This window comes from Pollachius pollachius (assembly GCF_949987615.1).
Source record: "Pollachius pollachius genome assembly, chromosome: 16".
Lineage (NCBI taxonomy): Eukaryota > Metazoa > Chordata > Actinopteri > Gadiformes > Gadidae > Pollachius > Pollachius pollachius.
The window spans coordinates 19079400-19207524 of NC_136949.1; the positions used below are offsets into that span (position 1 = coordinate 19079400).

The 128125-nt window shown below is 43.3% G+C and overlaps 5 protein-coding genes and 1 long non-coding RNA gene across 6 annotated transcripts; 5 read left to right on the forward strand and 1 right to left on the reverse strand.

Moving 5' to 3' along the window:
- Window positions 1-286: 286 nt before the first annotated feature.
- fig4a (FIG4 phosphoinositide 5-phosphatase a) lies at window positions 287-55541 on the reverse strand. Its single transcript, XM_079753190.1, has 24 exons — window positions 55450-55541; window positions 55264-55344; window positions 54411-54509; window positions 53900-54020; window positions 52510-52666; window positions 52151-52201; window positions 51115-51278; window positions 50478-50606; window positions 49373-49473; window positions 48914-49076; window positions 45843-45940; window positions 44349-44482; window positions 43376-43492; window positions 42323-42368; window positions 41543-41691; window positions 40994-41160; window positions 29021-29159; window positions 28598-28656; window positions 28223-28370; window positions 26479-26562; window positions 17455-17653; window positions 11930-12018; window positions 4527-4601; window positions 287-884 (listed from the first exon to the last, which is right to left on the reverse strand). Exons 2-24 carry the CDS (start codon window positions 55324-55326, stop codon window positions 707-709), a joined length of 2730 nt encoding a protein of 909 aa, XP_079609316.1. The 5' UTR covers window positions 55327-55344; window positions 55450-55541; the 3' UTR covers window positions 287-706.
- Window positions 55542-55702: 161 nt separating this feature from the next.
- LOC307088205 lies at window positions 55703-57073 on the forward strand. The gene is made up of 3 exons (XR_013812548.1): window positions 55703-55771; window positions 56160-56271; window positions 56572-57073. It is a non-coding gene; the product is annotated as an uncharacterized lncRNA (long non-coding RNA).
- Window positions 57074-58446: 1373 nt separating this feature from the next.
- Window positions 58447-73377, forward strand: ak9 (adenylate kinase 9; the record flags this gene model as incomplete). The annotated part of the gene is made up of 34 exons (XM_079753119.1): window positions 58447-58539; window positions 58727-58790; window positions 58865-58917; window positions 59006-59102; window positions 59225-59337; window positions 59796-59948; window positions 60051-60167; window positions 60954-61028; window positions 61136-61228; window positions 61556-61707; window positions 61791-62098; window positions 62311-62450; window positions 63061-63211; window positions 63315-63396; window positions 63482-63552; window positions 64001-64195; window positions 65411-65544; window positions 66349-66552; window positions 66747-66986; window positions 67107-67228; window positions 67402-67621; window positions 68132-68203; window positions 69070-69294; window positions 69558-69776; window positions 70225-70426; window positions 70548-70749; window positions 71020-71166; window positions 71339-71556; window positions 71633-71829; window positions 71977-72146; window positions 72258-72356; window positions 72447-72549; window positions 72952-73066; window positions 73169-73377. 34 exons carry the CDS (start codon window positions 58447-58449, stop codon window positions 73375-73377), a joined length of 5055 nt encoding a protein of 1684 aa, XP_079609245.1.
- Window positions 73378-80581: 7204 nt separating this feature from the next.
- Window positions 80582-105248, forward strand: LOC307087839 (structural maintenance of chromosomes protein 6). Its single transcript, XM_079753500.1, has 27 exons — window positions 80582-80700; window positions 81159-81294; window positions 83891-84017; window positions 84109-84214; window positions 84829-84965; window positions 85199-85260; window positions 85354-85434; window positions 85583-85684; window positions 85848-85967; window positions 86096-86194; window positions 86511-86657; window positions 87161-87249; window positions 87365-87529; window positions 87740-87918; window positions 88996-89197; window positions 98268-98382; window positions 98484-98638; window positions 98892-99027; window positions 99563-99643; window positions 99784-99954; window positions 100220-100357; window positions 100479-100624; window positions 101027-101152; window positions 101929-102034; window positions 102174-102326; window positions 104239-104336; window positions 104907-105248. The coding sequence occupies exons 2-27, from the start codon at window positions 81178-81180 to the stop codon at window positions 105001-105003; spliced, it is 3255 nt and encodes a 1084-aa protein (XP_079609626.1). The 5' UTR covers window positions 80582-80700; window positions 81159-81177; the 3' UTR covers window positions 105004-105248.
- Window positions 105249-105442: 194 nt separating this feature from the next.
- On the forward strand, window positions 105443-107231 carry LOC307087632 (uncharacterized protein; the record flags this gene model as incomplete). The annotated part of the gene is made up of 2 exons (XM_079753254.1): window positions 105443-105733; window positions 106855-107231. 2 exons carry the CDS (start codon window positions 105443-105445, stop codon window positions 106987-106989), a joined length of 426 nt encoding a protein of 141 aa, XP_079609380.1. The 3' UTR covers window positions 106990-107231.
- Window positions 107232-108056: 825 nt separating this feature from the next.
- Window positions 108057-109814, forward strand: tmem18 (transmembrane protein 18). Its single transcript, XM_079753959.1, has 5 exons — window positions 108057-108215; window positions 108376-108493; window positions 108924-108978; window positions 109187-109280; window positions 109360-109814. The coding sequence occupies exons 1-5, from the start codon at window positions 108123-108125 to the stop codon at window positions 109456-109458; spliced, it is 459 nt and encodes a 152-aa protein (XP_079610085.1). The 5' UTR covers window positions 108057-108122; the 3' UTR covers window positions 109459-109814.
- Window positions 109815-128125: the final 18311 nt, after the last annotated feature.

The following is a 128125-nucleotide window of genomic DNA, read 5'->3' on the forward strand; positions in this document are numbered from 1 at the left end:
CTACGAAGGAGTCCCAGGGGGCTCATCAAAACTAGTTTAAGGATTTAATGATACACCTTTCAGAAGGGTTGCCTCCCCATCGCTGGCGGGCATCACCACACATGCTCATATACAACGGAGGGCATGCCCATTGTGACCTTTGAACCGCTCTACAAACGCTGCTGTATTCAACCAGTGGAGCAGGGCAGCAAGACATGGATTTTTGTTCATGTGTGCATTTGTGCGTGTTTGTAAAGAGGAAGTATGAAGGACTAGATTTTAATTTAACATTTAAAAATAGTACATATTCATTTCAAATACTTTATTTTAAAAATAAATTCCATTTAAAACATAAAAAATTAAATGGATTGGGGAAATACAATTATATTTCACTGATTTAAAATAAAATTAAAAAATGATTGTAATACACACATTTAAAAACAGTCACTTTATATGCTCAAGTACCACATTTAAAAAAACATTTCATAATAATTGACTGCTTTGGAGAATGTACAAAGAACGAAAAAACATTTACTTATCTGGATCAATTATCCAGATGCCAGCAAAGTGTTTTTGCTATCCACTTAAAATAAATAAATACAAAATAAATCGATGATTCAGCAATTTACACTTTCCGAGCAGGGATGCCTATCCTTATCCCCCGCAGACCAGGCTGTTGCCGTCCGTTCAGACCTCCTGGCTGGAGGCCTCATGGTCACTGGCAGCCTCACATGTATCTGTTCTTGATGTACTCCCGGTACATCAGCACGTCCTCCCTGCACAGGGACCTCACCTGGCCCTGGCCCGTCATCACGTGGCCCTCGAACACCTCGCGGCTGTCAGGGTCCACCTTGGGGGGGGCCGTGGCGTAGACGCTGTCCTCCTGGAAGAGAGAAACTGGATCCCTTGGAGGAAAACAAACCAATCAGAGTGATGGAGAGGAACGGAAAGGCTCAGTTAAAGAGACAGTAGAAGCAAATCAAAATACAGGATGACAATTGGAAAGTGGGAATGCTGAGTAATCATATTCTAGAGAATCAGCGTGCAGGGAAGCTGAGTGGAGACCATGATTATCATTGTGAGATGCTGTCTAGCTGATGAACAAAACCAAACACTTACAGCACCAGTTTGCGTTCAAGTCAGTCAACAGTCAGTCAGCTATCAGAATGAGATCAAATGAGCACCACGGCTCTCCTAGCCATGATGCTAAACTGAACAATGTTCCATCACTATGATAATAGTCTGCCATTGCCAGCCACATCGCAGCGCTACTAGCCTAAAATGTATGTTAGAATTCACAGTTAGGAACGAGTTCAGCCAGCATAATTTAAGTAAAAGCACAACCTTGTTTTTAAATAAATATTGCCTAGTTAAACCCTACTATTGTACAGGGTTAGTCATGAGTCAGGCCTAGAGCCTACTATTACCCCACTATAAATCCTACTACTGTACAGGGTTAGTCATGAGTCAGGCCTAGAGCCTACTATTACCCCGCTATAAACCCTACTATTGTACAGGGTTATTCATGATCCAGGCCTAGACCCTACTATTACCCCACTATAAACCCTACTACTGTACAGGGTTATTAATGAGTCAGGCCTAGACCCTACTATTACCCAACTATAAACCCTACTACTGTACAGGGTTAGTCTGGGTCAGGCCTTGGCCCCATACACAAAACGCTGGAGGTCGGTCCCAAGTTTTTCGTTGGTGTAATGGTGTGTTCGAGATGCATCGTACACCTCCCACACGTTTGTCTTTGTTGGCATCACTGCATGACAAGTTGGGGAAGAACAGTCATTAGCTAGTCATTGTTAGCTACATTAGCCTCTTTAGCATACCAGCTCAAAAACAAACAACACAACTTTACATTGTAATGCTTGCATAGAAAGATGGCAATGCATACATTTGTGACCCGAATAAAGCAGCAATGTAGTGTCTAAGAGCATTAAAACAACCAACGTGGTACAAATACTAAGAAAATACATCTCATTATGGGCGCAGCAACCTTTGTTTGTCGTGTAGTACGGTTAACCTCACTGAACTCGGTTGACTCTCAGAATCCTGAGTGGATACGACCGAAAGGGGGTGACTTTGCAACTCATGCGGCTGGTGTACGATGCATCTCGAACACACCATAAGTATCCAAGGCCAGTAGTGGAACGTTTCTGCTGAAATATGCAAAGAAACTGAAGAAAACCACAAGCCTGTGGAAATGTCTTTCTACTCCAGTGATGGTTTCATAAAGCTAAGGTGACGCCTGTCAGTGTCCACACAGCGCCGTACAGGGCTATGTTTAAATAATAAAACAAAACCTCAGCAAGGCAACACCGCAGCAAAACCTCTTCGTTTTTAAAACCTCTGTCGCGAGTGGACGGTGCCTTAGCCGGGCACACCCCCCCAAGACGCTTCCTTGAGTCCTTGATGTCTGAGAGCGGGTTAGGGACAATTTAATAATAATAATAACAATTAGTCTTCGATAGGAAAGGCAGTGCTTTCCAGGAACAGTGGTGAGGCTCCCTCTGATCGGCAATCCTTCCCCTGGAGAAACTGGATACAGAAGGAAAGAAGGAAACAGCAGAGGCTACAGGAAGCCTGTTGCTGGAGGTCACTCCCTGGGCCATGGTGAGCATGCCAATATTAAAGGCACACGCACACACACACACACACACACACACACACACACACACACACACACACACACACACACACACACACACACACACAAAAGACGACTGAAGCTCTCTTGCTCGGTGCACATTTCAGCATGAGGAGGAGCATAGCTATTATCTGTTCTGCGCACAAAGGGAATAGGAGACAATCTGCTGATGACTTTTGAAACGTTATTGTATATTTGGCAAGACCTTTCAGTGCAATCACTAATAACATGTGCACCACTTACGACATATCATCAGTTCTAAGGATTGTCCCTGACACTTTTCTTCACAACTTGGCATCAGATTGATTTCAGTGAGGAATAAGTCCTAGACTCTATTAAACATGTCCTCTCGACCTTCCACTCGGCATGAAATCCGTTCATAGGTGACTGTTTTACACATCATTTCCTTCCATTCTTTGGAAGAAGAGGAGGCAGATTACTTTTCTAAACTTGCATTCCGAAGGCAGTCAAAAAGATCAGGGTCCGAGATATGAGGGCCTCGGACTGCAGACCTGAAACTTCAGGGGCGTACCATTCCAACCAGGAGCGTACCACTCCCATCAGCTCCAGGAGCGTACCACTCCCATCAGGAGCGTACCACTCCCTTCAACACCAGGAGCGTACCATTCCCATCAACTTCAGGAGCGTACCACTCCCATCAAAAGCGTACCACTCCCATCAGGAGCGTACCATTCCCTTCAACACCAGGAGCGTACCATTCCCATCAACTTCAGGAGCGTACCATTCCCATCAACTTCAGGAGCGTACCATTCCCATGAACTTCAGGAGCGTACCACTCCCATCACGAGCGTACCACTCCCATCAGCTTCAGGAGTGTACCACTCCCATCAGGAGCGTACCACTCCCATCAGCTTCAGGAGTGTACCACTCCCATCAGGAGTGTACCACTCCCATCAGCTCCAGGAGCGTATCATTCCCACCAACACCAGAAGTGTACCACTCCCATCAGGTTCAGGAGCATACCACTCCCTTCAGGGGCGTACCACTCCCATCAGGAGCGTACCACTACCATCAGGAGAATACCACTCCCATCAGGAGCGTACCATTCCCATCAGGAGCGAATCACTCCCATCAACACCAGAAGTGTACCACTCCCATCAGCTTCAGGAGCGTACCACTCCCATCAGGAGCGTACCACCTCCCATCAGCCTCAGGGGCCGTTCCTCAGTGCCAGTCGCCATCTTGGCAGACGTTTTCTTTGTTTGCATTTTTTTCAGATGGCTTATGAGTAAAATGGTGACTTTTCTGGAAATGAAATCATGGTATCACGTTTTGCTGAGAGATGCTAGGAGTTGGCCGAGCCCCACTGCTCTTGTGCGGCCCTCTGGGGGGACCACGTGACTCAGAAACTGACTGTAGAGATGGCGGGTCTGTGTGGCCGAGTGTGTAAGCAGTGACACATGCAGTAGTGCATGTGTGCTTGTGCTCAGCATGTGTGTTAAAATAAGCGATGTAAGGTGTGATGGTGCCAGCGGGGTGGGCGGGGGCCGTGGGGGCATATTGGCCAATCGCCAGTAAGCCGGTGGGATTTCACGTTGCTGCGTCACATGTGTAAGCATCGCTTCTGAGAACAAGAAAAGAGAACAGAAAGCATGGGCCGAGCTATCGACCAGAGCCCCGCACAGCCAGACACCTGGCGCTCCCACAGAGACACCACTTAGTGCACCCTGCCATCTCAACCCCCACCGGCTCTGAAGGTCCAGACCAGCAGAACAACACGGCAGACCACAGGCCGGGGTTGTGTGTGTGAGGGACAGGGTTGTGTGTGTGTGAGTGTGAGGGTTGTGTGTGTGAGGGACGGGTGTGTGAGTGCGAGGGATGTATGTGTGAGTGTGCACGTGCCTTGCCAACACAAGGCTCTACTTACAGGCAGATGAAGTCTGCTAGGTGTACAGCTTCATTCCTCCCCACTTTGTGTTGGCTCTTGCCCAGATGTGCAAACCTGTAAATCGATGTGCACACACACACACACACACACACACACACACAGGTTTTTATAACAGCAATTTATCCATTTACTGTGATGCATTTAGGTCTGATTCCAAGGATTAAGAAGATACTATTCTATAAATTTTGCAGTACTCGCAAAACACACAGATACGCCTTTAACATCAAAATTTGTAACCTTCCAGCTTTCTTTTTTTTACAAAAGTCACACCAAGCACTGGAGCTGAAGGTTTATTTGGTGAACTGCGAAAGGCGTGAAGGACTCACATTCTCATTGGTAGGTTGGTGCAAAGGACTTGTTACATTCTCGACTTTCTCCATAGTATATATTCTGCTCCAATCTCTAATGGCAGCTCAACTGCACTACTAAACAAAAGTTCTCAGTTCAATAGGGTCCCGATTAACTGAGGGCACTTAGTGATAGTTGTTTATTGTTGTGGCAAAAGGAACTCATCTATGTAGAGGAGCATGAATGATTAATCATTATTGTAATTGTAACTGCCCATTTTTATTATGCAATAATCAAGAGACTTATTGACCTAGATCCCGACTATATCTGATGATAATGTGTGTCACTTTTCTTTGAACCACAGCCAGACAAAACTTTGATCAAGAGCACTTTTGCACAGATTCCATCATGGCGTTTTTCTCCCTGGAATTCAGTGTTATCCAGATGCTTGGTGCTTCATGTTCCACCTGGGTCAGAGTCCCTGGCGCCAGCTAACCCACGACACAAATCATCCCCCTCGGTCCAGAAATGACACCATGACAACACTTCAGAACCAGAGAGACCAGGAAAGGCTCTATTGGAGACACCATGACAACACTTCAGAACAAGAGAGAGACCAGTAAAGGCTGTATTGGGGACACCATGACAACACTTCAGAACCAGAGACAGACCAGTAAAGGCTCTATGGGACACCATGACAACACTTCAGAACCAGAGAGAGACCAGTAAAGGCTCTATTGGGGACACCGCAACAACACTTCAGAACCAGAGAGAGACCAGTAAAGGCTCTATTGGGGACACCATGACAACACTTCAGAATCAGAGAGACCAGTAAAGGCTCTATTGGGCACACCAGGACAACACTTCAGAAACAGAGAGAGACCAGTAAAAGCTCTATTGGGGACACCATGACAACACTTCAGAACCAGAGAGAGATCAGTCAAGGCTCAATTGGGGTCACCGTGACAACACTTCAGAACCAGAGAGACCAGTAAAGGCTCTATTTGGGACACCACGCAAGAACCAGAGAGAGACCAGTAAAAGCTCTATTTGGGACACCATGACAAGAACCAGAGAAAGACCAGTAAAGGCTCTGTAGGAGCCATTTATAGCCACAATTTAGCAATACTTATTTTCACCACTTGGGGGAGTATTGCACCGGGTGTGGAGCGTCACAGGGAATTGGGTATATTTACAGGTGTGCTAATTAGTTGGGCAAAGGTGTGGATGGTAGGGAACACACAGTTCTTACCGTAGCCCTGAGCAGCCACTCCACCGACAGCATGCCACAGCAATATATTTATTAGCACATTAGCACATTAGTACCAACCCTGGTGAAGTACCATTTTATATCAGCCTTTCTACTTTTATATTAAACGGGAACACCACCCAAATAGAGCTGATACCTGGACCTTGGATTATTTCTGCTACGCCATCCATCCTTTTCATTTGTATACGCTTCTGAATTGGACAGGAGTGTCCACATCGTTTGGATACTGAATTGGATAGGATTGTAAAAACATTTTCCTATTGCCGACGGCGTTTGGTTATCAAAAGGATTGCCAGTCTCATTGGATTGCTCGCCTATGGTGGAGCTTGGAAGTCTTAATTGAAACATCATCTGTATTTTGACTTTTTGACTTGTTTGGATAAGCTTCTGAATTGGACAGAAGCGTCCTCATCGTTTGGATATCCAAAGGATTGCCCGTCTCATTGAATTGCTTGCCTGTCGCGGAAGATTTAATTGAAACACCTGTAAGTCCTCACGCCGTTATCCAGTGCAGACTGCAAGACTGGTGGGTACACTTATATATTTCTTTGCCGTTGGAATTGGAAAAACTTTGAATCTTGAATTTAAATGAATGACTTTCAGTGCTGCAGCTTCCAAAAATAAAGGCTACTTGTTGTTCTGTTAATTGAAAGAAATTCCGATACTCTGAATATCTTAAATGCTGTGTTGTTCGGGCTGTTGGCTACCTACGCATAATTAAAGGTAATTGTGCCGTTTCGTTGAGCACTTTGTATGTGACGCGCTTAATGCACAAAGATGAGTGTAGAGGAAGAAAAAATGCTAGAGAAGGCCAAGACCGCTTCTGAGGCTACTGACGCGAAATAATAATGATACTACTCCTGATAAGCCTCGTCATTGATGATTCGGGGAAACGCACAATAAAATTAGCAGCTAAGCGATTTACAAAAAAATAAAAAATCCCAACTTATGCGAGCTAATAAAATTAAGCAAAGGATTAATGAGCTTCTTCCTGGAAAAATTACATCTCAAACTGTGTCTGATGTGAAGGAATACTCCATATTCCATGTTGTGCAAAGAGTCTTTAGAAACTCAAACTACTTTGCTGGAAATGCCTATGATCCTGAACATGACAAGCAACAAAATTGGCTTGCACAGAAAACAAAGGAAATTAATACATTTGAGAATGATATGGAGAAGAAGTTGCCTGATGCTGCTGTGGACTATGAGAATCTTGATATGCTGTCTATAACAAATTCTGACATAAGGCCTGAAGATAGTTTATCCAATGTTTCAAGAAATGGGTCAAAACATAATGGTCACTGTTCTGTCCATTCAAATGCTTCCAGTGTTATTTCTGTACGTTTAATGGCAAAGGATGAAAGGGCCGCACTTTTAGAGTCTGCAGCTGTTTTGAGAAAAATGCATGACCTTGACACTGAAGAAGATGCCCCTCAAGTTGAAAGAGCTAGTTAAAAGGAGCTAAAAGGAACAGCTAGTGGTTGAGGCCAAGTTGGCTCCTGCTACAGCTTAATTGTCAGTATTTGTAAATGAAGGTGGTGAAGCTGTTGATGAGTATGAAGAGGAAAATGGAGAGGATGACATGAATGCCTATCTTCATGCTCATTTGGAATCACAAACATCAAGTTATTTGACCACAGCTCCAGTCTTGCAACTTCCTAAAATTGTCTCGGTCCAACGGGACCATTCTCTGCCATTGGCTGTACTAAAAGAAGGCCGCACATTCCAGAAGCCCAGTCTTCAGTAAGGTCTAGTAACCCTTTGTCTTCAGTTTCATATGGCTCTGAAGTGCCGGGTAACGCCCTCAGACCCACCAACGCTGCACCAGCAGGACTTCAGCAGTCGATCTCACAAGGGAGGCGGCATACCCAGATGCACGAGTCTGAGGTGCAGGGAAACGTCCCAGCTTTCAGATTCGGCATTCCTACATCAGCAGGATTTCAGTCATTGACCTCCCAACTGAGTGAGCCTGCACATGAGTAACAATGAAGCACGTAGAAATGGCCCTGGATCCAGATTCGGCATCCCTACATCAGAAGGATTTCAGCCAGTCACCTCACAAGGGAGTACACATATGCAATCACAGTCGCATCATTCCCCTCTTGACAATATTCAGCATTTTACTCTGCATGACCTTATGCAACAGCAAAACAACATCACTGCTAAGCTAGTTCAGATCCAGGCCTTAGCATCTCTTCCTCCACAAGCTATCCCAGAGTTTGATGGTAATCCACTGGAATACGCTGCCTTTATTAGACCCTTCGAGCAAGCTATTGAAAAGAAAACTACAGATAAACAAGAATGTCTTTATTACCTCGAGCAAGACACCTGAGGGCAGCCAAGAGAACTGGTTCAGAGTTGCTATAACATGGCTCCTGGGCAGGGCTATGAGAGAGCAAAGAATCAATTGAAAGAACACTTGCTGGCCAACAATGAAGGCTGATGACACTGATGCTCTACATTCTTTTCCATCTTTTTAAGGGAATGTTGCAATGTCATGGAAGTTTACAGCATATGGAGGACATGAATGTTCCATCCAATCTTCGCCAGATAATGATGAAGTTGCCATATAAACTGAGGGAAAAATGAAGGTCTGCCACCAGACGCTTCCTCTAATCCCAAGAGCCGATTTACTGGAAGGGGCCAAGCTACTGTTAATGCCATCAATACTGCCTCCGGACCAACCACATCAGCAGATCTGCACCAACAGTGCAGATGGACCGCTTCACAGAGGAACAACGAAAAGTCATGCGGTGTGTGTAAGAGTCAAAATTCAGTGGAGAAATGTTCACAGCTTGATGAGATGACACACAGGGACAAATTGTATGCTCTGAAAGTAGGCAGAGTGTGTTTCAGCTGTCTGAGGCCAGGTCATATAAGCAGGGAATGTGACGAGCCTTTGACATGATATATAAACACAAACATCCAACTGTCCTACACATCGAATCTAAAGCTAAAACAGAGGAAGTGTCAGTCAATAATGCACACAATAATGTGTCATTGGAGACATGTGGCCATACTGGGGCCGGAAGTAGTAAGTATATTCTCTCTATTGTGCCTGTACAGATGAGGGCTAAGTCCTGGAGCACGATTGTGAACACCTATGCCTTTCTAGATCCTGGGAGTTCCGCTTCTTTCTATACCCAACATCTCATGAGAAAACTGAATCTTTCAGGAGTCAAGACTCACATTTTTCTTTGTACTCTTTGCCATGAGAGGTCTGTAGACACATTCTTGCTTAGTGGTCTCGAGGTTTCTGGCTTGAACAAAGAAAACCTCCTGGACTTACCTGAAGTCTACACTCAGAGGACCATGCCTGTGAGCAGAAATAAGATTCTCACTCAACAGGACCTAGAGGGATAGAAATACCTCAAAGGCATTAAAGTTCCCAGTCTTGAGGCAGAGATGGACTTGCTGATAGGCATCAAAACGCCGAAGCTCATTGAACCATGGGAAATAATAAATATCCAAGGCGAAGAACTATATGCTGTCAGGACTCTGGGGTGGGTCGTGAATGGTCCGCTGAGAGATGGTGAGCCGCGCAAAGGCAAGTTTTTCCGTCCTGCTGTCACTGCCAATAGGATCTCAGTGGCCAAGCTACAGGACTTATTGGTGGCCCAATACAATCAGCATTTCAATGACAAACTGGAGGAATGGCCTAAGACCATCATTGAACAACCTTTGATCCCTGTGGATGACCATGAGGTGAAGAAAGATCCGCTGGTGTTTTCAGAATACTTTTCAGATTTTAACAAGCTGAAAACATCTGTGGCATGGGTGCTAAAACTCAGAGACGTGCTTCTAACCTTGTCCCGAAGGAGAAAGGCTCTTGAAGCCTCTGAAAGCATTTTCCTGATGAGATTGCTGTTTTGAGAGATGGAGGATCTGTCAAGCAAAACAGCGACCTCTACTAGCTTGACCCAGTGTTGCAGGATGAATTGCTGCGGGTGGGAGGAAGGCTCAGTAGGGCTGCCATGCCTGAAGTGGAAAAACATCCTGCCATTCTTTCCAAAGAGAAACTTGTTCAAATTCCTCTTGAAGCATATCCATCAACAGCTGGGTCACGCAGGTATAAATAACCTGCTCTCTTCCCCCAGGAAGCAATACTGGATTACTCATGCCAATTCTGCCTGCAGAAAGGTCATCACTGAGTGCGTAGTCTGTCGCCGCCTCCAAGGAATGACAGTGGAACAGAAAATGGCCGACCTGCAAGTGGTAAGAATTATACAGACATACCCTGATAAGAAAGGCTTTGTCCGCTCAGTTCAGCTAAAGACAAAAACAGGTCAGCTGGACCGGCCTGTAACAAAGATCTGCCTTTTGATGGAAGCTGAAGTGTCTTAGATGTCCTGACTAGATGACCTGATCATAGATGTCCTAGGCTGAAGAAAAGAAGAAGATTTCACTTAGATTAGCTCTGCACTCTGGACCTTGGATTATTTCTGCTGCACTTTGCCTTCCATACCGAGGCTTATAGGATGGCCTCCGCAGGCTCTATTGGGGACACCGCGACAAGAACCAGAGAGAGACCAGTAAAGGCTCTATTGGGGACTCCGCGACAAGAACCAGAGAGAGACCAGTAAAGGCTTTATTGGGTACACCGTGACAAGATCCAGAGAGAGACCAGTAAAGGCTCTATTGGGGACACGGCTACAACACTTCAGAACCAGAGAGAGACCAGTAAAGGCTAAATTGGGGACACGCAACAAGAACCAGAGAGAGACCAGTAAAGCCTCTATTATGGACACCATAACAACACTTCAGAGCCAGTCAAGAGCGGTCAGGGAACCTCAGTCAACATTATAGACAAAGAACAAAATAAATGCTGTTAAATTGAATCAGCGAAGTCCACAGCAGGGGCAGAAGAGGCTCAGCAGGGGTCAGGATAGAGTCAGTGCACGGGGTAATGGGTTTGCATTATCAATGAAAAAATCACTGTGACTACCCCAGTGGTACCGGTGATATTAAGGCCTACTCCTGACCTAAGGAAGCCAGAGTAAATCACAGAAAAGTCAAAAGATGTTTGAGGGACCGACGTGTTCACCCCAAGTATTGGGATACGGACTCACTGGACTGGAGAGTGTGGACAAAAACTAGGGGCAATTCCGTTTTTTAAAAAAGAGTGTTTTATTATCTTCAAAAAATGCAAAACCTAAATAAACAAACATAAATCCAGGATTCCAAACATAAATGAATGTTTTAAAAAAAGAGCTTTTAGCAACTTGGCATAAAATGACATTATTAATACTGGCCTCCCAACAAGTCAGCACCTACCCTCACTCACCCCAACACAGAATGATGCCGCCTTCAAATCAGCGCGGAGGTTCGGAAGCTCTTAACTGTCTTTACGTAAACCTTCCCTTCTGTGTTTAGGAAACGCGCCTCAGAAGTTCGTAGGCTATGACATAAAACCGGAAAAACATAGTTTGTGAGACTTTACTTCATAACATCAACAAGTATGGATGCCTGAAGGAACCTCTTTGTGCTTCTTTGCTGAATCAGATGGATCAGTTATTAGACCTATGTGTCGTAATGCAAATGTTAGAATGGGTGTTAAGTTCGCCTCTTAGTGCTTGCTGCAAGTTCACTTTAGTCTATCAATGAAATAGGCAGCCATTGTTATGACGTGAACTCGGAGGACTTGGGTTGCTTTACCACTAACATGGGGAACATTTCCTGGCCAAGGCTAGACGGAATGACCTACTGCTTCCTACTGCGGCGGAAGTAAAATTCCAACAATCGGTTCGCTGATTAGTGAGGCAGTGAGAATAGGTATCACTTTCTCACAAGCTTGTATTGGATAATGGTGATGGGTCTACTTTACCGCTGGTAGATCAGCAGGTCCTCGTCAGCAGGGAGCTCGTCCAGGTTAATCCCGTACGGCCCCCTCACAGGCAGCTGCTGCTGGCAGTCCTAGGGCACAGGTCAAAGGTCATCCTTTAGGCGGCTAAACATCAATACGGTCAAATGCGGATGGTTTTTACTGTAACACTAACTCTGCGGACAGGAAGGGATGTCAAAACACAAAAAACTTTTATTTGACCCATTTAGTCTTCCAATCATACCAAGTCATCTTAAAGAATCTAGAATTCACTTTAAGCTTAAGGGATTTGCGCAGTATTCATAACATTTCATTTCATTTCAGGTACAAGAACGGGTAAGGCATGTTTCTCCAGGATGCCTCCATGTAGATTGAGGAGGACTTGGTGAGGGGACCTCTAGTCATCTATACTCTATGCCAGAGGTCTTCAACATTGTCGATCTTGGCAAGTATCAGTTTATTATGTTTTGTTATGTTTATGAATGGCAGTGGCATGGCCACCCTACTCACTGCACCTTGCACATGTTTAAAATGAAAACATGAATATATGAACCTGTGTATTATTTGAATATCTTAGTATTGAATGCAAAATAACAAAGTACATTTATACATGGCACTATAGGACCAGTTTAATATAAAACACAATTTTATACAATATATAAGTAGGGGGTCCACGCTCCATCTCTCCATCGGTTTAGGGGTCCTTGGCCTGGAAAACGTTGAAGACCCCTGCTCTATACTATACTCCCTACCACTACAAAACATATCTTGATATTACAAAAGATCTTTGAACCTTGTGTCTTCATCATTATGTTTGTGTTTAGTCCCCTCCAATATGTTGTATTCTATTCTGTGAAAGAAAAAGACGCTCTGTCCCACGCTATCTCTTTAACTGATCACAAGAAGATTGTCGAAATATCACAGAATGAAATCTAGACAATGCCAAGGACCTTCATTCTCAATCTTACTATATGCAACATTTTATAGGAATAATTCATTGATAGTTCCAAATATTATCAATAGGATGACATTATAGTTATATTAGGGTGCACACAATACACTTGCTACAGTAAGCTGATAATTCACAATTCGTATAATTAGACTTTGTGTGAACATGCAAAGCATTACAGCCAACAGAATGAAATAGACCATTTCCCTCGTATTATTAAGCGACGGAATGGTCCTTGCATCCAACATTACCATAGAGCTACAGTTATCACGAGTACCCAAATTCTCCCATGAAACAAGACACTTTAAGAAGGAAAAAGGTTGATTTTCCAGTCTTTCCATCTTTGTTTTATTAGCTGTTTTTGTATACAGGGAGGGCCAGAGACTCACAACAGCATGGGGAGCAGTATTCCTAAAGCAGTTTATAGCTAGGATTTGATTCGGCTGGAACTACATCGCACATGTCATTCTTGGTCTATTTGTATTGATCCAGGCTGGATGGCTGCCTCCCCTTCCCCCCCACATACTACACACACAAACCAAATAACACACACACACACACACACCGTGAGGAACCAATAGTGCAGCAGAAGCATACACAACTGTGTTTACAGACAAATCCACCCATACCACCCTACCCCCACGCAATTGGCATACACTATCATCCACAGACAATGCAGTAATGATAAGCCGCATTAATGTGTGTGTGTGTGTGTGTGTGTGTGTGTGTGTGCGTGTGTGTGTGTGTGTGTGTCTCAGAGGCACGGGGCCAACCCATGGGTGTAACGTGACAGCCTGAGCCGGACGCCCGGCCCTCAACCCTCATGAGCAGCCCCCGGCCGGGGGGGGCGGCGAGAAACCCAACCCCCACCTGCAACGAAGGGATTTAAAGGAGCAAGGCTCGCACAGTGAGCGCCTTGTTCTCAGAGCGCCTTGTTCTCATTGCCTATATCGGAGATTTAAGACACGATATAGGCGATATGAGGAAATGGATTTATATTTGTATCCATAAGAAATCTGTAGTACTATACATAACAGCCTCTCCTTGCATCTCAGATATGTCATGGTAAAATTGTAATTACCACTAAATGCTGCAAACATAATCATGCCGCAAGAGACTATATATGTAGACTGCAATATGTGCAGAACTCAGCTGCCAGGGTCTTAACTGGCATTAAGCCCTGGCAGCACATCACCCCCACCCTGATGCAGCTCCACTGGTTACCAGTCAAGTTCCGCATTAAATTCAAAATTCTATTACTCACATACAAGTCCCTTCACGCTCTGGCCCCCCGTTACCTCTCTGACCTCCTCCACCCCTACACCCCCCTGCGGTCCCTCAGGTCCTCTGACAAGGACCAGCTGGCAATTCCCCGCACGAGACTCGAGACCTTTGGGGATAGGGCCTTTTGCGTGTCCGCCCCCACTCTGTGGAACCAGCTCCCCCCCCCCCACATCCGCTGTGCCCCTTCCGTGGAGACTTTCAAAAAGTAAACGAAAGCACACCTTTTCTCTGAGGCCTATGGCCTCTAACTCACGACCCCACCCAGCACCTTGCACATTTTGCACTCTCACTCATTTGCCTACACACACACCCTCACCTCCCACTCTTGTGAAGAAACCTTGAGTATCCTGAAAGGCACTATATAAAATCATTTTTTATTATTATTATTATACATATTTATATTTTTAACAATAACGGTATTTATTATCGTTTTAGGACTTTTTACATTTGCTTACATTATAAAATGTAGAACAAATTTCTCATATATAAGTTAAGGGAATAAAATCAATTTAGGTTTGCTTCATTGACACTTGGGGACTCACTTGGGCAAGTGATTCTTCTTTGACAAATTTGAAAAAGTAAAACTATTTTCCTACTGACGCTTTTCCTGTCTTCCTTGAAGATCGATTTTCTACTCAAACAAAACGCTTGATTGGAACAGAAAAGTTGAGAACCACATCAGGGTTTATATAGACATGCTGTCCTGAAGCGACCCCTTACTAGGGTTGGGCATCGTTTGAATTTGAATGATTCCGGTTCCGATTCCGATTCCTCGTTTTGATTCCGGTTCCTAACGATTCTCGATTCCTCTAGCTAACCAGAGGTCTTTCTGGATTAAAATAGTCTGAACTTCTCCATGAATTTTAATTCTATGAAATTTTTACTTTTTATGAACTTCATTTTGAATTTCTCACAGGGCTGTTTTCAACTAGTATATAAATATCAAATCTATGAAATGAATATAAATGTTATGAATTTTCTTTTCACAGAGGTATACTTTTCACAAGATAGTTTAATTCATTTTTGAAAACTTCACATTTAGACATCCTGCAGGTACTTAAACTTAAAGCTGTTATCTCTACACCATGACCCCGGAGATGTACAATCATGTTGGTTGTACACCCTCCTTTGCACGATATAATCTTTTTGCAAGTGTTACACCGAGCCGACTTGTCATTTATTTTATTAAAGTTAAGCCACACTTTCGAGCTTCGCCGCACAGTTTCCATGTTTACGCGAGCATAAACAGTTTCGCGGCTTCTCCGGAAGCTTCTTCTTCGTTAGTTTTCGGCGGCTTCTTCTTCCGGTCGGCGGACTGGGCATCGAAACTAGGAATCGAAATTTTAAAATTTGAACGATTCCGGGAGAACCGGAATGTTAGTCCCGGTTCCAATCGATGCTCGATGCTCGATGCCCAACCCTACCCCTTACCAACTAAACCCGATCCATCTCCCCCTCACCCACTGAACCCCGATCTATCTCCCCCCTCACCCACTGAACCACCGATCCATCTCCCCCCTCACCCACTGAACCACCGATACATCTCCCCCCTCACCCACTGAACCCCTGATACATCTGCCCCCTCACCCAATAAACCCCCGATACATCCCCCCTCACCCAGTAAACCCTCGATACATCTCCCCCCTCACCCACTAAACTCGATACATCTCCCCCCTCACCCACTAAACCCCTGATACATCTCCCCATGCCTAGACACCCTCCCACTGGCCAGGAGGGGATGAGTCAAACATATCTGTTGTCATGGCAACATGGTGCTAACCTGGGTCAGTGGCGTGGGGGTAGGGTATATCATAATCTACTGCGCCCACACACACCAGGGATGGCTGGGTACCATTATCTCAGGGCTCATGGTCTGCTATCCAAGTAAACAACAGAGTATTATTAACTGTATTAATCCAGGAAACTAATATTATAAATATACATTTATCCCTGAGGCAGTGAAATGATGAACATCAGGGTACAAGATTAAATATTTTTAAAGTTCCACCTCATATAACAGTCAAGTAACTATTATGTGAAACAAATGTAATGAACATAAAGCATTATTATATCAATTATTTTCTTTATGTAATCCAATGATCCAGGTAAAATATTTATAAACATATTCCAGACGATAATTAAACAGTTCACAATGTAAGCAATACAGGTCTACTGTAGAGTAAAGGAAATGGAAACAATTCACTTTGCTTAAAGCTTCTTCTACTCTGCTCCGGACACAGTTGTCATCCTTTTCGTGATGTCAAATTGCCTTCTAGTACACGCTTTGACGTTGAATTGTGCACATCACACAGAGGACATGCCAATGCTGCTTGAGCCCCCCCTCACACACAGTTCCCGGTAGACTACTGGTAGAACCTTTCAGGCACTGTAACAATTTTCACTATTCACACATGCAGCTATGTTCTGGAAGAGTTCTGTCCTGCAACTGTTCACACATGGAACAGCAACGGCTATAGATGTAGATGGTGTAGATGGTGTAGATGTCGAAGATTTAGAAGATGTAGCAGTGGATGGGCCGAGGGACAGTCCAGCAGAAGGCTGCCATGCAAAACTTATGTACGCCATTTGCCATAAAACCTGTAGACTGAGCAGAGCTCCCGTATGTCCGGTTTCCAGGCATTCTTTGAAACGGGAGCTTTTTTGCAAACCAAAGAAGCTGAATTGATATAGTGAGCGGATCACCTGGAATGCATTGGGGCGTTCAGATAAAGCACCACAGATCCAAACTCTTCCTCAGCGGAGTCTTGCTATTGGTTCGGTCTCTCAATAGTTTCGAGCCTTTACGACAAATAATACTATTACTATAACAACTACTCTATAAACTAAAACACTCAACATACATCTTGTTTTCTCATATCGTTCTCATATTTTGAAAAATGAAGCCATGATCGACGCATTTAAAATAGCCGTTGCTAGAATGCATTTTATTCAAACCCTTCTTTTCTTACCAAGAAAGGAAGACAGGAACACTCAGATACGCATAGCGCCCCCTGGGGTTGTATTCCATGTGCAAATCCACATTCAACAGATCAGCCACAGCACAGACATTCTCCCAGAGGGTCTTGGAGGCAGCGGCCGGTCGCCCAACCAGAAGAAGATAAACTCTAGGCTAGACAGCCTTCTCCTTTGGTGTGCCATGTCAGACTAAAGGTCAGGAGAGAACTTCAGCGGTCAAAGGCTGCTGTCCTGAACCCAGAATCTGCCCCAACTGAATGGAACCAGACCAAGCTTTCATTGGTGAGACTATTTTGAGCGCGAGGGTGTGTCTCTCTACCTCATGTGTCCGTGTGCTGTCCCCCGACTCGGTGAGCAGCTTGATGGGGGTGGAGCGCTGGGAGACGGAGCCGTCATCCTCACGGTCGTCCTCCGAGTCGTCCTCCGACGTGCTGGAGATGGCCTCCTCGCTGGGGGGCGGGGGGGCACTGGCCGCCGTCTTCCTCTGCACCAGCGCCTCCTCCTTGCTGCTCTTGTTCCTGGACGTGTGCGCACAGAGGTTCACCAACAGGCAGACACAAGAAGGTACACAAACATGCACACACAAACTCAAATCAATCCAACAGCACAACCAGAACATAAAAGGTATTAAAGTAGGGCGCCATTAACCCATATCCAAAGCGACTTACAACCATTAATACACACATTCACACACTGACAGCAACAGCAGCCAGCTCATTAGGAGCAGTCAGGGTGAGGGGTCTTGCTCAGGGACACCTTGACACTCAGCTAGAAGGAGCCGGGGAACGAAATAGCAACCTTCCCCCGCTCATTCAACCCACTCTACCTCCTGAGCTACTGTCTCCCAGACCTGACCTTTCTACAAGTGAAGACATTCCGGAGAGGACAGAGGGATTGTGGCGGCTCCTCAAGGCAAAGTTTAATGAACATGGAAAGTGCACCGTACATTGTACACAGGTCTACACAACGGAGAGCAGAGCGATGAAAGGACTGGGAAGGCTTAATGTATGCTGACAGACTTTTCCAACAAACACTGAAGCAAAGCCACAACATAATGGGAGTGAGTGTCAACAGATGTTGACAATGAAACTATTATTGTGGGCAGTCTTTTATTATATACTCATACACTATCACTTCCCTTGTGTTGCAGCTTTTGCATTAGTGTTGTGGCTTCTGCAGTCATGTTGCGGCTTTTGTAGTCATGTTTTGACTTTTGCAGTTGTGTTGCAGCCTTTGCATTAGTGTTGTGACTTTTGCAGTTTTGTTGTAACTTTGTGTTTTCTAATATTGCACCTGAGAATTTCAAACAGACATTTTGGACATGCAGTTGGTTGGATAAGTCTGGATTAACTTTGAGAACAATGCCTGAGCCTCATGGCCCGCCTCCTACAATAACGCCAGCCTCCAAAAAACTGTCAGCTGGATGTTCTTAATACCTCCACCAGTATGAAGGTATTATTGTAGCAAGTCTTTAGCATGGGTACACTAAAGTCAGAAATGTGTAACAGTAAATTTGAAGTAAACACAGAATAGGGGCTATGATTTCACAAGTCCTTTGTTACAGGTGCACAAATCCTATCCTGTGCATCACAACTTCAAAGAGCCATGCACTTGACACTTTTGCTACAATCATGCAGCACAGTTGGTGCAAAACACATTCGCACAGCCGTGTTTTATTATCTGAGAACATGCACAAAATATTTGCATTTGTAAACCAAAATGTGAACCAATGCATCCGAAGTCCCCCCAGAAGGATTGCAACCTTGTTGTGGTCTGGGGGCTTGCGTGCCTCAATGACCCCAATAGCTATACCGACAGGCCTGGTAGGGTCACCCAAGTCGGTCAGGTCGAGGGATAGAGGTCTGACAAAGTGCAATGCACTGGTCCTCCAGGTTGGGGGTTGGGCACAGGGCTAACAACTCAGTCCCGTAGAAAAAGTATTGTTACGGAAACAGCAACAAAGGAAAAAAACACTACTGTGTACAATGGGCCTCCAGAGTTATCGAAAGATAATAGAATGAATGTCAGTAGTGAAAGCCGTAAGGAAGCTACTGACAAGTAGGTGGGTGCCCTCAACACAAAATGCAAGACCAGGATTGGATTCTGGAATGTGCAAACCTTGTACCAAACAAGTAAACTCGCTCAAGTAACAGCAGAAATGAGAAATTACAACCTGCATATTCTCAGAATGGTGGACAGGAACAAGCAGACACAAAACCCACACAGGAAAGACTGTCCTGTACTCCGGAAGGGATGACAACAAACATCATGAAGGGGTAGCCATCATCCTTAAAAAACGAATGGAGAAATGTCTGATGGAATGGAAACCTGTAGACAGCAGACTCATGAAAGTCAGATTGTGGGGGAAACACATTAACATCACAATCATCCAATGTTATGCACAAACAAATGACAGTGATGAAATAACCAACGACATATTCTATGATCAGCTCCAAGCAGAATTAGAAGAAACTCCACAACATGATATGAAGATAATAATGGCGGATTTAAATGCAAAAGTAGGCATCAATAACAAAAACTATGACAAGGCCATGGGGAGGGAGGGCTGCGGCATCATGAATGAAAATGGAGAGAGGCTGTTAGAGTTATGTACCACTTACAACCCTGTCATCAGAGGTACCCTATTCCCACATTGCGACATCCACAAACTCACCTGGTGTTCCCCCAATGGAAGAGACAGGAACCAGATAGACCATCTTGTGGTGACCCACAACAACAATAATAAAGACATTCACCAAGGGACTGATCCTTTAAGGAAAAGGGTTTTGGGATAACAGTTCCGGTTTACGACAGTTCCGGTTTACGGGTGTTCTGGTTTACGGCACTTACGTTTGAACTCATGCTGGAGTAACTTGTTTAGTTTTGAAGTGGAGAAAAAAGCTGACTCGACCCATCTCCGTCTCTTGTCTCGTCATTTACCACACTCCACAATCTAATGATTAACGGCACCTGGAGACAATCAGTCTTGGACATTAGAGTCAGGAGAGGAGCTGATGTCGGCAGCGACCATCATCTAGTCACAGCAGTGCTTAAGTTAAAATTAAGGAGAGCTGGGAAGAAGATAACAGGACAGCAACATTTTGACATGGAGAAATTACATGACCCCAAAGTGAAGGCCACTTTCATACTACAGCTGAAAAACAGATTCCAAGCTCTGGCAGACACGAGTGACAACACGCAAAAAGGACCTGATGATGGCAACATTAAATAGGAACAGATTAAAACCGCTTACTCCAATAGCAGTGAAGTCTGCCTGGGAATAAAGCAAAGGAACAGAAAAGAGTGGATTACAGCAGACACCTGGAAAGTCATAGCAGATAGGAGAGCCCTTAAAAATAAATTAATGGAAGCCAAGTCAGAAAGGATTTAAGATAAATACAAGCAACAATATATAGGGAAACTGACAGAACAGTTAAGAGGATGGCAAGAGAAAACAAGAGATATTATATAAACAGTCTTGCAGACCAGGCAGAAGAAGCAGCAAACAAGGGAGAGCAAGGTAAGGTCTACAAAATCACCAGAATAGTCTGCGGTAGGTACCATAGAGCTGACAAACAAGGGCGAACTCTTACGTCAGAGGCAGAAGTAGAGGCAAGGTGGACTGAACACTTCAGCGAGGTCCTAAACAGTCCCCCACCAACAGCAAGAGCAGAGATACAGGAACCTGAGACTGTCCTTGATGTTAACACTGCACCACCAGAAGAAAAATAAATAGTTTCAGCCATCAAATCACTCAAAAATGGAAAAGCCCCCGGGCAAGACAACCTGAATGCAGAACTGTTCAAAGTACACCTAGAACTTTCAGCAAAACTGCTCAAACCACTCTTCACATCCATATGGGAGGGGAAGACGATACCAAACGACTGGTCAAAGGGTGTAATCGTAAAGATCCCCAAGAAAGGTTCCCTAAAAAACAACTTGCGTGGAATTACCCTTTTGTCAATTCCAAGTAAAATACTATCAAAAGTCATCATACAAAGAATTTTAGATGCAATAGACGAGCAGCTCAGAAGAGAACAAACAGGGTTTCGGAAAGGAAGAGGGTGTGACGACCAAATTTTCACTCTGAGCAACATCATAGAGCAGTGCACAGAATGGCAAGGACAGTTATATATCAATTTTGTAGACTTTGAGAAAGAATTTGACAGCATACACAGGGACAGTTTAATGGCGCATTCTACGTTTGTATGGGATTCCACAAGAAATCATCCTCATCATAAAAGGGTTTTTACACCAACTTCACTTGCCAAGTAGGAAACAGCAACCACACTTTTGAAGTCAAGACTGGAGTGAGGCAAGGATGCGTGATGTCTGCATTACTCTTCAATAGTTACTCTTCATAGGCTGGGTGATGCGAAGAACAACTGAAGAGCAATCTAGAGGCATCAGTTGGACATTATTTACAACACTTGGAGACCTAGACTATGCAGACGACTTGGCACTGGTTACCCACACACATCTACATATACAAGAAAAAACATCCTGTGTCAACAGATTTTGTAATCAACATTAATGTTGATTACATTACAAGAACCGCCCTACACTGGACACCTGAAGGCAAGCGAAAGAGAGGACGACCCAAAGAAACCTGGTGTCAAACAGTGGAGAAAGAACTAAAAACCATGAAGCAGACCTGGAGTTCTATCCAAAAGCTTGCCCAAAACAGACAGGAGTGGAGATCCTTTGTTGCTGCGCTACATGCCAGTAGGCATAAAGGGCAGTAAGATAAGCATCCGAAGTCGCAAATCTGTGAAGTATTTCCTCACAAAAAAAATTATATAGATCACTAAATTCATTGAGCATTTTAATGAGAGAGCACAAGTTCATCGATACAACTGCTAGAACCTGCTGCTACGAGTCTCAGCTGATGTTTTTCTTGCAGATACTTTTGCAACACGTCTAGGTGGTACAAGTGTAGCAAAAGTGGGAGTGAAAAAAGCAGCATAAACCAATCAAAGTTGCCGGCAGGGGACAGCATTTTCCAAACTACACTGGGACCCATCCAAGCATACAACTCTTCCTTTCTGGAGTCTTGACAGAAGAGAAGAGGGTATCCTACAGGCAGTGTTGTGCCTGAACGCATCCATTGAACGATAGTTCATGAACTCGTTCATATTTTGGGCGAACGTGAACTGAACGTACTGTATTACTGCCTGATGAACGTTACTGTAAACTCGTTCATTCTGGTGTCTGTGAATGGCACGCTCACTTGGTTTAACTTCGTTCAATAGGGGGGTTATTTGTTTATCAACACGGCGGATGCGCGCGCAGAACGCCGTGTTGTTTGACCGGTTGCCATGGTAATCTCTGTGTGGTTAATTTGCAGTTGCGGTGTTGTCAGCTTACTGTTACATTAAACTATAATCAGAAAACGCTGTTATATGCTATAGACCCTATAGTATCTGTCGTATAAAGGCTGGGACGAATTTCAAATTATAAATATGTACACTTTATGTTGAAAGTATAGACCGTTGCGATTCCCATTCAAACGAATGGCGGAAAAGGGGGGCTGTTTACGTTTGGTTGTAGTCTTTCGCTCGGTTCTCCGTCCCAACAGTAGGGCTAAAACCGAACGAAAAGACTACAACCAAACGTGAACACCCCCCCTTTCCGTTTCTGGCCAACAAGCAATGAGTCTTCCAACAGAAATCAATGGGATTTACAAAATGTGCAATAAAACACGATATAAACTGTATTTCGCTACAATACTTGATTCAACGACTCTATTTCATCCTAAACAAACCACAAAGGGGGATCAACGTTCAAAATACCGGAAAAAAATAATAGCTTACAGCAACATATTGAAAAAAAGAACTATGAACTAGTTCATTTTTTGGAACTGTGAACTTAGTTCAAAATTTTGAATCATGAATGTTTAACTGAACTAGTTCATTTTAAAATTTGTGAACTGAACATTGAACTAGTTCATGTAGAAAGTGAACTTTCCCAACACTGCCTACAGGTCGCAGGTGGGTATCATACATTATGTTAACTGAAAAATGAATTACGTAGTTAGTGCATGAACATGCCGCAAGTGTCCTTCAATGCATTTTAATGGTCGCCATAATATATAATAATTAGGGCTGTCAAAATTAACGCGTTACCGCAGGGTGATTAATTTGTGGAATTAACGTTAATTTTTTTAACGCATTAACGCATGTGCAACATGACCCGTCCAATATTTCACGCAGCGAATTCTAGCAGCCGCTCTGCATTAGTCGCCGCTAGTCGCCGCTCTAGAGTTTTGGCTGAGACACAAGATGGATACAGAACCGAAGAAGCTGTTGGCCCTCTGGATGGAAAGTTTGAGTATAAAAAAAACAAAGATGGAACACTTAATAAACAAGCAGTGATTTGCACACTCTGCAAGGAGTTTTCATTTCGCCAAAGCACTTCCAGCCTAAAGTACCATATCAGCGCTAAGCATGCGTTTGTCGGCGCTTCAAGTTCTGGGGCAAGTCCAGGGGGCTTGCTTCAGACAACGCTCACCGAAGGCTGTGCATTAAGTAAGTCTATTCCGGAGAACTTGACCAAAAAAATTGCCAAATGGATTGCAAAAGACTGTCGGCAAATTAATATTGCTGAGGACAAGGGCCTCGTGGAAATGTTACAAGTTGCTTCACGCGACGCATTCCACAAGCCACCGTTAAGAGGCACAGTAATGACTAAAATCCACAACCTCTACAAAACGGAAAAGAAAAAGAAAGAAGAGGATTTGGCTGTCGCCCTGACAGGAGACCACTGGACCTCTGTGAGTAACAACAATTACCTGGGTGTAACTGCACATCATATCACTAAAACATGGGAACTGAAGTCTTTGCGCTAACTACAATGAAAACAGAAGAGCGTCACTTTGCAGAAGCATGTGCAGAGCAGTTCCTAACAGTAGCACGCAAGTGGGAAATAGAAGGAAAAGTCACAACTCTAGGGACCGACAGCGCACGCAATATGATAGCTGCGGCTAGACTTTTGCCATTTGAGCACATGCCTTGTATAGCTCACATCCTACAGAGAAGCATCACGGTGAGCCTCTCTGACAGCGGATTTGTGTATGCATTGTCCAAGTCTCGCAAAATTGTGGGCCACTTCAAAGACAGTCCGGCAAACACCGCGGAGCTTCAAGCACAACAAGCTGCCCTTGGACAGCAGCAGGAGCCGCTGGTCCAGGACGTTCCAACACGTTGGAATTCGACGGTGGATATGGTCAAGCGTCTGAACCGCAATCAAGCAGCAATAAAAGCAACCCTGGACCAACAGCAGCACAAAGTCTTTATGCTGACACCACCCGAATGGGACAAGCTGCAAAGACTTGAGACTCTTCTAGAGCCCTGTCGGTAAGTAATCCACATATTAATTATTAATAGGCCTATAGGTTGAAATAAAATGTAATTGATTAAATTGAAATGATATGTTACCTTTTTGTAAACTACCAACTTCTGTTCTTATAACTTAATGATGTCTCTCTCTTGTGTGTGTGTGTGTGTGTGTGTGTGTGTGTGTGTGTGTGTGTGTGTGTGTGTGTGTGTGTGTGTGTGTGTGTTTTATTCAACTGCAGGTGTGTGACTGAGATCCTGGGTGGGGAGGCCTATGTATCCTGCTCTGTTGTACTGCCTGCCCTCTGCCACTTGCGTCATGTAATGGAGGTCTCTGATGAGGACCCTGCATATGTGGTGAGATTTAAGACAGCATTCAAAGAAGACCTAGTCTCCCGCCAAGAAAAGACCAACAACGCATGGCTCAAGCTTGCAACGGCCCTGGATCCACGTTTTAAAGACTTGAAGACCCTGCCCAAGAGTGAGAGAGAAGAGGTGTGGACCACACTGGGAGGCATGCTGCATGAACAATCACCAAGAAGGTCTCCACAGACTTCTGAAGATGGGCCACCCAAGAAGAAAATGAGCCTGCTCCTACAAATGTGCTCAGATTCAGATTCTGAAGAGGAGGTGCAGCCTGGCAGAGACATACACAGGTACAGGGCAGAGCCCAGCATTAGTATGGAGGACTGTCCCTTGCAGTGGCTGTCTGTTCATTCAGGAGCCCATGACAAGCTGGCCCTGCTGGCTCGCAAATATCTAGCGACTCCTGCATCCACAGTTCCATGTGAAAGACTCTTCTCAGTGGCAGGCTACATCGTGCAAAAGAAACGGTCAGCCTTACTTTTAGAAAATGTCAACCAGTTAGTTTGTCTCAGCAACTGGCTAAAAGAAAAATAGCCAAGAGAGCCACATTTTATTGTATGAAGGTGTGGTAGTTTGTTAATTTAAAAAAAGGGTAAATGTTCAACCAATGTTTAACCATTCTAAACTCCTTAAAAAAAAAAAAAAAAGAGCAATGGCTAAGATGCCCATAACATTTGGGATGACGGTTACCTTTAAGTTTGATTAAAAAAAAAATAAATGTTATATGCTCATAGGCATTGCAAAGAGAAAGAGACACAAATTGAAATATGGTGTGGTATGTTTAAGTTTGTTTTTATTTTTCATTATTAATAACACCATCATCTGGATTTTTCCTGAATAAAAGTACATGCTAAATGCCTATATATCCGCCTTCTGTCATTTATCTTTCCGTTCCTACAACAATATACAGAGAAATTGAGAAATGCCGGGCATATTTACGAGTGGTAATTAATCGTGATTAATCCACAGCTACCCTGTGATTAATCTGATTAAAAATTGTAATCTTTTGACAGCCCTAATAATAATATATAAGTTTAGATATGTCTCGGCAACTGCGCTGCCTGTGTGAAGTTGCCCCCCCCATACCCCCCAAATTATCAAAAAATAGATATTTACGACTTCAACATACTGTTACACATTTGTGACTTTAGTGTAAGCATGCCTAACACTTTTGCTACAATAATACCTTCATACACCAGCTGGTACGAACCCCAGACAAAGAAATCCCCATTTCCTGGCTCTTGCCAGGTTACCTCAGTTAGGATTGAGCATGAATAGAAAACAAACAAAAAAATTATATTTTTGGTTTGACGCTAAATGTCCAAGGGTAATTCCTTGTATTCAATTATTTAGCAAAGATGTGTGAAAGTACAATACTTTTGCCCCTAGTTCAGGTTAGTGAGAATCTGAGTCGGTCTATATTCAGATGTAAATAAGCAGTGTGGTCGTGCCCGGTGATGGTAATGATGCAAGACAAGAGCTGGCCAGGTTTGTTGTTTTTCACATATCAGGGCACAGTGACACAAGAACACCAGGTGTTATTACACAATCCCCTCCTCCAATAAAACAACAATACAAAAAAAAGAGGCAGGCTGACACACACACACACACACACACACACACACACACACACACAAACCTACCCCAGCACGGACTTCCCGGTCTCCTCAGGTTTGCGCACAGTGAATGGGCTGGGGTCCACTCCTACCGTCTTGGGCATGAACTCCCTGGAGGGACAACACCAGGTTAGGTCGTCACGTCTTCATCCCCTTCGCTTGTTCTACTTAGGCGGGGGTTAATCAACCCCAACTTCACCTGCTCCGAATCCCTAACCGTCAAATATGGTTTGCCAATAAAGGAGACAATAATCCTGCTTATGATACAGTGACCAAAAATTAAAACGAGTTATGACTATAACGTTATTGTTGTTTTATCCACTTTAAATCAGCTGAAAACAAACAGTTTTCCACGGTGCTGCAGTTCGCCACTAGGGCTGCAACTAACGATTATTTTAATAATCGATTAATCGGTCGATTATTTCTTCGATGAATCGATGAATCGGATAAAAAAATAAACATTTGTAATTGCCGCATCTTTATTCAAAGACTGAACATTACTTCAAATTCACAGTGCAGACTGAAGTGTAAATACTCCAGGTTATTGCTCCAACGTCCCGGAACTATTACAATTAATATTAAATGATAAAAAAATACAAAAACATAACTGGGATAACACAAAAAAAACATACAATGTATGATATACATTTATATATATATACAGTATATAAGGGATGGCCATGGTTTACCGGTTAACCGATAAGATCTTTAACCATTAAATACTAACATCATCTTAATTTCTCTCAGATGACAGGAGATCATTAATTTTCTTGATATTGATACCATTTTCTATACTCCTTAACGATCCAAGTCTTTATTGATACCACTATTGATACTTTTCTATTATTTTGTTGAAATAGAACTTGTATTATTGCTTTAATTCATGATAAGATGATCATAGCTCAAGATAGGACGTTAACCTGGTCATAATTCCATCTTTACTATCTATTTTATATTGCTGGGAAAAAGTTTTCACCAAAATCTTTTCTTTTTGTATTGCATTTGAGCACATCAATCATATTACTGAGCCGACCTGAACACATCACATTTGACACTGTTTGCAGCTTTTTTTTAAGCTAACTAGCTCTATATCCTGCCGATTTTAACATGGATTTAAAAACTGGATTACTATTTTTAACTGACGGGACTTTCTACACCGTCCGGTTGTGTGATTACTACCGCTGCTTTGAATGACTGTTGATGCACGTGGTGCCGACTCCGATCCCGTCTGCACACCGTCTGCAGCAGCAGCTGACAGAGTTTTTGGTTGGACTAGACAGATACTGAGTTGAAGGAGTTTTTTTAACCCAAATACAGTGAAGGTACAACACTTTTATATAGGCCTACAGTCCAGTGTTAAGATATGACCAAAATACAAGCTGTGGTCGCTCACACTAAACCTCGCTGTGGGTGTAAATGAACCATAAACCAAACTGTCGGCGGCTGGCTGTAAACAGTGCCGCGCCTACGAGTGACGTATTAATCGCGCGATTCAACGAATCGATGAACAAATTCGTTGCCAACGCTTTTAGTAATCGATTTTATCGATTCGTTGTTGCAGCCCTAATCACCACCCACACTCAGGGAGATCTCCTGTGTGGCAACATGGATCATCAGGCCATGTATTATGGGGAAGAGGACCCAGTCCCTGTGTAAATATGAAGGACTCATTCTAAGGTGCGCGGTCGGTTCTACCCTCTGCATGTTGAAGGAGAGCCAGAGCCAGTGGTGTGTGTGTGTGAGGCGTGTGTAGGAGTGTTAGTGTGGAAACCTTGCGGAGTTGGTCATGGCGATGCAGAAGGTGTCGTCGAAGGACGTGAGCTCGTACGGCTTGAAGAACTCTGTGTAGATGTCGATGGCCTCGTCGTAGCGGTTCACACGCTTCACCTTCACCTTCCTCATGTTGTCCTTGCAAGCCACTACACACACACATTTTACATTTAGCGGATTTTGCTGAATCTTTTATCCAAAGCGACTTACAACCTGTGACTAATTACCAGCCAACCTGCACTACCTCCTGAGCTACTGTCTCTCACACACACACACACACACACACACACACACACACACACACACACAATAGGAATAATAATATCATCATAGCTCCTCTCCATGGTCACGTGCTATAGAAGTGTCTGCTGGTTACCTTCGTCATAGGCCACAGGCAGGAAGGCCAACACTCCTTCAGACCACCAGTATGTGTAGCTTGAGACAGAGAGAACGAGAGAAAACAGGAATTTTACGCCTGTGGAGGAAAGCTTGAATCCGCTCAGCAGTTCAGAATGGTGAGGCCGGACTTAACCTTGTTATGAAAGCAGCTGCGGAACGTCGGGATACATTGACTTATTCCGACTTATTCTCAATACAACCCATTTGTGTGAATGGATGTTGCCATGGCAATGGTCTCCTTTGGCTGATTTGAAGGACGAGCACAGAGAGCCTGATCTATGAAGTGAGCACAGACATTCATGTGTAGTGCATGAATGGCTGACCCTTCCTCTTGTGTACACACTTCCACATTTGTAATGGCAATGTGTATGCACGCTCTGCGAGCCATGTGCCAGCTGACCTGCGTCTCTCCTGGGCCAGGGCCATGCTGCTCTTATGGTGCAGGTAGAAGTCTGTGGGCAGCTCCCACAGGTGGGGCCGCTGCTCAGAGGGCTGGTACACCTGAAGGAACAGGTTGATGGCATCCTGCCGGTCTGCGTCTGGGGGAAAGACCCAGAGCCACCGACCAAGTGAGTTGGTTGAAGAAGAAAACGGTTTTGACAGCTCCGCCTAGCCGCTCGGTTTGAACAGCCAGGGCCTGGTGACGGAGGAAGCCTCAGTAACACTAACCTGACGCCATTGAAACCCAGTTTGTAAGATTCACAATACTGCAAATGCAAGGGCCTTCATCAGTGGGCCATAGATTAAATCACAATTGGGTTACCATAGTCGCAAATAGTACAAATACTGATTACACAAACATTTATTGACATGATTGACGTGACATCTTTGAGATTATAACTTTAAGAGCAGGCAGGGCACTGAAAAGGGATGCATCAATGGGTAAACAGTTACAGTTTGACTTGTTTTGTTCTTCCTGCCAGAGCCCTGTCTCTGACCCCCACTGTGAGTTGAACAGACCAAACATCCGTGTTGATCCCCCCCCACTACTATGAGAAGGTCATCGAACCACTCATGTGAATTCCCCTTCATCCTGTTCCAATCCCCCTTCCTCCCAGACCTCAGTCTCTCACTGTACTGGAGGAGTTGACTGGAGCAGTGCGGGGAGGGTTACCCCCCCCCCCCCCCCCCCCAATGCAAGTAGGCCAATAGGTATCAGGAAGTTGCATCTTTTTGTATGTGAACTGGTAATGATGGGAAGTTATCGGACAGCATTGTCATGCAATGTTCAGTTGTGTGATGAAATAAGAACATAGTAAAGGGCAACACAGAGAGATAGTAATAGGACGGTGAGACAGAATGAGAGAGCTACAGATAATAAGGGGAGAGGAAACACTATCATGGGACACATAATGGGAGAGTAGGGCTGAACGATTAATCAAATTCAAACCAACATTGTGATGTAATCAGTGGCGGTGGGTCAATAGAGGGCGCTAGGGTGCCGCCCCTCCGTGAAATATTCACTTGAATATATCTGCCAACTATTAATCAACTATTTTCAATACGAAATAAATCAACAAAAATACATATCGTTTATCGTTTAATTGTGTGATATACTTATCACTGCCAGCAACTATTTAAATGCGTCTAAACGTCAATCATTTGGGCTAGGCTAGTTATTGGTCATTCGAAATAAAGCCCTCCTCCAAGTCAGGGGCGCCGGCCACGTTGAAGTCAATGTAAGATCGCTAACCTTTTGCTATCTATCAAGCAGAGACAGCTTTTCATTGGCGCAAGAAAATTCGCCCTCGGGTCGCACCAGTGTGCGCCCCAGGCCAATGGTATCGCTTTTCTTTTTTGTTATCACAACATGATTGGACAATTCAGTGAATCAATCAAATAGGCTACCTCCCTTAGCAGCATTCGCGCAACACAACTACATGTAGAGAAGAGATAGATCGCTCACCAGCAGAGAGTTGTAAGCACTTTCCACCCTTTTTTAGTGGTGGAATTGGACTCCCCAAGCAATGTTATACTTAAAAGGAGCAAGTAAGTTACACATTAATTTACAGGTCTTTCGGCCTGTAGCATATAAACAAAATTAAGCAACTGTCCCATATTTCTAACTGCATTTGAAGTAGACATTGAGACTCACAAAAAATGGACGCTATAGGACAGTGATCATGATTTGTCTCAATATCAGAATAACAACAATGGGTCAAATAGCAATGGCTGGTGGAATGGCCATAAAGTAGGTCTGTATATGCAGTGTAAGCTTGTCCAGGCCCTGCAAGTCAGGATGTAGGCTATGAATCTGAATGAATAGTAGGTAAATAGGTAGTGGCCATCCCCAAAATGCACTAGAATACAGGAAATCAAATCTATTAAATTCAATTTTTTAATGGGGGGGGGGGGGGGGGGGGGAGAACCCCAGACCCCCTGTCTATTAATGTGCCCCACCAACATTTCTGATCACCAGCCTCCACTGGATGTAATAGAACGCGACTTGGAAAAAACGCAAAGGTTGCGCTAATATTTTTGGGGGATTTGTTCCTGCCTGGAGATCAGTAAGAATCATATTTATTCTTCTTTTACAATTCAAGAGTTATATAAAGTTATAATATCAATTCATGCATAAATTAATCTTAAAACATAGACCTGGCATAAAGTAAATAACAGTTTATATGTCGACTGCTTCCAATGTTGTTTTGGTCATACTATAGAATGATTTATTGCTTGTTTAGTGAATAATAAAGACCATAAGGAACTTTAAAAAGAAAAAAACGCCTACTAAATTGCGACAGCAATGTTGGCCGAAATAATCACAATTACATTATTTCCCAAAATCGTTCAGCCCTAAGGGAGAGCAACAGATAATAATGGGACAGAGCCACACAGAGTAACAGAGTGTAACATAGAAAAGAGTCCACCATGTAGCAGGATGGTAGGTTGGTTGTTGGGGTTTCCTGCAGGAGCCTGCCAATAAATGATTGAACATTGCATCTTGGCTCTATGGTCTATTGGTCTACGACTTGGAAACTGCACCCTGCTTCGAGCCATCTCTATATTTCATCATTTGGCGAGCTAGCCAGGAGTTAAACAGGAGGACTTTAAACAGGAGGACTACATCAAGAGCTGACTTCTACATGTGATGAGCTAGCCAGAAGTTAAACCAGAGTACTTTAAACAGGAGCACTACATTCAGAGCCAACTTCTACATGTGATGAGCTAGCCAGAAGTTAAACCAGAGTACTTTAAACAGGAGCACTACATTCAGAGCCAACTTATACATGTGATGAGCTAGCCAGAAGTTAAACCAGAGTACTTTAAACAGGAGCACTACATTCAGAGCCAACTTCTACATGTGATGAGCTAGCCAGGAGTTCAACAGGAGGACCACATCAAGAGCTGACTTCTATAGCACCTTGCTCACAGAGGCGTCCAGGTGAGACTCAGACATTGGGGATCAGTGTCGGCCTGAGAGTTTCTCGGCATCCAATAAGATGACAGGTAAGTTGGAAACAAGTGTGGTCAATAACCACCATTTGTTTAAGTATATACACAAACATGGTTAAACTGTGTGACTCATGATGATGATTCATTGAGAAGATGTGAGGAGAACATGAGTCCTCCATTAGAGCATTGGATAGAGAGAAAATCAGGGTAGCATCAGCATCAGGCTGCAAAATATAACTTTACTAGATCAAATAGGTATTTTTAAGGAAAATACACTTTCTGGGCTTCTCAATTCTGACCACAACAATCTCAACACCCAGTATTTTCACATTTACATTTACAGACTCAAACCATCAACCTTCTCCTCATCTTCCCACAGCTCTACCACTTCGCCACATGGACAAATCAATCCCCAAGAGCGATCAGACTACATTTTGAGGAAGAGCTGTCTTCCATAAGTTGGTGAGCAAATGGTGCTGCTATTTAATATGGTCAAATGGCCTTGGTAGGCTATGAAAACAGGTTTACCAGAAGTAAACAGAAGTACCAGGAGTATCAAAATCATCACTGTCCATGATTCTAAAGTACACAGTGGCAAAATCCACCGTCAAAACAGACTTTAGAGAAATGATGTGTGTGCACCCCTTTAAGGCCCAGCTAGCATTGGCCAAAGAGTTTACATTGGCAAACTTCAAACAAATCGATTCACTTTAGCTTTTTTAGAAAGACTTTCAATTTGGCATGCATATAGCATCTAACCCTTTTAGCCATCTTAGACTGCCAAACTTACATCATGTGACAGTTATAGCTGCTTAAAGGTAACAAATATGTATATATTTGACATAAAAATTGTATATCTCCGCCCACTTATGCTCTCGTATAGTCCCACCTGGTACATGTGGGTCCAGTTTGTTGCTTCAACAATCTGGGGATCAGAATCAGGGAATGTGCGGGCATTTGGTCAAGTTGTGGTCACTGGAATAATTCAAAATGATCTGACCACTCAGCACGAAAGCTGTTCATCATGACGAATGGTGCGTCTATAAGAAGTTTCATGGATATTGCAAGTCCTAGTGGAAATGGCAGCCTGTTGACATTTGTACATTCAAGTACTGATTATAGCTCCACCTATGTGAGAATCTGGACTATCCTTTGCATCCCTTATCCATGAAGTTAAAAAATATATACAATAATAACGAATACAATAGGGTTTCTACAGACTTCGTAGGTCCCCAAATGAACATTTGATGGAAACACAGATGGTTTGATTAAAAAGCCATGGTCATTTTGACACTAATCTTTTGGTTAATTTTAACCTTGCCATTACTTATGTCTACGACTTAACACACAAGAAAAGTTGTTACTGAGCTCTTCCTTATGCCAGGGAAAGATTGCCCTCACATAGACTTACTGGTCACTGTAGTGTCGAGGACACCTCGATGTGATACTGCACAATCAGTTATGCTGCACCACGAACATCAGCTCAGTGGCCCAATCCTGCAGATTTGCCCTCTTCAACATCCGCATGATCCGGCCCTTCCCCCCGAGGGAAGCAGCTCCGCTCCTAGTCCAAGCACTGGTCATCTCCCGCCTCGACTACTGCAACTCGCTCCTGACTGGACTCCCTGCCTCCGTGTTCAAACCTTTACAGCGTATCCAGAAAGCTGCAGCGCGCAGTGTTCAAAATACCTAAATTCTCCCATGTGACCCGCCTCTTACGGGACCTCCACTGGCTCCCTGTAGTAGCTCGCATCAGAAGCGTTGGTCAAATCACACACCCTAGCTCAACTACTTCAGCTCGACGACTGGCATCGCTAAGAGCAACTAAAAGTCGATAAAAGTCACAACTCTTTTCTCTCTTTTGGCACGCAGTGTTGGAACGAGCTCCCTGCCGATGTCAAGACCGCAGAGTTGCTCAGCAACTTCCGCAAAAGACTCAAGACTCACCTGTTCAGAGTTCACCGAGACCAGTGGTTCTCAACCTTTTTTGAGCAAACGCCCCCCTGACCTTACCCATATCCTCTGGCGCCCCCCCCCCCCCCCAATAAAAAAAATTAAATAAACTAACAACCCCACTCACACTCGTGTTATATTGCTTAAAAATGTCAGTGCATCGTTTTTCATTGATTTTGCGGTGGTCACTAATAGCAATGAATGCTCTCTGAGTCGGTTTTGGTGAAAAAAATTTAAAAATATATATGAATATTCATGACATGCAAATGTCTCACCTCTGATTGGCTAACAGCACTGTCCATCACTGTAATAAACCCAATTAAACTTTCAGAGCAACACGGGGGAAAGAAAGAAAGAAAGAAAGAAAGAAAGAAAGAAAGAAAGAAAGAAAGAAAGAAAGAAAGAAAGAAAGAGAGAGAGAGAGAGAGATTTGCCAAGAAAGAAGAGTTCAGGAAGAAATGGTTAGATTGAACATTCACCGTGACCTCGGCGCGGGCACTCCCGCGACATCCGACCACTGCTAATAAATATTTATTTTTGTACTCCAAAGTCACAAATGTGTAACAGCTCATTTGAAGTCGTAAATATTTTTTCTATCATTGTAAACACAAAATAGGGTCTACGATTTCACAAATCTTTGTTACAGGTGCACAAATCCTTTTGCTACAATCATTGCAGCACAGTTGGTGCAAAACACATTCGCACACCCGTGTTTCATAATCTGAGAACATGCCCAAAATGTGTGCATTCGTAAACCCAAATGTGAACTAATGCATCAGAAGGTGCACATCTTTGAAATATTTCCTCATAAATGAAATTATATAGATCGCTATGTTCAATGAGCATTTTAATGAGCGAGCACAAGTCCATCGATACAACTGCTCGAATCTGCTGCCATGAGTCTCAGCTGTCTTTTTTCTTGCCGATACTTTTGCAAGCAAGAAGAACTACTAATTTTGCTACACTTGTACCAACTATGTGGTACAAGTGTAGCAAAAGTGATTCGTATCCATCTGAAGCAGAGCGTCCGTGGGGACAGAAGTGCAGCATTAACCAATGAAAGTCGCCGGCAGGGGGTGCATTTTTCAAATTACACTGGGACAAATCCAAGCATTTCATTGGTTACTGCTGCAATTTTGTCCCGCCCATGGACGCTCTGCCTCATACGGATACAAATCACTTTGGCTACACAATGTACCACCCATGGACATATTATAGAAAGGACAGCGGATTCCAAAATGGCGCCCATTCATTCCTATGAAAACTGCTCAATGTCGCCATGGACATATTATAGAATGGACACCGGATTCCAAAATGGCACCCATTCATTCCTATGTAAACTGCTCAATGGCGCAGGGCAACATCAAGGAGAGATATGCTTCCGCATCATGGGAGCCTAGCCACGCCCTAGTTCATGACGCACCGGATGCAGAAATATTCTTGTTTTTTAGCATTGTAGTGTAACCAGGGTGAAACAACATGTTTTAGTTATGTTGAAATGTCACCAAATTCTGATTAGTAAGAAGTAAATATGTGTTTAAGCTATGTTCAAGCTCCCTTTTGTAACCTGTTCCAACCCCTATGTCAATGTGTTTTCAATACCTGTACTGTCGCTTTAAGAAAAGTTCGTGTTTTAGTGACGTATATGCAGCGCCAAGCTCAGAATGCGGTTGGCTATCTGAGTGGAGGTATGTTGATGTATTTGTCGTCACATTTTAAGCATATACATCGTTTTGTAGATAATGTGAATGTTATATATGAACATGCTACAGCTCCGTTATAACAGCTAACGCTTTGCAAATGTAACTTTTGAGAGTTTATTGTATATATGTGCGTCAGAGTATCCGTTTGATTGTTTGCTAGGCGGGAATGTGGTCCTGGCTATGACGGTTTACATGCGGTGACATGATTTTCTTTGGCTCATCCAGGTATGAATGTTTTATCTGTGTTGTGTATATTATCTATGCTGGTTATGTTTATGTTTGTTGGAGTGCAGTCAAATCACATTCATTATGCTATCTTGTTTATTTTTACGATATTATATATTGTGGGAATGCGGTTGGCTATCTGAGTGGAGGCCGGAATGTGGTCCTGGCTATGACGGTTAACATGCGGTGACATGATTTTCTTTGGCTCATCCAGATTCCAATAAATGAGAAACCCTCCATTGTTGTCCAGCCGTCCTTCCACCCTTCCAACGCATTCGCCAGAACACAACGCAGTTCAACACCCGTTACAGTAGCATTATAAGCGAGAGGTCTGAGCGATCGCAGTCGCATTTTTTTACCGACCATGGAAGCATAAGTTAACTTCATAAATACGAAAGATTGCTCCATATAACATATAATACCAACAACATAGTAAATGTATGTTGGCCTAGAAAACAATACAGTTCAATGTTATTGCTTAAGAAACAGATTCCATCCAACTATTTACGAAAAATGCTATCATTAATTTATATACAAATAAATGGTTACATATCGATCAGCAACGAGGTTGGAGTAGCCTACCCACATAAATATTTATAATAGGCCTACACCAACATTGTTAACTGTAGTACATAGCTAAACAAGCAAATGAAAAATTAAATACTAACACAACTGAAATGTTTATTAGGCTATTAACAATATTATAAAAATGATACCGTAATGCACCCGTTCTTTGTCTTTGGGTCTTTTGAATAAATGGTGAATCGCAATGATCGCAAGCAGAGGAACGTGAGAGTCATTGAGCAGCAGCTGAACCAGTCTAAAAATCCCTTCAAAAGTCACCAGAATGCCTAAATACCATCAACGTCATTCATGTTAAGTAAAAGGAAAAACCTCGGACACGAGAAGTTAACGGAGCCGTGCACTAGGCCCTCTCGAATGCCGGGCCGAAACATTTGTTTCACTACGACTCCTTTCAGCTGCCCACCCCTCCTTCACCAGCAAAAAGTAATAACATAAAACGGCTAATAAAACGCTTGAGGTGGCGTTTTGAAAAGAGAAAACTTATTTTTAGTACATGGCATAAAGATAATTATGAGCCTTTGATTGATATCCAGTCATTTTTTGCGGAGACACATTCCTGTTCCCCACTTGTATTGGAGTGAACGGAGATATCTACTTCTGGGCCCCTTGAGTCGAGGGACCCGTCCACAGCCCGCTTAAACAGCTGCAATACTAGGCTTGGCCGCTGAGCACTGGTGGATTGCGGAAGTATGCACTGTTTCTGGGGGCTTGGTACCACCTAGACGTGTTGCAAAACTACCTGCAAAAAAACCCACAGCTGTGACTTGCAGGAGCAGATTCGAGCAGTTGTAATGATGGACTTGTGCTCGCTCATTAAAATGCTGAATAAACATAGCGTTCTATATCATTTTATTTGAGGAAATTTTTCACAGATGTGAAACTTCTGATGCATTAGTTCACATTTGGGTTTAAGAATGCACACATTTTGGGCATGTTTCTCAGATTATGAAACACGGGTGTGCGAATGTGCTTTGCACCAACTGCGCTGCAATGATTGTAGCAAAAGGATTTGCTACAAGTCTGTAACACAGACTTGTGAACTAGTAGACCCTATTTTGTGTATATTTACGACTTCAAATGTACTGTTACACATTTGTGACTTTAGAGTACACATGCAAAATAAATATTTACGATTTCAAATTTACTGTGTCTTTAGTGTACTCATTCAAAATCTGCAGTTACAGGTGCTTAAGACTTTTGCTACAATAATACCTTCATAGTTAGAAACCAATAAATGAAAATAGGCTATTTATTTCAGGTAGCCTATTTTTTCACCTAAAAAATTTGAAAACCGTGAAAGTTTAAAATCCCCTCAAAAAAAGAAATAAAAAGTTCCTAGCGCCCCCCTAGGTTGTGCGAAGTGTTCTTGCCATTTTTGGGCGAGGGGGAACATTTCCAGAGTGTCACCCCTTTCCAAATGCTGTCGCCAGAGGGAGATCCTTGAACGGAATCTGTTTATTTTGTCCGTGCTTGAAAGAAGGTTTTCATCTCGACCTTGCATTCGCACATTGGGTTCATTCAGATATGCAAACGTATCTGCCATGTATGCAAGCCGCGCACACCATTCATCACTTGCAAGCAGCTTTGCGTCATTGAACCTCTTCTCTTCAGTCAAAAATATTTTTAATTCCTCCCTCAATTCACATACGCGGGCCAGAACTTTTCCCCGGGAGAACCACCGGACCTCGGTATGGAGCAATAAGGCCTTATGCTCCGCTCCCATCTCCTCACACAAAATTGAAAACAGTCGGCTTTTCAGGGGTCTAGTTTTAATGTAGTTCAACATGCTCACAATGTTATCCAACACACTGGCCAGCTCCGTTGGCAAAGTTTTGGCAACAAGCGCCTCGCGATGTAAAAAGCAATGTGTGACTACAACATTAGGGTTCTTCTCTCAAACTCTGTTTACGAAGCCTTTGATGCGCCCGACCCTGGCTGCAGCTCCGTCAGTGCACACAATTACACAACTCAACCACTGAAGTCCTCCTTGTTCAAGGTACTCTGATGTGACCCGAAAGATTTCCTCTCCTGTGGTTTTATCGGGCATTGCTTTGCAAAAAAGGAAATTCTCGCGGATAGTCTCTCCATCCACAAAGCGCACGTTGGCCATTAGTTGCGCATGGCCACTGATATCTATGGATTCATCCAGTTGCAAAGCAAATTTCTCAGTACAACGTATCTTCTCCAAAACCACACTCGCTATGTCCGCAGACATATCAATTCGTCTCGCTATGGTGTTATCTGAGAGGGGGGACTTTAGCCACTTTTTTCTCTGCATCTGGGCCTAGAATGGCATTGACAATGGCTTTGCAGGCTGGTAATATTAATGTTTCCCCCACAGTGTGTGGCTTTTTTGATTTAGCCACAAGTTCAGCTACTAAATAGCTAGCATGGAGGGCTTTCTCGGACACCTTTGTGGCTCTCCTCATCAAAGTTGCCTGTTTCCCAGTGCTGTCACGCAAACAAACAAAATAGTCCGAAGGTTTATTTTGGAGGGATGGGTGTTTGGTTTGCAGGTGTCGCTTAAGCTTGCTCGGGACCATGGCACTGTTTGATAGCTTCTCCCCACATACTACGCACAATGGACACGGTGCAACAGGATCCCCAGTAAAGGAAAAACCAAATGACAGATAAGTGTCACTACAGCCTTGAGCTCACCGTTTTTGCTTTCTTTTGAACCCCACTTGTTGCGGGCTCATCGACTGGATTGGTTATGGGGGCACTTTGATCAGGAGTGGGTTCTTTTCTTTTCAAATATTTATCCATGTTTGCGTTGCGTTACTCGCGTGTACATCAATCACTTAATCTGTAATTTATTGTTTGCATATCTGTCAATTAATTGCGCTGCCTACCGCCACCAACAGGCATATGGGAGTATTTACGTTGCATACCACCAACAGCGCGACCACGCACACTCGGCTCAGACTGGCTTACACGGAGTAGACCAATATATATATATATTTTTAACCAATTAAGTGAATTCGCATCATTTTTCACGGCACAGCTGTCAGTCTCTCACAGCACAGCAGTGTGCCGCAGCACAGTGGTTGAAAAACACTGACGCATAGCCACCCCCTCCCACCCAATTGTATGTTGTACGTCCTGGCACCTAATAATAGTACTTAGTTGTGTAGCATCTTATCCTAGCTAAAAACTATCTTTGTTGAATACAGGGAATGGGTTAACCTAGCAATTACTCTTGCTTGGCATTTGGTGCTATGAGCATCATTACTGTACCGACAGAGATATATTGTTTCTCATTCTTCTGACAAAGTCTCTTTGGATAAAAGTATCTGCTAAATGCCCTAAATATACAACTTTTACAATCCTAAAAAGACACGCATCACACGTTCCACATTTCAGCCGTCGACAGCACACTCGTTCCAACCACTGTTCACCTTCCCAAACGTCTTTTGCGTCTCTCAAACGCATTTGCGTCTCTCAAATGATACGCACAGCAAGAACTCGGATAGAATCAGCTTACAATGATTACATAAGAAACTTCACTAATACAGAAACAAAACAATCCTAAAAACACTCTTTTTATGTTTAAACCTTAACTTTGCTCCAATATTGTATTTTTGTGTGTAGGTATATATATATTTTTTTATTTTATAATAAAATAATATGTTACTTAAATTGCATACAATCGTGTTGTATGTTTCCGTTAGCTTTATTCATATTTGACAAAGTTTGGAAGTGGGTAAGACCAATATTCAGCTTTTAAATGAAAGCAAAACACAAGGGACTGGTCTGGGAGGACAGGTGGTATTCAGAGATGTGTTGCTCCCGATCGGTATCAGGACTAAAAGAGTTGGATCAGTGTTACTGTATTGCAACCATAAGAGACTGAGAATTTACTTGGACTTGTGACCAAAGATAAATGTGCAAAAAATTACTTGTGAGCATCTCTGACACACCCACCCACCCCCACCCCAAGTTCCGACAACTCGTCTAATTTACAATTTTCAACTTTTAAGACAAGTCGTAAAGAAATGGCGAGGCAATTTTTTGTCGCCTATCCCATGGCAACGGAATTATTATGCTCAGCGAGCTGGGAGCAATCCAAAGCTAATGAACCAGTGGCCGGGCCCTCCAAGGCTGAACGGGCCCTGGAAAATAAGAAGCCTTCAGGGACCACTGCTAATATCTCAACTCTGTGACAATGACTAAGAGAAGACTTGATGAAGCACAACTGTCCATGTTAATATTTTCAAAGCGATGATGTGAAACCACCCTCTGAAAATACTGTTCACGCACCAACAAGTCCATGCACACACATAAGACGACTGGCGGGTCAGGTGTGTCTCCTGGTTGGGGAGGGGCATGGAAGAGGAGAGGACATTTGGAAGCAAAGCATGGGTTTACGCTGGTTATTTTAGGATCCCACTTGAGGGTGTAATGAAAGGAAGCAGCTACTGAAAACGATTGCAGGAGTTGGGTGAGTGCTATTAAGAGGATGAGTCAGTAAGTGATTGTTTGTGTACAGAGGAGGGAAGGCCGTGTGCTACCTGAGAAGGCGTTGCTGTAGTAGCGTGACAGCGTCTGCATGATGTCCTTGGAGTGTTGGGTCCAGGGGGCGATTTTGCGGTAGGTCTTGACCCTGTGGACCAGTTGGGAGCCACCGTACTGCAAGGAGAGAGTGTCTCCGTGGTCCTCGTACAGCTCCTCAAACAACCTGGGACACACAGTGGAAAGTAAACCATCTGTCCTGAAACCCTTCGGGGCTCTCGGCGACCTCCATCTTCCAAATGCAGTCCCAAGATGGACCTGTATTTGAGTTTGGGTCTATTCATGGACTCTTTTGGGTTGGGTAGAATCAAGTGCAATCTCAGAGGAACACGTTAGTTTGTTTGCTTCCATTGCTTTTTTCGTATCGGGCAACCCGGGTACTCGGAAAATAGTGAAACATAACAGTCATACAGATAATTGTTTGATTAAGTACAGTCAATTTCCTACATATTGTACCCTTAAATATATATTAGAATTGTCTACATTATTACAAAATAAAACCCATGCCCAGATGCCCACTGTGGGGTCTTGGTAGAGTCTGGGTTTACCTTACGCAGTCCGTATCGAACTGAAGCTTGGGCTTGTCAATCATTCCGAGCGCGTACAGCTGATAGGCCAGAGCACACTTCCCCACCATGAACTGGGCCGTGTTGGTCCGGTCCAGACAGTCCACACAGTTGGTCCGCAGCACCCCAGTCTATGGCGACAGTGGGAGGAACAACCAAAGGTTTGTCAAGCAGCTTAGCAGAATACCTATTCAGCTGAGAAATGTGAGGTTGATAAAAAGTGTCTGAAATGTGAAGAAGAGCTCTCATCATCTGGAAGATATTGTTGTACTGGCTCCGGTATTTTGTCAAAGTAATTTATATGTCATGGCTTAATTTAGGAACTGGTCGATAAATAATAATGTTTGTGTTAAAAAACATTTACATTTGGTAACCGTTTTTTCATTATAGATTTGTAAGTTCATATTAGTCTTAAAAGGCATAATGTATGTCGTTCCACAATGAGAAGGACAATGATATGAACTCCTCTCAATGCAATTTAAGATTAAGTACCATGTATATTTCCTTACATTGTATTCCTTATATTAGAGCTTTAGATCAATTCACCCACACCAGTATACACAACATTGATGTGTGGGAGTGCCTAATGTAGCATCATGTGTTAGCTGCACAAAAGGGAGTTACTAAGGTCAGATAAACAGCCTAGTCTCACAGATCAGATTTTAGAGTCTAAACTCTGATGACAGACTAGCGCCGATCATAGTGAATGAGCTGTTTCACTTTATTTCACTTCATATGGAGGCGTTGGGCTCCACTCCATACCTGAAGACGTCCTGTAGATGTGATGTGACCGCCAACGTCTCCCCACCTGTTACCACACACACAGACAGAGAGAACCCTGGTCTTAATTCAATCATTCACCACATAAGCAGGTTTCCAAAAGAGTTGGTGAGGACGGTAAAGAAGAGTCTAAAGGTGCTCTCTAACAGTTCAACACAGTGATGCTCCTAGTGGGGTACTGGGATAGAGCTTTGAAAGAATATTTAGCAACTTTAAAACAGGAGCCAATAGTGACTTTGTTTCACTTCCCCATGTTGTCGGCTGGCGGAATAAAGTATGTGGATTATAAAGTCTGAGCTTTACTTTATTTTTACACAAGCACGCAGACAAGCAGCTGTGCTGTAAACAGCCTTATAGACAGACGTGCTTGTGTACTCTGCATGTTGCTGGAGGATTCAGAGGGAAAACCACAAAACACTGACGTGAATAACTTCTGGATTTGAACGATGTCAACAATAACCTGGCGACACTCGACGAGGTGACATCTTGTTCAGATCATGGTAGAAACAGGGACAGCAGCGGCTTTTTTCCCACGTTGTTGTCACAGATTAAGTGCCAACTCAACATCCCCGACATGCCCTTCATGGGCAGAATGCATTCTGAGGACTCGTAGCTTTAGCTTCTGAGGACGGGCCACCCAAAGCTCCAACTAGAAGCAGGATGCGCCAGGCATGTGCATGCAAACTAACACCAATAGAAATTTGCAGATAATCTGCCCCAAAGCATTGTGCAAAGAATCGGCACGAGAAAGACAGTGTCGATGACAAAACCCAAAGACAAAACCCTCTCCCTGGGCAGTGAGAGGCACGATGAGAGACACAGAGATGAAGAAAGAATAATGGGGAATCTGATAATGTAAAGCTCTCTGGAAATAAATGGATACAGCTTTTCTTTACTGTTTACATTCCCTTATTTTATTCACATTTATGTCAAAACAGTGATAGACATTATGTGTGTCATGGTCTGTATATAATCGGATCTGATTTATTCTCTTCAGAACGTCACAACAACAGGGAGAGAGAGGCGGGGCCGTACCTCTCGTCGGGTCTCAGGGTGTGACAGTAGAAGTCGGAGCGGTTGATGTAGAATCCCGTTCTTTTGACCACGTTCTCTGCGATCATGCTGAGGCGGTCCAACACATTGCAGAGTTTACTGCAAGGAGAGGAACAGGAGGCCAGACGGTGCCAGGGAAGAGAAAACAACTTGAGTTTAACTTCAATAATCGTCTTATTCTTTACCTTTAAATCATGATCACAACCCTCTCTGCAAATCAGTTACTGGAATTCATTATGTTATAATTAATGTGTATGGAAAACTGATCCCGACTGAATCATTCACCAGCATCAGGGGAAAGCTGTCCAAATTAACTAGACATACAGCTGCAGATTTTCCATCAATAAAGTGCAAGTGTGTACCTTGAAATAATTGTGTTTCATTTGGTTGTCACAGTTATGCAGTGGTTGACATTTTCAAAATGAGGCCACCTAGCGATGTGTGGGCTGCACAAGAGCAGCTGACCCCGTCTGGCTAGCATAACGGTGAGGAGAGCACAGCATAGAGCCTGGGGTGAGAGGGGACCAGCCGCAATGGGGACTCAGTAAAAGGCTGCCCACCCACTCAGCCAATCCCCAAGGAGACCAGAGCTCCAAAACAGTCACCCACACTTATTAGCACCATGACTCAACTGTTGCACAACATCCCCATTCTACCTGTGGTTCCATAATCCAGATTCATGTTTATAAAGGAGCAGGGAGGCAGGCTAGGCATCTCGTGGTCAACAGATAATCTGCACACCTTCAATGCAGACTAACCCCATTAATGACATCAACAACAACAAAAGTTCATTTTGATCAAAAAGATGTCTGCTTAAGGGCTGAATAGTGTTCCTGGGGGCGCCTGCATGTCCTTCCCTCTCTCTCCCATACCTTCCTGTCGATCTCACTCTATCATAAAGCATAAAAATGCCAAAACATAAAAAAAAAAAGAAAAAAGGCTGCTGTGGGTGTACCTCTTGGTGTAGCGGGCCATGTCCCAGGCAATGTAGTCGATGCAGTGCTCGGGTGGTAGGAACTGGTTTAGGTTGATCACTGCCGGGTACAGCTCCTCACTCAGGATCTTCTCATGTTTCCTCTTCTCGCGTTTCTAAAAAAATGTCATAAAAACATAACAAAACGCAGAGAGGGGAGACAGCGTTATCTCCTGTAATATGCCGGGCCACAGTTGTTGCATTTATACGCAAAGACGATAGCTGGTAATTCCAGGGACGCGTGAATCAGTGACACACATGTTTCCTATGCAATGTATCAGCTCCCAGGGGTCGAGGCAGGACTCCAACAGGAGACGGGATAGTGAGAGACGCCGAGTGTTCTTTCTGAGGACGAGACTACCCAGTAGAAAACATGGAGGCAGGTGCACAACTCCCTCCGCTGTCCTCCACTCGAAGCCCCTCCAAGTCCACTTTAGCCTCCTCTTCAGTGAGGAGTGCAGGGAGAACTTGTACCAACCTCGATGGACATGCTCAATGGGTCAAACGCTCACTAACACCACACACACAAACAGACACACAAACAGACACACACCACAGAGGGTGTCTACATGCATGTTCAACAACATTGAGCGGCTCCTCCATTCACACTTGTCCACGGTCTCTGTAACTGCCCTATTCCACAGCAAAGGAGATGGTTTTAAATCACCAACAGTTTACGGACATCTAATTAAGTCTGTCCTCGCCCGCAGGACAGCAGTGTGTCTCCCTGGCAGCAGCGAGACACCCAACTGCACCATCTGTTCAGGAGACAGTCTGTTGCCAGTAAACACATTTAAAACACAGCTCAGCGGCCCTCAGTCAGCAGAATGTGAGCTGTGTTTGTTTCGTGTGGTCACATTCAATTTGTGAGGGCTCTCCACAGCGTGGACTGTAAAACTGACCAAAGCTAAAGGCTTGCTTTGTGATTTCTTCAATGCATTGTGAGTGCCTTAAGTATCGCTATTTGAGATAGAAAAGAAAAATAATGGTTTCAATATATGGTTGAGCGTTATAAAGGGATGACAAATCTTTTTTTTTTACTAATTACCTTTATTGCCCTGTCTTGATTGCACTTGTTTTCATTTCAATGTCAAGTTCCACTTATTACTTCCAATTTGTCATCCCCTTTTTATAGTGGTACCAGGAGTTGCTCTACAAAGAGTATCAAATAAACAAAATGAATTACACATTACTAAAGCAATCTCACTCAGCTTTATTTCCCTGTCCTACTTAAAAAAGACAACGAATCATCATCAGTAAAAAGATTAATCTCCTTCCTCAAACTGAGACTGGGGTTCTTCTTCATAATGATACCTGAAAACGGGTGATGCAACCAAACTTGTTAGGGTGCCATCCAATGAAAGAGTTTTTAAAAAATGTGAGCCTCAAGTCCTGCCGGGACATCGACTACACCTCCTCCGGGACTGAGGACTTTCAATTACGGCGGAAAACTATTTGTGTGTGTGTGTGTGTTACCTTGACCAGGTTGAGGATGATGATGGGCGATCCAAAGCGCTGCAGCATCTGGTCAAAGTGGAGGGCGGCGACGTAGGCGTACGGGTCTGCCTGATCCACTGGGTAAAGGGTTAATGAACTGCATTTATACAGCGCTTTTGTACATACGCACGCACACACGCACGCACGCACGCACGCACGCACAAGGTCTGTGTGATATTTTGCAACATTGAATGCATTATTCATGTCCGGTTACTTCAGTCGGTAGAGCATGAGAGTCTTAATCTGAGGGTCGTGGATTCGAGCCCAACATTGGAATTTCAAGTCTTTAGACATCAGCGCAAGTAGTCTCTCAAGATGAGTGCAACCATACTTATATACATAGTCTGTGTCAAAGGAAAGCTGAACTCTTAAGGGGTTGATGGGATTAATGCATATTGATAATTTCTTTTGATTGAAAAATGGCAGGGCCTAGTAGCTGAACATGCCCGGTTACATACGGCTGGTCTCACAGATCAGCTCATATCCCTACTCCTGTAGGTTATACGGCTGGTCTCACAGATCAGCTCATATCCCTACTCCTGTAGGTCATACGGCTGGTCTCACAGATCAGCTCATATCCCTATTCCTGTATGACATACGGTCTCATAGTTCAGCTCATATCCCTGCCCCTGTTTGACATACGGCCTCACAGATCAGGGAAGCTCATATCCCGACAAACGGGGCGTTTTTGCTTTCTTTCCACATTGATTAGTTTAGACCAATCTGTAGGCCCATATTTTCCTTGAATGGAAACAACCAGATTATTGGTCTCGGATAATGTCCTCGTAACCAAACAGGAAGCCCTGCGAGTGGCTTCATGTGGCGGCTTGCAGCCAACTTGACTTTGAAAAGAGCAAATAATTGCCTTGGTCGCATTTAATATATTCATGGGGGCTTTAATTTTGCCCAGACAAAAATACCTAGATCTCAATAAGTGTGCATATTCATTGAGAGTGTTTTCGAAGCCACTGTTCCAGCTGGAGTGTGCTTTGGGCTGAGAGTTCTGGGAAGGAGGTGGACGTGTTATCATCAGGGTTACCACCCATGCAAACTTTGTGATACTTTTATAGTATCGTTGTTGTGTATGAAAATTATAATGAGCAACAAATTATATAATAAATAAGTAACAGTATAACATCTAACTGTGTGATATGCAATTTCAAAGGGAATTATAGCATCCAAACTTGGGCCCTTCAAAGTGTCTGTAGTAAAAGTAAAGACAAAACCCATTCAACATTGAGAATATATTTGGAGAAAGGGATTGTGCAACACATACAGTCCATCTAGTCGTTACATGTCTGACTAGTTCTGGCTGATGGGTGTTATTTAAAAGAGAAGCAGTGATGATGCTTCTCCAGGATCATTCTTCTGCTTCCAGCCGGGCACAACATAACATCGATGTGTCCGGAGAAACTGAAGAGAGCGCTGATTTGATCCTCAATACACAGTATTAAGGGCCAGTTAGTACACTTACACTATCGTTCAAATGTTTGGGGTCACCCAGAGAATTTCATGTTTTCCATGAAAACTCACACTTTTTTTTCGACAGTTTTCAGCTTTGCTAACCTAATTGCACAAGGGTTTTCTGATGATCAATTAGCCTTTTAACACGATTAGCTAAACAATGTACCATTAGAACACAGCAGTGATGGTTAGTGGAATGGGCCTCTGTAAACCTATTTAGAAATTCCATAAGAAATCTGCAGTTTCAGGCTAGAATAGTAATTTACCACATTAACAATGTCTAGACTGTATTTCTGATTAATTTAATGTTATCTTCATTAAAATAAACAGTGCTTTTCTTTAAAAAAAAATCAAGACATTTCTAAGTGACCCCAAACTTTTACACGGTAGTGTAGGTAAAATACTAGGGAGTCCTGATTTCAACTCTATTCATCTTGACCTCAAAAGGCTGTGGTAAATATGAAAGGATAAGGTGCGGAAAAGTCGTCCCCGCTCTACTGCCTGGACAATCTGGCCTGAATTCACAATAGCTTCAACCTCAGAATAACAACAGGTGTGCGTATTTTAAGGTTTAGTAATAAATAGTGCGAGCTGCCTGCAGCAGTCGACTTCACAGGTCAACCCCGTTTCATGAGGGCATGGGGCATCTAAAGACCACTGGCTGACCAAGAAACGCATCTCGACCGAGCCAAGCTTTTACAAACGTGTCAATGAATATGTTAATATTATGTTTATGTGTATTTGCAAGCTCATTAGGCTAGTTAACCTGCATCATAGATAGTATCCTATTGCAACCAGATAACCAGAAGTGGTTTATGGAAAATGGGCTGTTGACAAGGCATGGAAATCAACTTTAATAGCTGCATCTTTGTTTTGTTAAACACAGGGTATCAGACGAACTGCCCCCTTGAAGAGATGAGCTTATGTTCATGCATTATTAATCATTTCCATCACAGTGTTGAATCCCTGGTCACATGAGTGAGAGGTATGGTAGTTGTTTATATCGATTTATATAACTTAAGAGTAATGAACCCACTGTGTTCGGGGTAAATGATATGTATATACTTCCGTGGGCATACACAACGTCAAGCTGGTTGAAGACGATATAAGTCCCTACCTAGGGGAGATAACATGTTCTGGGGGGGTGGATACAGATTTGCATGTGAACGTGCGTTGCCATCCATGTGAACACCTTTGCTTAATTGTGTTTAATGTTTAATTGTATGTTTTTTACCAGCAGCTCAATTATTGTATAATAATGCTAGATAGATAAGAATTAGACATTGTTATTACCAGTAATAGGAACAGGGAAAGTTAATTAGGGATGTCTGTGCACAATATAGGTTATCTATGTACGTGTCAGATGTATAAGTGTAATTTACTTATCAAGTGGAATACTTATTCATTCTGTCTGTGTTTCCAGAACCAGTCGTTCCATCAGGTCATAACTCCACCCTTGGTCGTAATAAAGCTCAGCATCCTGATTCAGTTCTCGCCGGACATCCTCCAACAGACTGCCTATCCATTACACCCTAGATCAGCTTTCACAAACTGAGTGACATGCGTGGCTTGCGAACTGGACTCACATCGTATGGGGGGCTTGGGCATCATGGTGGAGATGTCCTGGGACCAGTAGAGGGGTACGGAGCCTCGCACCTGGACGTAGGAGGAGTAGCTACCCGCTGTGAAGGACATGACGGAGGCGTCGTGGATAATCTGCTCCGTCTCAACCTCGTTGGCCACGTCACCCTGGGTGCCGACATGAGAAAAAACAAGCAAATCAACAAGCCTTAACGTAAAGGGCGTGGGCAACCCTTTAGAGTGCTTTTGTTATTCTAGTGAACAATAGGAGGAGAATAAATGAATCTGCTCCAATTAGATGATCAGCGAGGGCTAATTATAAGCAAACTATCAAGAAGTCTGACATCCATGTTTTTCCTAGAACCACAATACACTCACATCTACTGTACAATGGCAGGTCAGATTAACACACACACACACACACACACACACACACACACACGTTGTCTTGGAAACCCTTTTACCTCACAGTTGGCTCCTCTTTTGAGGAAGCGAGTGCCGGCAAACCTGCTGGAGCGCCTGGCGATGAGGGTGACGTGGACGGGCCGGCCGTAGATGACCAGCTCTGCATGGCCGGGGTTAGGGAACATGACTTAAACCATCAACCACCAGAGAGGAGCAAAGTAAAACACCCCCTAATCGATTAGTATCATAATGCTGATGATGGTGAGCACTGGACACTTGAAATCTGTTTCTTCTGGCTGATTTCATTGACCTCTTTCTCCTCCACTTTCCTCTTGAGCAGTGAGCGAGGGCACCAGTTCTCCCTGGGTAGATGCGCCTGCCCATTTTCCAAGAAATGACTCAATTGATGTTGCAGACAACAGAGACATTGATTATGATATAAACATTACAAATTAGCCTTCAACCACAAAACAATGCCATGATGGAAGGGAGGCGGCCCAGCAAATTGAGCCCAACACTGGATCACAGAGCTAGCAGACGGCAACATTATCCTCCACTTGAAATATGACTTCAAGTGGAGGATATTAGAAAATATAATATATGAATATTAGAAAAGTAAGAAAAAGAAATGCATTATGTAAGAAGAAAACCCACATGCACCCTCACCCTGTGCTACCAGTCCAACCTTCTAACCGACTATTCACTTACCAGATTGGAGGCATCCTTCCTGGCCCCTGTTTAGCCAGCAGATCACCATTTTTTAATTGCCATTTTGTTTGTTTTGTTTTATTTCTACCTCATAATTGGTTATGCACAAGTTCTGGCAAAGATATGTACAGAAACTTACCTAAAAATTGGATTATGCATTTGATGCACTCAACAATTAAAAGCTAACAATTGAATAATTAAGAAACACAGCTCACTTAAATGTAACAAAATAAATATTTGGCCTGTTAAGCTCTTTGAGACTGTAATGGTGATTAAGGGCTAGACAATAATATTGAATTGAATTATTGTAAATATTTGAACTCATGTAGAATATGAATCAATATATTGTTTTACCTCCATATTTAATGTCCATAGCATTACCAACCCAATGCACTATTGTTGAATACACCAAACACACACCCAGAGAAAGCAGCAGCGCGCTTTGAAGAAGGATACTGGATTGGCCGCAGAAGCCGTGGATGATGTACATCAGCCAATCATGATGAACAATGTCCTTGACCCGCTCCAGGAGCTTCCCGTTCCACACATACTTAAGGTAGGGTTCATTCTTCAGCCCGTTCACCACTGGACACAGCACAGAACCATGGTCACAAACACATTTTCCCCGGTGGGGTCAAACTATGAAAAGGCCAGCTTGGTCGGAGTACATGTGCCAACACTGAACACAGCTAGAGACAATGGGGAATTGGTTAAGTCAAGATTTCAGGAAACTTCTTGAGAGCAAAGTATTTGATTGAACTGTGTCTTCCTCATCATCATGGGAAGACACAGATAGTGATTGACCAACATGATTCTTATGGGGACACTTCGAGGGCAGTAAAAACCAAGGAGTGTCCATAGTGAACAGGTGTGGCTTGGCCACGGCTAAAGTCTGCCAGGACAGGGGAGGCCAAGTTAGTTTGCAATACATTATGGGGGAAAGTGGAAATGTCTGAAAGGATGCAATACAGCTCAAATATTCTAGACATCAAAGAAGTCAGAAGATTGGCATTGTCTCAGTTACAGACAAAAACATTAAATTGTCTACTCAATCACTTCAAATTATTCATTTAACGGGGGGATGGAAAGTGACCTTGCATGGGAAGTCCCTCGTCCTCGAAGATGTCGAAGCTGTCCTGGCGGCTCTGTGAGGGGTGCTCCTCGTCGACCGAGGGCTCCACCGTGGAGCTCAGCTCCCAGGGCCTCAGCAGCATGGTCAGGTTGTACTGCAGCGAGTGGCTCAGGTCGTAGCTATAGCTGGAGGACAGCAAAACACACCAACAATAATAAATCATGTAGAAATATGGTTATAGACATATTTGAGCTTTTAAAACCTTCAACTTATATTCTATATTTAGCCAAAAAAACAACACTGAAAATGTTTATGTTTTGCCATGCAAACAAGCAGTACCAGTGTCTAGTAAGGACATTGCCAATACTATGTAATACTATGTTATACTATGTAATATAATGCATGATTGAATGAATGAGGCAAAATGTATTGAATTGGCCTGCCAAAAATAAATCTTAATATGGCCGATCAAATGAAGATGAACATTTTGCTAAACTGTAGAAACAGATGAGCGAGTCCTTCATGGAGAACAGGGGCAGTATATGGCGGAGTGCTGTCAGAGAGGAGTTACATAGTGATCCCTTTGGAGTTTCTGACAATGTATTGTGTACATCTTTAACTGGATTTCCTTTTGTATTGAATGCCATGCGATGTTGGCCAGGCACATGTCACAGATTTTCTTTTATATCTACATGCAGAAGAGACATCCTCTTCCTCGGATTACAATTATACTGATAGGGACAATTAAGCAAGTGACCGGCAGTAAATCTCTTCATGAGATCCTGTACAGATCCCACTCTCAAATCCATTCATTGCCCTGGTTCACAAGCTAGAACATACTGATCTGAGCAGCAAACGTTGATGCATTATAATGGAACCCCATGTATCATAATGGGGACCCATATAATATAATGTTACCATGCATTATAATGGGGACCCATGTATTATAATGGACCAATGTATTATAAAGGACCCATGTATAATGGACCCTTATATAATGACCCATACATTATCATGGACCATGTATAATAATGGGGGACTCTGAACCCAATCTTACCTGAAGTAGAAGTTGCTGGACAGGTCGACATTCTGAAAGATCCTCACATACCTAGGACGAGCACAGAGCATATGGAATCAAACAAATCATAGGATAAAGAAAGAAGGAAAGAAAAATAATAATAATTAAAAGAGAATTAACAGAAAAAGAGAAAAATAACGAAAAAGTATAAATAAAGAATTACAGAGAGAAAGGCAAACAATGGTTTCAACGGGACCCTGAGAGATTAATAGAAGAATAAAGCAATGCAACAGAAAAAGTAGTGCAGTACCTGGCGTCGTGGTGTGACCCTGAGTCATTAAGAAGTACATTAACTGGCCTCGTCAGTTGTGACCCTGAGTCATTAAGTAGTGCAGTACCTGGCCTCGTCGGGGTGTGTGACCCTGACAGAGTCGTTTGGGATGTAGATCATGCTGGTGTCTTCTACTTTGTAAATGGAGTGACCGCCAATGTCGGCCATCTTTCTGCGCTTGGTGATCAACACAATGTAGTAGCCCTCCAGGAAACGCACAAAGCCTGATGGAAAAACATATAAACCGTCATTCAACCGTAATTAGCAATTAGTTAATCAGGGTGAGTCCCTTGCATAGATACACCTTGTAGGCATGTCGCTTTCAATGTATTCCTACTCACTATTAATCTGTTTTCAACACAATGGCCTCGAACACAGTTTTAACCAGACGAAAACAAGGCCTGCATTATACTAGTCACCCTTGGATTTGCCTAGTGGAAAGTCATAGACCTGGTATTAACACAGTACTAATTGCAAGACATAATAGAAGACATAATAATAAACAAGTAAATTAAAATAAGATCAATATTGGCACTGTTGCTCAAAATAGAGCAATGGCTAAATGCATGATTAGCCTCTGTAAGACGTTAAATGTGTTGTAATGCTTTTATAACAGATTTAATCTAATAATAATAATTCAGATCCAGCAAACTCTTTAGACTCTATAGTTTGAATATATGAGAGAACGAAGATAAGTAAATCAAGGAAGATGAGCAAACAATTATAGTAGGATTCACATTAGCCTATCCCCCTTTTCTCCTCTAAACACCCAGAATTCAACTTGCTTGTGAAACTCGCTAACAATGAGATATACAAGTCATAAATTGAAGTATAAGAAAGTGATTCAAACAGTAAGGAATGTAATAGATATGACATAATTCTACCATTTGACATTTCATTTATTATGTCAAATCAGGTTATCTGGTTATGTTACTGTGAACAATAGTACTGTGAACAATATTCCTCAGCTTGATTATTGAATCCAACACTGAAAAATGAACCCCTCATTGATTTGGCCCTTGAATACAGCCCAACGCTTCCTTTCACAGTTTGGCAAATGTCATTCTAACATCAATCCAAGCCATTGAGTTCAAAGGCTACATGCAGCTATTGGCCATCTTAAATCTGCAAAGACTATCACTTTGTTTATTCATTGATAAAAACAGGTCACAACTACAAAAGGTAAATTCCTTTTCAAATTAAATTTAACTTGGTAAATATTCACTAAACAGCTGAATCAACAAAAACAAAATCACATCCGTTGTTCCAATTCTGGTTGGTTTTAATTTCAGGTTTTCTATTGGATTATATTTGTATTGATTTCATCAATGTTTTTTATTGCTAAAATCCCTTTTAAATATTGTTATACGTATCGTACCTCAATCCTTTATTTCCTATACACATTTCCTGTACACCTGACTGCATCATTTTCCATAATTGGATATTGGCCATCTTACCCACAATGCCGTAGGCAGAGACCGCCCGGGACAGCCCAGAGGATCCCTTTTGCCCAATCTTCCGGTTTCCCAGGTCCAAGCGTCCAAGCAGGTCCCTAACCTCCTTCTGGCTGTACACATGCTGCAACCAAAGAGAGAACATTGGATCATGATCGATGAGTAGGAGCTCAAACATAATACACATTTATTATTCAACTCTGCTAGAGAGGATACTGATGTATGCGTGCATTAAAATAAGTTAATTTTCTACAACTATTGTGTGCTAGTGATTTTGAGTAAATGCAAGTCGTAATGTGTAACATTTCTACTTGAAAAAACCCTCCCACTCACAACCCCTCCCGCTCATTCACAACCCCTCCCACTCCCACCAACAGACCAGCCAAGGTACGCTAGTTCTGAAAAGTCCCCGCCTACTAATTGGTAGGGGCAGAATCGTACACATTTCAATTATGAGTATAATTTCAAACAACATTTCCAAAGATCCCAGTTGGGGCGTGTTGGCGCCCGGTACCTTGCCGTCGCTGATGAGCAGATCCTTTGGTTCGGTGCGGTCGATCTTCAGCACGCGATGTTTCGTTTGAGCCTGATTACTTCCCACTACGTAATACCACTGAAAACATAGAAAATGGTCATCAATTTATAACAATAGTTCTAATAAAAATAGAGGTCAAAAAGGGTTTCAACAATCCTGGACAACAAACACATCATGTAATGATAATGTCCGTCATTGAGCTCAGTTGGGGTCCGGGCTCCTAACCTGGGGCCAGAGATATCAACACATATCCACATGTCTTTTGAACCTCAACATTATGTATATATATATATATATATATATATATATATATATATATATATATATATATACACATATATACATGAATATGAATCAATAAATATAGCTATTCTTAAATATTATAATAGTTGTCTTCCTAGTTGATTCTGTGATGATTGTCAATAAGCAATGTCACTCTTTACAAAGCCAAATATTATCTAATCATAAGGGGCAGTACTAAAGCTAAAGTATTAAAGCATAGCTAAACTGAATTGAAAAAAAATGTGCTCTCTGCTCAAACGAGTGTAAGCACATGACCAGGGTTGTGTTAGTTATTGCCATCATGCATATTATGGAATTAAACCCAATGTTAAAAAATATCAGGATCCCACAGCACCAGATAATGTCATTGTGCTGCCATCTGCTGATATAATCCATACAATTGGTACCTGCACTAATTTCAAGAAAAAGTAAAACGATGGAATATCATTGAAAATAGAAAATCGGTCTAATTGTGTCATTGTTCATTCAATGATACAACACATTCAGTCGGTTCGCGGTAGTTTCAGCATCATCAGACTGTAAAACTCACGGCTCTTGTCTCGTACACCACCAGGCTCTGGACCCCACTGATGAGGGCCGACGACTGAGGCATGTTGACTCTTTTAGAGAACTAGGGAAATCAATCAAATGGATCTGAGTCAGTAAGAGCAAGGCATGTTTCCACTGGTGTGCAGAAAATTAGCACTATGCGTTATCGATACAAATGTACACATGCCTCTCCTCTGAAACAAAGTACGACGTTGAACTTCACGATGTTATAATGGGTAATGCGACTGGCAAGTCAGCATGATCAACGTTCCTAGCTGTAGACGCCTGCGTTGTGTTGTTTGTGTCAGGTGACTCGGTCAGGTGACTCCCTCCTTATGACGCTGCTAAGGGCAGCAGTGTTGCCAGATTGAGTAGGGTCTATCTGCAGCCGGAGCCACTTGCCAAACACGCCCATTGCTCTGCCAAACACGCCCATAGCACATGCGCGTGCGTAACGCTACAGAACTAATATGGCTGCCGCTGATATTCAGTGGAAATTAACAATGGAGGTAAGAACAATTTCACTTGACTGTAAATTAGACCTTTCTTTTTAGGCTTTTTCAAGATCGTGAGGAGACATTCACTGGTGTTATGTTAAGGAACATTGTAAACAAACAACTAACATTGGTTCAGTTAGCTTAAGTGCTAACAATCAACTCAATTTAAATCAACCCGTAAATATACTATAAGGAAATACATGCATTTTAACTAGCATCTTTCTTTAGCATGACATTTCTTTCCTGAGACGGTGGTGGTGTGTTGTCCTGGTGGAAAACCTTGGGCTGGAAGAGTATGCTGCGGTGCTACAAACATAATATGTATTTATTTATGTATTATCAAGAGGAATTTGGGGTAAGACCTGGTAATAAATGTAATGCTCTGGTGTTTTAATTGCAGGTATGGGAGGAAGTTCGCCCACTTTACTGAGGAAGGAAAATCAACCCTTGAAGACAATGTCCCACCTGTCTTCACGATTGCATGAAAAAGGAGACTTTCAAGCTGCACAGTGGTCAGTGCTAAGATACTCCATGTATCTTTATGGCTCATGCAGTATGTTTAGTTTGGTACTGTGTCATTCTGAATCCAACCTGGATCGCTTTTTGAAGTAATAAACCTTTGCATATTAAACATGATGGCGCAATAATGATGTTTGGTCTATAGATGCCATTGGACTCTGACGAGGACCATGTTTACAATAAGAGGCCTTACAGCTTTCCTTCTATGGAGACGCTTAGTATAAAGTTAATTGCATACAAAGACAATGTCCACCATCAGAGCTGTACTTATGTAAATTTGTGTATTCCTTTAGGGCAGTGGAGTTACCATGGACAAAGATCATCTCTCATTTAACCACAGTAATTTATTGGTACAGGCTTAAGCAGTTAAATGAGTTAAATGTTTGGAAATGGCTCTTGTTCTTTTTGACAAAGTAGTGCCCTCTGATATCAGAAAGGACCATTGCACAGAGTGATATTACTGATAATGGTAGAAAAGGCTCAAAGATAGTTAAATACTTTTGGTATGGAGCTTTTTATATTCTAAGGTTTATGCCAATATTTGGAGGTGAGAACATGATGCTACTGAGTGTAAAGTCTCTAGTGCAATCTGCAACCTTTAGCCAATATGTATCATCACAATGTTCGAGTTGTGGTTTACGACACACATTTTTGGATTTATTGGGAGCTTTTCAATACAATAATAAGGGTCCAAGTACTGATTCTCGGTTGCCACTGGTTTACTTTTACAAAAAACATAACATGCTTTGCAGAATATAGTTCAGTTCACTGCATGCTATATTTGACTTTATTGCTTATGGCTTCCATTTTTGTTTAATAAAATATGTCTTATATCAACTGCTGGCTTCATATCATTTTGTTGATTCTAGATAGAAATAATCTGAAATGTCTTAACCGCTGCCAAGCGTTAAGCATGAGATTTTTACAAAGCTTACAAAATTAAGAAAAACATGCTTTTAACAAATAGGCTATGAGGCTTTCCTTAAGGAGAAGGACAGGAGATGCTCTTTGCGTCTGAGTTCATGATCCAGGTTGATCCACAACAAGTCACAACATGCCTAAAAGATGTTGTGTGTTAAGCTGCACATTCAAAAGTTATTCAAATGTTAAAACGGTTTGTAAACCTAAGAAAAAGCTGTGATCCCTTACGAAGGAAACGATGGATAAGAAGAGAGGCGCCAGGATCATTAGCCTACATGTCAAAAGTGGAGGAAAGCTTTGAGACCCCTTATAGGTGTAGTAGCGGTGCTTGGGTATGGGGCCGGGACTCAGGTCCATTCATGGGAAGGGACTTCGGGGTCGGTACCGTTCGCAGCAGGTCTAAACCATAGGTCCATTGTCTCAACGAGTCGCATTTTTAATCCATCACTGAGACAGAAGTGTCATCACTAAAATGTCAATGGGTGGATTATTTTCAACACAAACAGCTCGTATAGACAGACAAGAGTCGTATGTTTTTATTAAATTTGTTTGCATTCTATAAAAAGTGAATGGAGCGCTGTGGCGCTGTTTATTGTTTTCCCACATGATGGTCACCGTGGCAACCATGGACCAATTATAAGATAGCAACGAACAATGGGCGTGTTTGGCCGGTGGGCGTATTTTGCAGAGCAATGGGCGTGTTTGGCAGAGCATTGGGCGTGTTTGGCAAGTGGCTCCGGCTGCAGATAGACCTACTTGGCCAGATTGGGTAGGAAATCTGGCAACACTGACGGCCAGCCGCGCAGTCCAAACATCCTGAGTGGCTAAAAGCGAAATCATACGCTTTTGTATTAGTAAAGACGTAAGCGTTACATTTACGTTTTCTTTTAATTATTGTGCCCAGAATAGTTTCCCGTTTTTTGAAGTTCATTTTGTTATTATTCTGTACAAATTCGGGTAATTCCAAAAGGGAAAATGCGACTTCCGCCTACATATTACTATGGTTACATACTGGTTACTATGGTTACCTTATGCATTGCGTCGGCAACAGGTCGAAACTGTACTGTTAAATGGTCCCTGAGTCTCTCTTAACTTAAATTACGGTAAATAACGGTGAATAGTTGTATAAAGACACAAAGCTATTTATATGTTCACGCATTATTCATAATTATTTAATCGATTACTTTATAATGACCACTGTTCTCCGTGTCTAATTTAAACGCAGTATCTTTCTTAAGCCGGCTGATATGGACCGACTGGTGGACAATTTATGTGAAGATGAAGCTGAGACAGAGTTTCTACTGGCTAAACCTACTTGCTTTATTATTGTTGGAAAGCCGGTAATCACACACACACACAGACGCGTGCACGCACACACACAGACGCGTGCACGCACACACACACACACACACACTTTATTTTATTCTCTAACGGCATCTTGCTTGAGTCTCTTTGACAATAATTGTATACCTCTTTGATACAGAGTACTGTAGAAAGCTATAACTGTGCTATTTTGTTTTGTATTAGGGAGTAGGTAAATCCAGCCTGGCCAAAAGGTTATCTCAGTCGTGGAAGTGTATCTGGATTGATGGCAAGTATTTTGTATATGTTTACACATAAAATAGAACAAAATTGTATGAATTTTAACATGCTGTTTCGTTACAGATACAGAATTGATTTACAAACAATTAGAACATCAAACAAAAGTGGGTGTGGAGGTAAGCGTCCTTCTCCCTCTGCTATTAAGCCTTTTAATGTTACTACTCTTGTGCTAATTTGTTGGTTCCATGGTCGGCCCGAATCCAGCTCACGCAGATCTTAGGTGAAGGACGATGTATTCCAGAAGCTCTGGTGCTCCAGCTCATTATGGAAAGGCTCCAGTCACCAGATGTCCAACATTATGGTACATCCACGGAAGCATATCCAAATAAACAATAGTACAACACTAAAGCTGTGATAGTGCTGTTTAAATACCCTTGGATTGCCTTGCCTTGATAATGAATGATTTATCCTTTGATGGTGTAGGGTATGTGTTGAGCTGCCTTCCCTCCATGTCAGAGGAGTGTCTGAAGATGCACGACCAGTTAGAGCTGATCAGACACCTCAAGCTCAAACCGGATGTCATCATCAACATAAAGGTCTCCCTCTCCTACCCATTTTAGTTGATCACAGTGTACTTGTACCCACTTCATGTTAGACTTGGCAATTACAACCTACAGATGGTATAAACAAATATATTATCTGATGGTACAGAGCCCCAGGGTCTGTGTCAGCCTGACACAATCATACATCTAAGATCTACATAGACAAGACACACACTTTCCTTATATTCATGTATGGTAAATACTTCATTTAAATTGAGAAATAAATTCAATGCGAAAATTGAATTTATTAAATTTGGAAAATGAGAAATTAATCTGTTTCCTAGTTTAACGGCTCTTGCGAGGAAATTCTTTTTCTTAGGAATACATTTTCCAAAGCAAGCTTAATTTCACTTTCATAATTCATACAATGCAATTTAGTTGCAAAGCTTGATGTTCCTGCAAGTTGAATGTTCCCACGTGGTACTGCTGATGCATTTACTGTCTATACTTAGTGTCCAGACGAGGACTTGATCCAGAGGCTGTCTGGTGTGAGACAGCACCCAGCAACCGGCCAGATGTATCCCAGACCAGAACAGTCAAACAAAGAGCCAGAGCGCAGAGCGCAGAGTCCGCTTGAGGAGGGTGAAGAGGGTGAAGAAGAGCAGGTCTGAATTATGAGAGAAACCCTTTTAAACAAAGTGTGAGAACCTATACCTGTTAAAGAGAATTGAGTCAACACATTATATATCTATATTGTGTGAGAGCAGAAGGAGGAGCTTCAGAAGGATGATGTCGACCAGATGGTGCGGACACAAGACAACTTTGCAGAACAATGTTCTATAAGGATCAAATTGTACAAAGACACCATTCTGAGACCCCTGGAGGTATGTCCTGTGTTACGGCTTGATATCTCTAAATCTGTTTAAATCTATTGTGGCGACCCGGCCCCAGGAATGTCTCTCACTCAGGAAATCACCATACGCCAAGGTTCGTTCAAAGCCCAATAAGGCTTTTATTCATTGAACGACGGAAAACCGCTTGGGTCTGTGCCCAACGCGGGAAAACCAAAAATCATACTAATGACTACGTGAGCCACGGTAGAGCCAAGGGGATTGTCTCTCCGGCCGGGCCGGTCTCGTCCCTGGAGAGGGAGGTCGCTCCCGTCGGTAGCGCTCTTCTAGCGGTGCGTTCCGTGTCGGTGTATGTCGTCCGGGCGTGCGGGTTCCCTCGGGACCGCTGAGGGAAGGTCCGCTAGATCTACCCGTCCGTATCGGGTCCTTGAGGTTCTCTGCTCCGCTCGGACTCCCAGTTCTCCCCCTAAGAGAACATCTCACCGCCTTTTGAAGGGGTACCTGGTCTTCCGCGTCCTCCGCCGCAGGTGTTCTCCATTGCGCCGATTAGGGTGACGCTCTGGACGCTCTCTGGCTCCGACTGGTGGATATCAGCGGTATATGCCATCCACCACCTCTCCCTTGGGCCGCCTGACCCGAGGCGTTGGGACCGGGTTGCGACACTATTCACTGATTAGATTAGACCGAACCATACGTAAACATCTAACAGTCTGGTATTAATCTAAAATTGAGGACCCTGCAATAAAACTCAAGACCACGTTTGTATTGATTCGTTTTTGTTTTCAGTATTGGTAAACATCTTAACCGGTGATCTCTTAGGACTACATGGCGGAACACAATCCTCTCTACCTTTTTGAACTGGATGGAAACAACAGACACGATGAGCTTTACATGGCAAGGCCCTTTTCCCATTCAGGCTATTCAAATAATTTTGTTTAAATCATTATACACTCTGTTCTTCTTGCATCAATGCCATTTTGTGGATGGCTTTGTGTCTCCAGTCTATTATGTATCGTCTGGAAGCGTTGGCATTGAAACGCGCTTCAGTTCCCGTCCTACTGAGTCAATCCGACGAGCTTCTTCCTACTGAAATGGTAAGCTCTTGCATTTGAGAATACACTGGTAACCGATGCCGTGGGTCTATGAAGAAGTAGACCCACGGCAGTTCACCGAGGCTCTACTTGTTTTAACTTAGTCATCAGAAAATTCGATACACATAGACAAATGTAATGGATTGTTATTTAAACGAAAGATTATCAGCTGGAGATTTCTCTAACTCCTGTGTACCCTAATGTTAAACGGCTTTCACCCTTGCTTTTCTGTTGGATTTCAAGTAAAACAGCTCAACAAGCAAATAATGCAATCTAGGATTCTCTCATGACTCCGTACGATATATGCTGAAAAGTGTGTTCTCTTAACAGGACACTTTACAGGAGGACCTGCACAGAGTCATGTCCTCCTCTGATAACGTGGCTCCTGGTTTCCGGTGGAGGAGGAGTCGCTGGGGCCGGACCTGTCCTGTAGCTCTACAAGAGGGCAGCATCATTCAGGGCACGTCTAAGTTCTGTGTTGGGTGAGTGTGGGGCCAAACCAAAACTCAGAAAAACTATTAAAAGACATTCACCTGTTTACATCCCACATGCATCCGCTTAACAGATTCCAGGCCAAGGCCTACTTCCTGTCATCCAAGGAGGCCTACCAGAAGTTTCTAGAGAGCCCTCGACGGTACCTGCGTCCTCCGATGCCCTCCCCACCCTGTATGGTGTCCGTGGTGGGGCCTCCGCTGTCAGGGAAGAGCACTCTGTGTGGCCTTCTGGCCCGGCACTATGGAGCCACAGTGGTGGACGTCGAGGCACTAATGCTCCTGGCCGCACTGGAGCAGGACAAAACCACAGAGGATGCCATCCAAACAGGTGTGGAGAAAATAGAGATGGAAATGGATCAAGATGACCAACAGGATGAGGGTAAGCTATACTAAACTGGTGTTAGCCTTTATTCCACTTGAAATTGATTGAATCTATCTTTAATCCTATTAATATTCCTCCTCCATCCTGCTTATATTATGTCCAGCACTTTAAGCGGGTTTTCCTGTCTGCTTTAATTTAAGGATATCTTCTGGCATCTTATCTGAGCTATCTTTTCTGACCTCGTAATGCCTGTCATCTGCTTTTTACAGTGAAAGATGATCACCCAGTGGTGAAGGAGTTTGTGTTAACAGAACCATCCTTTAGCGAACCATCCACAGACCAACCAATGGGCTCAGATTCTCCTCCTCCAACAGTGATTTATGAAATGTTGGAGAAGCGCATTAAAGAGGTACGGTTCCCATTTGGTAGCTGCAGGTGCCCATTACATTAAGAAAACTCATATTGGAAGCTGGAGGTGCCTGTATCATTAATATCAATCGGGATCTTAATCAACTTAAACACAAGTCTTTAAAAATCCCTTTTTACCTCCGGGTGTGATGTTGATAAGCCATTACAAGCCGTTTCACAGTCTACCTTTTAGTGACAGTACACATGAGTGTGTCCAACCAGATGGACAAAGGGTAGATCAAGCTACCAGCCTACTCATAGGATTGAACCAACTGATATGCTGGTCTATCCATCATATATTTTGGTGGATAGACCAGCATACCAGTTGCTCCTTCTTTTGATGTCACTGGATTAGTTTGTGAAATGGCTTGCAATGTTGAGATTGTGAGTGCTTTGCACAAAGCACTTGGTTCTATGAGCATCCTTACTGTACTGACAGCGCTATATTGTTTCACCTTCTTCTGACAAATGTAAGTAATTCGCATTGGATAAGAGCGTCTGCTAAATTCCCTCAATGTAAATGCAATGGCCGAACAACATCCCACATTGTGGTAAAATAAGGGACCTCTAAGCTCCGTGAAGCTCTTGCTCATGTGGTTGCCGTATTGCAGATTGAAGAGGCAGATGTAGACGCAACAATAAAGGCTGGCTGGGTCTTGGACAACTTTCCTAATAACTTCTCCCAGCTCGCCAGCCTACAGAAGGCCCATGCTGGGGTGTTGCCAGACTTATTCGTTTGCCTCATAGACGCCACTGACAGAGGTAGGAGAGAAACTCTAGACAAAAGTCAAACACACAAACATGCACACACTCTGGGCAGGGTTAGGTACACACACCATCAGTTGGTCCCTTGCTCTGCTTCTAGGGAGCACTCTGTTGAAGAGGATGTATGAGATGGACCGGGGGTCTGTGGACAAAGCCCTTAGGAGGAGGCTGGAGGAAGAACGGTAAAACTTGCTGTCAGATCCTATTACAGCGGGGTTATTGATACAGTTTCATTAGGTGCCTTCTCTCTGACTCTAAAACTCAAAGGGAGCCAGGACCGGAGGCTGAAGTGGATGAATCGCAGCCTCAAATGAAGACCGTAGAGGAAGAAGCTTATGGTGAATCCTCTTATTTTTTATCTTTATCATTTATCTGTTTTTTGTCTGAGCCAATCCCCCCCTTCTTCATCTGACTGACAAGTCATTTATAAACACCATGAGACCCAATTGCCTGTTTTGCATCTAATCTTCCCCTGTAAAAAAACTAATACAATCTTTCTCCAAACAGTTTTCCCCAGATTTACCTGTTCACCTGTCCCCTACTAAAGACATGATCCTCCACCTTGACTCCCTTGTTCACCTGTCCCCTACTAAAGACATGATCCTCCACCTTGACTCCCTTGTTCACCTGTCCCCTACTAAAGATATGGTGCTCCACCTTTACTCCCTTGTTCACCTGTCCCCTACTAAAGACAAGATCCTCCACCTTGACTCCCTTGTTCACCTGTCCCCTACTAAAGACATGATGCTCCACCTTGCTCCCTTGTTCACCTCTCCATCCTTAAAGATATGGTCCCCCCTGAGCAGTGGGGGATGGGCTACCCAGACGTTCCAGAGATGGATGGCCATAGACTGCGGATCAAGGAGTTTTTGGGGGAGTGGGACAGCATGGCGCCCGCTATAACCAGCAGCTTGGTCTTGCTGGATATCAGCAGTAAGAGCCCCGGGGACCTCCTGAATGAGGTGGTCCACCAGATGGAGAGTAAGTGTTGTTAGTGTGTCTGTGTCTTTGTCTGTCTGTCTGTGCGTGCTGTGTCAGAGTTTGACACAGTATCCTTGTTTAAATCCACCGCAAATAGAAAACTTAAATGATCAAAATCTGTTCATCTGTTTAATAGTAGCAACGGTGTACCGTCCCCTTTGGTGGAACCAGGGGAAAAAATAAGGACAAAACACAACAACCAATTAATATTAACAGAGTCAAGGTAAAGGTGGCAAAAGTAAAGGGATTTAGTTTCACAACTCAGGACAAAAGTATAACAGCCTTCAAAACAAACCTGTGGGGGAAGAAGGGACTAAACGGTAGTTGCCAAACAAATTAAACGTGATAAAAGTACAACAAAACTAGGTCTTACTATTCACTAACTGCAACCAAAACCAAACAACAAAAGGCCTACTCTGCCTATCCAAAAAAGGGTGATTCACGAAAATACAAGGGTGGCAACAATCAACTGACCTAGTGTGTTAAACAAAGAAGTACCTACGTGAATGCATGTGTAGGGTACCCAACTTACCTAGACTCCTACTTCCCACCACATACCTTTTACAAGTTGAACTAAGGCTCAAACAAAACACAATGGAACGGCTGAGACAGCAACCAGCATGCCAGCGGAGATCAGAGAGAGAGCCTGAGAGTTCCACAGGTGTCTTCCATGTATGGATGAGCCTCAATTCTGATTGGCCACAACAGTGGTTGAGGGAAAACCACTGCAGCTCACCTGTTGAGAAAAAGAAGGGGGATGGGAAAATAGACAGGAGGAGAAAAACAGGCACCCATAACAAACAGACAACTGTTCCACATTTAGCTAGAAAACAAATTTAATCTGCAGTCCAAAGGAAGGTCATACAAAGATAGACAGGTTTTACGAAATAGTTGACAGAAAATGTATAAATTATATTAGCTATATATTAAATTATATTTTTTAACATTATAAAATACAACACAAAACAAGAGAGCTAATGGCCACATGATAGATTTGATGGTAAATGCCGTGATTTTAGTTGTAATTTAGAACTGGTAAAATTTGAACTTCATGTGATATGTGCCCTGTGTTAACAGCATTAAACGTTTTAGAAATAAAAAAAACAACTTGCGACAATCTACAATAAATGTTGGACATTTTCTATTTAAATATCCCCTGGTATCTATACATGGTATCTATACATGGTATCTATGGTTATGAAACACCCTCCACAGAGCCGTTCCAGTACGTTGGGTGGGAGGTGACAGAGGTGGACCTCCAGGAAGAGGAGGACGACTCTCAGGCCCTAGAGGAGGTGGTGAAAGAAGAGGAAGAGGACGAGGAGAACCCAGCAACAGGAGAGAACCAGGTCATACAAGGAGATCGATTAAGATGCAGTTAATAAAAAATATCCCTGATAACATATATTAAGGATATTCGGGGGGAACATCCAGAACAGTAGTAGAAATTTAAAAAAGAACACATTTGTAACTGAATTCAGTTCAAACAAAAGGAAGGAGTTCTTCCGCTTGCCCCGCCCTGGTTCTGCCTGCGTTACTGGTGTGCAACCTCTCTCCTCTGTGGCTGATGAGAGGCTGATGTTAATGTAGAGGGAAGGTTAATGAGGTAATGCAGGTAAGCCTGCAGCAGCTGTGCATAGTACAAATGCATCATTGAATGAACTCACCCAGTCTCTGTCGGTGTCCTCGGTTCAGAAGTCTCTCCCCAGACACTGTGGAGGGCTTTTAACCCTAAAGGTGCTTGCACACCGCCGCACGCCAACCGCCCTTATAACCGCCCTTATAACCGCCTCGCTGCCGGAGGGTTCAGCGCGGCGGTGTGAAGGGCCCGGCGTTTTCAAAAGCGGCTGCTACTGCTGCTGCCGCCGGGCGGCTGCCGCTGAAAGTTTCAGCACGGGGAAAGCTGAGCCGTAGGGCAAAATCTGTGCGCGTTCACGTGGGCGGCAACTGCTTCCTGGTTTTCAGCCCCTTTTGTAACCGCCTCCCCTCTGCCGCCCTTCCCTCATTGAAATGAATGGAGGCGGCGTGAAAGCAGCTTAACCCTAGTCCCTCCACAATGAAAAAAGGAAACAGACATTATTGACTTGAATACATATAGGTGACTCTGACCTTTCATCCTTCATTCCCCCTTTGTGATCCCCTCACCACTTCAGGAGGATACAGCATCCAAGAGATTGTTTGGGGACACCCTTCATTTCTGCCCCGTGGCTCTGAAAGACCGCCACGTCCTGGTACCCGGGATGGACGACATCGCTGCCAAGTACCGTGAGAAGACCTACACCTTCTCTAGCACCAAGGCCCGGGACCGCTTTCTCCTCCAGCCCAAGGAGTTTTTGGCAAAGACTGGGCCGCTGAAGGTACTGTAACATGTAAGGAAAAGAAAGAAATAAAGAAAGAGAATAGGAAAAGATAGAACGAAAGATGAACGAAAGAAAGGAAAAAGGAAAGAAAAATAGGACAAATGAAATGAAGAAAGAAATAAAGAAAGGAAAAGAAGAAAGCCAGAGACCCAGACGAAGGGGCCTAACTCTTGTTCTTGGTTTCCCCTCAGCCCCCTGCACTGAGGGTCTTGATGCTCGGTGCCCGGGGGTCGGGGAAGTCCTTCCACGGCAGCTGGCTGGCCCGTCAGCTGGGCATCTTCCACATCCAGTTCAGAGAGCGCCTCCAGGAGCTGATTCTCGCCAAGACCCAGAGCCGTGTGGTCCGCGCCGACGAGGCCGAGCGCCCCGAGAAGGAGGACCTGATGGAAGAGTCCGGAGGAACAGAGGCACCGCACGAGGAGGAGCCTGAGGTCAGCCTTCACAGATCATGGAGTACTGTAAAGTGTAGAACTAATCCTCCTTTAGGTGTCCTGTGGAGGTCTCCCTATGGCTGTCCAGTCACTGCAGTGGTTGTGAATGGGCTCCAACAGGAACAGGTGACGCTGAGCGAGGACGAGGCGGCCATCAAAGCCTACCTCTCGGATGGGGACCCACTGCCTTCAGAGGTACTGGACACCGTGCTGGCCCTGTACTGGGAGCAAGAGCCCTACAGGTAATGTCACCTCAACCCCCCCCCCCCCCCCCCCCCCCTCCTCTCTTGGACTCCTCATTCTCATCACCATATGTGTTTCACCATTTTACTTTCAGTCATACTGAGGTTGTTATGTATGTATGTATGTATGATTTACACAGAACTCTGTGATGTGTTTTCTGTTCCACTCTCAGGTCCACAGGCTTCATCCTGGAGGGCTTCCCCCAGAGCCCAGAGGAGGTGACCTACATGGTGGAGCAGCAGCTCTTCCCTGACCTGGCTTTGGTCATGGCGGCCGACCTCAGTCACGTGGTGAAGCATCTGCTGCCGCCGCGTCTCCAGGCCTGGAGGGAGCGGCGCGAGCGGCGCAGAGCCCAGCTGCAGCTCGCCAGGGACATGAAACACAAGCTTCAGGTGAGCCAGTTGGAGTTCAGTGTGTACCTGGCGAGGGTGGGATGGTCATCGAATGAGGAGTGAAGGACATATTTCTGTGGCCGTGTCCACACTAATGCGGATGCATTTGAAAATGCACATAGTTGATGGTCCATCCACACTGAAACTGTTTTGGTCCACCAACACCTGACGTTTTCAAAGAGACATTTGACAACGTTTGACTCTCCTAAGCTGATCCATTTGGTCACCTGTGCGTCTCCTAGTGTAGGCAGGGAATGAATGCTTATGTAAATGGAGCGTTATAAGAAAACACTGTTGTATGGATGTGAGGTAATCCAGACTTGTGTTCTGGGTGTGCCCATCAGAGACGAACTGGAAAGGGGAAAAAGGCTTTTTGTACGGACATACACAGTTTGACTGTGTGGATTGACGGTGCTTTTTGAAAATGCTGCTGAAAGGAGCTCATACATAACAGCAGCATTCTTAGATCTAGCTGGAGTAGCGTGGATATAGCATCTGTCTCTGCTACAGGAGGAGGCCATCATCAAGAGAAGAGCTGAACTACTAGAGAAGATAGCCTTGGAGCTGGCAAGAGGACAATCGGTGAGCATAAAACGCACCCAACCATGCACACACAAACACACACACAGATATAAAACATGTGCACTCACAAACAGAAACACACACACATAAACACAAACACACACCACAGACACAAACGCATGCAGGAACGCACGCACACACATATAAAACATGTGCACACACACACGCACACACACACACACACACAAGCGCACACACACATACACAAAAACACTATTAAATTCAATACAGCACAACCAACATCTAAACCAGCGGTTCTCAACCTTTTTTGAGCAAACGCCCCCCTGACCTTACCCTTATCCTCTGGCGATTCTGGCCCCCTGTTGTTCTGGCTCCCTGGGCTATGTGTTGGGACTTTAATACTGGGCAGGTGTGGACTCAGTTATGTGCTCTGATTGGCTAAGCATGGTGCTGAACTCCCGCCCCCTGGATACCCGTGTGTGTCTCTATGCTGCTCTCTTGTGGCTATGTGTTGGCATTGCAACTTGGTTTGTGGCTATGTGCGGGAATTACACTTGTTTTTGTGGCCTTGAGCTTCAGGGTCTCTCGAACACCTGGGCCGCTCGTATCTCTAGAATTGGTACATGAATGAATGGCTTGTTGTATGGGCCGGACGCTTCCCTAGGATGGGAAAGAAGCCTCTCTAGTCGCCAAGAACATATGTGGCCTGTTGGTATGAATGTGTGAATTATGTTACAAAATAAAATTTGTTTGTTTTTTGCTATCGCCCATGTTTGATTGTGTTGTGTTGGTTATTGAACTGTGTGCAGGACTGAACCGCGCTGTATGACCACTGTTACACTGAGCATAGGCTATTTATTTTCCACCATTTCCACCGCCTTCTAACCCTCATGACCTTCACTCAGCAGAAAAGAGGGAGTGATGAGGAGGAGGATGACGATGAAGACGAAAAGTCTGGTGACAACGTAGAGGTGGAAGTGGAGGCCATACTGCGGGATGAGTTCCCTCCAGAGGAGGATGAGGAAGATGACAGTGGGAGTGAAGAGAGCGAGGAGGCAGCCGCTGAGAGGCTGGAGATGAAGATAGGACTGTGCTTAGACATGGACGACAACGGCCTCTCCGTCGTAACGGTACAGACCTCATAAACATCTGTTTATGTCATCTTTAAAGAGGGAGGAAACAATACCAATTTGTTTCTGCTGTCAGTAAATGGTTCATGATGATTTCCTGTATAGTGAAAGATCTAGTCTTAATGGAATTGTGACTTCTGATTTTGATTCTTAATGGAAATGTGTTCACTACACACCAGTGTTGTTTGAATGCAATCAAAGCAGTGCTTCTAAATGACCAAGAAACACCAAAGGGCTTCAATGTTTTTCAAATGTCATACTAGGAAATCCTGGTTGAACAAAGCATCCCCAACGTGTCTGTGAAAGCAGCCCGAACATTGCAGAGTGTTCGCTCCCAGATGCTCCAGGTGATCCAGCCCCTGTTGGCTAACAGGGAGTCCCTCTTCCAGAGATGCCAGCCCCTGAGCTACAGCCTGGCCCGCAAGCTGCTGCGAGCCTCCTACAAGTGCCACAGTGCCTACCGCTGCTGGGACCCTGTCAAGGTGCGTCCAACACTGCCTAATTCATTCAGGCATCACCAGACGTTTGACCTGATATGTAAAGTATACAAAGACACTGAAAATGTACTATAAGATACACTTATAAGCGCAGTAGCCGACAGAATTCTCTTTTACAATCTTGGCGTTCACAACTACTGGAGCATTGTGATGTGAGATACAGGCAAAGTTGTTTCCTTTTTAGTTTTGTAAGAGTTATTTCTTTACCAACAGACATATAACTTGTAGGAGCACTTTGTGAAGTCAAAAGAATCACTCAATACAATCACAATCCAATACAACAATATATACATTATTACCATAAGCTCTCTGTTTGTGTCTGTATCTCTCTCTCTCTCTCTCTCTCTCTCTCTCTCTCTCTCTCTCTCTCTCTCTCTCTCTCTCTCTCTCTCTCTCTCTCTCTCTCTCTCTCTCTCTCTCTCTCTCTCTCCAGTATATAGAAGGAGATCTGATCCAGCCAGTCCACACCCCATACGCGCTGCTCTTCCACCACTACATATATTTATTTGCTTCCAAGGCGACCCGCAACACCTTCAGGCTCAACCCCATCAAGTACCTTAGGCAGAACAAGCCCAACCCCTCACTACCCATTAGAGTGGCTGTGATCGGCCCACCCAAATCTGGGAAAACCACAGGTTAGAGTCAAGTGTGTCAGAAGTCACCGGGCAATTTAGCCCTTATTTTTTCATTTCTTTCTTTCTCTTGCCTTCTTTCTTTCTTCTCATACCAACACCGTACCTCCTCTCTTCCTATCAGTGAGCCAGATGTTTGTCAAGGAGCACGGCCTTGCACGGCTCTCCATCGGCGGGGCCATGCGCATGGTGCTGAGTGCTCAGGGCCACACGGAGCTGGCTGCACAGATGAAAAGGCAACTCTCCTCGGGCCTCACAGTGCCAGACGAACTGGCTGTCCAGTGCCTGGAGGTGGCGCTGATGAGCCAGGTGTGCAGCACACGAGGGTGAGATGTAGGAGATGTAGGGAGCGGGGTTGTTGAGATATGGTGGCTTTAAGTCTGCCATAATATTACATAGTTATTCTTCACAAAAATGGGAATTTTTGAATTTGAAAGAAATGGAAAAACAACAATGTTACTTTGTGTGTGTGCGTGCATGTGTGTGTGTGTGTGTGTGTGTGTGTGTGTGTGTGTGTGTGTGTGTGTGTGGTCACTAACATGAGTAACATGGGTTAAAAAATAAGAAAAGCTAAGCTGTGTTTCTTACCTTGCCAGCTATATCCTGGATGGCTTCCCTGTGACCCTGAGGCAGGCAGAGCTGATGGAGGCTCGCAGCATAATCCCCATGGCGGTGCTAGAGCTGGCGCTGGACACTGCAGATGTGCTCAAGAGGGGCCTTCTGGACAAGAGCCGAGCCAACAAGTAAAGCGCGAACCTCAACAACAGCATCAGCCACCACAGCCACGCATCTGGCGTCTGAAGTCTTGGGCTGCTAATAATATTTTGTCATGAATGTTACTGGAACAGGATGAACAGAACAGGATTTTCTGAGCTGCTCTGGCGACCTGACTCTCCCTCTAACCCTGCATCCTAGGCCTCACCCGATGCCCGACAGCTCTGAGATCCTCCACATCCGGAACGCTCACTACAAGCAGGAGGCAGTGACAGTGAGGCGTCACTTTCAGCAACAGTACGGGAACTGGACATTGCTGGAGGGATCCAGGAGCACATGGTGGCTCTGGACCCAGGCTCTGGAGGAGATCCGCCTGGGCATGAATCACATCCACAGCTACTTGGACAGGAGCAGTAAAGGCAAGACTGGAGCGATAATCGATCTATACTTCTGTCTTATCCTTTTGTATTGCTCTAAACCTGATGTATCATGTAGGGCAGGCAGCCTGCATCAACAGATTATGTATCACCCCCAAGGAGCTCCAGTCTCGTCTGGGGGAGTTTGGTCTGTATTGCCCAGTCTGTCTTGCTCTGTTCTGCCACTTGGTGGACACTTCAGGCAATACTTTGCTGGCATTGGCAGCTGAATACAGGGCACACTACTACAAGATGTGTTGCGCTGATCACCTAGAGGTACATATCTTTTTTTTTTTTTCACTATGGCAATAGTGCAAAAATGCAAAATGATCAGCTCTTGCTTGCTATTTAGCAGCATGTTAATCCCCATTCAAAAGTTCCACCATGAATAACCCTGATGTGTTTGATCCCTGGTGGCTGCAGAGGTTTCTGACCACTCCAGGTGCGTTTGTTACCCCTGGGTGTCCCCACCCCCTCCCACCCCCCCATCTACTGCCCCGGGCACTGACAGAGAGTCAGGTGAAGGACAGGTTCCCCCTCCAACTGATGATGAGGGGGTACTGTCCAGTCACTTATCTGGATGGGAAGCAAAGGTACGACCCCCGGTAGAACACAGCCGTGTGTGTCTAAAAGGGGTCAACAGGTTTCACAAAAATGATATTTTGTGGTAGAATTCTTATTCAATCCATTGAGCCTTACCTTAGGTACGAGGCTCTGGTCCAAGGAAATATGGAATTTGCTGTGGAATATCGGGAACATATCTACATTTTTGAGACAAAGCAAAAGCAGGAGATGTTTTTACGGTAGGCCAATTCATCGTTGTAATGTAACTGTTTTAATGAAATGGTTTTGAAGGTAAACGATCAGCATACATTTATCTGTTATGGATTAAGGCTGCCTGAAACCTATTGGGACCAGAAGCTTCCCCACAGGATGCCTCCTATCTGTGAGCCTTTCAGACTCACCTCACTCCCAATGTTGGGTTACTTGGAACAGGTAAGAACCAAACTCAAACACTTACTAACAGCAGTTTGCAAAGGGTTGGACGCAGTCATGGACCAAGTCAGTCATAGAATGGCCACAATAATCAAAGATAGATATGACATGTCTGTTTCATTGTATCTTACTCACATTTCACTCATGGCTTTTTGTTGTCAGTTACAAATGTATTAAAACATGCTACAAATCACTGCATTCATTATGCTCCAACTTTATCTATATTCAACTGACATTGAAAATGTTGATGTTACCATACCTTGAGGGGCAGGCAGGTTAGAAAAGGTTTGCAAGAACAGGTTGCGGATGCCTATTGGGTGTAAATGTTGAAAAGGGGTGTTTAATAAAATGTCCAGCAGATATGGGCTTTGACTCAAGTCTGCTCTTCTTCTCCTTTGTCAGGGGGTGGCTGAAGCCATCATCAAGGCCATGACAGCTGTTGGGTGTCTCAAACCAAAGTATCCCTTCCTGAGTTTGAAAACCTCTGCTCTCCTCTACATCCCCTTCTACCTGAAAGGTAAACAAGTCTAATGAAAAACTGAGCCCTGATCAGGCATCAAGTATAAATAAATAAAAATAAATAATAATAATAATAAATAATAATAACTTCTTCCAACAGCCTTTAACCCCCGTAGTTCAGTCTACGTCCGCCAGAAGTACCGGAAGAAACTGGCCTCGTTTGAGGAGAGCTGTGAGCTCATCCCCTACCTGGACTCCATCATGGGGAAGACCTGCAGACCTCCCAGTACAAAGCCTGTTGACTTTGAGTTTAAACTGCACAGGTTCCTGGCCTTAAAAGACCACCCAGGCACTGCTAGTTTGGTGTAGCATGTATGAGTTACAGTATTGAGGGGTGTTTAAAGGATGATATCAACTGGATTGTGTGAAGTTTCTATATATTTCCTGGATTCATTTATGGTTTTCTGCCTGATAAAATAAGGCACATTAGGTACAATTATTACCATTTGTTATTCAAAATCATTCAATTTAATAATTGTATTTTTTTTCCTCACCAGAATCTCAACCAAAAATGTATGCATATTCATATTAATTTGCTCTCAATTGATATTAGTTTTCCTTTAGTATGGTTTCATTTACTTTGGCCTACTGGGTGTTTGAGTTACTAGGCTATGAATACAATGCTATTGGTGTATGGAAGTGACTCGTACAGTACATTATTTCACCTTTTTCTTTTGTTACAAACACAGTTTCATAACATACAGAAGCAATGGCACTGTAACTAAAACGCCCGAAAATTGCGCACAATGGTCATTCCCAGGGAACATGTCTGGATCGTTACTTTAAAAAAGTAATTAGTTATAGTTAGTCACTACTTTTAGAAACGGTGACGTTCGCTTGCTATGACACTGCCACAAGCTTGCGCTCGAGACCGAGACGCTCATCAAAAAAAATGGCAGGTGAAATGCAAATGATGATCTCTGTACAATGTACTAATGTATCTCCAGAAACAACTCGACATATTGGCTCAAACATATTCGTTGCTCAAACGCCGGAGTCGAGAGCTGTACTTGATGTTCTTCAGTAATGGTAAAAGAACCCGAAAGACGACAGTTCTGGACAAGACCGGGTCGAAAATGATTAACCAGCTGATCGCGCGCCTGTAATCTAAAAAGAGAGGCGTGGCGGAGTTACGTAACCATGACAACTGTTTATCAAAATAATTTCCGTGTGGAACGTGGATGCAAAACATTCCGAACATTTACCCGGGTTTGTGTGGATGGGGCCTGAATTTCAATTTGCTTGGTTGCAAAGGCTGTGGAACATCTGCCGAATACTACAGAAAATGCCAACTTTTCATCGGATTGCTCCGGACTCGCCATTTCTGCTGCTTCATCGAAACTGTTTGGTGTGTGTGTTTGCGTGTGTGTGGTGTGCGTGTTTTGGCTTGTGTGTAAAAACCCTTGTGTGTTAACCCACCCGGTCTCCTCACTAGCGGTTTGTGTTTAGAGCCAGGGGTGCGTTCGGATTACGCAGTTTATTCAATCAATTCATAGTAACGCACTGCATTTTTCGTACAGTAACGGTAACGGCGTTGTAACGACGGAAATGTGGCTTAAGGTTTTCCACACTTGGGATTTAATTGACATTTGATTATGTGTTTACAGTGTCACACAAAAATATTGTGTTATTGACACATGTTGAACAGATGCTTTATTCCATGCAGTCGCGCCGTCAGTGGACAGTATGGAGTGACGGAATTAAATATAGAGAATTTTGATTTTTCATTTCGATTCTAAGGAGATGTTTCTGGAGTTATAACTGAGAAATAACGCAGGTGACTTAAATTATTCTGATTACATAGATTTAACGCATGGTACGGGTTGAAATTAAACTTATGAAGGGCGATGATAAAACATAATCGTTCTTCTCACTCTACATTTCTTCAGCCTGACTTCAGTTCACCACCACACCGTCTGTGTCGCCAATTCTCCTTTTCCTCCAAACCATGCGTACGCATGGGTCAGAGTTTGCTTAGGGCTGCGCACATTCTCCCGTCAAGTTCGTTTTTTATAGATCACAACCTTGTCGTGGAAAGTCACGTACGCCACTTTCAGCCCCGTTTTGTGCGTACGCAACGGTTATAAATGAGACCCCTGGTGATAACGAGAAGGCTCGCCAGTGATGACGCTCACGCTTACGCGTGTTCCCGACAGCGACCGTTCATGTGCACTTGGGAAACAGCCGGTTGGGAATCTAAAAGTTCTTCAAAGCAGGGCTTTTTTATCTGATAAAAACCAGTCAGAACTAAACAGAATGATATGATCAGTTTCAAGTTTGCATGCCTTTATTTCCTTGATGCCTATCACCTACTATCCTTTTGCTTTTATTTATGAGAAGCACATACACAGTATTGCCACTGTATGGAAGGCAAGAATCATAACAGCGTCATGAGGTGTCCTTCACGCGATCTACATTTATTCTTACAGTCACTAGTGGCGAAGTCACGCCCCTTTCCGGTAGAGCCCATGGGACCTATGAGATCGATAAACATGAATAGTAAAGTAATTATTTTCTGGTCCTAATCTTTATATGCCCTGGATTACACATATGTTGTTTGTGGATTTAAATAATAATTTTTCATGCAAAGAAAACTAAAAAAAATCGTGAAGAAGTTTGATAATGTTTGGGTTTATTTGAGGCCGCTGTGTGAACTACAGCTCTTCGCTTCTCTCGACGCGAATGATATACGTCACCACCCGCACTTGGAACTTCAGTATAGACATGGCGATCTCTCTGCTCCACTTCACCGCTTTTTTCCAAGGGGAGGATAAAAGCATCGAAAGAGGTTAAAACCATTATAAGTTGGGGCATGTGTAGAGTTTCAGTTATGCCGATGGGGAGATTGTCGGTCTTGTCCACGCCAGTCGCAGGGAGCGTGACGGCACATTAGAGACATGTAGTCTTTCTCATTGTGTTTTCGCTACAGCCTTTAACTGTACAATTGCACAATAAACGGTCAAACCTGCTGCTTGTTTGTTAGGTCGACTTCGCCATCTGTGAAGGTATCTCCAGGGGTAAATTGATTAAATTGCTACCTCTTTTGAATTGTCAACTATTCTCAATATTATATCAGAGGGCCTTTATGATGCATATGTAGTGAACCTCAGTAGGGGTTGCGAATGCAACCCCATCTTAGCTCCTCCTCCTGCACCCAGGTGCAAGATAAAACGGCCAAGATGGCTGAACTCAGCCTCTGTTGGTTACCTCCTATGGTGGTGAGTAGGGTCCCCGTTTTTTAACAGTTTTGAGTTCCCATTTGAACTTTTATTAATTAGTGTCTCTTGTTTTTTAGGATCCCCTGCTGCTGTTTTGTACGGTTTTAGTTCTGTTTTAGCTGTGCTGTCTTGTTTTGGTTTTGTTTTGGTTCTGTTTTGCTATTTTGTTTTGATTGCTTTAGTTCAGTTTGCTTTTGTGTTATTTTCCCTTTATCTGTTTCATTGTTTGAACATTGGGTTGCTGGGTTTTAGAACCCCTGTTTTGCTGTTTTGGTTTGGTTTGGTTTTGCTCCAGTTCTCTTTTATTTAGTTGTTGTAATAAAAGAAAGTTAGCATATATATTGTCTCTGCCTCTTTAGTTCTCGAACCTGTGTCCTTATTATTTCTGTAATATCATAGTTTAATTTTCTTTGTTCTATTTTTCCTGGGGTGTAATTCCCCAGGTGGCGTTGTCGGTCCCTCTTTAGTTTTTTCCCCCTTTCATATTGTCTTTTACACTGAGCCCTGCCACACATATACTGATCTTTTATATTTTTTTCTTGGTAGACGACTGATTTCCAGTCACTGCCTGCTAGTTAGTCAGCTCGATTTTGCCAGCTGTGAAGGTATCACTGCACCAGAAGTTGAGTAGTGAATCTCTGACAACTTTTATTTAGTTAGTTATTGATGTAGGATTACTAGGATCAATAAGGTTGACTAACGACGGGTTTAATCTGCTGAACCTGACGGTGTTGGAGTACTGTGTCTGATGTTATAGCTAGTAAAAAATATGGTTGCTTTTGTTTAATTATACCCTTGAAAAGGCTGTTGGATTACATATATTAATACAAATTACTCCACACAAAAAATATAAGCCATAATGACAAGCTTTCAAATGTTATTACACAGACGGTAGTATCATTCTTTTTTTTGGCTTGTACTGGCGACGGCTGTTGTCCTTCCTTTCGACCTGATGCACTTTGCTATCCTTAACCTCAGCCTGATGTATGTGGAGTATCTTTGTTTATTGATAACTTATATTTCTCCCTGTTCCTTCACTTTGTTGTTTTACAAGTTAGTTATACACGCACACCTGTTTACACTTGTTCTTGTTCCACACATGACTAACTTTGTTTTATTGATACACTCAGGCTTTACTTTGCTGTTCTTGTTCACACTTACTGTATGTTTGCTTCGTTATTCTTATGCATACTGGTTCCCACTTGTGTTTGGTTCTACAAACCACAGCCTGATATATGAGGAGAGGATTGATTTTCTTTCAACACTCAGCATCTCAAACACTGGGTCCAGCTTTACATGCCTCCTTTGCAGCGTGCAGATGTTAGGCAGTGGAATCTGCATTTGCTGGAGGGTTTTATAACCAGTGGTCCGTTTTATTTGTATTGCTCCTTTCCTCACCGTATTCCTATCTTAACACTTATATATACACGATATCATCCCTGTTCCTTCACTTGTTCTCAAGTTGGATACACACACAGTCTTGTCACCTATTTAATAAAAAAAAATACTATCATTCATCCAAGCGTAATGATTTGTTATTTAATGTATTTGATACTTTGTGTATGGCTTAGTCTTAAAGGGGACATATCATACCACCAGGTGTGAGTGTGATTAGCCATTACAAGCCGTTTTCAAAATGTGCAGCATTGTGACATCACAGGTGGGCGTGTCCATCAAGATGTGTGACAGATGGACACGCCAACCTGTGATGTCACAATGCTGCACATTTTCAAACCTGCTTGTAATGGCTAATCACACTCACCTTGTGGTATGATATGTCCCCTTTAAAAGTATCATGGTTGTGTGGTCAGCTCCTGCCTCAGCAGAAGAAGTTGCCTGGAAACAATGATAAATAGACTGCTACTCTGCTTCCTCAATCGCTCTCTGACCACGGGTAAGTGAATCAGAATTAGGCTACAAGCAAAATCAAGGAAATCCAATAGTCCAGTTGTGCAAAAATGAACATCTTGAATCGTCTTTGATTTCAGAAAAGACAAATGTATAAGTTAGGTTAAGCCACTAAAGTCAGTAGTCTAGTGCTACCCATGCTAACACGAACGTGAAGCTTTCCCTCAAACTCATAACGTATCTAAGTAGCTTTCAGTTGTCACCCTACCACTTAAAATGTAAAACTGACATTTACAAATATGCAACAATAGTCGAAAATACTTGGGTATGTGTTTTTTTTAAATTTATATTTACCATTTAATATTGCAATCGCTGCTGTCAGTCCCATAGAAGAAAATGACAGTGCGGTGTGTTTTGGAACTATACAGGCTTACATGAACCACTTGACCACCCTGCCGGCCAGATCAGAGTGTCGCAACTCTTCTCTCTCTATGGGCGTATTCACACCTGCCTTGTTTGGTTTGAACCAAACCAAAAAAATCGCTGGTGCAGACGTTTTGGGCTTGTGTGAATACAAATCACCGAACTCTGGTGCGGACCAAACAGCTGGTTTGAGACCCAGCCGGAGAGGTGGTCTCGGTTCGCTTCCAAACAAACCCTGGTGCGGTTTGCTTGAGATGTGAATGCGACCGCGCTCGGCCCGACCCAGTTCTAAAAATAAGATGCCTTTTTGAACGCAACAGACTGCCATTGGTGCTTGTTTATTCATTTATGTTGTTTGATTTGTGCGGTTAATTCAAAGATCAATGTCTCGTTGTCAGACCGGCATCACGTTATCAGACCCGTTAAAAATGAGTCGTGGCTCAACATGGAGCGAAGAGGAGACAAAATGTATTTTGGATATTTGGGCAGACGCCAACATATAAAATATGTTGGAGAACACTTAAAAATGCGGATGCATTTAATACATTCAGTACAAGGATGGGTGAGAAGGTGTTCGAGCGGTCCGCGGATAGCATCATCATAAAATCGACGTTGTGCCAAACGCCTCTGATGCTCCAAAAGTACTGCAAATTTTTGTAACTGTATGAAACCAATCAGTATAAGCACAAAGAGGGCAGCACGCTGAATCTCCATAATCTCCATTGTTTGTTAACTTTTTTATGCGTTACCCCGTGTTACCCCACCCCCGATCGTCTTGTCCAATGATTGAACAATCTATGCACACACGTGCGTTGCTGACAGATTCTCGGACTGTTACGTAAAACTGCAATGTGAAAAGGAATCGCACCAAACCAAAAAATGAACATTGCGTTTTGGTCCGGACCAAAAAGATCGAGCTAAGGACTTTCCTGGTGTGAATATGCCCTATGGCTCTGATTCCAACCAAGCAGGGAAACGTTTTGATATGTTAAGGGGAGTGTCTTATGTCCGAACTTATTCGAGAGCAAATGCCCAGATAAGCAGAAGGAAGTTGTTTTCCTGAAACTACCGCAAGTTTTGAAAGCCAAATGACTCGTCACATCGGAAGTTATCACAGGTATTTCTGACGTTTTTCAGCCCAGAATGCATTCTGACGCATGGCAAACGAAGCCGCATGCCTCATGTGAAACTCGCCTAATGTTTTCCCCAAATTCCCAGCGATCTGAACGCGCCATAAGAGCTGATTTCAGAATAAAAGCACCGTCCCAGCTAACGCGATAGTGAACGCTATTTTACACTCATGCATATATCATTCAGTCGTACCAAAATAAACACATACACTACTGTTCAAAAGTTTTGGGTCACCCAGACAATTTCATGATTTCCATAAAAATTCACTTATATTCAACAGTTTTCAGCTTTGCTAACATAATTGCACAAGGATTTTCTAATCATCAATTAGCCAATTAGCTAAACAATGTACTATTAGAACACAGGAGTGATGGTTGCTGGAAATGGGCCTCTGTACACCAATGCATATATTCCATTAAAAATCTAATTAACAATATCTAGTGTATTTCTGATCAATTTAACGTTATATCCATTTAAAAGAACTGTGCTTTTTTTTTATTTAAAAAAAGGACTAAAGCTTTGAAAGGTAGTGTACATTATTAGATAAAACAAACTAAATATATCAATATTAAATGGCTACAGCGAATTATCTGAACAAAAATAATAACTACAGGTCTATCTCTTCAGACCTGTGGAGAGGCGTAGCGAATAAATGATAAGCCAAGTTGGAAACAGGAAGCTTTTCAATTACAGAACTCTTGAGTTTGTGTAATTTTGAAGTGAGATTGGTCTATGCTTGTAAACGCATTCTTTATTAGTTTGTTTGACTAATTGTTAGCAGAAATGAAAATGACACAACACTGAATTGAATAGAATGAAGCCTTAATTTTGAAGAATTTAAATATGACGAAAGTGATTCACGATGACGTCACGTAGCCGAGTGTAAACGGATTGCCAGATTGGGCCATATTTACCGCCCAATCTGGCAACAATGTGTTCGGTCGGTTTCGGTTTGCACCGTGGTGCACTTTTCTTCAGTCCTTAATTGTTTTGAAAGTGGAGGCTGATTCAGGTGGGGTAGGCACTCCGGTGGCATGTTATAGGCACCAAGAACATCTTTACTGGTACCAATTGTACCTATGCTACGATCGGTTGTCAGGTCTCGCTGTATTACATTGCGCGCGAATTCGTTGTTTTGTGATAGTGCGGTGGTTTCATGTCTACGTCAGTTCGGTTTTGTGTGTGTACAAATTGTGCCTTGGATAAAACAGTGGATTTCCAAAGGCGCATTAAACTGTCAAACTGAATCAGGGACATTCGTTTTGATTTAGAAAGTCGTTTTACTTGTATTCGAACACGTTGATAACGTATTGGTTCTAGAAATCGTACAGTCCATGACAGTTACATTCTACCATTTTAGGAAACGATGGCCTATCTTACAACTCATTTGTCCAACTTGCTGTATTTTGAAACGACCAGGGGTCGATAAAAGACTTTTCTAATTAAAGATAATTTACTTCCGTGTTTCAGGCAACCGTTGCGCGTTAGGATGGCTCACAAGAGAGCTCCGTCGGAAGGAGAAACCCCGCATAAACGAGTCAGACGTCAGCACGAAGACGCAGAGCAAGAGAACAATGTCAGACCGAGCAATCATCACTCTCAACAGGTACTCAATGCCACAGAAGTCATGTTTTGTTTAGTTCGTGTTTATGGAGTCCCTTTTTCATTTTATATATGTTGCATTTCCGAATTAAAATATCAAAACGACCAGAGCTGTGATGCATATGTTGTTGAGTTGTGAAGCTTCCTTATCCAATTTCTTCCAGCAATGTTCATACCCAGAGAAATTGGCAGTTGTTTAAACAGTAACGGACCGTTGCATTGGTCGAGTGTCAATGACATCACTATTGTGGGTTCGATGCGTTTGGTGCGTTCACATCGCTGGAAATCATTTTCGCAACGTCGACGACACCTCATGGCGCTGTTATGATTCTACTTCCGTTCGGCAACTCTGGCCAAATGTTGATAACAGAGTTGCCCAGTTGGTGACGTATAGTTTACTAGTGACGCGCATGAACTTGGCAGAACATGAATGTTTTACTCAATATAATAGAATAAACCATCATATCACATACTTCTCTATTGATTGACGTTGTAATGTCTGTTGGCATGACTTTGCTCAGTTTTAAACATTGTGTACTGGTAAACCAGCTCTACATAAGGGCAAGTGTTGCCTTCCATACAGTGGCTGTACTGTATGTGCTTCTCATAAACAAAAGGTTAGTAGGTGATAGCCATCAAGGAAAAAATGGCATGCAAACTTGAAACTGATCCTACTAAGTTCTGATTAGTTCTGTCTGGTTTTTATCGGATAAAAAACCCATGCTGTGAAGAACTTTTAGATTCCCAACCGGCTATTTCCCAAGTGCACATGAACGGTCGCTGTCGGGAACACGCGTAAGCGTGAGCGTCATCACTGGTGAGCAGTCTCATTATCACCAAGAGAGTGAACGCGCCTATACATCGTACACCACCCGCACGAGTGTAAAAGTGTAAAATTTCTCAGCTTTCTTGCAAAATTTCACGAGACATTCCCCTTTTTGGTCATATCCACTAGGGATTCTGAGAGTCAACCGAGTTCAGCAAAAAAAACCATACAACTCTTCAAATAAAGATGGCTTTGCACGTAATGAGATGTATTTTCTTTGTATTTGTGCAACGTTGGTCTTTTTGATGTCGATTTTAAAAGCTCTTACACACTTGATTACATTGCTGCTTTAATCCGGTCACCTATTTATGCATTTCACGGCCTTGCTGTGCGAGCAATACAATGTAAAGTGTTGTTGTTCTTTCAAACTGGTTTGCTAAAGAGGCTAATGTAGCTAACAATCACAATGACTAGCCAATGACCGACTCATCATGTGGCAATGGCCACAAAGACAAAAGGGATCGCTATAAGTGCTACAAGCCAGGAAATTATCTCACAAGAGCAACTCGTGCAGGTGGTGTGCGATGCATCTCAAACACCCCATTAACTCATTACCCACTAACTTCCTGGGAAAAATGAGAAACCAGTCATGCATTGATAGGATATTTCAATATCAATCTTGTTGATCTACCACTATGTGCTTCTTTGACTTTGCTCATGCCAGCTATCGAGCCAATTCTGTTTTTCCCCACGTATAGTTCACACTTGTCATTATTATTGGATATTTGTTTCCGTTACAGAGAACTAAGCCATCTGCGATTTATAGTGTTTTCAATACATTAAGAAAATAGGATTTAAAATGGTTAAATTCTCATTTCATTGTTCAGCTGCGGCATGACATCGTTTCTCTCTTGCTTTCTCGCTATCACCAACGCATTGACAACAGACCTGTCTGTGAAGAGCCCCTCCTTTCCGTGCACGGGAGGAAGGATTGTTGTTGGCTTTTCCACACAGAGAAGGCATTAATTGAATCATTTTATCAGTTAATATCTGTTTAAAGGGCTCAAGACTGCAACCATTTATATGTTGATGTAGGATAATTTTGTGGGATTATCAGAGCTTGTAAAAACAAAACAATACTTATATAAAAGGGTTCTCCCGCACAATGCAATAATGTAAAGCGGATGCACACAGGACGAGCCGAAGCCACGGAGCATGTGACTTTTTCTGACTATGACTTGTTCTGCGTCTAATATGGTCGTGTAATTATGTTTTTTTTTATTAATAAGTGCTCTCATTGGAACCAGAATCACACATCTAAAAAGGTTATTTGTACACTGTTCAAGTTTCAATGAAATTGCACTGTTGCACTAATGCTGATCGAGATTATAGCATGCAAACAAAACACAGTATTCTGGATGACGGATCACCCCTTTAAGAACAAAGTACATAACCTAATTACCGGTAACCTTTTTTTTATAAAACGGTGTATATAGGAGGAGGTGAAAAAAGAGGTGCTGAAAGAGTTTTTTTCGTAAGGGAAGATGTTGTGGCTCTGGTGGTGCAAAGAAAAAAAGACCACCAATCAAAACATTTTACAATTTATTTCTAGTGAGTTCATATTTTCAAATGATTTTGCACTCATGTATGCTACGTGACCAAACGCCATGATGACTGTGGCAAAATGGGGTGAGAGCAAATTTGTTAGGGGCCACCAAATAAAAAAGATGGTAATAGAAAGTCTTGGTCGTGATCCTTTGTTTCATTTGTGATCATCTGTATCTGTCCTGTAAGACATGTTAAAGGTAAATGTGGTTTCTGTGCTCAACTCCAGAGCAGGGCTGAGGAGGGAGAAGCAGGCATCGTGGAGAGCATCACCCTCAAGAACTTCATGTGTCACACTCTCTTGGGCCCATTCACCTTCGGCTCCAATGTCAACTTTGTCGTTGGCAACAATGGAAGTGAGTGCAACCACCGTTTGCAATATGTGTACGACTCGTAGCGAAGGATTTACGTTGTCTTCAACTAAACTGATGTTTTCTTGTGCGTCAGGTGGAAAGAGTGCTGTCCTCACAGCGTTGATCGTAGCCCTTGGCGGGACTGCCCAGGCCACCAACAGAGGCGCTTCTCTCAAGGGTTTTGTGAAGGAAGGAGAGAGGTAAAGAAAGTGCCGTAACTCTCCAAATAATGGGAATCAGAATGCCATTTTCTTTTTTATTGCCAATACCCCACTTCTTGATGCCTTGGTAGAGATGCTGTAATGTTAACTCCTCACTCAAACGTAAAAATAGTGTAACCTAGGCTAATCCAAACTTTCTTTGTCTTGCATGACAAACGCTGTTCATACATAACAATGTCTCCACGTAAGGACAACTGATCAATTTTTTTCCCAAATCCGTAACACTTTCCTCTTTCCATCATTACTTCAGTGTGATTACCGGTCAGCGCTGGTCCCAAATGGTTAGCGTCTTTCCCACGTGACAATCCATACACTGCGTACTCGGCTGTCCTTGGGTTCCCCCACAGAACAGGAAATTACAGTATCGTAAATATTGAAAAGGTTTTAGTATTTGAGATTTCAAATAGGTGTAGCCCAGATCAGGCTTGGGTGAGTGTAATCAGATTATCCACACCACAGGATCTTGCAAAAAAATTGAGAACCATTAAAAAAATCAGGGCTGTGCTGAAGAGAGTCAGAAGGGGGAATCGGGCACAAAATGCTGCAAATGTTCCTGTAGTGTGTACCCAGCTTAATGTTCATTGTTCTCCCAGTTCTGCCGAGGTGTCGGTCACTCTGCGGAACACAGGCCGAGACGCCTACAAGCTGGAGGATTACGGGCAAGCCGTCATCATAGACCTGAAACTCACACGAGATGGAATGAGGACCTTCAAACTGAAGAGCAAATCGGGTAACGACTAAACTATAAATATAAAAAATATAGGCGTAGAGATGTATGTTTATGTTTGCCATATACATCTGTATAAAGCATGCACTACAATTTCTACAGCTAATAGCAGATTCTGATCATCACTGTTTTAGTGTAGTAATTCTAAGAAGTCAAAACCAATCACAGTGTTTAACTTCCTGATCATGGCAGTTTGGCACCAAAATATTTAGCATTTAAATTCTCCCCTGATATAGGCCAAATCGTGTCGACCAAAAAAGAAGAGCTCATGTCAATTCTGGACAATTTTAACATTCAGGTACAATACTGTTTTCATACTCTTTATCTCAAAAGGCACATTCATTTCTGAATTCAGATTGACTAGTTTGTTTTTGGCACTGTATTTTTTTAGGTAAACAACCCTGTGTCCATCCTCACTCAAGAGATGAGCAAACACTTCCTACACTCTAAAGGAGAAGGGGACAAGTACAAGGTAGCGTGACATATTTAATATAAATTAGGTCACACATGGCATTGCTCGGCGTTGACGCTGTAAGTGTTTCAGACTTATTTTTTTTGAACATATGAATACGAATATACGACTTAATCGCTTGTACAATTTTCCTTTTCAACCATTTCAGTTTTTCATGAAGGCTACTCAGCTGGAGCAGATGAAATATGACTTTATATCCATTAAAACAGCAAAGCAGTATACTGAGGAAAAAGTGTCGCAGAATGGGGAGGTGAGCACCTAACCATTTAATCAGAACCAACAACCGGATCCATTTCTTCATGGCCGCGGAGGGGGGTACCTTTGTCCCGTTGGGCTCTGTGTAACCCATGAAGCCAGGACGGCTAGTCCAGCCACATCCACCTGGTGCTCAGTGGTGTATGACTGCATTACAGTGTCTGCGGGATCTGAAGAAGACATACCTGGAGAAGGAGGACAGCTACAAGAGCTTGTCTTCGCTGGACAACATGCAGTCCAAGCTGGAGGAGCTGCAGAAGCAGATGGCCTGGTGCCTGGTAAGACCATCATGTCTCCTCTCTGGTCCCATGTGTTGCTCTGTCATCCTGCTGGTCAGTAGACGGATACCTTGCAGTAGAAAGAGGGCCACTAGCGTGTGTAATGTGCAGGTGCTGTTGTGTGGCAGGTGGGTGAGATGGAGGCAGAGCTGCTGCCCGTGCGGCAGAAGCTGAATTCGGACCAGCTCTCCACACAGAAATTCGATGACAAAGTTCACGAATGGAAGGTATGACAATAGCTCTCATGGCACTATTCAATAAATAAAAGCTATTTATTTATTAACCATGTTGCCTTTGAATGACTCATACTGTTGTTTCTGCTGGGAATATTCTGCCATGCGTAACTCAAATTTGGCCCGACATTGTACCGATATCCCAATTGAGAATGGCTCCCCAGTAGTTCGTAAAGAAACATATTAACATTGGTGTTACAAACCTCATTTGGTGGGTTATATCACCTGTAGTACTGTATTCCCCTCCCTGCCATGGACTACATATAACAATCTAGTCCATTCCCTATTGCGTGTGTGTGTGTGTGCACAGAACAAGGTCACTGAGGGGGAGCGGAAATACAAGCAGATTCACGACCAGCTGAACGGCATAACAGAGCGCATCCAGGAGCTGCAGCCCCAGTGCACTCAGCTGAAGGCGGTGGCCCAGAAACAGGACAGCCTGCACAAGGCTGGAGAGGTCAGTACTGAACCACACCTGCTAATGCTGGGCTCCCGAAACGAGGATCCGTGTTTTTCTGACTTAGTCAGACTTTTTCCAAATTTGTGACGCATGTTTATCTGTCAAACACAGTAGGATCCAGTGTGTGCGGGGGGGCTGATTATGGGCTGATTATGGTCCCATGTTCATGCAACACAAGGCGGTTACGGACCCCTTACTTCCTTGCAGACCCTCCTTGCGTGGACCGCAAGGGCCTGATGTGCGCCTCCCAAAAATTGTAACCTTCCGTCGAGGCGACGCAGCAGCAAGGGCTATGATTGGTCTGATTACTAAAACCCAACGCAGAACCATAAAAGGTTCACGACTGCGTTGAAGCGTCTATGTGGTCGTTGCGTGAACGTGGAACCAGGAATCAGCCATCAACAGTTTAGCCGCCCGAGGTTTCAACGTAATTCTTTGTGTGTGTGTGCTTGTGCGTGTGTGTGTGTGTGTGTGTGTGTGTGTGTGTGTGTGTGTGTAAGGTGACCTTTCATCGATGCAAGACAAGCTTGAAGAACCTGGAGACGGACAGGGGCCAGCTGTGCTCACGGATCAAGGAGCTCAAGCTCAGGTACTTGTAGGATTTCTTTTCCAGATGTTGCGTGACACTTAAACCGTTATTTTTTATTTTTCAGCTCCTCATCGGTGCAGTTCATAAACCCTGATGTCTTTGTGGTTTGGTTCAGCATCAGCCAGGCCACTGGAGCAGAGAGCCAGCTGAAGGACCAACGCATGCAGGAGCTGCAGGCGGAGCGGCAGGATCTCTGCCATCAGGACTCCACCCTGGGCCAGCAGATCGAACAGTACCAGCAGGCCACCAACCGGGCCAAGGAGGAGCTCAGAAAGCTCAGGTAGCCCACCAGACCGTTGCTCAGCAGTTCATGGGTGGTCTTTCTGGCTGTCTAAATTGTGATCTTCATTTTGACACAGTTTTAGACTGATGCCATTTCAATACAATAAAGGTTAATATCAACTGGGGGTTTGAAGGAGATACACAGCAGTGAATCAGGAAGAGGAATCTTTAATGCGCCAAGCTAATGTTTTTTTCTCTGCATCTAAAGGAACGAGCAGAGCCTTCTCCAGAAGTCCATCGACAAAAACAAGAGTAACCTGCAGACGCTGAAAGACAGCAGCTCCAACCGGCTGAGGCGCTTTGGCGAGTACATGCCCGGGCTGCTCAAAGCCATCCAGGATGCCCACCGGGCTGGCCAGCTAAAAGAGAGGCCCCGGGGCCCCCTGGGTAAGAGGTTCATATTGAGTGGGGGAGTGTGTTCATCACGTGTTGTTGGTTTGGCCCCAGATGTCCCCCGTTACCTTTGTAAAGTATCACTCGCTCAATGGCCGTCTCGCATGCAGCTTCACTTTGAAACCTTCAAGCATGAAGGTGGTGATTGGACGAGGCAGCGGCGGTTTCTGTAATTGGCCCTTTTTGGACTTGACAATGATGTCTCAATCAAGTATCTGCACTGCCAAAAAGGACCTACAAACTAGCACGTCAAAAACTTTCTTTCAACGTGTGTGTGTTTGTGTGTGTGTGTGTTTGAGCCCCTGACAATGTTTATTGTTCAGTTAATATCGGGGTTATTCTGTACTACGCTTTGTTAAAAACTGCCAAATGCAAACCTTGCATTCACTGAAGGTGCTGCTCAGTGATATTGTTTCCCATGAAGGGGGTGGGACGTGTTCTCCAACATGGATGATAGCTTTGCTATCACCCTTCTGTCAACAACCACCTCCACTGTGTCGAGCGAGCACCCCAGGACAGAGCTGGCTCTCTTAATGAGTTTGTTCAGTCTCTTCCTGTCAGCAGCAATGATGCTGCTGTTCCAGCACACCACACCAAAAAAGATGGCTGATGCCACCATAGAGTCATAAAAGGTCCTCAGGAGCCCCCCCTGCACACCAAAGGACCTGAGTTTCTTCAGCAGAAAGAGTCTGCTCTGTCCTTTATTTGCAGAGGGCGTTGATCATCTCGCTACAGTCCATTTTATTGTTACTGTATAGGCCCTGGTACCTGTATGAGTCCACAGACTCAATGTCGAACCCCTGAATGTTCACCGGTGTGGGTGGGGGATGTTTACGCCTGCGGAAAGTCCACCACCAGCTCCTTAGTTTTCCCTGCGTTGATCTGGTAGTGGTTCCGCTAGTACCAGTCCACAAAGTCCCGGTTTAGTCCCCTGTACTCAGTGTCGGCCCCATCCCTGATAAGACCGACGACCGCAGAGTTGTCAGACAACTTCTGGAGCAGTGTGAGAAGTTGTATGTGAAGTCTGCAGTATAGAGGTTGAAAAGGATTGTCCTTTGGCTCTGTGTGCAGGATACTTTATCAGCCTGAAGGACCCCCAGATGGCCCTGGCGGTGGAGGTCTGCCTGAAGGGTCAGCTGCAGGCCTTCGCCTGCGACAACCACAGCGACGAGAACGTGCTGCAGGGCATGATGGCTCGGGTCTTCCCCTCCGGCCAGAGGCCCGGCATCATCACCAGCCGTTTCCTGGACCGCGTCCATGACACCAGCAGGAGGTGAGAGCTTGTTGAAGGGCAGCAGTAGCTCAGGAGGTTGAGCGGGTTGACTGGTAACCGGAGGGCTGCTAGTTCGATCCCCCTAGCGGAGTGTCGAGGTGCCCCTGAGCAAGGCGCCTCACCCTAATTGCTCCTGACGAGATGTCTCCTGCGTGGTTGACTCCGCAGTCAGTGTGTGAATGAATGGTTGTAAGTCGCTTTGGATAAAAGCAAAATCCCCTAAATGTAAATGTCATGGACGTGACATTTGATGTCACTATAGATCCCACTTTGATGATGAGGAGCTTTGCTGGCATTGAAAATGCTGCGGCTACGGTTACCTGCTCTATTGTAGGCGCTTTGTGACTTGGCTGGCATCTTTTCTTGCTGCTCCACACGCCAGCCATTCCACTGCATGACTCTGTTGAAGGTGCTGGAATAAGTTGATTGTGTTCCCCATAAACTTGGTAATATATATTCGTCAACCAAGTAATCTATGCCATTTTAACAATGTTACTGAAATAAGAACTTCATTTTGTGAAAACAGGAGTAAAATGTCACCAGTAGCGATGGAGATTGTTAATATTTATTATCGACACCATTTTCGATACTCCTAAACGATCCAAGTCTTTATCGATACCACTATTGATACTTTTCTATTATTAGGTGGAAATACAACGCATTTTATTGATGAGGAAAATATTTAGGAAATAAATAATTGTATTTTAAATGAAATATGTAATTCTTAAAAAATATTGGCATCAGTAGTTTTAATTATATATTCTAAAATGATTAGAGCACTATACAACTGTATTAGTAATACAGAAACATGAGTAATACAGTATTACATGAGTAATACAGTATTACTCATGTTTCTCGCCAAAAACTCGATTTCCTGTTTCTTTGTTACATTTGAATGCATGCAATCTGAAACTTTATTAACTTTTTAAGATAACTATAAGCTGGCCATGTAGGAGAACACTCTGAGTGTGTGTGCAGATGGCTGGTTTAACCTGTGCACACCCAGTGCGTTTAAATGACACTGCAAGATGACACTGCAGACGTCCACGCTGTCTGCAGAGAGAGGGTTGCTCAAGAAGAGAGCATGATGTTCTCTGCGACACAGTTAAAAAATTCTCTGAAGAAGCTTGTTTGTTTTGAAAATAATCCAAATCTATAGTATAGCGTTGCATCTGTATCTGCCGTTAAAATAGTTTTTGGAGCAGAAATTCCTCAGGGGAGGCGGAGATGGACTGAGATCACCCGAGACCAGAGGCGAGATTCAACATAACAACAACCGCCTATTGACAAATTAAAACGCAGCAAGAGCCTAAACTTAAAGTTAACTTTAACAAATAACTAACACTTTTCAATTAAATCAAAACATATACCGCATCTGCCATATACAACCCGGAACACAATAGTCTAACATTGGAGGACCTAGAAGCATTCACCAACCACTACTACGATCTGCAAGCCATCATGGACCGGGACTCAGATAACACCAACATACGAAAAAAGAAGGATTCCTCAACTAATACTGAAGATCTTCATTTACATTTACATTTAGGGCATTTAGCAGACGCTTTTATCCAAAGCGACTTACAATAAGTGCATTTGTTACAATAAGTACATTTGTCACAAGAAGTGAAACAATATATCGCTGTCGGTACAGTAAGGATGTTCATAGAACCAAGTGCAAGTATTACAATCGCTAGGCTAACAATGTTGTACGTCCTGGCACTTGTACATTGCACTTATTCAAGGTACTTAATTGTGTAGCATCTACAGTAGCTGCTATCATTGCTTTACACGGGAAATGGGTTAGCCTAGCGATTGTAATACTTGCACTTGGTTCTATGAACATCTTTACTGTACCGACAGCGATATATTGTTTCACTTCTTATGAAACTTCTTCACTTCTTATCGCAGAGGCAGGGAGTCCAGCCAGGAGCGAGTTGCAGTAGTCGAGGCGGGATATGACCAGTGATTGGACTAGAAGCTGAGCTGCTTCCCTTGTGAGGAAGGGCCGGATCCTGCGGATGTTGTAAAGTGCAAATCTGCAGGATCGGGCCACCGCAGTGATGTTTGCGGTGCAGCATAACTGATTGTCCAACACTACACCAAGGTTTTTGGCAGTTGGAGAAGGAGATACAGTGATGTTCTCAACAGTGACCAGTAAGTCCATGTGTGGGCAATCTTTCCCTGGTATTAGGAGGAGCTCAGTCTTGTTGAGGTTAAGCCTCAGGTGATGGGCAGTTGTCCAAGTGCTGACTTCTGCCAGACATTCAGATATGCGTGTTGCAATCAGGGCTTTGTCAGATGAGGGAAAAGAGAGAAATAGCTGAGTGTCGTCAGCATAGCAGTGATAGGAAAAGCCGTGGGATGTAATTACAGAGCCCAGAGATTTGGTGTAGAGGGAGAACAGAAGAGGCCCCAGTACAGAGCCTTGAGGGACACCAGTATCAAGCGTGCAAGGTTTGGACAAGGAGCAATTCCATGTTACCTGATAAGTGCGATTCATCAGGTAGGATGTGAACCAGGAAAGGGCAGATTCAGCTATGCCAAGTTCGGCGAGAGTGGCGAGGAGGATCTGGTGTTTCACAGTGTCAAATGCTGCAGACAGGTCAAGGAGAATGAGAACCGATGAGAGGGACGAGGCTCTGGCCACACGGAGGGACTCAGTCACCGCGAGGAGAGCCGTCTCAGTGGAATGTGCTTTTTTGAAGCCTGACTGGTGAGGGTCAAGCAGGTTGTCAGATGAGAGATAGGAGGACAGTTGGTTAGCGACGGCACGTTCCAATGTTTTAGAGAGGAATGAAAGAAGAGTGTAATTCTGGATGTTCTGGAAGATCTACCAACGATCGACATCGAGGTAAGCGTTCTGGCCAGTATCAACAAAAACTGGACCTTTTGGTCACACTACACCAAGAAATAAAAGAGATGCGCGATAGCTTGGACTTTGCGCACCATCACATTGTACCACTGTAACAATCGAATCAGGAATTACAAACAACCGTTGAATCACTAAGCAAACAAATGCAAGCCATCACCAAGGAAAATAAACTGATGAAAGACAATATCCTGGACTTACAAGCCCGTTCCATGCGCGACAACCTGATATTCTCCGGCATCCCTGAGCAAACACCTGACAATCCGAAATGCCTCATCAAACTATTTATGGAAACTCATTTGAAAATACCGCCGACTCCGTTCAAAACATCACCTTCCAAAGAGTTCACCGTCTAGGCAAACACTCAGAGGACCCAGACCCATTATCGCAAAATTTGAACACTTTGAACAAAAATAACAAAAAAAAAAAAAAAAGCAAGGAAAGGGAACTTAAGGCAAACCATTGGGCCTCAATGACCAGTTCCCACGTGAAATAAATGAACGCCGCAAAATACTCTACCCAATCCTAAAAGAAAACAGGAACAACAATAAACGTACAGCTCTTGTGGTTGATAAGCTGTACATAGATGGGCAGCTATTTCTCAACACAAAAATTACACCATGGCTGATTTGCGAAAATCACACATAAATAAAACGGAAATTAATACCTTGATTATTTGACCGCCTCACACCCTACATCGCTCCTTGTGAAAATTAACTCTGTTTGCCATACAGAAGAGTTAATGATGACCCTCCATGTTAATTGTTTCTCTTTTGTCATGTTTCTTATTTATGTATTTTTGTCTGCTGTTGTCGTTGCTGTTGTTCATGTTCCTCGCCCTCACCATTCACCCCCATGTCCACACACTTCACTTTGCTCTTCATGGTACAGGCCTTTTATTCAAAACAAGATCATCTTTTTACCCGCTTATGCACCCTAGAAGCTGAGCTGTGTGTGGCTTTAGTAATGCTTGGAGGTAGGCATGTTACAACATTCCATATTGTAACATGGAATGTACGTGGCTTTCGCACACAAGCTAAAAAAATCAGTCATAAATCATCTCATTAAATTAAAGGCTGATATATGCTTCTTACAAGAAACCCACCTCACAAAGACTCAGCTTGAAAATCTAAAATTTAAACAATTTGACAAAATATTTTTTTCTACATTTAACAGCAAACAAAGGCATCGCAATTTTAGTAAATAAAAACATCCCATTTATTCATAATTCATCTATCATAGACCCAGATGGAAGATATATAATCATCAATGCAACTATTAACCAAACAAAATACAGCTTTGCAAACATTTACGGTCTTAACGATGACGAACCAGATTTTTTGCACAATTTATTTTCTTTACTCTATAACTCAACAAACATAATAATAGCTGGAGATTTCAATACTGTCATCAACCCTACAATCGACCGGTCAAGCACATCTGGTAACCTAAGAAACTGGCATTCCACCGAAGTAATAAAACAATTCATGATTGATTGTGCACTTGGCGATAGTTGGAGAATGCAAAACCCATCATCCAGAGAATATTCATACTGCTCCTCCGTCCATCGATCCTCCTCCAGAATTGACTTTTTTCTTATAAGCAACTCACATTCCCAATACATCCAAGACAACAAAATTCACCCAATCACAATAAGTGACCATGCTCCCGTCGCCCTTTCATTAAGCATCCAACTGCATGTTAGATCTCCGACAAGATGGCGCTTTAATACATCCCTTTTAGAAGATCCAGACTTTATTTCTATGATAAAAAAAGAGCGGGCACTCTTCCTGGAAATGAACGACTCTCCAGAAATCTCCCCATCACTTTTATGGGAAACGGGTGAAGCAGTTATAAGAGGAGCAATAATATCATATTCATCATACAAGAAAAAGCAGAAACTAAAAGAAGAAATTACCTCAGAAGAGAAAATCAAACACTTAACATCTCAGTATTCCAACAACCCAAACAAACACAAAATGAACTTAGACTACTTAAAACCCAACTAGAAACAATTATACACAAAAGAACAGTTTATTATCCAGCAAAAAAAATATGAAAATTTCCAGTACAGCAAAAAATCAAGTAAATATCTGGCAAATCTACTATTTAAAAAAGAAAAAGCAATAATTCCATTCATACTCAATACTACATCAGGTATAATCACAAATAACTCACAGGACTTAAATAAAGTATTTCATGATTTTTACAACAATCTTTACTCCTCAGATCACAATCACAGCCAATTAGAAACAGACCTCTTCCTAAACAACCTCAACCTACCAAAACTATCTATAGAACAGGCCAACTTTTTAGACACACCTTACCTCAGAAGAACTACATAAAGCTCTGAACAAAATGCCAAACCAAAAATGACCGGTACCTGACGGATTTCCTGCCGAATTTTACAAACACTTCTGGAAAACATTGTCACCACTCTTTTACAGAGTAACCATGGAAATAAAGACCTCCTCCACTATACCCACACTGCTATAATCACCCTAATATTAAAACCAAATAAAGACCCTACCCATCCCTCAAGCTATCGACCCCTCTTACTGATTAACACAGACCTGAAAATCATTCCAAAAGCAATAGCAACAAGATCACCCCACTGCTCATCCACTCTGACCAGACTGGCTTTATAAAAAATAGACATGCCTCAGACAACATCCGCAAACTCTTCAGCTTATTTAATATATCTCAGAAAAAACATGACAAAACCATAATTGTATCACTAGACGCAGAAAAAGCATTTGACAAAGTAAACTGGACCTTTCTATTTAACACCTTGCACAAATTTGGTTTTGGAGAGTCGTTCATCCACTGGATAAAAACATTGTACACCTCACCTAGAGCCACAATAGTCACAAATGGGATCACCTCACCAAGTTTCACACTTCACCAAGGAACCAGGCAAGGATGCCCACTCTCCCATCCTTATTTGCTATCTTTGTTGAACCATTGGCTGCAGCAATACGAAAAAACAATAAAATTGAAGGCATTATGAATGATAACTCAGAACACAAACTTAGTCTTTATGCAGATTTATTATTATACTTAAAAAAAAACATGTCACTTAAAGAAACTTTCAAAACTATAAACAAATTCTCCTCAATCTCTCACTATACAATAAACTGGAAAATATCAACCATCTTATCCTTATCTGAAGACCGAAGGGATGCTGCAGCTCAAAATATTTCTCCCCCACTTAACTCTGGCAATATAAAATATCTAGGTATCACTATTTCCTCCAGGCTGTCCGAGTTATTTTCCCTCAATTACTCCCCTCTACTAAAAAACATAGATGATTTCAAACGTTGGACCAAATTACCCCTCACTATCATTGGACGTATTGCAACAGTTAAAATGAAAACTTTACCCCAGATCAATTATTTAATTTCACTACTCCCCATCACTCTTGCTAACAAATGGTTTCAAACACTGGACACACTAACAACTCAATTTTATTGGAAAAACAAAAAACCCAGGATCTCGCATTCAACAATACAAAAAGGAAAATCACAAGGCGGCCTCGAAGCACCAAACTTTCTCCACTATTTCCTGTCAAATCAACTGCAATACCTGCAATAACTGCGAAAAAAAATGGACTCAAAAGGACAATTACAATAACTCATGGATAGAATTAGAACAATTATGTAAAACATCTCTTGCAGACCTACCGTTCATACCTCAATCAATCCAAAAACTGGACTTATACAAGAATATCACAATCTCCTCAACTCTGACAGCCTGGTGGAAAACACATAAAATCATGGAATTACAACTAGTACCATGCATATACACCCCAATCTGGCACAATCCGGACTTCTTGCAGCACAACACCCCTATATACTTTCCATCATGGCAAAAAAAGGGAATCACCCACCTCCATCATTTATTTCAAAATAACCAATTCATATCTTTTAACTCATTAATCCAGAAGTACGGGTCGGAGAAGGACCAATTTCTTCACTACCGACCACTAAAATCCATAATCAAATCCTAAATCAATATAACCAACAATACACTTCTGCCATCAGAATTAAGTGATGAAATTATTAAAATTACCAACTCAAGAAATATTATCTCAACTTTATAAACTCATATCCATATCAGATACTTCTATAACACTTCCAAACATAAAATGGGAAAGAGACTTGGACCTTCCTCCCAACCCCGACTTCTGGACACAGATCAATAAAAACATCTTCTCAATGACCGCTAACACAAACGTGCAGCTTATACAATATAAAACCATTCACAGAACGCACTTCACCCAAGGGAGAATGCACAAAATGGGATTAGTCAATACAGATATTTGTTCACAATGCACTCTTGGTAGCACAGATGATTATTTGCATGCCACTTGGGACTGCGAACCAGTATATTCCCCCCAGGAAGGCAGCCACAGTCGATCTTGAGCTGCAGCATCCCACTTTCCCCAAAGCTATGCTTGCTAGGAGATCTATCTCAAGTAACCATTCCAACGAAATATAACAACCCATTACTCATCTCTCCCGCCAAGAAAATAATCTTTCTAAACTGGAAATCCCAAAAAAACTGCCATATCATCCACTGGATCAACTTAATTGTAGAATACATCTCAATAGAAAGAATTACAGCCAACATGAAAAACAATATATCAGCCTTTAATGAGACCTGGAATATATTTACAACCCATTTACACCCCATACAAAATCAAATTTAAGCTAAAGCCACGTACACGACTACATAAGCACACGCCCGACCACGAATAATGTCTACAATACAAAAATACATATCATCCTAGTAATATTCCCTATCTCTTTCTATTTTTCCCCTGAACACAATAACAACATAAGATAACCTTTTTGCTCTCATCTATCAACGATTATTAATCTTATTTTTATAATTTTTATCAGTATTGTCAATATGGATAACAATAGCTATACTTCAACACCGTCTCACTCCATAGTTCATATCATTAACTATGCTTGTTTTTTATTTTTGTCTCAATTATTATTTATATTTTTAATATTTTATTTTATATATATGTATATTTTGATATTTTCTCTTATTTTTCATATATATTTTTTTTTTCTAGATGCACACACGCACGCGCGCGCGCACACACACACACACACACACACACACACACACACACACAGCCTATCAACAACAATGTAAAAATATGCAACGACCTCCTGTATGTTTTTGTCTCGTCCGTTCTGTCTTATATGTGAATACTTAAATTGTCATGTCCCTCACCTAATAAAAAAATAATATATAAAAAAAACTTTTTAAGATAACTAGCTTGAATGCTGCCGATTACAACATGGTTATTTTTGACTGACGGGACTAGAGACAAAGTCTTTGTGTGCGATTACCACTAGTACTTTGAATGGATGATGAAGACGGCCGGTCTGTGGTGCGGCAGGAGGAGGAGGAGACAGTCAAAGGTACTGCATTTGGCTGTGGCTTTGGTTGTGTTCCCCCCCCCTTTACAATAAAGGATTTTCGACCGCTCAGCCATCCTCGCGAGCAAAGTTAACTGCCAGACTTGGACACGCTGCAGTGATTGGATTGATTTGATTTAAATGCTGTGAAGCGACTCGAGGGACACAACATTATGTTGGACCTACGGGCCAAAAAAATAAAAAAGAATGACAGGACGCCATAGTGGTATCGATAAGCCCAAACGTTAATGATTTTCGGGTTTTTGAAAAAAAAAAAAAAAGGTTTCTGATAGAACCAGTTTTGATCCCCATCCCTAGTCACCAGAGGTCCACATATTGGCACATCATACATAGCGTGGCGTTATACTGTGGGTGTCAGAGATGCATAACCCTCTCTCGGGAGCCGCCTTCAGGTGTCTTCATCGTCACAAAAATACCTTTACGTTACAAACAGAGCGACTCCTCCTCCCCCCCCTCTCATACAGTATTTTTTAAACAGTGTTGGATGCCAGCTGAAACAGCGGGTTTACGTGCTCGCCACGGTAAAACAACTCTGCAGAGTCTCATGCTTTTATTAATTATTTTATTAATTATTAATGCTTTTATAATTAATCCCGGTTTTTCGGTCCCGAAATTTCACAAACAGTGGGAAAGTAGAAATTCAAATGACTCAAATCAAATAAATCACCCAGCCCTAATTTTATATAGATAGATATAGAAAGAAAAACATGTCATTGGTCCTGTTCTTTTTTTCCTCCAGGGGTGTAAACCACCCTACCTATCCATCAGTACTGCAGTCTCTAGAGATCGAGGATCCTGTTGTGGCCAACTGCCTTATTGACCAGAGGGGAATCGAGAGGATACTGTTGATCAAGGTAACCTCCTGTTGTGCTCTGTCCGTCACAATCACAGACCAGTGTTAATTAATATTGTCGTCAAGGTAACCTTTCCAGCGTGTTGTTTTTTGTTCTACTAGAATGCCGCTGAGGCTCGCGCAGTGATGGCCAAACCCCCGAGGAACTGCACTCAAGCCTTCTCCGTGGAGGGTGACCAGATCTTTGAAAACCGGTCGTGGTCGGCTGACCAGTCTAGACCCAACTTCCTCTTCGGGGATGTGAAGGTGGAGATCAGGTGGGATCTCTACCACACAACCTAACCCCCTCAGCCTTTTTATTTGTCAGATTATTCTGCAATGCTTTTGCAAGTGTATGAAAGAAATGTCATCTCGCTGACAATATTTATTGTTCAGTTAATATCAGGGGTATTTAGTACTCTATGCTTTGTTTTAACTGCTTAATGCTAACCCCGCATTTTAGAAGGCTGCGTTCAATGCACGTGATGTCTTTCCTTCATATCCTCCTGGCTGCTGTACCTCCCACTCTAGTCACCTGGTGCGGGAGATGGAGAACCAGACGGCGCAGGTGGGGTGCTACCAGCAGAGGAAGCAGAAGGTGGAGGAGGACATCAGGAAGAACGAGGACCTGCTGAAGAGAGCCCACGTGGAGCAGAAGAAAACCCAGGTAAAACAAACTACTTTCTGCTAGTGCTGTACGATTTGGTGAAAAGTCATATTGCGATTATTGTGGACAATATTGCGATTGCGATATAATAAACAAATGGTGTCACTTGCTTGATTATCAAGGAAAATACACACAGATTACTGATCATTTTAAAATGTTTCTTTCTCAACTCAAACATACAAACTTAAACTAGCATAAAAAATACAAAAACTAAAAGTGTACAGTACCGTTTTCAAAATAACAATATTTTACAGAATTAAACAAATAATAAAAAAATAGCTTTTTCAAAATAAAGGCATTTCTGCTCTGCAAACTTGTTACGTTTTCTCAATAGTACAACTAAATAAAATAAATGTAATAAAGAAGAAAAAAAATGATAACTTTTGTGGTTATACAATCGCAAAGGCATATATCGCGTTTGCGATTTGATTAATCGTGCAGCACTACTTTCTGCCACCATAAATGTCTCCATAAATAACTCATTCAGTTTGAAACGAGACCTCCTCCTCCATCTTCTTCTTCTGTGGTGTTTCAGGGGAAGGAAAGTAAGCTGCGGCTGGAGCTGACCGAGCTGCAGAATATGGAGGAGCTGCAGTCAGAGGACCTCCAGCCCCTGGTGAGGTGTCCTACATGGGGAACTCTCTGAACCAACCTAAGAGGGGTCAACCATGGGGGGGAGCATTAGGGCTGTTGATCTTCAGAGATATGAAGATCATTGCATCATGTTGGTTCTTTCTCTCGTTCTCCCTCTCCCAGGAGGAGGATCTGGAGGAGATTGTGGGTAAAATCGCCTCCCAGCAGGCCAAGTGTGAGGAGGCACGGGCCCAAATGGCCCAGCTCAAGGCCAACTTTGAGGAGGCGGAGCAGCAGTCCTGGAGGCTCAGGGATCAGATCAATGCCATAGCGGAGGAGGCCGACTCCATGAAGGTAACATGGTAGAAAGTACCTAGCTAGAAGTAATTTAGCCAGAAGACATTACGTTTTATTTTTATGTACCTTTATTGAATTAAGCCAGTAAACTCTCTCTTGCATATTATTTTATCTGATGGCAGCACATTTTTTGAACTCAACATCAATTTTGAGAGCCTAAATCTCAATAAGACCTGGCATCTCTCCAATGAAATTCAATAGTCTGTATTGTAAGTGTATTATCTGATGTTCTATTGAATTCCTCTCTGTTGTGGCCCTGTAGGAGGAACTGAGTAAGAGCGACCAGGAGGTGATAAAATGCAAGCACCACAGTAAGCACTATGAGGAGAAGCGCAAGACCCACTTGGACAACATCCTCGCCCTCCAGGCCAGCCTGGAGGGCCAGGAGTATGAGCTGGCGGTACGATGACAAGCGTCATAAATGTTGATGCAAGTAATTACAAAGGTGTTTCTAGACCTAGTCTGTGGCATCTTGTTTTAGTGTCTCAAAGTCTAACGTTGCGTGTCAAATGGTTGGCCAGGCGTCAGTTACCAAGGCAACAGAGATCTGTCCAGAGCGCCTTGATGTACGCCGGACTGCCAAGAGTCTGGACAGCGAGATCAACCTTCTCAACGCTAAAATCACCACCCAGCAAGCCCAGCAGGGCAACCGGGAAGAGATTGTGAAGTATGTGGCTCTGACACTAATCCTTACCCTGGAATGGATTGACTGAAGTGATTCTCACATTACTAACTATGTGTACAGCCAACCTCACAGCCATGCACTGAACCTCTTATGCCTTTGTTATCAGAAAAGGCTGTCCTATAGTTCGGAAAATGAATTAATCCATGACCAAAGATTAAAACTAAATTATGTATTAAAATGATTAGTCATCATTGGTAGAGAACCTTACATTTATGACTTCCAGAGTGACCATTGGCAATGGATTTGATTTGTCTTAAGTTATTATTTTGATTATTTCTGTTTGAATCGTTAGACAGCTAGGGCATTATTATCAGTTTTTCACATTTGGGTCAAAAAAACTTGTTTACGGTAACCAACCGTGTGTTTCTTTTCCCCTCGCACTAGGCAGTACAAGGAGGCCTATGAGAACTATAAGGACACAGCCCAGCAGATGAAGTGCCTTAAGAGCTTCATCAGGACCCTCAACCAGATCATCACCGCCCGCCTGAAGGCCTACAACTCACTGAGGAGGTCAGCTCCCCCACTCACCCGGAGATGTGGTCTTCTCCTGTTGCTGGTGAAGCCTGTCTTTTGGGGGAGAGGGGCTGAGGACTGTCTTGTAAATCGACGGGGGTCATCGTTCATGTTGTTGGCCAGACAAAGGTCGTTAACTTCTTCAACCCCAAATGACCCATTACTGGGTTTAGCCCCTACCCCCCAATTTGAAAGGTTTTATCAAATCCATTTTTAGTAGCTAAGAGAGGGTACCGGAGGAGAGAGGTCAATTGCCTTCAATCAGAATACATGTCCTTCATCGCTATATGGTGGCTGTATGGTGCAATTGCGATTGGTTGGCTTGGTGTCATGCAATCATATCCCCCATATCTTTCAATGGAGGGTCAAATGTCCAAATTGTACAATGGGTTCACAGGATATCTACCTGTTTGTGTCTCATCAATTTTATATTGTAATTTTGCATTGGATTCATGTTTTCATTTGGAGATTTCACTCGGACGTGACTTTAGTGAGAGTATACTGTCTATTGGTAGCAGGCCCAAGTCCAGCTGACCCTTAGTGCCTAAAGACTCTTCTCTTGTTCTTGAATGTCATATTATGCGATATTGGGCCGGATAGGTCGGCATTGGTCCGATGCCGACCTATGTCCTCCAAAATATAAAAACAAGGCAGCATAATAATCAGATGAAGATAACACTTTGCTTGGCTTGCAACCTTAAACAAACACCTGAAGAAATTATGCATCCTGCGCTCTGCCTAAATCTCTTGCTCTCCCTTCAACCCTCCTCCAGGATGCTGTCTGCTCGCTGTAAATACTACTTTGACAGTCTGCTGTCCCAGAGAGGCTACACAGGCAGCATGACCTTTAATCACAACAACGAGACCCTCTCCATCTCCGTGAGAAAGCTAGCTTTTTCCTCTCCATTCCTTTAAAATACTACTGGCAAACGAAGCGATGGAACCTAGAGGATAGTATGTCTTTAATACCATCCCCTTATTCCCTCTCTCCCTCCCTCCCTCTCTTCAACGTGAACAGGTGCAGCCGGGGGAGGGAGACAAGGCGAAGCTGAGTGACATGCGGTCGCTGTCCGGCGGGGAGCGCTCCTTCTCCACCGTGTGCTTCGTGCTCTCCCTCTGGGCCATCACCGAGGCCCCATTCCGCTGCCTGGATGAGTTTGATGTCTACATGGTAAGGGTCAAAGGTTACCATACCGCGGTTCATCTCCGACAGCGGGCCAAAGCGACCGACCTTACAGCAGGCTGTATTGAGCCCAGAAGAAAGTTCTATAGAAATACAATACACTGTGCTTTCTGGTGTATGTATGCATTGTTGATGTTGATATTCAGCATGTTTCTTTCTAAATCTCAATGAAATTGTATGGTACTGATAAAGAAAAACGTATTTTTAGGACACGTCAGCCAGCAAAATATTTGACTTAATATTAGAGCATGATCATGGGAAAGTACAGGCAGCAACGTTTTTTGTTGCCATGATTCTTATAGGGAAACTTTCACATTTTGGGTTAATGCAAAGGTAACAAAGGTGAGTGGAGTGACCATCATGGAGAGTTTAGGATTGGTGGGAGAGGCCAATTTAGGCCCCGTCCACAAAGAGCCGAAACGGGCGAAAACTATCCCGTTTCGTTTTATGCAGTTCTGGAATATCTCCGTAAAGACGGTATCATTGCGACATCGCATTGAGCTGTAGAAATGCTTTTGTAAATATTCAAGGCGCTGGTTTTCCACAGAAAAAAGGCGAGCGCATCAAGCCTGCGCACAGTATACAAACATTCAGTCACGAGGAGATTCAACCTTTTAAATTGAGCAGAAATACTTTTTAATGTACAGTTAGTAATTAAAATTATCAAGGGGCTGTATTTAAAGCTACAAAAAAAATAAAACAATAATCAATGCAACTCTGACGTCGCCCAGCTGGTGGGGGAGCAGTGACGTCATAGTTTGGATTCAGGCGTCAACACGAAGCCTAACACGAAACCGCATGGGTCCGGATATATTTGAAACCACCCTGGGTCATGGTTTCAGAAATGTGCGGTTTCGGGCACCGGCTCCGTCTGGACGGTCGGCCGAAACGCACAAGACTTATGAGGTTTCACCAAAAAATTGTCTCTGTGTGGACGGGGCCTTAAACTACAATACACTATGGGGGAACTGGACATGTCTGCAAGTCTGCGGGCGGGGCTGAAAGACAGTTAAAGGAATCTACACAACAAAGAAGTCAGTCGATTGGCATGTATCAGACTTTGTTGCTACAGTGGAAATGCAAATGACAACTTTCTTAACACCTCTCAGTCAGAGAGAGGAAGAAAGTTATCTCTAGTCACAGGCAGAATGTATACAATTCCTTTTTTAAATTGACTAGTAATTGTATAAACAAGGTTAATACAATTTGTATATAATTGTATATCATAATTATGATTGATAATTCCACGACAGGTACTAATATGTTGGAAACCTTGTCCAATGTGTAAACAAGAATAATCTGAAATAAATCTACTCTCAATGAGCTATGGTAAGGAAAAGGGAATATTGAACAGCAAACTGAAACTCAATCCGATTTTACAGTAAGCTGTAATATAAACTAAATGGGTAAGAGTTTGTGTTTTCTCATCGACTCAAGACAAGTGCTTCATTATTAAAGACTCACCTTCAAGCGGGAAGTTGTTTTATCAGAGCATTTGGCTGGAGCCTTTGGAAGAAGAACCTGTACAAACTGTTATGAATGCTTTCCAATGCCTGGGTTGTATTGGGGCCTGTTTTAATTTTTTTTATTATGAATAGAAAGATAGTCTCTCTCGCTCTCTTATATATTAATTTGTAGTGAGTGTAACATAATTCACCTACAGTATTTTGTTATGTGTTCTTTACACTGTGTTAGGCATGTCGTTTACTGTCTCTGTGTTTCAGGGATGGCTGTCCCTTTAAGGATTTCGAGCTTCTCATGACGCGGAGCCCGATGTGGCATATGTTCATCTGCAGCACGTTCTGTTTCCCGTTTTCTAAAACTAAATAAACGAGTCACACAACTGTGCTCAACGTGCGAAATTGTATTGTATTGTAAACCTGTATTAACTTGTTTGTAGGATATGGTGAACCGCAGGATTTCCATGGACATGATGCTGAAGATAGCGGACAGCCAGCGCTACAGGCAGTTCATCTTCCTCACCCCACAGAGCATGAGGTGACCAAGGCCTCCGCTTTACCAGGGTTCACCTAGACTCTGCATAGCCTCCCCACACCCCTCTTATGCACTTATCTTATGCCATACGTCCTGGTACTTAATGTACGCACTTATGTACGTATGTTGTACGTTCTTGCACAAAAACAAAGTACTTATCCTAGCTATCTTTGATGTATACAGGGAATGGGTTTACCTCACGTTAGTTAGTGCTTGGCACTTGGTTCTTTGAACATCCTTACTGTACTGACAGCGATATATTGTTTCTTCTTCTTGCCATAAATGTAAATGTTGCTAACAATTATATTAGGAAATGATTAGTGGTTAGACCACCATCGTGGATGATGTCAAAGTAGTCATATTATTATATTATTACATATATTATCAATTCGTTTTTGATGGTTGTATGGTTGTATAGCTTGCTCAAAGGCTACTTGCAAGTGTTGCGTACTAAATTTGCAATTATTAACTTCCACCCCTTGTGGTAGGTGAGCTTCCCTTCCGGTCATGTGATCAATGGTCCACTGCAGTCCTTACCGACTCTTTTTCATTTGTTTTCTTTGTTGCTTTCAGCTCGCTTCCTGACAGTAACCTGATCCGTATCCTGCAGATGAAGGACCCGGAGCGAGGCTCCCAGGACCAGGCATCCAGCCGGGAAGACCCAGCCTGAGGAAGAGGCCCATGGGGGCGATAGCTTTGAATGTCGAGCACTATTAAATGTTCCTCAGTTTGTCTTTATAAGTTGCTTTAGATTTTAAAGTTGTGTATTCTGTTGCATTTAACAAGTTAGCAGGAAAGTTCAAAATGAAATTGTAAAATCTGGCCCCTCACTTTCTTATTGTTCTGCATTGTTTTTGTTCTGATTTAAACGTCCTTCCCGAGATGATAATAAAAAATGTCCATGAATACACAATGACCAATAGGTCATTAACTTTCATACTGGCATTTGTCCAAGTTTGTAAGAAAGAGGGCTGCGCCTTTAAGGTCTGAAATGTGCCCTGAATTTCTCGACACACCCATTCAGGGGCCCATAAGTTTGCCTGATAAAGTACCTCAACACCGAACGCTTTAGCACATCTCAGCTCCATCCACCATTCACCAGGTTCTAGATGAAGCCAACGTCTTTTGCCACACGGTTGTTCGACAGGAATGTACAGTCATTGGGTGTGAGGGCAGCGAGCTACGAGCGACAGGTAGACGGAGCAAACCTCCAGGGGAGCCACGCGCCCCCCGACGGCCTGCAGAAGGAGACCTCCTGGCAGCCTGACAGGGGCCTCAGAGACGCTCACTTGGCCTTCCTCCCAGAGAGGTATCGGCCTTTGGTGGATAAAGAAGCAGAGCAAGAAGCTAAAGAAGCGAGGAAGCTAAAGAAAAAGGAGAAATACAAGAAAGTAAAGAAGGTGAGAAATGTGGTTGGATCAAAGGGGGAGTGATTGCACCAATGTGCGGAAATTAGATGTTTTTCTGAAATTAAGTATTAGATTGTAAAACCCCCAGATATGTTGAATGAACTATTGGGTAGCAGTCTCAATGTATCACATCTTGTCTACTGCTGTGATTGTGGCTTATTGGGACATCTTATTGTAGGCTTCCAATAAATAAGTGGATAGCAAATTGGATCAAATCGGATTGCAATACCATTGAAAATCAATGACTATAATCAAAAATGAAAAAAAGATTCACAATGCAATTTACAATTTACATTTTAATTTAGTTTCAGAGTTATTCAATAATTTTCTCCTGAGTGAAATTTCGTAGTGGACAAAGGCATGTTTTTTTACAGCAGATTTCAGATCACAACCATTAACCTAAATTCAACTAAATTGTTTCATCTGTTCATAAGCCCCCATTGAATCGGCAACACCAATTAATTCCAATGATTAGGTTATATCGCATTAGAACAACATGGTGTTCTAATGCGATTTAAAAAAATAAAATGGTTAAAAAAGTAGAATAAGTTGCTCAATGTGGCAAGAGAGCACATTTGATGCCCGCCTGTTCACTGACATATTTGAGTAGCAGTTGACAAGCATTGGCCAAACATGAGGAGCAGAAACGGTGAGGACATAATCAAATGTTGATATAGTTTCGTTAACAAATGACCACTTTCAAACAACATTATAAGATCCCTGATTGGAAAAAAAAAATCAAGAGCACAGGTTATGTTTGCAGCGGTTTATTTCCATGCTTTCAGAGTTGGCTTCCTCTCCATGGACAAAAGCCTTCCAGTACAAACATCCGGAGCTGCTATTGTGTGGACCAGGTTCATGTTTATGTGAGGAAATCAAAGTCTAAGCTCTAAGCCCCCACCACTATCACAAAGAAGGGTGTGTAGACTTGATGAGGCTTTGTGCTGTACAGACAGTGCTCAGAGGGGGCTTGCCCTCCAGGGACCCTCGCCCAATCCTTCTTAACTTACACACTGAGAAAAGTAAGATTGTCTACCAAACAAAAGTAAATGATTGATTTGAAGGTGATTGTGTTGTTTTGCACTGATTGTGTAATGGTGTGTGCGTTACAGAGGGCTGGTAGGGCGTGGCGGGGCAGCTGGAAGTATCTCATGCTGGGTCTTCACAACTTTGCCCTGGCCTATACCATCCCCCTCACAGCGGCTGCTACCTGCTTTATACCCGAGTTTCAGCCGGGCAGAGGATGAGAAACACTGTCATAGGAACGCTCTCACCATGATGTCAATGTTGTGTGGACCATTGTTACTGAAGGAGTTTTGACATCTTAATATTATTTCATTTTTATTTGTCATGTAATGTAACAGGGATGGATAATTGTGTATATAAGTGTATATGACAATCTTAATAAAGGTTAGTTGTCATGTTAAAGACCCGCCCCTATCATAAAATGGGCAGCTTAACTAACATCAAATAACACTTTTGTTTATAAAAATTGTTTATTTAACAACTGTCAGTGGCTCTATGGAATGTTTGTTTTTTTTACATTTTGGAAAGAAAATGACTTGAGTTGACAGAATGAGTGATCAGTGAGAATGAGATTGTCCTCTTGCGATTGAATTGAACCTTTTGATTAAGTTTGTTTGTTTTGATGTCATACCTCTTGAATATACTATTGTAACAATAAAATGTATTAATCTGTGTTAATATAATGGTTTTAAAATGTGAATGTGTTGTTTTATGAAATAGGTATTCAAATACAAAATAATTCATAATGATCAAATATCTGCCAAGTTATTTAGAAGTTGCCCCATGTAACTTAGTCCATCCTCCCCGGTGCAGTGTGGGCTCCTTCCCGGTGCAGTGAGGGCTTCTCCCCGCTGCAGTGAGGGCTTTCCCCTTGTGCAGTGAGGGCTCCTTCCCGGTGCAGTGTGGGCTTCTCCCCGGTGCAGTGTGGGCTTCTTCCCGGTGCAGTGAGGGCTTCTCCCCGGTGCAGTGAGGGCTTCTTCCCGATGCAGTGAGGGCTTCTCCCCGGTGCAGTGAGGGCTTCCCCCTTGTGCAGTGTGGGCTTCTCCCCGGTGCAGTGTGGGCTTCTCCCCGGTGCAGTGTTGGTTTCTCATCGGTGCAGTGTGGGCTTCTCTCCGGTGCAGTATGGGTTTCTCTCCCGCTGCAGTAAGGGCTTCCCCCTTGTGCAGTGTGGGCTTCTCCCCGGTGCAGTGTGGGCTTCTCCCCGGTGCAGTATAGGTTTCTCCCCGGTGCAGTGAGTGCTGCAGACCAACAGGGGAGGTTTCGGGTGACGTCATCCTGTGCGCCGGTATAGCTTTTATTTCCGCACTCTTGTTTACCCCAGGCAAAAACCACAAGCGATTGTTTCTTTATAAAAATGACACACCAGAAAGTACACAATGCCAGCTCAATTCCTATAGATGGTTTCAGTAATGTGAGGATAACGTCGATATGGACATTCCTTATGACGGTAAGTCTTTTAGGGGGTGGGTTTGTTCAGAATATCACTGTGCCATAAGTGCTTCCTTGTAGTTCTCTAGTTAAATGAGCTGTCAATGCTGTATTGACACATTGGTTTTATACCAACATATGTCTGGTTTTCTCTTTCATCGTTGGCATTTGTTGTATAGGTCCAGTGGTCGGAGCCATGGCTGATCGGGCTGCTGACCTTCCATACGATCTGTCTCGGATCGACTCTGTTAACGTGTCGGTTCTACCGAGTGCAGATCTGTCAGTTCCTGCTCATGGGTGAGTGGGCAAGGGATGAGGAAGTCGGCATTCTTTATGATTATTCAATCATAGTTCATATCTAAATACGGTGTGTGTGTGTGTGTGTGTGTGTGTGTGTGTTTGTTTTATGTGTACATGTTTTTTTTTTTATCAGGATATATAATTTGAATTGCCCAGAATAAAGTCTTTCCTGTTGAATATTGCTTCTGATACTAAAATAGTTTGTTGGCAAACACCCAGTTGACCAGAGTAGGTTGTGTTCCCAAATAGTTGTATAGTTTTACAGTTAGACATGTCGACTTTCTGAAGAAAATGTGTGTGGTTGCATGAGCCAAGATTATTCCTAATCCCTTAAAAATGGGATTTTACCATTAGGATGACATAAGTGATATTACAAATACAAACCTTTGACGACTATGCCTAAATTTCGTCTTGTCTCTCTTCATAGTTGCAATGGTTTATAGCGCTGAATATCTGAACGAGTTAGCAGCCAATTACTGGAGGTAAGCTATTACAAACGTGGAGCTCCAACTCGTCTATTTGATGTCAGAACAGCAGTCCAGACACATTACTAATGCTTCATAATAAAGTTGGGAGATGCCAAAGAGGAATTTATAATAAACAATCCTAATCCTCCTTATACAAGTACGGCGGCCTGTGTTGCAAAAAATGTAATGCCATAATTATTGACAGATCATTTATTCTTCCCAGGTCATTTTCAAACTTCCAGTACTTCGACTCCACGGGCATGTTCATATCCCTGGTGTATTCAATCCCCCTCTTGTTTAACACCATCATCATTGTGGTAAGTATTTTGATTCTTATCTCACCACTAATGATGTCCCAAATTGTTGATGTTAATATCTGTATTTGTGTGTTTATAGATCGTGTGGGTGTACCGGACATTCTCCACCATGACTGAACTGAAGACCCTGCAGCTCAAGAGAAGAGCCCTCAGTGAAGGAAGGAAGAAGACAGAGTGAATCCCAGTTGCTACAGAGATGTTACTTGAAGACTGTCTCGGGCCCAGGTCCGGGACGGGGAGATGGGAGAGACACATTCCACAAAGCAGTTGGACCCAAATCCTCTGTTTAAAAAGCTAAAGGAACATATTCAGCTTATTTTGGTCTTGTACCAGAACTGTAATTGACTTGACTACAAAGTCAACAAAGGACAAGGGTTGGGCTAGAGGGTTTAATGTTTATTTTATTTAGGATTATTTTATTAGGTGGATGGCTTCATCGTATAAAAGGATTACTTAAGAAAAGGACTTTGCTTTTGTATAATTTATTTTATTCATGTATTTCTTTTAAACAATTATAATAAAGCATATTGGTAAATATTATGTAGTGACTAGTATTCTGATCCTGTTACTTAATCAAACTACCGCAACAAACAGCTCCCGTAACACCACCCTCTATTCGATGGCCGCCTCTAGAGGGCGATATGAAACAGTGTTGTGTGCGCTGCTACCGTGAGCAGAGAGGTGGACCGCGGCTGAGGACACGGGGATAAAGCCCTGAACACACGTTGACCTCTCAGGTCGCCAGATTCTCAGGCCACTGCAGTAGGATCTGGTCAAAGAATTTAGTCTCCAGTGATGAAAGCAACTTTAGACAAGTAGGACTTAATCCTAAATTAGTGTGTTCCTCATGAACAATTCTAATACAGAGTCGAAGAATAGGGAAGAAAATATGGCCTTAATTGCACCACATAACAAATATATGGTCAAAATAGCTTTATTTATAACCTGTTTCAACATAAAAAATGTAATGACTAACACCTATGCAAAGAATAAAAAACCTCATCTCTATCTTGCTTTCCTTGTCAAAAAAATATTGTTTTTTGACCTAGCAGACGGGACAGATAAAGGTCAAGTGATTTCTGTCTGAGAATGTTGGAGGAGCTGACCACCATTAAGGTGAGCAAACACTGATGAACCAAAGGTGATTTAACTTCTGTTATCTCATGCTGCACCCTTCATCTCTGCAGCAAAGGGATTACAGCTGGGCTGTTTTTTTTCTTTCTTTCTTATTTCCCTCACTTGCAGCCCAGATGTGTTAGGTGTTGGTGTGCCCCTCCTGCCTGGGCGCACCGTTACGGATCTGAGTGATGGAGCCGCCAGTTGCTATCATAATATGAAGTTATCTGTGGAGGAGGAGAGCTGGAAAGGAAGGCTCTGTGAGTGTGTGTGACCGCTGGACGTGCCATAGAACGCCATGTTTAAGGAGAGAAAAATGACCACTACACACACACACACACACACACACACACACACACACACACGCACACACACACGCAACTCCCCCAGGCCAAGAAAAGAAAAGCCTCTTAATGTCAGGCTGTCATCTGTCTACGGTCCTGGAGAATGGGGGGCCGGACATGCATGGGAGGATGACTGAGCCCAGTGTTTCTCTAACAGTTTCGGCCCCTGACCCCATTCTAGCTCCGAAATTGATTGCAACCCCAACTTTCCCTTTTGTGCATTTGCTTACACTCCAACATCAACATGCCAGTAATGTAAATGTGATTTCGTAAAGAGAGCGAGACAGCTTGGAGGGAGACAAGAAAAAACATCCACAGCTCTAAAAGTGTTCAAGTGCACCACGGCTGAATTTCAGCCGGCTGAGTATTGAGTATTAATGGAGCTTTTGGCATGAGCCGGAATTTTCACTCTGCTTGCAATCTAGACATCTGTCCTATCCCCACCCCCTCTCCTGCAGCATTGGTTTAATTAATAATTCATGTTTCTTGCTATGGATCTTGTCCATGACAAAACAAGTCACAATTCATCTACGCACAGTCTCAGCTGCTTGGTGCTGAAAGTCCTTCCATATATGAGGGATCATAGTGCAGCTTTTACATTGATCTATACTGTCACTCTCTTCAGGATGGGCCTAGCTCAAGCCAGACATGGAAACTATATGCGATTTGTGAATTTCATTCTATGCCGGCATCTGTAAGCCATCATCTGTAAGCAAATCATTCAGCCCCTTTCTGGATAACATGTAGGGAAGACCTCACCTAAAAGTACCCAGAAAACTGGACACATTAAAGACTACCAAGAAACGTATCATGAATCATGAGTTGTTTTATAGTGAACGACATAACTTTCCCTTTTAAACAACAAAACATTTCTGTGTAATATTCAGGGCACTATTTCACTGAATTTCCAGGTTAACTGGATATGTCAAGTCAGAAATCAGGAAAAGCAGAGAATGAGTTGACTCTTTCTCTGAGCCTAACCTGAAGCCTGGGGCCGGTTGTACGAAGCAACATTCCCAGGATATCGTTTTTTGCTAGTTGGCTTCACTTAGCCTAACAAACACAAGTACACATAATTAATTAATCCCTTAAATTAAAAGATGGAGAGGCAGCTCAGTGAAGAGCCCATGGATTGGTTCTAGCATTACCCTAGCATTGGCTTGACCTCTTAACCCTTAACTTTGGTAACAATTTGTGTTTGTGGATAGTGAAATATTCTGCGGATAACATTTTACAAACCACATGTATATGGAATGCCGTTCAGTCAATATTAAATAAATAAATATCTATGAAATAGAAAAATGAGGCAATAAATATATAAATAAATATAATTATATAAATAAATCTATATATTGAATTATATATGTTTTTTATTATAATATGTTTTTCAAAAGAACTGTTATTTATTTCAGTTTAATTTAAACAACTTTTAATTCATCATGGCACATGTGAGAAAGTGAAACCCCTTCTCCCTGTCTCTCCCATTCCAGCAAAAGGATTGTTGTTTTTGTACTTAAGTCACAGTAGGGGGCAGTAGGTTAGTTCATCTTGCCTTGGCCAGGAAATGTTCCCCATGTAAATAGTATGGCCTAACTGGCCTTGATTGCTCCACCTGGGACTGATTAATTGCCTTATTTCAAGGGTGGCTCATTCTGTGTTGGGGTGGCTGAAAGTAGATGCTGCCTTGATGCAAGGCCAGTACTAGGACTTTTGGACTTTTGTAAATAAAACAACTCTTTATTCCAAACTGATTTGACCCTCGTTTTTTTCCATACTCTCCAGTCCAGTGAGTCCGTATCCCAATACTCGGGGTAACCACGTCGTTCCCTCACAGCACATTTATTTCTTTAATGCCACATTTATTTCATAATGCCACATTTCCATCTGGGTGTGGTTATGTCAGACTGTTTGAGCAACGTGTTTGCTTGGAGGAGATCCAAGATATTTATTTGAAAACATCCTTTTTTAAATAAAAACTTCAATATCTTGAAAAAAATAATATATAGTCCAATAAAATAATATAATATATATATAGTCCAATAAAAACATACATATGTTTTGTAATGTGAATTGATCAATGTTTGAAATAGTAGCGACAGTAGACTGTATAGTAAACTACAGCTTCCCTTATTGTCCAAATCTAATAGATTAATACAGGTTACTATTACAAAACATGTTCTTATAATATCACCTGTTAAAATAACCTGTCCGGCAAACGCTGGCTTCAATAGTCTGGCAAAGCCAATGTGCAATTGAACTGGCTAGGCCCAATAAAAGTAAATAATAGTGTTGGCTTGGCTTATTCCCGAATGGCTCACATTGTCAGAGCGTGATAGATTATGGCTTTTGAAGCCCGTCATGAATTCACATTTTTCAGGTTCAGCCTATCCAAGAGTTAGAAATCAGCTAACACAGAAAGTGTCGTTGTCAGCTGTGGGATAATCCTTTCTGTTTAGGAAGGTTCCTTACTGAGTGGAATGACCCAGAAGTATCTAATTGGCAGCCATGATAAGAGCTTCACGAATTCTCTTAATGCTGAGGAAAGGTGATTCAATGCTTCCTTACTTATCTCCTTTAGCATAGGTTACACTGGGCCGTTCTTTTAGGAAAGGAGATAATGCCGTCCAGCAATTCCCTGCTCCAGGAATATTTAAAATTACTCACCATTTATAACATGACCGACAAGGATTTTCATCCAACCATACTATTTGGGATCTATGTCCATAAATATGAGGGGACTTTTAGTTCTCCATCTTTTGGTTAGGAAAGTAATTTCCTAACCTAGAGTAATTTTTTTCACTATCTGACCGCAATACTCCTATACCATATTAACAGGCTACTTGACAAAGGCCCTAGGGATACATGAATCTGTTAAATGTCCAAAGCATTTTCCGATGTCTGTGGATCAACAGAAAATGTCATCTTTTTTGTAAGAGTAGTAAACCTTTGCTGTGTATTTCCAGTACTATTCTCCAGTATGGGCAATGTGTTTATGTAGTATCTCAGCCTATACATTAATGCAGGCGGATCTTCAGGAAGTAAAGCACAGTTGTGTGACAAACTGTGTTTCAATTTCTTTTAAGGTCATATTGAGGTCCGTTATTTAAAATATGCTACCCATAATTCAAAAATAGCTAATAGTTGATCTATGCTGAGTCTGCAAACATTTACCACCCACACAGTCTGTTCTAGTATCTGGGGACAGTGTTCACCTCTGTCCCAGCGGAGGGGTGAGTAGAGGAGGGGGTTGGTGGGAATGGGTTGGTGTGTCAGAAGAAAACATCTCTCTCCTGCCTGGGTCAGAATATGGTGGGATAGTCTCAGTTCATCCATCACACAGACACACACATATACCACCGCCCCAATTTACACACAGCTCCATATCCCTCCTCAAGCAGACTCATGCTTTCAGTCATTCTTTACAAATCTATGACTGAATAATTAAATACTTTAACCCCCTTTGGAAGAACAGCAAACCACTAATTTGGGATTGTTTCATTTAAATCTATATTCATCCATCAGGGACATTTCCAGTGAATTCTTTCAGAGGTAACAGCAGCCTGGCAGCGTGACTCACCTCTGGTCTCCCTGACTCACCCTCAGCTCCATCACTTAACCCCCCCCACCCTCTTTCTAGAACTGACTGGAAACAAAAAACTATTTGTTGGGGAGCTGGCCTTCTCTCAATGACAACAGCTGAAAAGACCTGAGTAGGAAACAGACCGTTGGCCTACGGAGCGCCCTCTCTGGGGAACAGTCTGCACCTGGAACCAGAGGAGCTGAAAACCTACCTCTACAGGTCTCCGATGGGCACCTCATCCCTTCATGCCCCTCACCCCTTCACCACCCTCACCCCTTCACCACCCTCACCCCTTCACCACCTTCACCCTTCATCCCCCTCAACCCTTCACCAGCTTCACCCCTTCACCAACCACACCCCTTCATCCCCCTCACTCCTTCACCCCTTCATCACCCTCACCCCTTCATCTCCCTCCCCTGTAACGTGAGCGTTTGGCTGAACCCAAGTGCACAGACGGGCGAAGAGCGTGGAACAGTGTCAATCGTTTATTCGGATTCAGGATCGGCAGGCAGAATAGTCAGACAGGCGGGGGTCAGGAGCAGGCAGGATAGTCAGACAGGCGGGGATCAGGAACCGGCAGAATAGCCAGACAGGCGGGGATCAGGAGCAGGCAGGATAGTCAGACAGGCGAGGATCAGGAGCAGGCAGGATAGTCAGACAGGCGAGGATCAGAGAGCAGGCAGGATAGGTGGTAGGTCAGGATTCGAATCGCGGGAAAGCACTGTGAAACACAAGAGACAATCTGGCAGGGAATGTTTGGGAGGAAAGGACTGATATAGGGGAAACACAGGTGAAGGTGGTTGGGTTAATTGGGAGTGATCAGGGTGGCAGGCAGGTGAATGGGAAAACCAGGGGCGGATCATGACATCCCCCCTTCATCCCCCTCACCCCTTCAACACCCTCACCCCTTCGACAGGTTGCCGACCCCTGCGTTAGGTGAATAAAACTGTAATACATGAACTCGTCCGTGAACATGATTACTGCCTGAGTGGTGTCAGATTGGTTTTCCCCGTCAATGGTGGTGAAGACAACAACTCCCAGGTTACCTAACAACATCATCCAACTATGTACTTTGTTATTGTTTTATGAAGCGCCTATGTTATGCAATTATGTTAGCATAGCTGAAACTGTTATATATAAAGATGTGTTTTCATGGAAATCAGGAAATTGCCTCGGTGACCCTAAACTTTTGAACGGTAGTGTACATATATATATATATACACACACACATACATATATATATATATACAGGGTGCGATTTGTGAAAAAACCAGAGGGGGGGATAATTTTGAGAAACATTTTAAAATGTTTCAAAATGAAGACGGACCCTGTGTATTTTGGTTGTTAATTATTACGATGTAATGGTGAAAATACTTTGGGTGGGGGGATAATTTTTATCCCCACCGAGGATAAAAATAATTCAGCAGAGGGTAGGACGTGTAAACCAGAGGGGGGGATAATCCCCACCATCCCCTCCGGCAAATCGCACCCTGTATATATATATGTATGTAGATATATATATATAAATGTATAGAAATACAAGAAAATACTCATACTCATACCACAATATATTGTCTCAGAGTCTGAGACAACAATGCATACACTTGTTGCATTATAAAAAAGACAAAGACACAAGTTAGGTAGGTTTTATTTGAATAGGGACGAATACGAAAACATAGATAAGTGTGAAACAGTCATCTGATGTATGCATCATACTGTTTTTAGCCAAAGCTAATTCACGACACTTGTCCCTAGTAGGGCTTTTGGTTGAAATTAATAATACAGATTAACATTATTAAAAATAGGAAAATGAAAATTGAAGTGAGATAAATGGAAGACAAAATAAGACATACAGAAAGACCACAGTGAACAAAACTAAATATGAGAGCAAGATTGTTGCTGAATTAGCCACAATTTTTTCCACAAGTTTCTTTTGAATGTGAAAAGTTCCATAACTCTGTCCCTTTTATTGAAAAGGCAGTTTGAGCCAAAGATGTTCTGCGGAAGGGATACTACAATTGCCTTTTGAAGCTGCTTGGGTGGTGGATCTTGTACCACTTTGTAGTCTTGCAGAGCAGTTGGGGAGCAGCGTTATTTAGGCATTTGTAGACCAATTTCCTTAGCGTAAGGAAATAAAGTTAGCAAAACTTATCTTATATTTGCTTAGAATTTGGCGATGATACCTTATTCTCTTAATTCCTTAATTGATGACTGGTGAGCCTGGGACAATGTGGTTAAGCCATAAGCTATATGTGAGAGAATCATAGAATTCATAAAAATAAAAGCTCTGTTAAAAGTCAAACAGTTTCTTATTTTTGACTTCTCGGCTGAGACACAGCGCGCTGGTGGGCAGGAGGGAGAGCTGGCCTTGGTAGTAGCAACTTCGACAAGGCGAAGGGGAAGGACAGGAGGGCTATGATCCAGGAGGAGTTGTGAGCGTCAGTCGAGGAGGTGCGAGCCAGCCGGATAGTTGGAATGCGGCAGCGGGGAGCCTGGACTAGATGGGAGCAAGCGGTGGGGCAATAGGTGTCTTGGGCTGAGCTTTGGAAAGCGGAGCCCCATCGCATCAAGTTCTTGATCTAGGCTGTGTATGACGTTCTACCGAGCCCGTCCAACTTGCACATCTGGGGGATGGTCGAGTCACCAGCATGCCCTCTGTGCCAGAGGAGAGTAAGTAAGTAAGTAAGTAAGTAAGTGCAAGTACATAGTGCATTCAGTAGGCAAACATGAAGGCAAAATAACAACAACATTAGAATAAAATAAAAATAAAAGACATAAAACCGGACATCCACACACAAACAAAGGCAGTAGTGCAGGGGTCAGATAGTAAATGGGGAGGGAAAGCAAGGTTGTACAGATGGGTTTTGAGCCTTGACTTAAAGGCATAAATGGAGGGGGTATCACGTATGTCGGTTGGCAGTTAGTTCCACAAGCGTGGAGCAGCTACAGCGAAGGCCCGGTCACCTTTTTGTTTCAGTCTGGAGCGGGGGATTTGTAGAAGACCCTTATTAGAGGATCTTAGGGACCTAGTGGCTGAGTGGGGGTGTAAAAGGTCTGATATATAAGATGGGGCCTGACCATTGAGGGCTTTGAACACCATAAGAACAGTCTTAAAAATGATCCTCTGCTGTACTGGCAGCCAGTGAAGGGAAGCAAGAACGGGTGTGATATGCTCCCACTTCTTTGACCCAGTCAACAGTCTTGCTGCTGCATTTTGAACTATTTGGAGGTGTGATATGAGGGACTGAGGGAGACCAAGGTAGAGGGAGTTACAGTAATCCAGCCGTGATTTTATGAAAGCATGGATGACGGATGATGAGTTATTTGGGCAATTAACATCCAGGTTATGTTTCTTAAGCAACGGCTGGACAACCGCGTGCTTGAAACAAGAGGGAACAGTGCCAGAGACAAGGCATGTGTTTATAATGATCAGAATGTTTGGAGCGATGGTTTCAATGGCGTCTTTGATGATCTGAGAGGGGATAGCATCATTGGGGGATGTAGAGGGTTTCATGTGCTTGATAATATCTCTCAGATCAACAAGGGTCACTGGTGAAAAATGATCAAATATAGCTGTCACAGCTGGGGGACACGGTAAAGTGCTGGAAGCAGAGGGGGTAAAAGACAGTTTTATGTTTTCTATTTTATCAATAAAAAACCTTTAAAAAGTTTCACAAATCCCTGTGGATGATTCGACCTCCTGGGAGACTTCGGGGTTAATAATTGAGTTGATGGTACTTAAAAGGATTTTCGGTCTGTGGGAGTGTTTGTTAATAATATCTGAGAAATGTTTGCCTCTGGCTTTCTTAGCTGCTGTCTGGAAGGCTGCTAATGAATTTCTGAAAATATCAAGAGAGATGGTAAGACTATCCTTGTTCCATTTCCGCTCAGCTCGTTGACAAGCCTGCCTGAGAGAGCGGGTTGTGTCATCGAGCCAGGGTTGTGGCTTAGGTTTGGGATGTCTGAGTTTCAGGGGGGCAATGGTATCTAAAATGATCAAGATGAGTTAAATAGAGACACTAGGTCATCAATGCTGCCATGAAGCTCATTTGCAGTCGAAATGGAGCTAGCCACATCATTACTCAGGAAACATTCAGAGAGGTGACTAGCAGTGAGAGAGTTAATGTAGCATGAAAAGTGACCTGGGGACTTCAGAGTTACTGACAGAGGGTTTGGTAGGTTTACATTAAACACAATGGGTTTATGTCGGAGAAGGACGCATCCTCAATGAACACATTGTCAACAGAAAACCCATGCGATAGAATTAAATCAAGGGTGTGACCAAGTATATGGGTAGGCTGATTAATGTGTTGCACCAGACCAAACAAATCAATGATATGGCAAAACTCTTTAACAAGGGGTTTTTCCGGACAACAGACATGGATATTGAAATCGCATCATTACATCATAAGATGTAAAAAAATCAGATAAAAAGTCAGTGAACTCTTTGATGAAGTCTTTGTTTGGTTTAGGAGGCCTGTAAACTAAGGCACACACTAAGGGGGTTGTAATGGATTCCACTTTTACGGACTGGATTTCGAAAGTGGAATAAGTTCCAACAAGTAGCGTCAGTAATTTAAAATTGATGAATGAATGAGTAGTTTGTTGGACAAAGTTCACCAAAAACGGATGACTCACCAGCTCCAGCGCTTATCCATGTCTCAGTTAAAAATAGAATTTCCAGGTGTCATTGAATGAAGAAGTCCTTCAGTATGAACGTTTTAGATGAAACAGACCTTGCGAGCAATGCAAGCTTTACCGTGAGGTGTTTTTGGACATCGGGCGTATTTTAATGGGCGAATGATGTGGAAATTCACTCTGCCTCGGACCCGCACTCTTAGAGAAGCCGGGCTTACGGTCATCGGAGTCCAGAAGGGAGAGATGAGGAGGTGACAGGAGTATCTCAGGTCCCACGATCGTCGTGCCAGGTGGAGGTCTGTGCGCCCTGAACAGGAAGGCCGACAGTGCCATGGGCGCACGGGGATAACACCAGCCTCACTACTAATCCTCACTCGAATGCCGCCGCGTTTGCCTCTCCCCCTGCATCGCTTCTTGCGGCGAGAGACACAGCAAGGTAGCCGGCGAACGTATTCCGCACCAGGGTAGATAAACGCCGGGTGACATCTGTCGGAAGAGCCAAGGCATCCGCTGTTTTGGATCTCCAATGACCCTTGAATATGCAGGAGCATTTGGCGATCATTTGTCTGTAAGGCGTCCAAACAATGCCACAGGAACAGCAGAGAAAACACACACAGATAAAAAAGCGATCTTACGGGTAGGAGCTGGACAGGTAAGAGCTGACGTCAGGCCGACAAACACACTGGCGCCATCTTGCTCTATCCTTGCTATCGAGAGGGACCCTGGAGCATATTCTCAGCTCCTGCTCGAAAGCCCTGGGGGAGGGGCGCTACTGTTGGTGTCATGACCAAGTCCTCAAGGTCATTGCCGACACCATCTGCAGCGGAATCAACCACTGCAAGCGTATCCGCCCAGCAAAGAAAACCATCGCTTTCATCAGAGCTGGTCAGAAGGCAACAGCAACTTCCAGGACCTCCTCCGGCCTGCTCTCAACAGCACAAGACTGGGAGCTGAAGGTTGACCTGGGGAAGCAACTGGTCATGGTGCTGCTCTCCGAAGCCTCAAAGCAGGTCGTCCTCTTGGAACTCACCGTCCATTGGGAAGAGCGCATCTAGGAAGCCAACGAGCGGAAGAGAGCGAAGTACGCCGAGCTGGTGGAGCAGTGCCACTCCAACGGGGGGCGAGTGAGGTGGGAGCCCTCTGTAGAGTCTACTACATACTGGGCATCACAGGAGCAAAAACGAAGGGCCACAACAATGGTCACAGAGCAGCTGTTGCCTCAAGGTGGCTGTGGATCAGGAGAGGAGAGTCGTGGGGGAGGTAGTGCTACCTGGACACAAGCCGGGACTTGATCAATCCCAGCTGTGTCGCCTGGCCGAGGGTGTCTGTTGCAAGGCCTGAAACACCTGATGAACCCAGGAAACTGAAAATGTGTCCAGGTGCATCACAAGATGTTCTCTATGAAGCTTATAATCATAAAACAGCCCAAGTTTGCCTTAATGGTTTTACACATTTTCTTAATATGACTTTCAAAGTTCAACTGAGTTTCGCAGCCACAAATGTACATGTTTTACCAGATGCATTTACAACTGTGTCATCTGCATCTATAGGTCTATATATCTGGGCATATATCTGGTAAATCATTGATATAGAGGCTGAAGAGTATAGGTCCCAAGACAATGAGAACGCGGCGTAACCCTTCGAGCCAATGCAGTAATGTTTGCGGTGCAGCATAAATTATTATCCAGTACCACACCAAGGTTTCTCGTGGTGATGGAGATACCGCAATGTCCTCTACAGTGACCAATAAGTCCATGTGAGGGCAGTCTTTGGCTGACACAAGGAGGAGCTCAGTCTTGTCGAGGGTAAGTGCTGATGTCTGCCAGACATTCTGAGATCTGTGTTGCAATCAGGGTGCTGTCAGAGGAGGGGAAGGAGAGGAATAATTGAGTATCGTCAGTGTGGAAGTGATAGGAAAAATTGTGTGATGTGATTCCAGAGCCCAATAATCTAGTGTAACGGAAGAACAGAAGGGGCCCCTGTACAGAGCCTTGAGGGACACCAGTTTTGAGCGTGCAGGGTTTGGACAAGGTGCCATTCCATGTGACCTGATGGTGCGATTTGTGAGGTAGGATGTGAACCAGGATAGCACCGAGTCAACAATGCCGAGTTTGGCGAGAGTGGCGAGGAGGATCTGGTGGTTCACAGTGGTGGACAGTGTTCTCTGGTGCACCACGTGAAGATTGTTTTGTGAGAGATAGGAGCATAGTTGGTTAGAGATGGCATGGTCCAGATATCGGTCTGTAGTTCCTGATGTCATTGGTATCAAGGGTCGGTTTCTTAAGCAGCTGCTTGATTCCAGCATGGCAAGGCCTGAAGTGAGGGAAGAGTTGATAAGAGTGATGGGAAATGGCAGGATGGCGCTCAAGACAGCCTGGAGGAGGGAAGAGGGGATCGGGTCAAGGGGGCAGGTGGTGGCTTGGTTAAACTTAACTATTCTGTTGACAACTTCAGAATAGAGAAGAATTTAGTGTATAAAAACCGAGGTGGGGATGGGGGGGAGGATGGTTGCAGGAGTAAAAGAGGAGTGGATGTCCATCACCTTCTAGGTAAAGTAGGTACCAAAGTCATCAGCAGTGAGGGAGGAAGGGGCGAGGAGGGAATAGAACATGGAAAAACGTTGTTGACACAGTGGAGGTGAAGGTGGAAAGAGAGATCATCAGAACATTCTGAGCTCTTCCATTTCCTCTCACTTGCCCACAACTCTGCTCTACAAAACTGCAGAGATTCGGACACCCCAGTGCAAGACCACTCGCACTGGTCAGCCACAGGGAAACAATAAGACTTGGAGGTCTCTATGTATGCTCTGTGGCCCTTCCTGGTGGGTTCTATGGCAGAAAATATTGGAGACTTCTAATCCAAATTGTTTGAATATTGGTAGAAAGAGAAACGCGTCAGCAGGGGGGGAGGGGCATGCTCCGGGCCCTGTCCCTTTTTTCTGGTTAGGGTTAGGGTTAGGGCTAACCCTAACTCTAACCCAACACCTCAGAGGGTCCTGGGTTGACCGGCGAACGCTCAGACAGACATCCCTCTTTAGTCAAGGACATCAGTCTATTTCTCAGCTCACTTGGATAATAATTATAACAATGGAGCCAAATGTCAAACACTGTTTTGATATTACCTGGCCTTCCTTTGTCAAACAAATGCCTGCGTTCCGATGAACCCCCAACGCCTCATTTACGTATAAATGGCCCCTAATGGCATATTTCCACCGGTGGGTGCAGGTCGGTTCGGTGCGGCTTGGTGGAGTAGTGAAGGTGCAGTTCAGCGCAACTCAGTTACGGCTCGCGTTTCCACCGCCGACAGTACCCTTATGGTAGGGGGGAGGGTTTAAGCCGGATGGCGATAGAAGCGGCAGCTATGCTAGCATCGGGACCTCATAGCAGCCCGACAAAGTGTAGCCTGCTAATAAATCCAAGGAAAAAGAAGAACGTGCCCAAAGATCAAAGATCAACAATGTAGGACGTCCAAGAAAGACGGCAAACTTTTGGGCGACATTTTCTTCAATAAACTAAGCTTTCGCCGTTGTCCAGAAATACCTTGCGGATAATGTGTTTGTTTGTTATCATCCCCTGTCGCACGGAAGTGTGATTCTGTCAACCAATCAAGGGACGGCGTGTGTAGCTCGAACTTGCCCGCACCCTTTCAGGCATCTCAGTACCTTAACGGAGGAGTACTGCGAGACGAGTACGGCTCAATACGGCTCAATCCAGGTCACGCCCACTTTTGGCGGTGGAAATGCGATTCGTGCCGCACCTTTGTGAACGTAGCCGACCCGCACCCTCCGGTGGAAACGCGCCATTACAGAGACATCTGGCCCACCCCTGTGGTTCCCTCTCCTTATGCTTTAGAATGTTTATTCTCTAGGCTTCAATAAATACCAGCTTTATGATTATGGCTGTATATGCCACAGACAAATAAAGTGGTATTGTTTAGTATAAAAAATGCATGTTTTACTGTTTAAATTAATATTGCTTTCACAGGGCTCATCTCTTAAACACATGTGGTAAGTCATGGTGATTTAAGATCAAGTTAATAAACAAGGCGATGAATGGATCGCCTTTTATCAAAGACCTCACTTCATATAACTGTAATGTATGATATGTAACTTCATGTAACTATAATGTTTAATATGTAAACCTTTTGTATGTGATGCTTGAATTACTGTATGGAATGTATTATGGGCATCGTGGGCGGGAAGATAAATGTTAATGGAGAACGGGAATACGGGAGTAGTTTAGAGCATTCTGATTGGCCGAAGTGCATGTTGGGAGAGCAACACAACGAGGGATATAACTCTGGTCCTAAAGACTGTTTGCGAGTTCTTTGCAAACCAACTCAGGAATGTTGTTACTCTGTGTAGTGACAATAAAGCCTTGATCATTTAACCCTAGTCCTTCTCAACCTCTCATATTTTTATTACACCGAGTATTAGACCGTGGGTTTTATCCACGACAGTTCTTTTTTGTTGAACAACCGTGACATTGAGATCTTTGTTTGATTAATTCGGTAAGAGTGGCAATTAAATTGAACTCCCACTGAAAGGTTGTCCTTTTACATGCGTTTGTTACGTATGTTATTTTAAAATTGGTTTCTCTTCCTACTCAAACGTGAGCCTCCTAGGCCTGGCTCTGTAATCACACAACATTATGTTGACTTATCCCTGAATCCTCCTCGCTCCCCAACAGGGACTCGACAGGGCCTCTGATGTATGTGCAACACTTCCTTTGACCCAACAACAGAGCAGACACAGGATGGGTTGTATGGAGAGGAGACAGGAGACAGGAGGGGAGGAGGAGAGGAAAGGAAAGGATAGACGATGAGAGGAAAAAAGAGGTGATAGGAGGAGAGGAGAGGAGAGGAGAGAGGAGGTGTGATAAGAGTAGAGGGGATGGTAGGTAGGGGAGGAGAGGAGAGGATAGGCAACTGGAAGAGCAAAGAAAGGAGAGGAGAGAGGACAGGAAGAGACAGGAGAGGAGAAAAGAGGAGCCTGCACTTTCTATCCTCAAATGGTTTGGTAAATCATAATATATATTTTGTCATATAAGAACATTCAAATTTTTTGGATTAAAGTAAATTCTTCATAGCCTTCTTGTCATAGACAAGAACCCACAACAGAGAACTAGAAAGAGTGTCGAAGCCCAACTGTGATTCACAATGCTTCACCCCCACTGTGTTAACCCTCCACATCATGTGTGCAGCCCACTTCCTGGAGTAAAGTAAGTGTTTATGTCCTCTGGTCCTCTGTACATCAATTCATTTTTAGGCAATGCATTTATTGCCAAAAAATGCACAGACAAACACACACACACACACACACGCCCGCAAACACACACACACACACACACACACACACACACACACACACACACACACACACATACACACACTCACAAACACACACACACACACACACACACACAAGCACGCATGCACACACACACAGACTTTGGGTTGATCTGAAAAGAAAGACTTGTGGTTTTTTTAAAAGGAGTGACAAACCATGAGAAGGAGTGGTTTAACCCAAGACAATTATCCCCCAAATTCCATGATGAGCACAGTGGTTTTCTGTTCTAACATCCAAAGCTTTGGATATTATGATGAGGTAGACGGGCATCACATACATTAGAAATGTCAGAGAAACCAGTTCAAAAGGTTTGAATTATAATAAAAAGTGTAAGAATTCAACCTGTGAATCATATGGCAGGGAATGTAGGAAATCCGTTGACAGTGCTGGAGAATTTTGAATCAATCATATCATGTGAACTTAGCACATGAAGTAGTCGATTCAGATCAGAAAGCTGAGTTGTGAGACCACATGGAAATGCCTTTTTCAACTGCGGAATGGAAGGGAGAAAGGCATGACGTGAAGAGAGACCAGCTCTCCAGGATGGAGTCCCAAAAGAGCGATTCGACCTTTCCCACTTTCCGCTTGTGGAGCACCATGGTGTTCGGGCTGTGCACTATTCCATCGCATCCACCAAGCGCTCACACTGCGACAGAGAAAAGGTTGATCACGGTCAGCGGGTGCTGGGTCAGATGACCACGGATAGAGGGAATAGAGGAGGCAGAGTCAAACATGGAGTTTACCATGTGGTGGTGGTTGTGTCGGGCTTGTTGTGGGTCCAATGTCATGAACCCTGCCATTAAACTCTGTCTTGTGGGCTTGGCAAGTAATCCCGGATAAATGTAGCTTAGAAATGATAGACCAGGGTCTGGCTGTGTCAGTAGAAAGGAGATCTTCATCTTCCTGGAGATGGCACTGAAGAGTTGCCTTTGTCCTCCATCTCTTCTGGAGGACAATGTGACCTGACTCACTGATGCCCCTCACCGCAGATGACGAAAGCCTAGCACCCCACTAAGTCCCAGTAGACGCTCTCCAGCGACGATATCCCCATCTCAGAGGACTGCCTCCTACATATATGACATATATGACCTCGTGACCCAAACCGAGCCTCTACGAGCTGGAGCAGGCGGCCGGCCCATTGGGCTCCTACACCCATGGGTTGGCGGCCACAGACCTCCCCTCTGAGCCTGAGGAGAGGTGGCAGACCGCTGAAGTCCCTGTGGAGTGGTGGTCCGATCGAACTCCTCCATGACCAGGAAGGGTATGAATAACCGTGGCTCTTCTAGTTCTCTTGGCTCAACCTCCCTGCCGCTGTGTGGTGAGGTCTTTGGCTGTGAATCCTTGGTCATAGAGGGCACTGCGGGCCTATTGTCAGGTCTTTGGCTGTGAATCCCCGGTTATGTAGGGCTCTTCGGGCCGGTTCATTCAGGAAGGAACTTCTTTCTTTCAATCTGAACTTCTTTACGATTTTAGGTGAGGTGACCTGAAGGTCCCAAGGCAGGTGACCTCAGGGTCACAGGGCAGGTGACCTGTAGGTCACAGGGCAGGTGACCTCTGGGTCACAGGGCGGGTGACCTCTGGGTCACAGGGTGGGTGACAGTAGGGGAGGTGACCTGGGGGTCACAGGTCACAGGGAGGGTGACCTACAGGAATAGAGGAGGTAGGATCGGTCAATGAGTCAGCCTCATGTACTGACTCAGGGATATATTTTATGGTTCTGTGTTCTACAGAAAACCGGATGATAATCTGTTTATATTTATTAATACATAAACATTAAAGGCTTAAAATCATATTCATTGTACATTAGTGAATAATAATAAGGATGATAATCATACATGGTCGATTACTCTGATTAAACAGATTGCCCGATTAAATAAGAAGACAGATTGATCAATATAAATCTCGCCGTAATGGGCGAGATTAGATACACATGGAAATTGAAATACGCAATAAAGAAATAAACAAGATACTAGTTATTGCGTTTGGTTTAGTGGAAGGAAATGATTGCCAAGACTGATTGCCAGATGGGGTAGTTTTCTCCAATCATGGTTTATAGCCTGGTTGGATATGAATTTAGGTTTTGGTTTTGGACGCACATAGAGATTTCTGACGGAGCAAGGATGAGGGGTGAGGATGTGATTGACAGGTGATCTGATAGGGTGCTGGCGAGTGCCTTGGGCATGATTCATCAACATTCATTCAACATTAGCATTGTGTTTATGTGGGCGCAGCCGTCAGAATTAAATAGCGTTTCTCTTGAGAATGAGGGTGCCTCCATGTGCCTTGGAGAGTGCATTGTTTAGCCAGAGAGACAGAGAGACAGAGAGACTTATTTTTAAGTAGAATAAATAAAGTTGAGTGTTGCTACACCCAAACTGTGTTTAAAAGTTCTGCTTCTTGATGTTTGGTCGACTCGATGGGGTAATCAGTTCATCTCTTCTCTCAGCCTTTCAAGTGGAGAGTGGGAACACCTCCACTATGACATCGCTCCCTTTGATATGAGCTGTGAGGGGGACAGATCGTAAGATTGTCTGAATTAATGCCGAAACTTATCTCATGCATCTTGTTGAAGAGGGGGTAAGGGAACCTCCTGCTTGTGAGAACCCTCTATACACACATCTCCAAATCGACGTGTGCGTGTTGCACACACACACATTTTTCTACAAAATGCATTCCTCCACACAAAGATTTCCCAGACTTTCACAAACCACACAAGAACAAAAAGATACTCACACAAACCCACCAACACAAACACACTCCACATGCAGACACATCACAACATACCCACACGTGTCTGCACACACACCAACTCGGAACAGAGAGTCACACACTCCTCTTTTGACCAGGGATTCCCAAGGTCCAGGGTGCACTGGGGGGCGGGGACAAATTCATTTTCATAATGTGAAAGAAATTAAAAAGAGAAATCTGATAGAAAATGTAAAAACAATTAAAATAGTATATGATGTGTATGTACAATTTATAGAAGATAAGAACAATTATATGTATCAAACATACTCTTTTTGCGATGGCTTGCAACCGCAGCTGTCAGTCAATCGAACTAGTGATGGACAGACCGACTCTTTCACAGACGATTTGAGTTTTTACATGAGAATGTAATGAACCCTACGAGTTTCGATCCCTTCGACACCTAGTGCTACCCGCCCCACAAAACTGATCTTCAATGCATCACGTTATCATGTTTACCTTAACATTGATAGAGATGCAATAATCATTTCAATGCATTGATTCAGCATCCCACTTGTATATAGGCAGGCTATGTAAGCCCAACACGATGGGACTTAACTGCATCGATTTGTGGTTCTTGCTGTGGCAGATGTCTGAGTTGGAGAGGATCATTGGTTCTCGCTCAGTGAGCTGCTGGGCGGTCTGGAATCCAGTCCGGTCGCCTCTCGTCCACTCATATGTTCACTCATATGTAAAGTCTCGATTTGATACGTCCTCGTTCTAGACAATGATTCCCACTCATTCCTTGGTTGTCCCGCTTCCTATGTCTCAAACGTTTGGCAGGCTGACCCGGTACACACCGGACACCAAAAAGAGTCGGAGGTAAACATCAAAATATCGAGGACCAAGCAGCCCATCAGAGGAGAGTGAAGAAACAGGTCAGAAAGGCCTTGAACCTCTAGTGTGGGTCATCCTCCAAGTATGGCAAGTATGGACATGAATGTATCCAGAAGAGATACAACATCCCCAACAACAAACTAAAAGAAGAGACATACATAGAGAATCTCTTGCGAGCAAAGCACTTGAACAAGAGCATAACATGTTGATAAAGACACGTCTCTGCACAGCGACCCGG

Coding starts and splice junctions, on each gene's coding strand:
- fig4a (XM_079753190.1), bottom strand. CDS start 55,326: ATGCCTCAGTCGTCGGCCCTCATCAGTGGGGTCCAGAGCCTGGTGGTG. Junction 50,607..51,114: donor CGAGGGACTTCCCATGCAAG/GTCACTTTCCAT, acceptor TGCTGTGTCCAG/TGGTGAACGGGCTGAAGAAT. Junction 26,563..28,222: donor GCCATGACCAACTCCGCAAG/GTTTCCACACTA, acceptor TTGTCCCTCCAG/GGAGTTCATGCCCAAGACGG.
- LOC307087839 (XM_079753500.1), top strand. CDS start 81,178: ATGGCTCACAAGAGAGCTCCGTCGGAAGGAGAAACCCCGCATAAACGA. Junction 85,261..85,353: donor TGGACAATTTTAACATTCAG/GTACAATACTGT, acceptor GTATTTTTTTAG/GTAAACAACCCTGTGTCCAT. Junction 87,919..88,995: donor GAGGCCCCGGGGCCCCCTGG/GTAAGAGGTTCA, acceptor CTCTGTGTGCAG/GATACTTTATCAGCCTGAAG.
- tmem18 (XM_079753959.1), top strand. CDS start 108,123: ATGACACACCAGAAAGTACACAATGCCAGCTCAATTCCTATAGATGGT. Junction 108,216..108,375: donor TATGGACATTCCTTATGACG/GTAAGTCTTTTA, acceptor TTTGTTGTATAG/GTCCAGTGGTCGGAGCCATG. Junction 109,281..109,359: donor TTAACACCATCATCATTGTG/GTAAGTATTTTG, acceptor GTGTGTTTATAG/ATCGTGTGGGTGTACCGGAC.